We start from the raw sequence: 144179 nt of genomic DNA, 5'->3' as shown, positions 1-144179 counted from the left end.
ATTTTATCTAGATATTCAAATTTTCTTATTGAACTGCTTCATGAAATGTATTAAAGTATATAATGGTAATATAAGGGAATATTAAGACCACACAATGGGCTGTTTCTGTACTCTAGCAAATAATAAAAAAGATCATCATGATTTGAACACTTCCTTAACATTTGTTTGCAAATACCTACAGCCTTTTCGGCTAAGCCATTACTTCTGGGATATCTTGGACTGAAAAACGAGTATTCAATATTATAGTAGTTACAAATTTTTTTAAATTTAATACTGTTATATGGTACACTGTCAGACACAAATTTTCTTGGCAAGCCATGTGTAGCAAATACGTTTTTAGCTGTGAAATAACTTCACTGATACTCTTACTTTTTATTCTAATGAGCTCAATCCAATTACTGTAATAATCAACTATGACTAAGTATGACTTTCCACCAAAGTACAAGATATCTGAAGTAACTATCTCAAAAAGAAGCTTGGGTACTTCATGACACATAAGTGGTTCCCTTTCACAGTTTCTACTATAGGTTTCTCATGTTCGACACTTACTAATAAATTCCTGTATATCTGAGGACATACCAGGCCAGAAAAAAAAATTTTCTTGCTTTTGCTTTAGTTTTTTGTATCCCTAAATGAGTTTTATGCAGCTGATTCAACATATGCAATCTAAGAGTTTTAGGAATGCAAACACGATCATTATAAAAAATTATGCCATTCTTGACAAGCAAATCATCTTTTTCGCAAATTGTTTAATTTCTGTTGATTCCGAAAACTTTTTATCTGGCTAGCCCTCTGAACAATACTCTTTTACAATTTTAAAATCTAGGTCAGCCTTTGTTTTGTTTTTGATATCATGCAACCGATTTAGTGTTATTGGAAGATCTCGTTCAACACAATGTACTACCTCTGAAAAATCTATATCCTCCTTTACTTTATCTTTTATGAATGATCTGCTCAACAAGTCAGCAATGTACATTTTATTTCCGGGCAAGTATTTAATCTTAAAATTATATTTTAAAACTTTTAGTCGCATTCTTTGAAGTCGAGAGGTAATTTTATTTATATCTTTTAACTGAATTCTTACTAAAGGTTTATGATCAGACTGCACTAAAATGTCCTGGCCATATACAAACTGATGAAATTTTAAAAGACAAAAACACACTGCTAGATACTCTTTCTCAATTTGTGCAAACCTACCCTCACTCTCAGTCAGATCTTCTGGAACTGAACGATAGGGCTTCTAGTCGTCCACAGGCGTATTTCTTGCGCCAGGGTACAGAAAACGACTGTGTGTTTTCTCAGATGATGTGTGATTCCTTCGAAAGTGGTTGCATTTCTATGGGTACTGGTTAAAATTTATTGTTTAATGAGTCAGACACTTCTAGTGTTTTAATATGAATGTATTATTATTATCAAAACATTATTCGAATGGTACATGTCAATGTTAAACAATGTTTGAACCATTTATTTGCTCTGTGGTGATGGAAACGTACAACTTACAGTTTGACGTCGTGTGTGCTCTGAAAGGCCGACCGCCTCGGTCGACGATTGAAGGTATAAGAGGTCGAATTTTTAGCGTGCAGGCCTATCGTAAGTTCAAAGGTTGGCCAAAACAAGTCAAGTGTTGGCGTTACGAGGGGACAGGGGCATGAGCGTTGTTGCCAGATAAAATGGTTGAGTAAATTCAAACATACTCCCCGGCCGTTGAATGTCCCATTCAATAATGAGGTAAAGAAAACGAAAAGAACGATTTCTAACAATTAAACTAGAATGCGAGAAAATACAAACAAAACCAAGTTGTGTAAAGAACATATAGTGTAGGAAACAAAGGTTGAACCTTGCAAAATGGACACAAGTCCGGTTTTATTTTTTTTCTGGTATATCAAGGGGTGCTTATTATAAGACTAACTTTTTCTGAAAAAATTTCGCCCCGGAACCTCCCTTTTCACCCCTTTAAAGGGGGTCATTTGTGGTTTTTGCGGAACGTAGCCCTTCCTGTAACTTTTACAAAAAATTTCTTTTATAGAAATATGAAGAAGACGATATTTTCTACGATTTATTTCCAACACCATCTCTCTATCATCCACCGTTTAGCGGGGGTGGCGCCCTAAAATTGACAAGTTTTTAAAAAAGATGTTTTTAAAAAAATATATATTTTTCCCTAACTGTAACGGAAATTAAGAAGAAATCCTACGGAAATTATTCACAAATAGATGATTGATTTTTTGGTACAGGTTTTACTTAAGAGTAATTGCCCTTTTTTTTAATTACAGGGTGTTACATTTTAAAAAACCTCTTTTTATACCATCTGAACCGTTTATGCTAGAGTAAAAAGACTTTCAGCGATTACCCACGTACTGGTGCTATTTACAAATTTGTATAATGCACCCCCATTTTTTACCCGGAACCACCCCAAAAAGAAGAAGAATTAATAAATAAATTGATTTTCTTGGAATCCTTCACACACAATGCCCTTTATTAATATGCTTTATACATCATTTTGTGGACGTTATTATTACCCATGCATGGACACCAAAAGCAATTTCCTAGTGCAACCCCTGAAGCAAAAAAAAATAAATAAAATGGGGGGTTGAAAATTTTTTTTTGTTTTTTGCTTTTTGATCCATATGGGCATGTGCTTCATCAATAGTGCTTTTCAAAAATATATATGGTTATTGCAACATCTCTGCGAAAACCACCCCTATCCTTGAAAATATACTGCAGAAACTACCCCTATCCCTTGGCGAGCATGTTTTTACGATTTTCTCATTACCTATGTATTCTTTTTAAACAAAACTTATACAAGGTTAAAGACCACTATTTACTCTAAAAATTATGTCCTATTCATTTTTTCGTATAAGCAACCGTTACGGCACAGTGGCGCCGTAAACCTCATATATGCTTTGGCGGGCTCCAGTTTTTGTTTTTTTTTTTCGTCATCTGTTCGTTTTATTGATAAAGTACTTATGCAAAATAAAACAACACAGTGTAACCTACAAATTATGACTTATGCACATTTTACATTCTTTGCTCCCCAAAGCCACAGTGGTGGCCCAAAATAAATTTTTGCATATTTTCGCCACCTACATGCATTTTATTGCATTAATGCTACCTTAACAGCACAATATTTACCCTTAGGTGGTCGCTACGCAGTGGCGGATCCAGGGAGGGGTGATTGGGGTGATCACCTCCCCCCCTCTCAAACCAAGTGATATTATATTCAAAGATTATAAAAATATTCATTTATTTTTATAGAAATTTAACCAATTGGCACCCCCCTCTTAACGATGCTGGATCCGCCACTGTCGCTAAAGCATAAAAAGTCATTCTTATAAAAATAATATTATTATAATATAAGTATTTCTATAAAAATAAATGAATATTTTTATAATCTTCAAATATAATATCACTTGGTTTGAGAGGGGTGGGGGTGATCGCCCCCATCACCCCTCCCTGGATCCGCCACTGCTTAGCGACCACTTAGGGGTGAATATTGTGCTATTAAGGTAGCATTAACGCAATAAAATGCGTGTAGGTGGCGAAAATATGAAAAAATTTATTTTGGGCCACCACTGTAGCTTTGGGGAGCAAAGAATGTAAAATGTGCATAGGTCATGATTTGTAGGTTACACTGTGTTGTTTTATTTTACATAAGTACTTTATCAATAAAACAAACAGATGAAGAAAAAATAAACAAAAACTGGAGCCCGTCAAAGCATATATGAGGTTTACGGCGCCACTGTGCCGTAACGGTTGCTTAAACGAAAAAAATGAATAGGACCTAATTTTTAGAGTAAATAGTGGTCTTTAACCTTGTATAAGTTTTGTTTAAAAAAAATGAATAGGTAATGAGAAAATCGTAAAAACATGCTGGATAAGGTATAGGGGTAGTTTCTGCAGTATATTTTCAAGGATAGGGGTGGTTTGCGCAGGAATGTTGCAATAACCATATATATTTTTGAAAAGCACTATTGATGAAGCATATGCCGATATGGATCAAAAAGCAAAAAACAAAAAAAAATTTTTAACCCCCCATTTTATTTATTGTTTTTGGCTACAGGGGTTGCACTAGGAAATCGCTTTTAGTGTCCATGCATGGGTAATAATAACTTGCACAAAATGATATATGAAGCATATTAATGAAGGGCATTGTGTGTGAAGGATTCCAAGAAAATCACTTTATTTATTAATTCTTCTTTTTTTTTTGGGTGGTTTCGGGGAAAAAATGGGGGTGCATTATACAAATTTGTAAATAACACCAGTACATGGGTAATCGCTGAAAGTCTTTTTACTCTAGCATAAACGGTTCAGATGGTATAAAAAGGGGTTTTTTAAAATGTAACACCCTGTAATTAAAAAAAGGGCAATTACCCTTAAGTGAAACCTATACCAAAAAATCAATCATCTATTTGTGAATAATCTCCGCAGCTTTTCTTTTTAATTTCCGTTACAGTTAGGGAAAAATATATTTTTTTTAAAAACATCTTTTTTAAAAACTTGTCAACTTTGGGGCGCCACCCTTGCTAAACTGTGGATGATAGAGAGATGCTGTTGGAAATAAATCGTAGAAAATATAGTCCTCTTCATATTTTTATAAAAGAAATTTTTTGTAAAAGGTACAGGAAGGGCTGCGTTCTGCAAAAACCATAAATTACCCCCTTTAAAGGGGTGAGAAGGGGGTTCCGGGGCGAAATTTTTTCAGAAAAAGTTAGTCTTGTAATAAGCACCCCTTGATATGCCAGAAAAAAAATAAAACCGGACTTGTGTCCATTTTGCAAGGTTCAACCTCTGTTTCCTACACTAATAAGCAAGCGCGGCTCCTCCTTAGGGTCAATTGGTCAATGACCCCCCTAAAATAATCTCATAAAAATACCAATTTTATTAAAAATATCTTTTATCTAAAACTTCACTCTGAAATATAAAATTCTCTCTCAGCAGTCTGCATTGGCAAAACAAATATAATAGATATAATAACGTCGCGCCTCGCGCTATACACAAGCCCGTGGCTGGGCCGTATTTTAAATTGTCTATATACAGTTCTTATGGCTTATGGACAAATGCATGTAAAATAGAAAAGAGACGGCAGATAGCAATTTCGTGGGCGAGAGTGGGAGTGACCTTTCCGTCGTATACCTCTAGTAGAGTCGACGGCCTCACGTTTAGTTAGTTACCGTCTGCTGACCGCACTTCACGGCAGGTCTATATCGATCGCGGCGTATTTGCGTAATTTATTTTGTTTTGTTGGATTTTTTTGTGATTGTAACAAAAACAAGATGAGTGTTGTTGACGAAATAATTGCCTTAAAATCTGCTGGAACACTAAATTATGAACGGCGGCTTGAGAAAAAAGAAAGTGGTCGACCAAAACCAAACATGAATTTAAAACAAACAACAAAGGATAGGGGTAAGGACATTCAAAGATATTTTAAAGAATCAATGTACAATTTGTGTGATTGGATTTGTGGCTGCAGTGTGAGAAATGCATTTTTTTGCTATCCGTGTTTACTGTTTTCGAATGACGCTGTATGGGCGAAAAATGGAGTAACTGACATTAAGCATTTAAAAGTGAAAATTACAAAACATGCCTCTTCAACTACTCATATAAATTCATCAATGAGTTACGCAAGTTTAGGACGTGTTAACATAAGACAGCAACTTGATAGTGTATATCGTAAATCTGTGCATGACTTTAATGAATTGGTATCTAAAAATAGGTATATTTTAAACAAACTAATCGACTGTGTAAAATTTTGTGGAGTTTTCGAAATTGCATTGCGCGGTCATGACGAAAGTGACAGCTCCAATAATCGTGGAATTTTTCTGGGCCTTATCGATTTTGTTTCTGAACTGGATTTAATGTTTAAAGAACACATTGAAAAAAGTACAGTATTTAAAGGAACATCGAAAACAATTCAGAACGATATTTTAGAATCAATGTTAGCCATTGTGCATACTCATATCATGAAGGAGATTGGCCAGACAAATTTTGTGGCCATTCAAGTAGATGAGACCACAGACAGCTCCAATAAAACGCAGATGATTATCATATTGCGATATGTATTAACTGGTATTGTACATGAAAGATTTTGGAAATTTGTTAACCCCCTAGGTACTACAGCACAACATTTAACTAATGTAATATTGGAAGAACTTCAATTATTAAAAATTAATGAAGCACCTGAAAAATTGATTGCCCAAAGTTACGATGGTGCATCAGTCATGAGCGGTAAACTGGGAGGAGTACAAACAAAAATTAAAGAAATATACCCAAATGCACACTTCATTCACTGCTATGCCCATCAATTTAATCTTATCCTCCAAAAAGCGGCGAGTCAACACAAACCGATAAAAATATTTTTTGCAAATTTACACGGATTTTCGTCCTTTTTCGGCCGATCTCCAAAACGTACGATGGTTCTGGATAGAGTGGTTAAAGTAAGGCTACCTAAAGCTGCGCCTACTCGATGGGCTTTCAATACAAAATGTGTTGAAATTGTATACACTTATAAAGATGATTTAAAATCTTGCTTAGAGGAAATTATTGATGAGGAGCAAGATGGTAACAATATAAATCAAGCAACTGGTTTAAAAAGACATTTGGAAGATGAGCATTTTTTATTTTGGTTAAATTTTTTCCATAAAATAATGCCCCATGTTGATATATTGTTTAAACAATTGCAAATGCGAGACATTGATGTTATATCTGTCAAAAATTGTATCCTGTCTTTTAACAACAATATCCAAATAATTAGAAATACTATTTTGGAATCAGAAGTACCAAGCACATCAACAGCAAAAAAAAGAAAAACTACTGCAGAGGATCCAAAGCGACGAACTGCACTTGAAATTTGTGATATTATTATATCTGAAATAAATCACAGGTTTAGTTTCAATGATCATCTCATGATTTCACAGTTATTCTACATAGAGAAATTTGAAGCATACACTACCAACTTTCCGCAAAATATTTTAAAAATGGTGACGGCTAATTATCCCACAGTGAATATTTCCAAACTAAAATCGGAACTTGAAGTCTTATATTGTCGTGAGGATTTTCGCAATAGTGCTGGTGCAGTAGCCATACTTCAGCTTTTTATTAACATGAATTTGTCTGAAACATTTTCTGAAGCAGTGAAGTTATTAAATATTTTGTGCACACTCCCTATGACAACCGTGGAAAGTGAGAGATGTTTTTCTACTTTAAAAAGAGTAAAAACATTCCTGCGTAATACGATGGGACAACCTAGACTTAGTGCCTTGTCTATGCTGAGCATCGAGAAAACGCTTGTCAAGAGCATTCCAAATTTCAATGAGAAGGTAATAGACTATTTTGCAGAACTAAAGGATAGAAGAATTGACTTAAAATATAAAAATATTTAAAGTAAGTTTCGTTTTAATAAATTTACAATTTATTATACTATAAATATTCCTATCTATATATCAGTCAATAACCTGTTCATACCATTTTTCCTATATTTTTTAAAAGATTTACTCTAAAAAAAGACAAATTTAATTTTCGGAAAACTAGGGTAAATAGTATTGAGTTTTATCTAAGTCTGTATTTTTTATCTAAAATATAAATGCTAAAAGATCTTTTAAATACTTTAAAAAATCAACAGTTTGAAGTTTTCAAACCAAAATGACCCCCCTGAAGATTGACCCACGAGCCGCCGCTGCTAATAAGCGAAAACAAAATAAGGCAAAAGTAATCCAAGCATTAAGGATTTTGAGGCAAGAGACAGAGCTTTGTGATGGGCCTGATGAAGACTCCTTCAATGGTGCGAATCCGTACAGCCCTGACCTTTCCGTCCGAACCAGGAATATTTCTAATATTCTGGCCAAAGGCCACTTGAAAGGGGGTCTCATCCTCTTTTAAGAGAACAAGATCGTTTGTTTTCAAATTTTCCTTAATTTGAGACCACTTGGGCCGTCCCTGTAGTCTGTTTAGATATTCCAAATAGAATCTCTTCCAAAAATGCTGCTGAAGCTGAGTACAGCGCTGAAAGAAGTTGAGTCTATTCTCGGGTATGTGAGTGATTTCTTGTTCAGGGTAAGAAGTAAGTGTCGTGCCTATAAGGAAGTGTCCAGGAGTCAGGCATTTTAAGTCGGTAGGGTCACTAGAGAGAGGGCAAATTGGCCTGGAATTTAATATAGCCTCTATCTGAATTAGTATAGTGGCGAGTTCTTCAAAAGTCAAATGAGCGTTGCCTAATATTCGACGAATGTGAAATTTGGTCGATTTTATGGCGGATTCCCAGATTCCTCCCCAATGAGGACTGTGAGGGGGTATCCATTTCCATTTTATTAGGTTTTCTGATGCAACGTTTTGAATTAAAATGGAATTGTTAGAGCCTTTGAGGAAGTCGTGCAACTCACGAAGACAGTTGTTTGCGCCAGTAAAATTGGTACCATTGTCGCTGAATATAACAGAGGGATTCCCTCTACGAGCAATAAACCGTTTAAGCGCTAGTAAAAAGGAGTCAGTAGAGAGAGAAGATACGAGCTCAAGGTGTACAGCTCTTGTGGTCATGCACACAAAGAGTGCCACCCAACATTTTGTGAGAGGGGCCTTGCGAAGGCGGGATGATCTTATCATCAGTGGTCCACCATAGTCGGTTCCAACATTTTGAAAGGGGCGTGAAGTCGAAACTCTTTCCTTTGGCAAATCGGACATAATTTGCTGCGCAGGTTGAGCGCGAAATCTAAAACAAATGGACAGTACCGGCGCTAGGGTATCAGACGCCCGCCTGAAAAACTAGCATAGGCGCCCTTCAGTTTCTTTTAAATTAATATTTTGTATCACACCAGCACAAAAAAGCTCATTTTGGCGCCCCCAAACAGGGGCGCCCGCCTGCAGTGCATCCCTTGCAGGCCCGTTATCGCCGGCCCTGCAAATGGAGCAGTTTCGGATAATTTTCTTAATTTCCCTTAGGCCATTCAAAGGCCAGAATTTTTGTCTGACGTTGGAAAGTAAGGCTTGTGGTCCAACATGACCAAGTCTAATATGTTTGTGTGAAAGTAGTAAGGTGGTTACATGTGATTTAGCGGGAAGTAAAATAGGGTGTTTGTGGTATTCTAGAATGTCTGCATTTTTTAAACGTCCACCGACGCACAAAAAACCAGAGTGATTTATGAATGGGCTAAGTGACACCATATTTTTATTAGATAGTGGTTTACTATTTAGGAGTTCCGAGATTTCTGAATTAAAGTATTGTGTTGAATAGTTTTGCAAATAAAATTAGTGGACGTTGGGATTTCATCTACAGATAGAGGACCGGTAAAGGTTTTAGTGGGAAATTTAGAGTTATGAATAAATCTGTGAACATATGCTATGGCGTGCACTTGTCTTGAAAATTTTGAAAATCTTAGGAAGATTTTATGCCAAAAATTTTCTTCGGTATGTGGAGAATTTTTAGTCATAAGAAGTGAGATTTTCTTCTCTTCTGGTAAGTTACATTCGTCAAATTTTTCATTAAAGTAAGTGAGGTTTAAGTTGGGGTCTTGCAGGAATGAAGGGCCTGACCACCATAGATCTAAATTTAAAATATTTTGGGCCAATAATCCTCGAGATGGGGAGTCTGCTGCATTTTCTGCAGATTTTACGTGGCGCCAGTGAAAGGTATTTGTCAATTCAGTGATTTGAGCAACTCGATTGGAAACAAAGGTATTCCAGCGGGACGCATGAGATTGTATCCACGATAGTGCTATTTTTGAATCGCTCCATAGATTGATGCTAGAGAATGACAGTTTGTTTTCATATATTGATATGATTCGTGTGGTGAGTTTTGCGAGGAGTAGCATAGCACAGAGTTCGAGTCTAGGTAGGGTAGTTGTCCGGATAGGGCTTACCCTAGATTTTCCGGTAACCAGTATGCAGGAAACTGTGTTGTCAGAGTATAATGTACGAAAATAAATGCATGCTGCATAAGCTTTTTCGCTGCTGTCAGCAAATCCATTAATTTGTATGGTTGTGATTTTCTTATTGAGAAATAAACAGCGTGGGATTTTTAATGATGTTAAGTGAGGTATATTATTTACAAAAATTTTCCATTCCTTTTCTAAGGAGGGAAGCAAGATATCATCCCAATCCATTCTTTCGAGGAAAAGTTTCTTAATGAATAACTTTCCATGTAGAATCACCGGAGTTATTAACCCCAAGGGGTCATACATTTTGGCTAAAGTGGATAGAGCAGTTCTTTTTGTAACGTGAGTATCAGTTGGGAGTTCAGGTACTGAAATTGAGAGTGTATCTGGAGAAGGGTTCCATGAAAGTCCTAAAACTTTATTAGAGGCATTTTCGATTTGTATATCATATGAAGAGGGTTGATCATTATTGCAATATTTTTCAGTAAACCTTTTAGAATTGGAAACCCATTTGTGAGTTGAAATGCAGGCACTGCCTAGAACGGTATTTAATTCGTGATAGGTGGTTTCTAAGTGAGTTTCAGTTTCGGCACCTCAGAGGATGTCGTCTACGTAAGTTTGTGTAAGTAGGGCTTCACAAGCAAGGGGGTACTTTTGTATATTAGTGGATGCAAGCTCTTTTATTGCCCGAGTAGCTAAGAAACTTGAGGCCGTATGTCACGCTAGTAAGTTCAATGCACTCAAGGGGTTTAGAGGGATCATCTCTCCACAATATATTTTGCAGAAAGGTTTGATTTGGGGTGATATTTATTTGACGGTACATTTTTTGAATATCAGCGGTACAAACAAGTTGGGGTATTCTAAAACGGCAAAAAATGTCAAATAGATCAGGTTGTACTTGTGGACCTGGAAGCATGATGTCATTTAAAGAGGTTCCAGAGGAAGATTTGCAAGATCCATCAAAAACGACGCGTAATCGAGTGCTAGTGCTGCTCTCTTTTATAACGCAATGATGGGGCAAAAAGTATTTGTGTTCAGATAAATTATTATATAGTGTGAGTGGAATATGTCGTGCGTGATTAAGTGTAATGTATTCATCGATAAACCTTTTGTATTCAATAAATAAAGAGTTATTTAATTGGAATTTCCTTTCCGAGCCTTCGAATCGTTTTTTAGCGATAAGGAAAGAGTCACCCAGTTTGGTATGCTCTGAGGGGCATTTAAGGGGGAGATCGACTTGGAATCGTCCGTTTTCTAAAATTTTAAGGTTTTTCTTGAAGTCAAGTTCTGCAATTTCTTCAGTAGGGGTGAGAAGTTTTTTAGTGGGTAATTCTTTCATTTCCCAGAATTTGGGAAGAAGTGAGTTAAGCGAAGAAGTGTTTTCGGAGATAATGTTGGAAGTTTGAGTAAATAGGGATACTCTTTTATTTTGTGGATGATTATAAGGTACACTACCTGCGACAATCCAACCGAAAAGGGTGTTTTGAAGTACAGGGAGATTTTTTCCTAATCTTACGATGCCATCTGTAATAAGTTCGTAATATTTGTCAGCTCCTATCAACATGTAAATATTTGAAGTTGAGAAGAAGTCATTGTCGGCTAAAGAAATGTTGTGTGGTATTTCGAGTAATTCTAAGGGTATGTGCGTCTGCGGCAGTGGGGTAGTTGTTCTATCGGGTACGTAACAAGACATATTAAGCTTATTGCTTGTATTATTAGTCGAGAAGATTGTAAGATCTGCCATTACGTTGGACATAATTGAGCTCTGGGCAATTCCAGAAATTTGAAGTGGTTGTTGGTAAGTTTTACAGCTAATTTTTTCGAACAGTTTCCTTGATATGAAGCTACTTTGACTGGCATTATCGAGAAGCGCCTTAGCCGTTATCATATGACCTGATTTTGATCAAGGGTTACTTTAATTGTTGCTAATAGAACATTACAAGGGTTAGCTGAGAATGTAGGTTCGCCTGTGGAATTTAGAGATACCGCTGTAACGTACTCGGGGTGTGAGTTTTTGCCAGAAGACGATGGCATGTTGTCGTATTCTGTGTGTGGTTTATTAGAAGAGTTTAAATTAGGGTTTGACTGTTCTGGAGTTTGACGGTTATGGTTTGAGTTTTGATGACGATAATTATTATGTTTGCTGGAATTGGCATTAGAATGTATTTGAGTTGAATTGTATCTCCAATTATGTTGATTGCCCTGAGGCCCAGGCAACCAAGTGACGTCAACAACGTCGAAGAAACGTCAGTATTTGGTGGAATATATACACGTGGTTGAACATTACGTTATATCGACATCTTTTTTAGGTGATTTTAAAAACGTAAGATTAATGACGTTAAAATACGTTTAAAAGACGTTTTTATTTCAGCCAGCCTAAGTCTGACGTCACGAAATTAGGAGGAGCTTGGAGCTTAAAAGTTACAAAACTAAGGTTATGTTTGTATCGTTGTCGTTTGTTTGGCCTAGTATTTTGCCTATTTTGGATTCATTTTCATTTGGATTTTGTTGGCTGTTGCTGTTGTGTGTATTTTTTAAAACTTTTGTTTGTCATTTGTAAATTTTATAAATTTACCACAATGCAAAGTGATTATTTAAGGAAATTATTATTGGAAACTACGCAGATGTTTTAGAAAGGTAGGCGAAACAATTTTTATTTACTATTCATTTTTCCCTGATATGTATCAATAATGATGAATTTTGCAAGCAATAACATTATTTCTTTTATTGTTTTAGATATTCATTGAAGCTGAAAATAATTGGAGATTTAGATCCATATATAAAACAGTCATCAGAATTGGATTTTACAGTGCATTCCATCAATTACTGTTATAATGCTATTATAGATAGACTGGTAGAGTCTCACAGTTACTACTTTAAGCAGCAGATGAAAGCATACAAAAGCCTTCAGGCACATAAAAGCCTTGACTGAAACTGGATTTGTTTTGAAACAATTGATGTTTTGATGATTTCTATATTATTGTTGGAAAGGTAAGTCTTTATTTTATTTATTCACCATTAAAAATATATAGATAACAGTATTAGTGTCTTTCGGAGAAATGGGATTTAAATATTAGATTTATTTACGTTTATATATCTGTATGAAACCAGACATATTGTCATCCTAATTTGTAAACTGTGTAACTACATATTTCTCTGAAAATGAGTTATTACTGCCATTTATTTGAAAAAATCCCTACTCGTTTAAAAAAGGATGCACATGCATATTTTTACCAGAAGAGTAAATAGTGACATCTTCGTATACACCGATCTCCCTTGCAGCAAATTTAGTACCAAAAATATGTAACTCCCCAGTTTGTTATACCACACGATTGACCTCACTGTTTAGAAAGTGATATTTTCAAGAAAGAGTTGGTGGTAAATAATATTAATACACTCATTAAACAATATAGGTACAAATGTTAGTACCTATCTATAAAATATTCCATTTGAGCATTCTATCTTTTAAAATGGGAGATACGTAGTATTCGCATTAGTCATATTTAGGGAAATAATTTTTTGTGCCTCTGTAAAATTTGGATAAATGGAGGTTACACAGTTTACAGATTAGGTCGACGACATGTAATTGCTATGATATAAAAGAGAATAATAAACAGTCATGATTGTTTGTTCTAAAATTATATTATATGAATGTCTGATTATAAAATATTATCTCAATCATTGTAAAGAACGCAAATACTCTAATGAAAATAAATTTTTGTAGTTGAAGCATTCCCACAAAGGTAAAATATTTTTTTTTAGGTGAAGAATTCCCAAAAAGCTAATGCTAAACCACAAGATGCTTGGGTGATAGCCAGTTCCAATGGCATAGCAAATGCACATTGTATGTGTATTGCCGGTAATAGTGAAGTTTGCAGCCATATTGCAGCAATCTTATTTGCAGCTGAGTATGCCCACAGCAAGACAGAAGAAGAAGAATCCAATGCATGTACAGATGTTACAGCTATGTACATTCTCTGGTGAAAAACTAATGAGTTTTCAAGCTTTTCGGTCAGAGTGCTTGTTGCGCTCTCTAAACGAACTGAAATATAAGACGGCTTTGGCTTCATGTTGCAGCGATATGAAAATGGTTAGTCATTTTTAATTATAATGTACTTCTTCATCATGAGTATTTATGTATAGGGCTTTTCATTCACAGTCATTTGTTTCGAGCTTCTGTCATGTGTCACATAATATTAATATTATATCTACGTCATACGTTACTGGTATATACCAATGATACACACCAAAGACATATGGTGTAGATATATTAATATTATGTGACACATGACAGATGCTCGAAACAAATGACAGTCGATAAAAAGCCCTATTAGTCTTTTAAGTGTGTATTATCAGATATCACATGTAAATTATTTTTATCATTTTAATTTGGTCACTACAGTCCCTTAATCAAAAAATATATTTTTCAGGTGTCTGTGGATCTTTTTGTATGCAGATATTTGTAATAATTATTTGAAATCATTTTGAGGATTATAAGAGTATGGAACTATATGTGAGAACACAGACTATTATAGTTTTGTCCTATTTTTTATCATTCAATCGTCTTCTTTAAAATTAATAAATATAAAGCAGATAGTTTTCATTGAAATTCAACATATTGGGTCTTATTTGTATGTATTCATTTTTGACTAAAGGTACGATTCCGATAACGACTGCAGACAGCAACTGCAAACATCAGTTTGCACTACTACTTTGCACTATTTATCTTTATGAGACTGATTCCGACATCTGACTGCAACTGCTGTCCGGCAGAACGTCAGTTGCTAATAATTATGCAAATTATTAGTGCAAAATAATGACGTCTGTCATGGTGACAACTGTAACTGCCATCTGCAGTCGTTGTCGGAATCGTACCTTTAAAATGTGTGGTATAATTATAATAATTATATATATTATATAACTTAAATGGTTTAAACTTAAGTTTGTTATTACATTGTGACTTAAATGTTTAATTTGTTAATAAATGATTTATTAGTTTATATGTTGTTTCACTTTTGACACAGTAAATATTTATAATATAAAAAGTGAAAATTCTATGCATGTTATATATGTTGCATTGAGGATATTGTAATTCTATGCATTTTAACAAGCCTTCCATTTGGTTTTACTTAAATGGAAAAATTGCAATACTAACAATGCCCATACGAATAATTGAATGGGCCTGCCGAATAACGTTGTAAACGCCGCATGGTTTGTTTTTGAGAAGTCAAAGAAAAAGTTTTAATATTGTGATGATGGTGAGTTTATACATTTTAAGGGTTAGTAATACAGTTTTTAAATACAAAATACAAACTGTATTTCTCACCTTTAAAATGTATAAACTCACCATTATCACAATATAAAACTTTTTCTTTGACTTCTCAAAAACAAACCATGTGGTGGACCCATTCAATTATTGTGTATTTCTAAAACCATAAAATGAAAATTAAATCTAAAAAACGACGCAAAATCGACGTAAAAACTACGTTTTTCATATCACGTATTTAAAACGTGATAAAAATGACGTGACTTATGGTGGGGCATATTCACGTGATCTTCGACGTCGAAAAAGCGTGATAAAATGACGTCGTTTGGTGATAATTATGACGTTTTTTCAACGTTTTATAAACGTTATTTGGTTGCCTGCGGGATTGGTAGTTCCTTGGCCTTGAGATGGGCTTGAATTTTGAGATTGTTGCGAGAAGTTGGTGTTGTGGGTTTTTTGTATGTGCAAAATGGTGTGATGTTTTTTAGAGCAGATGGAGCAAGTTTTAGAGACGCATTCGTTGTAAGCGTGTCCTGTGCCTAAACAGTTCGTGCACATGCGCTGAGAGTGTGTGAAATTTAATTTATCAGAGTGTGAGAGAGATGAGAAAGCTGGACAACGATATTTTTATGAGAGGAGTTATTGCAATATATGCATTTAGAAGTGGAGGGATTATTGTAGGTGGCATTTGTGTGAAGAGAGGTAGCGCGAGAGAATTTCGGAATAAGTTTTTCCGTTTTATAGTCACGTGAGTCATTTAAATCGCCCAATAAAATGCATCTATCTTCTAGAATGTCTAGAAACTCGTCCAAAGTAGGTAGTTCAGATTTGGTTCGTTTTTCTCCGTATTGTTTTTTCGAGTTGTAGTCAATTTTTCGTGATAAGATGTAAACTAGTATGATATCCCAAGTATCTACGGGAATGTCTAAGTTTTTCAAAGATTGTAGGTGTTTTCTTACTGTGGTTATGAAATCTCTGAGATTTTGAGCATTGGCATTAGTAATAGCGGGGTAGTCCAAAATGGATTTTAAGTGAGCGTTAATTATGCTTAAGTTGTTGGAGTAGCGTTTTTCAAGGAGGTCAAGAGCAATGTTAAAGTTATCGTGGGTTAGTTCTAGGGAGTCAATTAAAGCGAGAGCTTCATTTTTTAGTGAAGATTTCAGGTATATGAACCGTTGGATATTTGTGAGAGAGGGGTTGTCAATTATCAGACTGGTGAAAAGTTGGAGGAAAGATGTCCATTCATCGTAGTTTCCTGAGAAGGTTTGGAGAGATAGTTGAGGCAATTTTACATTAGTAGGCGTGGTTAATGTGACAGTGGGAGTTTGAGTGACAATAATGGGTAGATTTGACTCTAAGATAGATCTGCACTTTTCGCGTAATAAAGATAAATATTTAAAATAATTGCCTTCCATAGCATCACGATCTTCAGAAACATCGGCAACGGCACTAGTCTGCTCTATGTCGTCTTGTATTTCGTTGTAGCGTTCGAAGTTTTTAATTATAGCTTGTTCTCTCAGCTCCATTTCTGTTACGGTTAATTGTGATGCCAAAAACTTATCACACCAATTATACGCCCGCGTTAAACCTGACTTTGCCGTTGCTCGCTGCTTCTTCAGTGCCTCCATTATCAATCAAGTACAGTAATTAATATAAGCAAGTATGATATGAAAGTTAAATCAAAAACACTTTAAATTCACTGCGTAACAAAAACTAAAAATAAACGCCCTGAAAGAGAACACAAAAACAAAATAAGCGCCCTGAAAGAGAAAACAAAAACAAAATAAGCGCCCTGAAAGAGAAAACAAAACCCACAAGTTCAATAGAATAAAGTAAATGTAAATTTTTCAACGTGTTAATGCATGTAGTATTTATAAAAAAAATGGTTAAAAGTACATGGAGGCACTGTGAAGTAAGTGTAGTATTACGATTGTGTAAAAAATGTTTGAAATATTTATTCAGTGAAATTTCATAATTTGATTCAAAGTGAAAAGTTAGAAAATTTGGTTATAATTCAAAATATTAAAGAGTTCAAAGAGCAAATAAATGTTTGTGTAATCCTTAAAACTACTTGTTACAATGAATTGTCAAGTTTAAAAATTAATTATTATAAAAGTTTTATATTTACGCAAAATAAATGTCTTTTTATTTTCCCTGTATGTCGAAATCGTTCGCCAGGTATCTTGTTTAAAATATCCAGTTCCAAAACCGACTGGTTTTGATCGCCGTCGTCGGGCCGTGACTAGGCGAAACGTGATAATGTAAGAATGATATATTAAAATGTTTGCGGTGAAGGGCTATATTTAATTATTATAAACCCTGATTTTTGCATCGGTGAGAAGGACCATATGGACGATAGGGCTTCTAGTCGTCCACAGTGTGGCGTATTTCTTGCGCCAGGGTACAGAAAACGACTGTATGTTTTCTCAGATGATGTGTGATTCCATTTCTATGGGTACTGGTTAAAATTTATTGTTTAATGAGTCCAGACACTTCTAGTGTTTTAATATGAATGTATTATTATTATCAAAACATTATTCGAATGGTACATGTCAATGTTAAACAATGTTTGAACCATTTATTTGCTCTGTGGTGATGGAAACGTACAACTTACAGTTTGAGGTCGTGTGTGCTCTGAAAGGCCGACCGCCTCGGTCGACGATTGAAGGTATAAGAGGTCGAATTTTTAGCGTGCAGGCCTATCGTAAGTTCAAAGGTTGGCCAAAACAAGTCAAGTGTTGGCGTTACGAGGGGACAGGGGCATGAGCGTTGTTGCTAGATAAAATGGTTGAGTAAATTCAAACAGGAACAAAAGGCTATGGGCTTCCCTTCTTGCATAAGACAACCCCCAATACCATTCTGACTTGCATCAGCTTGTATAACTAATGGCAACTTACTATCAAAAATTTTTAAGGTAGGCAAGTTGCTTGTTACAGCTTTTAAACTTTGAAACGCACTGTCATGTTCACTAGTCCAAAGATATTCTATATCTTTTTTGATTAAATTTCTTAATGGTTCAACAATACCCGATAAATTTGGAATATATTTTGTTAAATAATTTGCCATTCCTAACAAACTAAACAACTCTTTTTTATTTTTAGGCACCTCCAAGCTCAAAATGGTTTAACATAACTGTTGTCTGGTTGAAGTCCTTCCTTTGAATATATTTGACATATGTATTTAACCTCACCCACCTTATACTGCAACTTACTTTCATTAAACCTAACATTATACTTTCTCGCTCTTTCTAACACTTCCATCATTATTTTATCATGCTCCTCTACACAACTTCCTGCTACTATAATGTCATCAAAGTAGATTTGCAGTTTTTAAATCACCAAAAATCGCCAAGCCAAAAGGCAAGCGTTTAAATCCGTATTTACCAAAAGGTGTTATAAAAGTGCAGATCTTACTGCTTTCAATATCGAGTGGAATATGGTAAAAACCCTCTTTCATGTCAAGCACTGAAAATACACACTTACCCTGCAGCTTTCTACCTATTTCTTCTGAAGTAGGAATAGGGTGCCTATCCAAACAAATGTTTTGATTAAGATGAAGAGGATCTAGAAAAATCCTTAGAGCACTATTAGGCCTTTCTACACAAACAATGTTGTTCATCCACTCTGAGGGTTCATCAGCTTTCTCTATTATTTTGTTTCTTACCATTTTTTCCAACGTTGCCTTTAATTTTGTTTTGACTTTATCTGGCAACCTTCTACAACTGCTTACCACTGGAACATAGGGTGAATGTACCAATTTCCGACCAAACTAGGATTTTTTAAATTAAAAAATTAATATTAAATTGAAAAATTAGTTTTTAAACGTAAAACTTCTAGCATTTATTAGTATTTATTATATACTTTAAAAATACATTTCATATTATAACGTATCTTTGAGGTAACCTATGTTTTTTAATTATTAAAAATTATTTGACAAATTCACCAATAACCGACCACTTTTTCCAGTTTTCGACCACTTATGCACCATGATTCGACCACGCGAAAAGTGCATTTAAAAAAGACCTTTTTATTCTTTAAACATTTATTTAGAGTAAAAAATTTATAAAATAATCCGTTACAGAACAGCTGTCAATTTTACACTGTACCTATACTATTCTACCGAACATTATAGTTCTTTAGATTTACTTCAAATGTAACAGCTGACTGTTGACGCTTCGTACCACTTACCAGAGTTGGTTTTAATATATATACAACTTGACCTTTTTCAATTACAGCTTTATCAGGGACATTGGGGAAGAAGAATTTGTTTTCACATTTGTGACTCTTTCTTAAACAGGAAATTTCAATTTCTTCGTTCTCCTTTATTTTTTCAACTTGACCTATATAATATGCTTCTTTGCCTCCACCTTCTGTAGGAAATTTTACCAAAGCAAAGTTTCCTTCTTCAGGATCTTTAAGAAGTTCTTCTAGGTGTGGAGTCGAAGGTCTCGATTGTAGAAGTTCGAAAAATTCTGCATCGTCCAATGAATCGTCCTGTATATCCATAAATTCATCTTCCTCTTCAGATGATGACGATGAAGACTCTTCTAATAGCTTCTTTCTCTTCTTCATATTTTTTTCTCTATCCGTTACTTGTATTGCTGCCCGTTTTTTTGGAACTCTTCTTTTTCGGTTTTCTTTTCAATCCTTTCTTTTTTCTTTTGTTCTTTTTGTATTTTTTCTTCATCTTTTTTCTTCCAGTATTCAACCCAAGCTCCAGCACCTACTGCATGTGGAAGCTTGACAGTTCTTCTACTTCTTCCTTCCTTTTTAACTGGTGATTGCGTTGGCCAAGTAACGCAGTCGGCAAAAGCAGGACTTACCCCTGTTTGAATAGACCTACCAGATTTTGGTGTAGTGAACGACTCTGACTTAGAAGTTGACTGTGGATTATTTTCGTTACTTTGCTGTTTATCTTCTTGAAGTAATCCCAAGTAGCAATTTTTCGACGCATTGGTTGTCAGTACAAACAAATGCACTGTATATAACGTTGCCCGAGAGCATTTTCAGTTGTTTCGGCCAACGACCCCTAACCCGACTGACATTACGATGTTACAACGTTAAGTAATATCTTTAGTTATATGGGCAACTAAGTTATTACTATTGTGACAACTACATATCACAGTCAAGTTTTTTCAACAATCGCAACTACTTAAAAACGTTATAATGCTAAACTAATTTACGCCCATGGGTTTTCTGGCCGACTAGGTAGTTGTCTCTCACGACCACAGGGCCTTTACGTATAGTTCTATAGATATGTGACACGTTTACGGCAACTTCAGGAGCAAAAAAAGAATTTACTTTATAACCTTACTTTTTTCTTATTATTTTATATTTTATTTTGCTGGAAATTTTCGATTTATTTAACAACCTGTTTATTTGTTTTTTATTAGCTGGTTTCTCCATTGTCCATTGTTTTATCAGTAGATTTGATAAGCTCTAATCTTTGTATCAGCTTTGCTAGACAGGGTTGCCAGGCCAGTTCTTACTCTTTCAGTACTATATCCGTTGCAAGATAATTTGGCTGAAACTCCGACAAAATATGTACTTTTTGTACATATTTTGTCTGAATTCCATCCGAATTATCTTGCAGCGGATAGTAGTTTTGCTTTCAAAAAATCAATAGAAATCAGTAGATTCTTTTTAGGCCCTGTAAATACAGTAAAATCTGTGTTAACGGTTACCTGTCAAAATCGCCCGATTTCATAATCAACTTAAAGTAAACATTAAGTAAAGTTCACTTTAAAGTTGACATTTACCCATATATGAATTGTGATAAAGGTAGAGGTACCAACTTACTTAAAATTTAAAAAACTGATTATGAAACCGAGCGTTACAATCATTTTGAAAATTCTCCAAACCAATTATATGAAGATTTCCTTATTTAGATCTGGTATTTACCAGTTTCATTTCTAGACAAGGCGAAAACGGCGGGTTCGAAGGGAAAAATATTCCCATGAAATTTTTTTGCATAATCACATTCGTGAGACATCCCAGAATAAGGTTCACGAAGTCGCCCAAGTGAAAAGTGGGCCAATTTTTTTTTAACAATTTTTTTTAATCAAATTGCAAGAATCAATATTTTTGGCCCGAGCAATTTTTTCTTTAATTTTTTGGACCATTCTGGACAAAAAAGGTCTCTAATAATTTTTCTCTAAAGTTGATCGTTTTCTAAAGTTGATCGATAAGCAATTTAAAATTGAAAAAAACGAAAAATGGCGATTTTCAAGGCTTAATAACTCGGTTAAAAGTTATTATTATGAAAGTCAATATATGACTAAATCAAAGTTTGAAGCCCCCCTACAAGATCCTGAAGAAATTTTCGTCATTATTTTATTACTAAGCTGTTATTTTTAAGTAATAATAATAAGCGCCATTCACGTGTGCGGGGCTGTAAATGCTGAGTGCGAGAGAGAAGCTATTCCAGCAGTCCTCGCACTCACATTTACAGCAGCGTCAATACGATACAACCACTCATTTTTATTAATTAAAAATAACAACTTAGTAGTAAATTAATGAAACAGATTTCTTCGGGATCATGTAACGATGACTTTAAACTTTGATTTAGTCACTTTCTGACTTTCAAAATAATAATTTTTGACCGACTTATTAGGCCTTAAAAATGGCCATTTTCGCGTTTTTCAAATTTTAACTTGCTTCCAACTCGAAAAAGATCAACTTTAGAGAAAAATTATAAGAGACCTTTTTTGTCCAGAATGGTCCAAAAAATCTAAAAAAAATTAGTCCGTGCCAAAATATTTATTTTTGCAATTTGATTAAAAAAAATTGTTAAAAAAAATTGGCGCACTTTTCTCGTGGGCGACTTCTTGAACCTTATTCTGGGATGTCTCACGAATGTGATTATGCAAAAATATCTCATGGGAATATTTTCCCAACGAACCCGCCGTTTCCACCTTGTCTATTCTTTGTCCATCTATTATCATCATCTACGTCCTGAATCTTATTTTCGGTAATGACATTGGGAAATTGTAACAAAATGTCTGAAAATTAATTTAGAAATGGGGTGAATACTATTAAAAAGCAAATTTTATTTTAGTGATAACAAAATATTGAAATATACCAAACATCTAATAAAAAACATTGCCTACTAGAATTTTTTAAATAATATCAAAAATATACCAAAACAGTAGATATCTACTAAATGTGGCAACGCTGTTAAGGAGAATGATGCACTTCATTGCACTGGTCACATGACCTCTGTCACCCAATAAGAGAGTGCGTTCTAAAGTGGTTGGGATAGTCGGTCCAGGCCGTGTTTGGTCGGCGATTGGACTTCTCGGTTGTGTCATCCGTCTATGGTTGGTAATAAGGTATATTTTAAGTAATATTGGTAATGTTGTTTAATGCACCATTTTGGTTTTTTTGGGATGTAAAGAAAATAAAAACACAAAATATAAAAAATGCAGGCATTTTCTAATACCTTTAAAAGCACCATCAATACATTAAATTTATACAAAACATCTTTAACATAAATTCTGGCTTTTATATTAAAATTAGATTTTTTAAATTTACATATTTTTTGTTAAAAAGGTGATAAAAAATGAGCGCGTGTGTTTTTTAAAGGTGGAATATCCATATTTGACGGTAATCTGAGATGCGTTTATAAATTTCACATCAGGTAATTTTGTTTAAGTCCTTATTTATGTAATTATATAAATTTAAATACCTGATATGATGTCAAAATAGTTTACTTTTTATATAGGTAAAAAAACATAACCAGTCCGACTCTTTGAGCAACCATTGCACGCAGGCACTTTTTATAGTCGCTTCAGTTGTCTTATGCAACGCTTAAGGTTGCCTAGGCAACGTCAAGACAACTCAAAAATCGTCCACCAAATTAGTGCAGAATTGGGTCGTCTTCTAGGCAATAACAACGTTGTAACAAAACGTTGCCACGCGGTAGACAACGTTGTCGCGTCGACAAATTGCTACTTGGGATGTCTGGATACTAGTATTCCGTTCATTTTCATTAAAAGATGATTCGGAATTCATCTGGGCGATACTTAATTCATTATGTTCATTATGAGTTGGGGTGATTTCTGAATTTAAGTTTTTGTAAGATTGTCTGACTCCTTATCATCAGATTCTGAATTCACCTGGGCGATAATTAATTAATTATGTTCATTTTGAGTTGGGGTCATTTCTGAATTTAAGTCTTTTGTAAGAGCATCTGACTCCTTATCATCACTAGAAGAGGGCTCTTTAGTAAACTTAGCTTGATTCAAAATATGTTGTTTTATTTTGTACCAAGCATCAAATAGCTCTTCGGCCGACTCATCACCATCCCATTTTTCGCCACTGCTTCGGAACTGACGAACACGTGAAGAAGGGAGCATTGACTCGAGAAACAGTAAATGTTCAGTATTAAATTGGCATGGTTTGTCAACTGTTCTACTTTCATGACTCAAACATTTACTGTCATCAATATTTTCTTTATCAAAAGGGAAGATTCCACATTTCTTGAAACCATTCTTCACGACATCTTCGTTTGCAGCTTGTAAAGCACTTTCAATTAATGGTGCGAAATTAGCTCGTGTGACAGCCCTAGCTCCAGTCTTATTCAGCCAATCTGAAACAAGTTTCTTCCAAGAAACTTTAATAGGACGAAATACTGAAACGTCTGCTGGTTGTAAAATATGAGTGGCATTGGGTAGCAATGAATACAAGATGATACCATTTTCCTTACAAAAAGCAGCAACTTCAAAGCTTATGTGCGATTTATGTCCATCGACTATGTATAAAACTGGAAATGTGGTATTTCTTTCTTTTAGGTAAGGCAACAAACTATTTGTAACATATTCAAAAAACACTTGTGAAGTCATCAATCCTTTTTTAGATCTGCCTAATGACCAGCTAGGATTTACGTTTCTGCTAATTTCTGCCGGTTTCCTTTCATAGGGAAAAATGATGCAAGGAGGTGCCATATTGGCACTAGCTGTAAATGTTACCATTACCGTAATACATTCCTTATCACTACCTCGAACCTGATACAGATCTTTAAATCCTTTGGGGCCTATAACTAAAGAGGTTCCTGGGTTAGTTCGAAAACCCGATTCATCCCCATTGAGAATTCTGGAAGGATCTTTTAGCAGATTGCTATTTCCAGTTTCTTCTATTATATAAGTTTCCAAGTTCTGATGCCATTCACGAATTGCACGTTCAGTTACCAACCCTCTTGCTAAACCAAGAGCTTCAGGTTTACGCAGTGAAATAGTTGGATGTCGGTTAAAAAAAAGATCTAGCCACTTTCTTCCAGGTCTTCCTTGAGTAAATGGACTTGGTCGTCGATATTTTTTTATTACCTCTTGTACAGCATCAATTAGTTGTCTTGGTTCAACCGGTATTCCTTTTTTGGCCATTTCCTTCAACCAACAAACTAGGAGGTTTTCTTCCTACAAAACGAGAAAAGGTTAGGCAAAAATCAATATAATATTTTACAGTCGAACCGGCTTAATAGAATACCGATTATGGGAATATCCCGGTTTAAAGAATATAATTTTGAGGTCCCGAAATGTTTCTACTAGCCACCAATAATCGGTTATTAGAATATCCCGGTTATAGGAATACTTTTGTATGGCACGAAGACTATTCCAATAAGCGGGTTCGACTCTATATAGAAATGCATGCTTACTAATTAACTATTTTGATTGGGAAATAAGCCACAATTGAATTGAAAAAATAATTTTATTAACGTATCGACGCCCAAATCGGATGTCGTTTTCAAAATACAAAATATTACTGATTTGTGTTTAAAATATTATGTTTACTAACAAGATAGACCTACTTACATCTGAAGTTAGAATAGTTGGAGGACCCTTTCTAGAATCCAAAGATGTTTTTTCTTTTAATTTGTCCATAAATGTGGCATGGGGAATGTTATACTTCCTCTCAGTTTCCCGTATTTTTGCTCCATCACGAACTTCATTAATAGCATTGACCAAATCGTTTTTAGAATAATTTTTAGGCATCTCAAACAAATAGTTTGATTACTGTACCAATTTATGACCACCATTTTGATCCAGTAGCCGACCACTGGTCGTTTATTGGACAGAAATTAGATCTACGTATAAAAATTAAAGTCCCCTATTCGTACTACTAGCAACAGCTTATTTAACAAATCATCCGTGGATACAAAGCCAAACCAGAAAGCGACCAGCTGGTCGTCTAATGGAAAAAATTTACAATGGTGAACCATAAAGCGACCACCATAAATTAATCACTTAGTTACAGATATTTAGAAAAATAACAAGTTAACTGTATTTATTACACTTTTATTAACGAGTAACATCATATTTCAACATTAAAAAAGGTAAAAAAACATTCGATTTAATTAGATAAAAATTGCTTACCTTCATGTGCATCTAGTTACACGCTCACTGATTGAACCTATTGGCAGTGTTGCCAAGACACCCAAATTCCCACTTCCTTTAAACTTGCTTTGGATGGATAAGTCAACGAAATTTCCCTACATACCTAAGGCTACGGCTCCACGGGCGGGAAATTGACGCTAGCAGTAGCAGTAAAATGAACTTAAGGTTCCGCGGAACGGAATGGGAATGGCCGAACTGTACCGACTACAGGACTTGTGCGTAGTCGGTTCAGTTCGGCAATTCCCATTCCGTTCCGCGGAACCTTAATTTCATTTTACTGCTACTGCTAGCGTCAATTTCCCGCCCGTGGAGCCGTAGCCTAAGGCCACGTAGTATACGTGGGCGGTGCAATAATTTTTGAACGTTCTAAGATTTTCTTAGTTTTAGTATTTGTTTAATGAGTGGTCGGTAACTGGTGCATGGTCGGTTACTGGTGCATTCACCCTAGTTATTTTTTAAGACTATTTTATAGACATAAGGAACTTTACCAGTCCCTTTAAATATATCATTAATAAATTTGTTTTTTAAGTTCCCCGTGCAACTGCCTTGCAACTATGTACCTCTTCAACTCTCTTTATTAAATTTAATCGTTTACAAGCATTTAACCCAAACAAAGGCTTACCTACATTAATCACAACAATCAACTTTATTTTATATTCTTTACCTTTGACGACACACCTAAGAATTACATGACCAATAGCATTTAGGCTAATATTCATTAACTATTTCCTTGCAAGCATTACATTTTTTGACAAATTCTAGAGGTAAAACATTACACTGGGCACCACAATCTAGCTTTATATCCAAAAACTCATTATTAACTAATACAGTTTCAACCCACTCTTTTTCTTTCTTATTGTATTAATTGTAACGTGCTAACATTACCTACCTCTATCATGTCTACAATGTCTTCATCGCTACTTTGTTCTACCTCGTGTACATTTCGTTGAATAAATTGCTTAGACCTATTAAATTGTGATTTTTTCACTCTACACCCTACAGCAAAATGGTTAACTTTACCACATTTATTACATACCTTTCCATAAGCATAACAATGTCCCTTGCCATGGTTGAGACCACATCTAAAACAGTCATAGGATTCCTTACCACTTTTATTAAACTCTTGTCTCCCAACAGCTTCACTACTTTGTTTTCTTCCTTCACTACTGAGTTTTTTCTTTATAACAGCATGAACTGTTTCTTGTCCTTGTAAACTTCTCGCCTGAATTTTTGTAGCTTCTGACGACCTACACATTTCTTCAGCAGTCTTCAGATCTAAATTATCTTTACTGAGTAACTTTTCTTGCATATTCGGGTCGCGAATGCCCAACACTATTCTATCTTTAATGAGTGACTCTTCTTGAGTGTCAAAATTACAGGGTTTTGCCATTACTTTTAAGTCTTTTAAAAAGTTGCCAAAACTTTCACTTTCAGCTTGTGAACGGGAAAAAAATTTAAACCTGTGATATGTCACATTACTACGTGGTTTACAATACGGGTCAAAAGCTTCCGTTACCTTTTTATAATCCTTCTTGTCGGCCTCCGAAAGGTTAAAGGTGTTGTACACATCTAGGGCTTCCTCCCCAGCAGCAGTTAGAAACAGGGCTACTTTTCTTTCATCAGACTTTTCTTCCAGGCCTGCAGCCAACAAATACAAATCAAATTGTTGTTTGAACTTTTCATAACTTTTTGCCACGTTTTGGTCAAAACAAATGGGTGACGGCAACTTCAAATAAATTTTTAGTTTGGTTTATCTTTCTTTTTATTGAAACTATTTCCTTACTTAAAGGCTCCATGTGTTACATACCTGACACCATGTTTCATATGTTAATAGTTGCGAATCTTATACTATGTACGTAATGATACAAGTATCATATTATGTAACATTGAAACCCTGTATTTCGGTTATTATCAATTTTCGTACTAAGGTAAGTTAGCTTAAATCAACCTATTAAACACCCTGTAGAAAACAACTATGTATTAGATAATTTAAAAAACATACAGTAAAAGCAAAAAATTATAAAATATTGAATTGAGTATTGACATTAAAGTGTATATTGAGACATGTTATCATTGGGAACGACCAGTCTGATGATAATTGACTGGCCTCATTCTCATCAGACTGGTCGTTCCCAACTTCCCAATGACAAAATTACTCAATATACACTTTAATGTCTACTCAATTACTCAATTCAATACTTTATAGTTATAGTTGTTTGCTTTTACTGTATGTCTTTTAAATGAAGATGGCATATAAAACAACATAGTGTTACTCTACATCCCATCAGACTGAAAACAATGGGAACCTTCTCTGGTTACACCTCCGAGGCTTCTACAATTTGCAAGCCATACGGATGCTGAGACTAAGGAAGATGAGGGAATTTTACAATTTATAATGCACGTCCCATCTGCTCAGCGCAGTAAAGTTCCAACGAGCATGGTTCCCTTCGTACTCCAATCAGAGTAAACATGTAAATCAAAAATGAATAACCATTTTCAATTTCGTTGCAAAACGAAAATACAGCCGCACCATATTCTAGTCCAATCAGAGAGTGCAGCAAGTACCTCTACCGGTTTCAAAACTTATTAGTCTCTCCTCAGGAGGCCATTAGAGTGAAAACTTTGTCTTTTGCTAGCAGTTGCCGCTAGGGCATCTATGCCATTTCGTTCGTTGCGATCCGGGACTGCACGCCAGGGTTTGTTTTGGTTGGATCAGAGAGAGCAGCATATGTGCCTCCTGATGAGAGACTAATAAGTTTCGAAACCGGTAGATGTGCTTGCTGCACTCTCTGATTGGACTAGAATATGATGCGGCTGTATTTTCGTTTTGCAACGAAATTGAAAATGGTTATTCATTTTTGATTTACATGTTTACTCTGATTGGAGTACGAAGGGAACCATTCTCGTTGGAACTTTACCGCGCTGAGCAGATGGAACTTGAACTATAAATTGTAAAATTCCCTCATCTTCCTTAGTCTCAGCATCCGTATGGCTTGCAAATTGTAGAAGCCTCGGAGGTGTAACCAGAGAAGGTTCCCATTGTTTTCAGTCTGGTGGGATGTAGAGTAACATTATGTTGTTTTACATGCCATTAGAGTGAAAACTTATAGTCTTTTGCTAGCAGTTGCCGCTAGGGCATCTATGCCATTTCGTTCGTTGCGATCCGGGACTGTACGCCGGGGTTTGTTTTGGTTGGATCCGAGAGAGCAGCATATGTGCCTCCTGATGAGAGACTAATAAGTTTCGAAACCGGTAGAGGTACTTGCTGCACTCTCTGATTGAATTAGAATATAATGCGGCTGTAGTTTCGTTTTGCAACGAAATTGAAAATGGTTATTCATTTTTGATTTACATGTTTACTCTGATTGGAGTACGAAGGGAACCATTCTCGTTGGAACTTTACCGCGCTGAGCAGATGGGACTTGAACTATAAATTGTAAAATTCCCTCATCTTCCTTAGTCTCAGCATCCGTATGGCTTGCAAATTGTAGAAGCCTCGGAGGTGTAACCAGAGAAGGTTCCCATTGTTTTCAGTCTGGTGGGATGTAGAGTAACATTATGTTGTTTTACATGCCATTAGAGTGAAAACTTATAGTCTTTTGCTAGCAGTTGCCGCTAGGGCATCTATGCCATTTCGTTCGTTGCGATCCGGGACTGCACGCCGGGGTTTGTTTTGGTTGGATCCGAGAGAGCAGCATATGTGCCTCCTGATGAGAGACTAATAAGTTTCGAAACCGGTAGAGGTACTTGCTGCACTCTCTGATTGAATTAGAATATAATGCGGCTGTAGTTTCGTTTTGTAACGAAAAGGGTTATTAATTTTTGAAGATATAATTGTTTTCTATACATTTGACTTTTTTGTAATTTTAGTTTGCAGTTTGTTATTTATGGAAGACTACGTCCTCGCCCTGATGATGAGGCAAATAATGTAAGCCTCGAAACCGGTTGCCCCACATTTTTTTAACACCAATTAAATGCAAACTCAAAGATTGCGAGTATTGACCTGATTTATATCCAATAGTATATTGATGGTATTATATGAACTCGCATTGGCGACCTTTTCTCATCATTTTTTATAAAATATAAAATATTCAGAATATGAGATTACGCCCGTGAGCGACAGTATAGACACAACACGAATTAACTAAATTGACAGATAAAAGTGGGGTTATGTTGTGGTTAGATGTTTTGTGGATGTTTTGTCTGAAGTTCAAAATATCAAAAAAGGTGCGCCAAGGAAATAAGTATAAAAGTGTTTTTTGGATTGTCTCGATAGATAAAACCTGATAATGATATTAAAGGTCAGAAGCCATCGAATCTGCTAGTTCGTAACACGCGCATACTAACAGAAAACTGAAAGATTTGTATAGTACCAAATAATTGTTTTTGAAAGAAATTTTGTATTATTATTTAGAAAAAAATGTCACAACCAGATGGACTTCGTAGAAGAACTAAAAGTGTAACTAGAGCCGAGGAAATTCAAGCCGAAAATAAAAAAGCCAGGAAAAACCAACCCGACAAACCGTAAGTTTAACAAAATTTAATTTTGTTTTATTAATTGGGTTTAAATATATGTATTACTAGCAATTCAACTTATTTACAGTAGGAAAAATGAAAGAATACCCATGAACGAACATATAAAACACGCTGTATTTTCCGGTCACCATGTCACACAAAAAATTGGCCAGCGCAAGTACATGTAATAATTATTGTTTCATGTACTTGCACTGGACAATTTTTTTTTGTGACACGGTGACAGGAAAATACAGCGTGTTTTATATGTTCATTCATGGGTATTCTTTCATTTTTCCGACTGTATTTAGCATCAAACAGTAATTAAATACATTTTGTATTATATAGGTGTCTATATTTGAGATGACATTGAAACTATTTATCTGTAATTGTTCAAAAACCAGTTTATATAGGAGCCCTAACAACTATATGTTGGAACAAGCAGTTATTTGGTGAATAAAATGCCAATTTACCGAAATTCTTTTGTTTAAATTTTTTTTAAATGTAATTATGAAATTAACAACATTTTTTATGATGTATGGAATTATTTCTATGGTTTAATTATATATTTTATGTTGATTGCTGTTCAATTAATTGTTTAATAATCGAAAACTGCTGACAACTAAATATTGGAACATTTTTTAATATTCCTCGCGTTTTAGCGTGCCTGGCGAGAAACGCGTGAAGTTTTATCAGCTTGACCGAAAGAAGGGTTTGAAATCGAACATACGAGTAGCTAGTTTGTTGCCAACAATAATTAAAACGCGTCATTTGAGTATGAATAAAATAACAACTGTAAGTTTTATTATCAATAAAGTACAATAATGGTCCGTGGAAAACCTACTGATCCAAAGGTGCGAGAAATTATTATTCATCAGTACCACCAAGGGAAAACAATGCGTGAAAATCTCAGTGAATTGACTGTAACAACAACTACTGTGTTTAATATAATTAAGAAATATGGTGAAACTGCCAGTATTGATGTTCGCGGCAAAAGCTCAGGCCGTCCAAAAGCTGTTTCTCAAAGGAGTTTAAGACATTTAATCAGAATATGTAAGTCGGGAAGAAAAAATACACTACGAGAAGTAACTGGTAGATGGAAAGAGAAACTGGGATGAATGTTTCCAGAGAATGCTGTCGCAAATATATCCACAAAAGCGGTCTTAGTTTTTATAAGGTATGTTTGATAGGTTCTTATTTGCGATATAGATTTTCTATTTTTTTATTTATTCGAATAGGCCCAAGAAAAACCATTGTTGATGGAAACTCAGAAAAGGAATCGTTATATTTGGGCTAAATCAAAACTTTCGTGGACCAAACTTGACTGGAACAAAGTTATCTATAGCGACGAAAGCAAATTTGATGTCTGTGGGGAGATTACCAAAAGCGTGTGATTAGGGAAAAGACAGATGCATTCCATAAAGATTGTCTCAAAATTACTGTAAAGTTTCCACAGGGCATCATGGTGTGGGGTTGTATGTCAGCCAAAGGGGTGGGAACTTTACATTTTACTGAAGACATAGTAAACGCAGCCAAATATCAAGATATCCTTGAACATTCATTTTTACCAAGTGCGCCAACCTTATATCCATCCGGAGATTTTATCTTTCAACAGGACGGAGCCTCATGCCATATGGCTAAATCTACCAAAAAATGGATGAGAGAACATGACATTAAAGTTTTGTCACATCCTTCTAGTAGCCCCCGAATCTTAATCCAATAGAGACACTTTGGCATAAAATGAAACAACGCCTGCCTAAGAAATAACCCTCAGCGTACTTTGCCACAACTACGTACTAAATTTCAAGAAATATAGGGTAGTTTCTCCCCTTAATTCTGTGAAGGCCTAGTTGATATAATGCCTAATAGAATTCAGGCTGTTATTCAAGCTAAGGTCGACGTTACGCCTTATTAATTTTTATTTTAATTTGTTAAAAGTCGCTTGTTCCAATATTTAGTTGTCAGCATTTTTCGATTATCCAATAATTAATTAAGTAGTAATTAACATAAAATATATAATTAAATTGTAAAAATAATTCTACACACCAAAAGAAATGTTGTTAATTGCATATCTACAATTAAAAAAAAATTAAATAAAAGAATTTCGGTAAATTGGTATTTTATTTACAAAATAACTGCTTGTTCCAACATATAGTTGTTAGGGCTCGTAGAAGATGCAGGCTAGTCATTTTCAGGGCCATCTTTCACCTAGTAGATGCCTTGGGCACATTAGGAAAATTGGGCCCCTGGTATATAATAAAGCACTATTTGGTTAGAATAGAAAAAAAAAAAACATATATGCAAAGTTTTAACTTGATTTTTATTCCTTTACAGTAACATTAGATAACTATTATGAATTATGAAGGAGCGTTCCCCACTGCAATTTGTTACAATAATGCTTAAAAAGATTATCAGTGCCAAGATGTTTTCAATTTTGTTCTCTTTTAAAAGATGATATGGATAGCGCTAATCTAAAAGGAACCAAGTGACATTTGACAAAAAATGAGTTAACAGCACCAAACGACAGCCAGATATTCACTTTAATGTGTAAAAAAATCTGTATGTCTATGGAGCTTCTAGCGACAGCTGTAGGAAAAAGGTCCAAGCGACAATCGAAAAAACAGGCAGTTTTCTGTAATATAAAATGACCCAAGCAGTGGTTTCTTTTATATTTTTGCAATAAATGCAACCAAACGACCTGTAAGGCAGTTGATTCCTTTTATAATATTGTAAACATTGTAACAAAATGACATGCCAGGCAGTTGGTTTTTTATATTATTGAAAATATTTCAACCAAACGACATGCAAGGCGGTTGGTTCTTTTTATATTATTGCAGTATTTGTTACCAAACGACATGCAAGGCGGCTGGTTCCTTTTATATTATTGTGGACATTAAGTCTTTATTCCAGTTTCTTCAATTTTACAAAATTAAAAACTTAAAGGATTTTGAGGATGATATTGAAGGATTTGGTTCCTTGCCTAACTTTGATTTGAACTCAGAAGAAATTTAATAAAAGACATATTTTAGCAAAACTTACGTTCCTATACTTGAATATTAGTTTTAAAATAATCAACTATTTTCAATGGTATATACAGTATGTCCCTGTAAGTTGTATCCATATGGAAAACTTTTTTATTATAAATTTTACGAAAAAAAGTTATTCTTCATAAAAAGCTCTGCATGGTCCAAAACCTAAGATTCAACCATCAGATATAAAATTTTATGAATATTATACGAGATATGTCAAAAAGTTTGAATTTCACTCAAGAGTAAAGTAGCTTTATTTTTCACAATATTGAAAATTGCTATTATGAAAAGTTGTTTGGAAATAAAAACTATATTCTAATATGCAATTGCATCCTTCTAATTGAAAAAAAAATTTGAAACATTATGGATAACTAACATTATTTTCAGTTTTTTCAATTCTGTTAACTCTTTTATTATTAATTTTACGAAAAGAAGTGATTCTTAATAAAAAGTTCTGCATGGTCTGAAACCTAAAATACAACCATCTTATGTCAAATTTTATCAATTTTATACAAGGTATGTCAAAAATATGAATTTGGCTCAAGAGTAAAATACCTTTATTTTTCACAATATCGAAAATTGTTATTATGAAAAGTTATTAAGAATTAAAAACCATGTTTCAGTATGTACTTACATCCTTCTAATTGAAATATTTTGAACTATAAAGGTACTTTACTTTTGATCTAAATTTATCTTTTGACATACCTCGTATAGAATTGACATAAGATGGTTGTATTTTAGGCTTTAGAGTATGTTAAACCATGCAGAACGTTTTATTAAGAATCACTTTTTTCGTAAAATTAATAATAAAAGAGTTATTAGGATTAAAATTACTGAAAATAATGTTAGTTATCCATAATTTTTCAAAAAAATTTTTTTCAATTAGAAGGATGTAATTGCATATTAGAATATAGTTTTTAATTCCAAACAACTTTTCATAATAGCAATTTTCAATATTGTGAAAAATAAAGCTACTTTACTCTTGAGTGAAATTCAAACTTTTTGACATACCTCGTATAATATTTATAAAATTTGATATCTGATGGTTGAATCTTAGGTTTTGGACCATGCAGAGCTTTTTATGAAGAATAACTTTTTTCCGTAAAATTAATAATAAAAAAGTTTTCCAAATGGATACAACTTACGGCCGGTTTCACAAAGTAAAGTTAACTTGTGGTTAAGAGATAACCAGAAGTTACGTCAAAATATGCGTTTTAGTTTCAGGTCAACGGAAAAGTATGGTTTTTTTTTTTTTTTTTTTTTTGAGTGAATTTGATGGCCTTGGCCGAGCCAATTAGCCAGACATTTTGTTATTTTAAAAACAAACAAGTTTGATTTTTCAATCAGAGGAATTTTTTCTGTATTTCTAACTCTAAATACATAACAAACTAACATTATTATCTACAATTATTATCTAAATAATACTCTGTTTTGGTTGTTCATTTTTATTTGTAAATTTTTATTTTTTTTGTATTTTTTTTGCATTTTTTTTTATATTGTTAATTTGTTTTTTTTATTAATTTTTTTATTGTTATTTTTTATAAATTGTTTTTTTTTACTACGCTAAGACGTAAACCCGATTCATCCTCGCGGAGGTTTACATCTTCTTAGTTTTTTTTTTGCATTTTTTATTTTTTTTGTTTTTTTTTGCATATTTTTTTTTTGTTTTTTTTTCTTTTCTTTTTCTCTTTTTTTTTGTTCTTTTCTTTTTTCAATTATAATATACAATAATTACTTAAATCTACAGGATTTAAAACAAAATAACAACAAAACAAACATGTTTGTTTTGTTTTAACAAACATGCCTTTTGTTTTAACAAAATTTCTTAAATACAGGGTAAATTTTATTGCTACAATCTATATTTACAATTTTTGATATGTTCGTAAATTGTTTTTAATATATTAATCTCTTCAGAAAAAATCAAATTGTTCAGGTAGACGGGAAGTGGAATTTTTAGTATATTAAGATTATCATAAAATTTGTTTATATTTATTGATTGATGTGAACATTCGAGGAGAATATGTAGTAGATTACCTTCTTTTCCACACTCACAGTTAGGTGACTCTGTGAGACCCAGATTGTACATATGAAGGGGGGTAAGAGCATGATTACATCTCAATCTATTTATAACTCTTATGAAATGGCGATTTGATACAGAATGAAACCATCTTTTAATGGGAATTTCAGGTCGCATTTGTTTGTAATTACTACCAGTTCTCGTGTTTCGATAATACCTTTGCCAATTTTCTTTTTGGTGTCGTCTACTAATAATATCAATATCCGAAATGGGTAGTAAGTTCATGGGAAGTTCTTCGCCTATTTCTAGGGCGGATTTGGCTAGCCTGTCTACTATTTCGTTACCCCTAATGCCTGCGTGTCCCTTTATCCATGATATAATGATGTTTTTTCCTAAATTTGCAATTTTATTATAAAGAGTCATAATTTCCAGTTCTATATGATTGAGTTGTTGGTACTTATGTACGTTAGTTAGTCTATCAACGACACTCTTACTGTCTGTAAATATTATGCAGCTATAGGGTTCGTTACTAAATATGTGTCTTAAAGCAAAAAGTATCGCTATCATTTCCGCGGTGTATATCGATGATTCACAAGGCAATTTGAATAATTTTTTAAATCCACTTTGAATATTGATTATTGCACATCCTACTTTGTTTTGTACAACTTTTTTTTTGTACAACAGCAGCAGTTTTACAACTTTCGCACCACCATTGGTTTGAGATTTGTCTCTTATGTATGACGTTAGATGAAAACTTCGGTATTGCTAAATTGGCTGCTTTATTGATGTTTGCTATTAACTGTTGATAATTACCGGGAGAATTTTCAGCTTCTAGTACAGAGGTGTATAAGTCCCAATCGGCCTTGTTAAGATTCCAGATCTTATGAAAGTTTTCAGTTGGAGATGAAGTTGTATTATCTGTTTCCATGTTTATGATAATCGGAAGATGATTGGATCCATGAGGATCTTGTAAGACACTCCACGTTAAAAAATTTGAAAGATCTTGAGTACAAAATGTTAAGTCAATAGCAGATGGACTGTTACTAGTTGCTAATGTGGGCGACCCATCATTCAGACATATCAAATTACAATGATCAATACTTTCTAAAAGTTTTTTACCATAATTGTCTTCAATTTCACAGCCCCATGCGATACTGTGGGCATTAAAATCGCCACCAATAATAAAAGGCTTAGGAATATCTGTAAAGAATTCCAACCATTGTCTTTCAGATATCTGGGTTTTTGGTTCAATGTATACTGAGACAATAGTAATAGGATTTTTGTTTCGAAAAATTTGAACTGAAATACATTTATGAGTGAAAGGATGTCTATTTTTAAGATTTATTTCTTCACATCTTATGTTTGATTTTAATAAAATGGCAGTTCCACCATACCCGTCTGCACGATCTGATCTAAAGCAATTATAACCTTTAAAATTATAATAGTATTTTGATTTAAACCAGGTTTCTGAGAGTAATGCTATGGAAATTTGATTTTGATATAGCAGATATTCTAAATTTACTTTATTAGCTACTGCTGAACGACAATTCCATTGCAGCATATTCATATTTGTGATGTCTGCGAATTTGAAGACAAGGGTTGGTTTACATGATTACTAATTAATTGAACTATTTCTGACTCTGATACATTAAAATTGTTTGTTTGTTTTATATTATTTATAATATTGAGAACTACTTCTAAAACTAAACTTATTGTTGAATTTAATTCCTCTGATTGTGATTTTACTCCAACTGAGTTTTTTAAATAATGTTGACTATTAAAAATTCCTCCCGAGACAAAAGATGAGTTTGGTTGAGAAAGAATTTCTTGTCTTGAAATTTCAATGGGATTAGGGCTAATTGGCCTGTGCCTTTTGTTTGGGCTTGAAGATGTAGGAGAAGAAAACATGTAATTAGTAAAATTATTTTTATACGATTTGGGTTGTAAATTCTGGGTCTGTGAGAATTGTGGTTGAGAAGAATGAGACTGTATTATGCTAGATGGGGTAAGTCCAGATTGAATCCGTTGGGGATAATTTGTCGAGGAAATTACACTATTTTCCATGGCAGAGGTATTAAGAGCGACTATGTTGGCGTATGTATTTTTTGGGACCTGTTTATTTGCATCAAAGAAATTAACATTGGAAGAGCTCATGGTTTCCTTCACAATTTTTTGCCTTTTAAATTCTGGACAAGAAGATAAATTAGTTGTAAGGTGATTTCCTTGACAGCTAAAGCAACGTGGTAGGTAGTCAGTACTAGTACAATCTTTTGTGGTGTGGGATTCCTGACATTTACTACATCTCGGTCTACTTCTACACTGACTACCTAGGTGGCCGAAACGGAGGCAGTTATAACATAATAGTACCTTTTGTTTGTAGGGTTCTACTTCCTTAATAACCTTATTAATAGAAATATATTTTGGCAAAATTTGGGATTTAAAAGTAACAATGCAAGACTTAGTAGCAACATATTCTATTGACTTACCTTCATCTGTAATTTTTTCTACTTTACGGTTTATTCTTTTGACGTTAGAAACTTCAAAATTGCAATGTTGATCAAATGGTTTTATTTTACCTTTTATATACTCATCCGAAAAGTCTTGTTCAATATCTCTAATGACGCCCTGTCTATGGAGAATAAATTTTGGAATGTACAATACAAAGTTATTTTTAACAAAAATGTTATCGTTTTTATGAGTTATTAGAAAATTCGCTGATTTATAATCTTTTAACTTGATTCTAATCCTATTCCGACCTATAGAATCAATACTAATAATTTTGTTATCTATTTGCGGGAAGTTAGAGAGAATTATATCTCCAATTTTGAGAGCATTTAATTTGCCTTTGAATTCAGCTGTATTATTTTCAACATAAATATGGTATGGCCCTAAATCAGTACTTACATACACAAATTCCTCTCTTTCTTTTGACATAATATTGTCGATTTTATCATTTGTTGACGAATTTTGATTAATTAATAAATTATTATCAGTACTTACCGGATTATTTTCATTACAAATGTTATTTTTATTAAAGGTTGTCACCTGTCCGACTGGATAAATATCCATACTTACATCTTTAATTAAACTTATCTTTTTTTGAGGTATATCTGGGGGTACAGGGTCAGGGGGTTTCCCCCCGACTTGCAGGTCCATTTAATTGGTTTTGAACACTCTATCCAAACTTCCTTATATACCACCAAATTTGAACAACTATTTTAAGACACAATTTTAACCGGATATTGTTTAATTTGGTTTTACTCTTGCCGATAAACACGTCTGAATCGTAGGTTAACTACAGTAGAACTTTAATGAAAAAAAAAAACGCTAAAAACCAATATTTTCTTCGGAGAATTTAAAATATTGGTTTTCACTTTTGACGTTTTTTTGACATGGAGTATGGTTAACTCACAGAATTTTTAACCAGAGCTTGGAGTGGGTTACCCTTATGGGTATACCCAGAAGGGTAACAATTATTATGAAACTGAAACGCATATTTTGGGGTAATTTTGAGGTTATCTCTTAACCACAAGTTAACTTTACTTTGTGAAACCGGCCGTTACAGGGACAACTTACTGTATATGTCCCAGGAATGCAACTCATAAATATGGGCGATATCATTTTAAAGCCTTCTACTTTAAAATGTATAATATACGTCTGAATTGCCAATATAAATGAGTCAAATTAAATAAATTATTAGAAGAAATTTTTTACTTAGCAACAACATTTTTGTTTATTTTAGTAGTATTTTGTATTTTGACAACGAAACCCGATTTGGGCTTCGAAACGTTAATAAAATCATTTTTTTTTGGTAAAATTGTGGCTTATTTCCCATTGAAAATAGTTGATTATAAAAATGCCACAAGGAAATAGCTTCAGAACAATATTAGTTTTAAAATATTTATTGCTTGTTTAGAATTTTTGATTTTAGGAGTTTTTTAAGATTTTTTATTACTCATCTTAACACGTTAACAGACAGTGCATCAAATGTATAAGCAAGTGTTGTGACGCTATATGTATTTTGCAAAGTAGAACAGGGAAAATGCAATGTCTATAGACGTGGTGTCACATTACATCAATCGAAATTAGACGTCTATAGACGTTCTGTCTGTCAACGTGTTAAGAATAAGAAAATTAACGCAGATATTTTTTGTTAAAGAGAGATTAAGAAAAGTTACGTTCCTATACTTGAGTATGATTAGTTTTAGAGAGTTTTTGTTTGTTAAAAATTTTGATTTTATGAGTTTTAAGATTTTCTATTATTACTTAAATTAATTAAGAATAAGAAAATAACCAAGGATATATTTTTTTAAAGATAGGTAAGTAAAACCATACCTATACTATGAGTTTTAGTTTTATAAGTTTAATGTTTGGCTGAAATTTTTGAGTTTTTTATTGCCTTAAAAGTAAATAAATATAAATTTTTATCACAAGTATCGTTATAGAAGAAACAATCAATCTGAACGTTTCACTAAAAACTAGATATGAACTTGATGAAGAAACGGAATGTTTTGTTAAACAAGTTCAACAAGTCGCTTGGAATAACTCACCTGAACTGATTCATAGAGTTAAAGGTAATAATTACCCTAAAGAAATTAGAAAGCTAATCGAAGAGAAAAGAAAACTCAGAAGGATCTGGCAAAGCTCTAGAGCTCCATCTGATAAAACAAAACTAAATAATGCTACACAACAGCTTAAAAGAGAAATTAGAAAAAATAAAAACGAATCAATTATTAACTATCTAAGAGAATTGACAAATGATAGCACAACTGATTATTCCCTCTGGAGAGCCACTAAGAAATTAAAACGACTGATAATGCAAAATTCCCCACTAAGAAATACAGATGGAACCTGGACAAACAGCAATTTAGAAAAGGCTAATAAATTTGCTGAATATCTCGAGGAAACATTCCAGCCAAATGAAGGTGATAAGCTAAAGCTCGGATTTATAGGCAACAAAAATTGAAGAAAAAGGCGCCTATATAGGCAAAGATTTTTATTAAAAAAGGCAGGAATATTAACATTTAGGCAAAATATAGGCAATAAAGGAATATAACTGATTATTTATAACCACTTAAAATTTTATCATTAATAAAAACAACTAAATGTTTTTCAATATTTTCGGTCTTAAAACTATGTCTTCGATCACTTAAAATTAATTTGTACATTGAAAACGAACGTTCGACATCGACAGATGTAATTGGAGCATATTTCGGAGCGGATAATAAATCTGGCATAATTTGTAATTCCTCGGAAAATGTCCCATTCAAAACTTTAGCAACATTAGATAAAAACGAAAAACCTTCATTCTTGTCGAAAACATATTTCATTTTTTTTTTTAAATTAATTGACCGTTACTTCCAGGTGCCGATTTAATTTTTGTCTTTAAATTATCTATTAATTTTACTGACACACATAAATTTATCTCTTGTTTTTCTGATAAGGTAATTGTGGTAACTATTAATTTATAATTGTCATTGATATAAGCGAGTTTCTGTTTCAATTTGGGATTTTTTAATATTTTTTTGCTTCTCGAATGGCTTCGGAAATATCATCATCAAATTCTGACATAACTAATTCTATTTCATTGCAGTGTTCAAAGTAAAAAAAATTGCTTCGAGCCAGGTTCCCCACCTTGTAATTACTGGTTTAGGTGGCAAAGGGACACCGGGAAGTCTTTCTTTATATATTTGCACCCTCAACGGAGCCTTTACAAAAACTTTTTTCATAAAATATATAAAATTATTTACCAACGGAAACAGATTTCTTATTTCTTCAGCAATTCTATTTACCCCGTGGGCTACACAAGTGCAATTAATTAAATTAGGATAAAAAATCTTTAAATTAACAGCAGCTTTTAATATATACGCCGCAGCATCTGAAAGCATTAAAACTATTTTATTCACTGGTATAGGGTTGGGTAAAAAGAGGTTTGTTAAACTATCTTGTATAAATCGACTTATTGTTAAATTGTTTGTTTTTTCCAATTCTTTAACGGCAACTAAATAAGGTTTTCTCGCAAAGTTTTCGTTCAAAATTCCAATCATTAAATTAGCTATATACCTGCCGCATACATCTGTCGTTTCATCCACGATAATATACAAAAAATTGAAATACATTCCACATAACATTTTTCCACAGTATGTTTTCTCAATGTACTCTCGTCCGGTAAGGATTTATTAAGATATTTTTCGAAAAAGCATTTTAAACTAGGGTTATTAACTTTATATAGAGGAATGTTGGATGCAATCATCATCTGGCATAAATCAAATTTAAATGCGTCTTCCTCCTTTTTTTTTTTGAACTGCTTAAACTATCCCGCAGAGATATTTGGGCTAACTTAGAGGAATTTAATTTTTCCAAATTACGTTTATGAAGTGGGGTTCCACAATGCTGGTCAATAAAGTAATTTTTTCTACTTGAAATCTGAGAATTAAAAAAAAATAATTAGAATTCTAAAACCGCTTTAGAATTTAGTTATGTTGTGGGTCGAGAAAAAAAGAGAAAAAATAAAACTTACCGATTTGCCGCATGGTTTACAAAATGCTCCATCTCCTTCTAGAGAAAGTTCCGAATAAGGTGCGATCCATAGCCTTAATTTAGATGTCATCTTTTCACACAAATGTCTAAAACGTTTTAAAACGTGTTCTTTGCTTTTCGGTATACGCAACAAAACTAAACTAGGATATAGCAATTTGTGACTAAACTCTGATACAGTAACCGACTGTACAACTGATAATAAACTAATAAAGCTTAGGGATTTCCAAATAGTTAACCCTCAAGTCTCGATCAGGTACATTTTCCTAGAAATCTGTTATATAAACAAACCATTGATATTTTATTATTGACCCAAAATTTTATTATAGAATGGTTTAGTAATAGAATAATATCATGGGGAATAAAAAAGGCAAAAAGTGCAAAAAACAATTATAATAGGCAAAAAAGGCATTTTGCCTATAATCCGAGCTTTAGTGATAACACACTGCAATGGGAAAATGTCACACAGGAAGAAGGTGAAATTAAACTAGTCACCCCAAAAGAAGTGGCCGACGAAATTAACCCTTTCAGTCACAACTTTTTTTGAGCTATGGGAAAATTCTCATATTTGGTATATAAAATAAACTATTTTTGTTGATAATTTTAACATCATTTTTTTTTGATATGTCATATGTCACTTGGCATATGACATGTCCATGTTGATGGACATTATGACTTGAAGCAAAATAAAATAAACCTGAAGATTTTAGAAATTTATTTGAATATCATTAGAATGACGAAATAAACAATATTCTTTGTAAATAACGAATTAATCATTTTACATGAAATTTAAAAAAGTTACGACCGCTTACAAAAAATAAGTGAACATTACATTTCACGCAAAATGTATGTGATTTTCCCTTACAGTTCTCCATTTTGCAACGTGTACTATCTTTTTTTTCATCTATTTTCGGAAAATGTCCATAGCTGTCGAACCGTAATTCAATATATGGCCTTGCTTCAGTTTTGTTTTTTTTATTATTTGTTGTACCAGTATTTTCTTGACCAGATGGTCTGCCTCTCTTTGGTGGAACCTTATGTAAAATGAGGTGTTGGCCAATACTCATTCTAAAGTCCCACAAATCCAGGATTTTATTGTGTTGTACGCCTAGCAGTTCAGCTTGTTTTCTATATTCCAACCACGAATTTACTATCGCCATATCTATAGCATGTGTTATCATACGTACAGTCCATTTTCTGGATCGTCTGTAGGATCTGTAAACGCTCAATAAAAAATCTAACTTATCAACACCACCCATGTTGGAATTGTAAAGCGATATGGCTTCCGGTCTAGATACATTTATATACTCTTTCGACATCTTATCCCATCTCTGGCACAAATCCATTTTTCCCGCTGCAACAAAATTTGAAGCCACTAAAACTGGTTTATTGTCGAACCATTTTGTAATCACAATTCCATCTTCACTAACCGCTACATCAAAACTACCTCTACCATTTTTTTTAGATCTTTATCAGATGTTAGTTCTGGTCCAAAAAATCGGTTTATTCTAATTGTTCCGACAGCCATAATAGATTTATTGTTCAACCATTGAAAGAGGTGATAAGAACTAAAGAAATTATCAAAGTACAAACCGTGATGAGTTTCTTCAATTCTCTCAACTAGCTGCATCACAGTTCCAGCTCCTTGTCCAAACTGTGCATAATTTTCTTTTATTTCCGTTTCAGCACCTTGATATATGATGAAATCGTAAATGGTACCAGATTGTCCAGCCAATATCCATAATTTGATACCCCATTTTTTCGGTTTATTTGGGAGGTACTGCTTGACATTGATCTGTCCCTTGAATGGAACAATTTGCTCGTCAATGCACAAATTTGTTTCGGTTTGAAGTTCCCTACAACGATTTCTAATGGAATTATATATTTCTCGGACTTTCCACATGCGATCTGTTTCGTCACCTCTTGCTGTTACATCTACTAAGTGATATAAGTATTGCGCAACTTAGAGAAGCGATTGAATGTCATATTATCTTTTACAATTGAAATACCTGTAAGCTGGGACCAATACAGTCTTGCTCTTGGGAATTTTAGATTTCCCATAATAATGTGAATGCCTACAAATCGCTTTATTTCTTCTTTATCTGATGGAGAAAACCGAGCAATATTTTTTTGTACGGCATATAAGTTAGTCATTTCTGAAATCTTCTCAAACAGAGCATCAGGTATGTATTTCATAAAATATTCAATAGGAGCAGGTAATTCATCAACTTGTACTTCTTCTGGAACAAGCCACTGTACTGGCCTGGTAAGATAGGTAATATTTTTTTCCAACAAACATCTTTCTTATTTGTGAGTTTGAACTCTTTACAAAACTCTAGCAGTCTCTCCTTTGCAGTTGTTTGTTTTTCAGTGGTTTGGTTGGAATTTTCTTTGGTTTTCATGTCCTCAGACATTGGTTGTTCTGTAGTCACTTCATTGAGATATTCTAGATTTTCTAACTCACCTCTTTCTGTTGACTTCTGTTCTTGGATCAATCCGTCAAAAATAGTTTCCTCAATATCTTGGATATCATCGCCAAATTCTGAGGAAACGTCATTTAGATCCGCAATACTGTTGGCGTCATCAGCATCTGACAAACGTAATATTTCTGAGTCATCGTCTTTCATGAGTAAATCCAGAAGTTCATCCTCAGTCAAGGGTCGTGACCATCTCTTTTCTTTACTAGTTGACGGTAAACTTTCCATTTTATGGATATCTAAAACAACACGACCTTGCTAATTTTTATATGCATAAGTATACCTAAGTCATTTTGTCCATCTACATGGACATATAAATATACACCACTTTATAAGATATTTTCAGTCAACAGTTTGATACATAATATAAACACACTATATTAATGCTCTTTACTTACCCAAATCAGCAGGTATTTGTACGAAAAAACAAGTTTATTCAATAGAAATCGTTCCAATAACAAACAGGTGTCTTCACCACCACGACAGCGTGCTAAATGCAACCTGTTTTGCGTTTTATATAGCTTCACAAATCGACTAACAGATGGCTATCAATGTATTTAATGCTTTTCTTATGCATGTACCCACACATGGACAAAATGATTTGGGCGATAATAACCATCGATGTTTTAAGAGAATGCTTTGAAAATCGATGTCCATTGGTGTGGACACGATGACTGAAAGGGTTAAATCAAACATCAATCCCAGGAAAGCACCTGGGTTTGACTTAATTACTGGGGAAATCTTAAAACAACTTCCTAGAAAAGCCATAGTAAAACTGACATATCTCGACTGAAATGCCTCGTTCAGATTAAGATATATTCCCAAGATATGGAAAGTGGCTGAGGTCATAATGATCCTTAAACCTGGAAAACAACCAAATACAGTATCATCGTACAGACTGATTTCATTGCTACCCGTAATTTCAAAGCTGTACGAGAAGCTTTTGCTGAAAAGGTTGAAACCTCTCATAGATGCTAAGGCTCTAATTTCATCACACCAGTTTGGGTTTCGAGAAAGTCATTCAACTATCGACCAAGTCCATAGAATAACGGATATAATAGAGAGGTCGCTGGAAGGAAAGAAAGTTTGCTCCGCTGTCTTCCTCGACGTGGCGCAAGCTTTTGATAAGGTGTGGCACGAAGGACTTAAGTACAAATTAAGCAGGATTTTGCCAAGACAATACACAGAATTATTGGAATCTTATATATCAGAGAGAGTTTTTAGGGTTAAGCAAGAAGAAGCCTACTCGGAACTAAAGGAAATCAATGCAGGGGTACCACAAGGTAGTGTGATAGGACCGGTCCTATACCTATTATACACTAGTGATATCCCTGAAGTAGATCATAACAATAGCTACCTTTACCGTAGGTGAAGACCATGAAGAAGCAGCGTGAAGACCGTGAAGACCATAAACGCTGGCGAATTAAATTAAACGAAATGAAGTCAGTGCATATAAATTTTACAAACAAGAAAAATCAATACATTCCTGTTAACGTAAATAATACTCAGATGCCATATGCCGATACCGCAAAGTATTTGGGTATTACACTAGACGCTAGGCTACGCTGGAGGGCCCATGTTAAAAAGAAACGAGAACAGCTTAACATGAAGTATAAAAAAATGTATTGGCTATTGGGAAGACAATCCACTCTCTCGATCTACAATCAAATAAAAAGACTAAATTTTCACTCTAATGGCACATAACATATCCCACCAGAATGAAAACAATGGGAACCTTCTCTGGTTACACCTCCGAGGCTTCTACAATTTGCAAGCCATACGGATGCTGAGACTAAGGAAGATGAGGGAATTCTACAATTTACAATTCACGTCACATCTGCTCAGCGCGGTAAAGTTCCAACGAGACTGGTTCCCTTCATACTCCACACAGAGTAAATGTAAATAAAAATGAATAACCATTTTCAATTTCGTTGCAAAACGAAAATACAGCCGAACCATATTCCAGTCCAATCAGAGAGTGTTGCAAGCACCTCTACCGGTTTCGAAACTTATTAGTCTCTCATCAGGAGGCACATATGCTGCTCTCCCTGATCCAACCAAAACAAACTCCAGCGTGCAGTCCCGAATTGCAACGAACGAAATGGCATAGATGCCCTAGCGGCAACTGCTAGCAAAAGACTAAGTTTTCACTCTAATGGCACATAACATATCCCACCAGAATGAAAACAATGGGAACCTTCTCTGGTTACACCTCCGAGGCTTCTACAATTTGCAAGCCATACGGATGCTGAGACTAAGGAAGATGAGGGAATTCTACAATTTACAATTCACGTCACATCTGCTCAGCGCGGTAAAGTTCCAACGAGACTGGTTCCCTTCATACTCCACACAGAGTAAATGTAAATAAACATGAATAACCATTTTCAATTTCGTTGCAAAACGAAAATACAGCCGAACCATATTCCAGTCCAATCAGAGAGTGCTGCAAGCACCTCTACCGGTTTCGAAACTTATTAGTCTCTCATCAGGAGGCACATATGCTGCTCTCCCTGATCCAACCAAAACAAACTCCAGCGTGCAGTCCCGAATTGCAACGAACGAAATGGCATAGATGCCCTAGCGGCAACTGCTAGCAAAAGACTAAGTTTTCACTCTAATGGCACATAACATATCCCACCAGAATGAAAACAATGGGAACCTTCTCTGGTTACACCTCCGAGGCTTCTACAATTTGCAAGCCATACGGATGCTGAGACTAAGGAAGATGAGGGAATTCTACAATTTACAATTCACGTCACATCTGCTCAGCGCGGTAAAGTTCCAACGAGACTGGTTCCCTTCATACTCCACACAGAGTAAATGTAAATAAAAATGAATAACCATTTCATACTCCACACAGAGTAAATGTAAATAAAAATGAATAACCGTATGGCTTGCAAATTGTAGAAGCCTCGGAGGTGTAACCAGAGAAGGTTCCCATTGTTTTCATTCTGGTGGGATATGTTATGTGCCATTAGAGTGAAAACTTAGTCTTTTGCTAGCAGTTGCCGCTAGGGCATCTATGCCATTTCGTTCGTTGCAATTCGGGACTGCACGCTGGAGTTTGTTTTGGTTGGATCAGGGAGAGCAGCATATGTGCCTCCTGATGAGAGACTAATAAGTTTCGAAACCGGTAGAGGTGCTTGCAACACTCTCTGATTGGACTGGAATATGGTTCGGCTGTATTTTCGTTTTGCAACGAAATTGAAAATGGTTATTCATTTTTATTTACATTTACTCTGTGTGGAGTATGAAGGGAACCAGTCTCGTTGGAACTTTACCGCGCTGAGCAGATGTGACGTGAATTGTAAATTGTAGAATTCCCTCATCTTCCTTAGTCTCAGCATCCGTATGGCTTGCAAATTGTAGAAGCCTCGGAGGTGTAACCAGAGAAGGTTCCCATTGTTTTCATTCTGGTGGGATATGTTATGTGCCATTAGAGTGAAAACTTAGTCTTTTGCTAGCAGTTGCCGCTAGGGCATCTATGCCATTTCGTTCGTTGCAATTCGGGACTGCACGCTGGAGTTTGTTTTGGTTGGATCAGGGAGAGCAGCATATGTGCCTCCTGATGAGAGACTAATAAGTTTCGAAACCGGTAGAGGTGCTTGCAGCACTCTCTGATTGGACTGGAATATGGTTCGGCTGTATTTTCGTTTTGCAACGAAATTGAAAATGGTTATTCATTTTTATTTACATTTACTCTGTGTGGAGTATGAAGGGAACCAGTCTCGTTGGAACTTTACCGCGCTGAGCAGATGTGACGTGAATTGTAAATTGTAGAATTCCCTCATCTTCCTTAGTCTCAGCATCCGTATGGCTTGCAAATTGTAGAAGCCTCGGAGGTGTAACCAGAGAAGGTTCCCATTGTTTTCATTCTGGTGGGATATGTTATGTGCCATTAGAGTGAAAACTTAGTCTTTTGCTAGCAGTTGCCGCTAGGGCATCTATGCCATTTCGTTCGTTGCAATTCGGGACTGCACGCTTGAGTTTGTTTTGGTTGGATCAGGGAGAGCAGCATATGTGCCTCCTGATGAGAGACTAATAAGTTTCGAAACCGGTATAGGTGCTTGCAGCACTCTCTGATTGGACTGGAATATGGTTCGGCTGTATTTTCGTTTTGCAACGAAATTGAAAATGGTTATTCATTTTTACAATAAAATACTTTTGTATAAACAGATTATAAAACCTACAGTCCCTGGCCAAATTATTAGACGCACTATAAGATTTTATAAAAAATGTTAATTATAGGCGATACTAAATATTTTTTTTGTATGTACCAGACACAATGTATGTTGTTTGGTTGTCCATTTAATTGTCTATATTTTATCACAAATAAAACAACATAACATTATTATTGAACAAAAATATGTATTTATTGACTCTTGAAGGAAAACAAAAGTAACGACAATTAAATGTTATTTTATTGACCCGCCTTTAGCCACTATAAGAGCTTTAATTCTACAGGTATCGTAGTACAGGATTGCAGTGATAGTATGCCCCGCATAATTAAAGCTCTAATAGTGGCTAAAGGTGGCTCAACAAAATATTTAACATTTAATTGTCGTTATTTTTGTTTTCTTCAAGAGTCAATAAATACATATTTGTTAATTAATAATGATGATTAGTTTGTGATAAAAACTAGACAATTAAATAAAAACAAAATAATAGTATACATTGTGTCTGGTACATACAAAAAACCGATTTAGTATCGCTTCATAATTATTTTTTTTATAAAGTCTTATAGTGCGTCTAATAATATGGCCAGGGACTGTATATGGACATATGGCATCCAGCTATGGGGCTGCGCTAGTAATACAAATTTAATTATCATTCAACGATTCCAAAACAAAGTGCTAAGGAGCATTGTCAACGCTCCATGGTGCTATAGGAACAGTGACCTCCATAGGAGGGATCTAGACATGGATACGGTTAACAAGACCATAGAAAAATTTGCCAAGAGTCACGAACAACGACTTCTTCAACACGTCAATGTTGAGGCCATCCAGCTCCTCGACAACACGGATCTAGCTAGAAGACTCAAGAGGAAGAAACCCTTCGAGTTAGTTAAGTGAAAAATAGTGCACGGTGCAAGTGATGGTACAAGTTAACATTTGTGCAATATATTAAAATAACCTAAGGGGTACTATCGAGTTTGTCCTTAGTCTTAAGTTTTTTAGTAGTAATTTAGGTTAGAAATAAGTTGCTCATTGATCACATTATTTTATCAGATTGTAATGTTCTTAAGCATCTTATTGGTGTGTTTAATAAATAAAAAAAAAAAATCACAAGTATCGTATTTCTTATTTCTATTCTTCTCTAGTTTAAAGGTTTCTTGATTAAAAAATATTTACATTTTTTTAATAACAAGTATTTTCTTTTTTCTAATATTAAGTATTATTGTAAAGTAAAATTTCTAGAAAGAATCATGCTTAATCTCTAAAAATCTAAAATAGATTTTCTGAATCTCTAAACAGAACCATATGAGTCTCGTGGTTCCATTTATACCAGTAAATAGTTTTTCTGAAATAATTGAAAAAGAACTAACCACCAAAACACCGTCAAAAAGCAAAAAAATTTAACTTATGAAAGAAAAAATTCAATAGTAGCTAATATTAGCTTTCGAACGTGATATCATACCTCAAAAAGTCTCTAATATCTTGAAAATTACAAGGAAAAACATTTTTTATTTTTGTAACCTTAATTACTCAAAATCAACTTTTGGTGGTTGGTTCCATTAGCGCTATCCATATATTTCCAGAATACTATTAGTATTTTTTACTTCGATTAATTTTCAAGTATTCTGTTAAATGCAGACATTCCATTTCTAACCCTTTCTCGTTTACTTCTTTATAATAGATTTCGGCAAATTCTTTGCAACTTTGTCTCAACTCTTCGGAATTCAGAGTTTGCAAGCAAAAAAATAATCCAAAGTGTTGTCTAATGTTCTTATAATTCGCTGTTTTGGATGAATGCCCAGGGTATCAATAATGAGGATAAAAGTTTCGACTCTGAATCTTTCTTTTCCATTCAGTTGGACTGATGGTGCAGGGTCATCAAAAAAGTCTGGCGTGAGCTTCTACGTCTGATTCTTTGAGATAGGTCTTTATAGTCAGATTCTGGGTATTTTTCTTTGGTGCCCGATTCAAAGTAGGTAATCAAATGTATCTCTGAGGTTAATTATATCGAGTGCAGTAAACAAATTAAGGCTATGGGTACATATTTCGCAAATATTTTACGTGTATCCCTACTTTTTCTGTCTTTACACGGCAAATTACGTGTAGTAAAATTCACACTGGTATGGATATGTAAACATTACTAGAATGTCATTCTACTTGAAAATGTCATCATTAATTTAAAGAGATGGGTTTTGAATGTTCTTGGATAACTGTTATTTTTATAACTGCAAATTACTAATTCAGTTAATAAATGTGATAATTTTTTCACTAACTATGTATTCAGTGATTGTAATAATTTATTTGTACAACAAAGACTAATACTCAATCGAAAAAAGAGAAAAAGTGTTAAAGTGATTTTTTAATAATATATTGTTATGGAACGCTTACAATTTTGAACATCTTTAACAACAAAATACTTGGATCACAGAATATATTATCCTGATGTATTCTCTGCTTGGATCTTCCACAAATAATATATATAAATATATTATAAATAAATAACTTTTTATTAAGTTCACGTCTTAAATCAATAATTATTTATCAAATACATTATATATCAATAATATTTAATCAATAACTCAACATATTCCCGATGCAATGTCAAATATTTAACATTGTCACTGATTGTCAGTCTCTGACTGACAATATATGCTGACAATATTATATTCGGCTGAGTGCGTTGTAAGACAAAGATAAATTTGGAAAATATTACCACGGCATTGTGTTTATTTTTTTCGAATCCTGAAAAAACCAATAAATATTTTTGAAAAATTTAAACGCAGAATGAAAGACTAAATTATTACCGAGGGCCGAAAGTCCCTTAGAATAAATAAAAAGTTTATTTTTAATGATATATTTGAAATTAAAAATCCCATTAAATTTTCTCTTAGTTTTTCACCCCTGTAACTTATTAAAATAAACATTATAGAAGTTCTCAGGGACTTTCGGCCCTCGCTAATAACGTGATCTTTCATTCTGCGTTTACATTTTTCAAAAATACTTATTAGTTTTCTCAGGATTCGAAAAAAATGAATCCCCATTTGAATAGCATTGCAGCCGAAAATACGTACCGATCCTCTTAATTGCAACTTCCAGTCTCATTGTTTCTTTCTGAAGATAATTGCTTGTTTTATTCCAATATAGAGCTCAAATTTCTGTTAGTGTAATAAATTCTAGTTTTTCAATTTTTTTTTGGCAGACCAAGGTTTTCTGCTCTACAGTGGATCCAAACCCTTTTTTCGGTGCGTCATTAATTTTGACGTCATATAGGATTTTAAAGTGAGACATTTGAGATGTTATGTTCTCTCTATATTATTGTACGGAGCGGAGGCATGGCCGCTTACAGACACCACTAGTAAAAAATTTGAAGCATTTGAGATGTGGCTTTATAGAAGAATACTGAGAATATCCTGGACATCAAGGATCACGAACAAGGAAGTTCTAGGAAGAATGAAGAGGGAACCGGAGATTGTGTTTGCCATCAAACGCATAAAACTGCAGTATCTGGGACACATGAGAAATCAGCACCTTTACTCCCTGCTGCAGTCCATATTGCAAGGTAAAGTCAAAGGTAAGCGAGGATCCTGTAGAAGGAAAATATCATGGCTGCGAAATTTGAGAACATGGTTTAAGAAAACCTCAATGGAACTGTTTCGAGCCGCAGCGATCAAGGTTATAATTGCCAATATGTTTTCCAACATCCGAAACGGATAGGAACCAGAAGAAGAAGAAGGATTTTAAGAATGTCGCAAATCATTACATGACATTTTCTTTAAATCTGACAGTTGTCAGAATAATTATATTTATATAAACATCAATATTTATACAAATATTTGCCAGAATATTAATATTTAAAATATTTTAATGTAAAAATAAATAAATTAATATAAAATAAAATTTCACTATACAATGTCCGAATATGGATACCATTGAACTAAAATATTTATATTTACGTCGCTGAAAAATACTAGAAATTACAATTGTCATTTTACCATATTATTATGATATTGTGCAAATACTGTCACTATCGATTACTAATACCAAATACTGTTGATTGTAATACATACAACTCTTGACATTTCCCATTACATTTGAGGAAGCAAAAAAATAGCGCCGTCTAGCGGTCTTGGGGTGATAACCAGAGCAATCTAACCTTACATTTATAAAATTGCTTTATTATTGTTTTTGTATAAGTGTTTGAACTATTGTCCTTTTCATGATCATTTTTCAGTGCGTAACAAATGATAGGAAAAAGGGTAAGTCCGTGATAATACACATTTATGACATTTATTCTAACATGACATTTTAGTTAAATCTGACAGTTGTCACATTTTATTTTCAATTTGGAATAAAAACAAATCAAATGTGTTTCTTGCATTTATAAAATGGTATTTTCTTTGATTTGTATAGTCTTATAAATTATACAGATTATATTTGTAATATTATTATCTAATTAAAATTTTTTTTATTATGGCGCAATCTCTCGACAACTAGAATAACTAGAATAAATGTTATAAAAATGTCACCGACGAAATATAATCACCGACGTGCCTTTTTTTCTGTCACATACAATTTAATGCGTTAGAAAGAAATCAAAAAACTGTGACGCACTGAAAGATGATCATGAGAAATACTGTATTTTTATTTAAATTTAATTTAGCAAAATTAGCTCGTTATTCAAAAATTAATAAAATTAATTTGAATGTTTACGTCAAATTTTACGTTGTCAAAACGTAGTTTCACCGCAAGCCGACAGTGGCGCTAGTGGCAACGTGCTTCCAGATTTCTGTGGGAGTTGGATGTATTACAGTCAATAGTATTTGCTAATATCAAAATAGAAAGTATGGTGTATTCCACGAATATACGACTGTTTTGGATTATCGCGACAACGAATATTTTAGTGTGCAACATAAGAAGTACGAAAGTATTAAAATAGGTCGATTTAAGCTAATTTACCTTAGTACGAAAGTTGATAATAACCGAAATACAGGGTGTCAAAGTTAAACTTTTATTTTGTTTATTCTTGAATATTTCCTAACAGGCATGGGATAATAACACGAAATTTGGTAAACGGGGGTTTTTGGGGACGAGAAATCTAAATTACCTACCAAACATTATATATTACCCAGAGGGCGCCACATACGTCTTTCAGCGCTCATTTAACGTTCAAATTTTTTTATCCCCCATTCTACATAATTTTGAGATCAACACTTTTATTTCACTATTGTTTTTACTTAAAAAAGGTATACTACATTCATCTCGCTAAACTCAACCGTTTTTGAGATAAACGCATTTTAAATCTACGATGCAAAATTCAATTTTTTGCATTTCATTGTAGTTACTAAAACCATTTAACATATCCTTGTTATACTTTTCAGCAAGTGTAGGTACTGTACATCCTACTGAATTATGTTAAACAAACGTTTCTGGCTACTACCAGTGCGTACGACGAGGGAAAGTGACTGGCTGACCCTTCCCAAATTCTACGCCTCTGAAGGAACTGCTATTTTAGCTTAATTTTTAGATTCTCCAATACTTTGTATGTAAGTAATGTACTCTTCATTCGTAACGATAAAGTCATTAATTTTCGAGATATCTGAAGTTAAAAATGAAACGGCACAGTTATTTTGATTAATGTATTATGCCACTTCGTTTTTAATTTCAAATATCTCGAAAACTAATGACTTTATCGTTACGAATGAAGAGTAAATTATTTACATAGAAAGTATTGGAGAATCGAAAAATTGTACTAAAATAGCAATTTCGCCAGTGGCGTAGAATTTGGGAATTGCCAGCCAGTCACTTTCCCTCGTCGTACGCCACTGGTAGTAGCCAGAAACGTTTGTTTAGCTTAATTTAGTAGGATGTACAGTACCTACACTTGCTGACAAGTATAAGAAGGATATTAATATGTTAAATGGTTTTTTAGGGCAGTCAATGAGGGTATTTGGCTCCGAATCCCATCCTACTACATCGATTTACTTGATATTTTCACAGTAAGTAGGGAATAGCTCGAGAAACAAAGTCTACCCTATGCCGATGTGCGCTTTTATCTTGGGGCTGGTTCCCACCCCTTCTCGGAGGTGAAAATGTTTTGGTTAAAATAGCCTCGAAAGAGGCTAGAGAACCTAATTTTAAGCAAAAACTGTTCTATAATTATTTTTTGAAAACTCAATACTTTTTGAGTTATTCGTGGTTGAAAATTGGCCATTTTCATTGAAAAATGACACCTTTTCGGACGGATTTTTGCGAATACCTTAAAAACTATGCATCTAACAAAAAAAACTATATAAACTATATATAGGGTGTCCCAAAAGTAGTGGAACGGTCGAATATTTCGCGAACTAAACATCGGATCGAAAAACTGAAAAATACGTGTTCAATCATTTTCAAAAATCTATCCAATGACACCAAACACCAATCCCCACTACACCCTCTGGAGGTGGGGTGGGGGGTGTTAGGTTTTAAATCTGGTATGGACTGTAATTATTTGCGCTGGTATGGATATATTGCATTAAGAAAACTATATTTAAATTTGAAGTTTATTCTGACAACTTGGTAAAAAAAAAATTCAATTATTTCTATATTGTTTATCAAGGTACATGCATCACCATGCAAACATAAATCTTCTTTTTATTTTCTTTTCATCTTCTACGAAACTGTCACATAACAAAAAAAAGTCAAAAAGTTCCTAACATACTCCCCGCGTTGAAGTACACTTCAAACAAGTCCACGACACATAATACACTTGGGAAGTTGTTATAATAGTTAGAGGATCACTGAGATTCTTCTAAAGGCAATTGGGCTAGATTTCTGGAGGATCTGGTGATGATGCCTTTCGAGGTTTTAACTTGAACAACCCTGATTTTTCCATCTTTTCCAGGAAATACCTTCTCTATTCGTCCTAAAGACCATTTACATGGAGGTAAACTTGAATCATGGATAATCACTAAAGCACCTGGATTGAGAGGTTTCGATGAATTCTGGTTCCATTTATAAGACTGGTGCAATTGGCTGACATATTCTTTTGAAAAGCGAGCCCAGAATCGTTGATGAAGTTGCTGAACTTGTTGGAAACGATTAAGTCTGTTTGTAGGAATTGATAGAACATTGGGTTCAGGAAGTGAAGTTAAAGGACGTAATGTCAAAAAATGGGAAGGAGTTAAGGGTTCAAGGTCAGATGGATCTTCTGAACTAGCAAAAAGTGGTCTTGAATTTAAAATACACTCTATTTCGGTTAAGTAAAAAATTCTTCATATGTTAAATTAATATTGGTAAGTGTGCGTTTCATATGAAATTTCATTTGTTTTATAGACGATTCCCATAAACCGCCAAAATTTGGGCTATATGGTGGAGAAAAATGCCATGCAATATTTTTAGTTAAAGCAAAATTGTGAATAGTATGGCTATTTGTTTCCAAAAAATGATAAATAGACTTTAATTCTCTATTGGCTGATTTAAAAGTGGAACCATTGTCGGTGTAAATATTAGTGGGAATACCCCTGCGAGATATAAATCGTTTAAAACATGATAAAAAACAGTCAGTTGTCATATCAGTTAATAATTCTAAATGTATAGCTTTTGTAACAAAGCAGACATATATGCAAACATAACCTTTTAGAATTTTGCTTCCTCGTCCCTTTTTCTCCTTTAAAAGGAACGGTCCTGCAAAATCTAATCCCACATTTTCAAAAGGGTGTGATATAGTAATTCGTTCATTAGGAAGTGGACCCATGGTCACTGAAGTATTAGGTGGTTTTACTCGAAAACACTTAATACATTGTCTCACTATTTGCTTGGTTAATACTTTTCCTGATATTGGCCAATACTTTTGTCTGATTAGTGACAATAATAGTTGTGGTCCTGGGTGCAAATAGTTTACATGGTAATGTGTACATATTAATTTTGTTAAAGCATGAAATTTTGGTAATAGGATTGGAGTTTTTATATTATTTGGTAACATTGTATGTAAAAGTCGTCCTCCTACCTTTAATACATAATTATCTAAAATAGGCGATAAATGAATTAATTTGGATTTTTTATTTAATGGTTTTTTATTTGCCAAGCTAACAATTTCATCTTGAAAAGATTCTGCTTGAACAAGTTTTATTAATATTAAAAAGGAGTCATTTAGTTCTTTTACACTTAAAAGCATGCTATCTGCTCTAGTTTTAGTTTTAATAGATATTGTAAATCTTATAAGATATGCAAATACTCTTTTTAGTTTATGTAAATTTGAAAATCTACTAATAAAATTCGAAATCCAACTTATATGTATATTGGAAGATAAGGTTGTTTGGACTGACTGCTTATGTTCTGGTATTTCTTCTAGTTCTCGAAGTGAATTAATCGGCAAATTATTGGGATGTTGTCTCAAAAAATGTGGCCCATGAAACCAAAGGTTGGATTCAATGAAAGATTCAGGAAGAATTCCGCGACTACCAATATCTGCCGGATTTTCCTTAGTGTTGACATAGTGCAAACTGTTCACAGTGGTGAGAGATTGGATTTTAGCTACTCTATTAGATACAAATACCTGTAGCTGGTGCGGCTCTAGTTTCAACCAACATAATACTATATTTGAGTCAGACCACATACAAATTGGAACATTCACAACTGGTAAGGCTTTTACAACCTTATTAATAAGTTGAGAACCTAAGAGAGCTGCACATAATTCAAGTTTCGGGATTGTTAGTTGTTTGAGAGGTGCAACCTTTGTCTTTGAACATAAAATATGAGAATTGTACTCATTATTTTTACCAACACTGGATATATAAATGCTACTTGCATAAGCTTTAAGAGAATCACAAAAGCAATGGATGCCAATGATTTGACTGTATGGTCCAACAACGGATCTTGGAATACGTAATGAATTTAACTGAGGCAAATGGTTATATAACTGCCTCCAGGATTTATTTAACTCTGGAGGTACAGGTTCATCCCATGGTTTTTGAAGTTGGAACAATTTTTGAATAATTATTTTGGCAAGTATAATAACTGGACTGAGAAGACCCATTGGATCCCAAATTTTAGAAATAATGGATAAAATTTGACGTTTAGTAAATAAAACAGGCATTTCACAAAGTGATATTTTATAACAAAGGAGGTCTTGGTGACTCATCCATTGAATTCCAAGAGTTCTGGTACTCTCAGAGCTTCCAATATCAATGATATTATTGGAAATATCATTGTTTTCAACGTGAACAAGGGTATCAGGAGTATTAGAAATACTGCTGGCTGCAGTATCCATGAAGTCTCCTAACAAATCAGCTGAAAACTTCAGTGGAAGTTTTACTATAAATTGGCTACTTGCGGATCTGGCAGTGCTTTTTTGACATATTTCTTCATATTTATCATCATCTTTCGACCATGGTGAAGAATCTTGCAGTTCTTCCATTTGCCAGAAATGTTTTAACTGGTCATCTTCGGCGATGGCTCTGGTGAAGTTACATGACACATGAGTTGTCTGATAGGGAACAACTCCATTTACAATCCAGCCTAAACGTGTATTTTGAAAATTTGGTAAACCTTTTCCCAGGTTGATTTTGCCATCAGTAAGGAGATCCCAGAATAAATTGGCACCAATAATGGCATCAACATTAGTGGATTCATTAAATAAAGGATCAGATAGCTGAATATTAGATGGGATAACAAAATTTGAAGTATCAAAACTAGCTGACGGAATTTGGTTTGAAATGACTGGTACAACATAAAATATGGATGTAATATTAAAACTATTGAACTTAGACAACAAAGAAATTTGGCATTTCTTTGTGATAACTGACACTACCTGGTTTATACCACTAACAGCAAGGTTAGTTGGAATCAATGAAAGATTTAATTTTTTACAAAAGCTCTCACTTATCATATTTATCTGAGCGCCACTGTCTAGAAGCGCACGACATGGTATTAATTTATTATCACTTGACCTGACATCAGAAACAACTGTTGACAAAAGAACTTGTTTATTTTGCAAATCTACTGCTTGTGCAGATAGCTGGTGAGTTGCCATTGGTGGCATATTAACATTCTGTATACTATTTACTGATGTTTCACATGGCTGGACATTGTTGTCAGAGTCCACTGAAACATGTTGAATGTCATCAAAGTGTATTAAGGAATTATGGTTTAAATGGCACTTCAAACATGGTTTTAGTGTACAATCTTGAGCCCTGTGCCCAATTCTTAGGCAATTGAAACAGAGTTTTAAATCATTAACCTTACCTAATCTGCCTTTGGTATCTAATTTGAGGAATTGAATACAAGAATATATATAATGATTGCCTTTACACAAAACACAACACTTTTTCTGTGCTAAATTTACTTGGACCGCTCTCTTATGACCTTTACGGTTTGTATATTTGTAATTAGAATTGGAATTATTATTATAATTATTGTGATGGGAATTATGAGAATTTTGGTCTTGGATTTCTTCCAAAGTATCTACTTTCGTTTTTAAGAAATTAAAGAATTCCATTAAGGTAGGGAGTTCCTCTTTGCTGCGAAACTCTTTCCATTCTCTATAACTCTGTTTATCAATTTTATCAGAAATAATGTTTATTAACAATAAATCACTTAGGGACTCTTTTGTTATCTGCAAACTTTCAATTGAAGTGACACTATCTGACACATTATCTAACAATTGTCTTAGATGTTTTGGAGACTCTTTATTAATTGACTCTAAACTAAAAATGGTTTTAATGTGTTTGTTTACTAACAACCTTTTATTGTCAAATCTCTGACAGAGAGCATCAAAGGCAGTTTGGTAATAGTCACCAGAAAATTCAATTTTATCTATTATACGTTTTGCATATCCATCCACATATTGTCGCAAAAGCTGAAACTTATGACTGTTTGACAAAGGGCTGTTGTGAATGACACTAGTAAACATGGATTTAAACTCTAACCAAGTTTCTAACTCCCCAGTGAAGACTTTGATTTTCATTTTTGGTAACAAAAGGTGACTTAAGGAGTCTACTTGAGGAGTAGAACTCAAACTAGTATCATGTGAGGACTGAAATGTGTTACTTTCAATATAACCTTTCAAAAAACTCATAGCTTTAAAATACCTATTTTCAAATAATTCATTTTCCTCATACTGTTCTTTTAATTTGTCTTCCGGTGTTAAAATTTCAATTTGCAGTTGTATATCTTGAAATTCTTTTAATAAACTCGCATTCATTTCATATCTGAGTTGAATTTCTGACAGAGATGGTTCACTACTTGGCGTAGCAGCTTTTATTATATTAATATAAGACTCTAAATTTGTCAATTTTCCCTTGTAAGAACCCCTTGTTCTTATATGATTGGCTAAAGTCATTTTTTGGCGATTTATGGCAATCCCACAAACTTGTTAGCAAATTAATATTAATGGAAATTAAATTTATTCTATATTAAATCAAAACAAAACTTCAAAATGCACTGTTTTGCTTAATTCAGAAATAAAAATAGGTTTATGATATAATAGCAAAAAGGACAGACTTATCTTCAAGTTTTGGACGTCGCTTGGTGCACGGTACCTTGAAAATAAAGGAATCTATTGGAATTACTTATATCTTCTAGTCTTGGAAGTCGCTTGGTGAACGATAACTGGAAAATATACCAATATATTGTAACTTCAAACCCACTTGGAAACGTGGCTGTTGGCACTTTTCTTCATGAATATATCCTTAATGCGACGATGTAGGACCAAAATCCGGCTCTAATGACCAAAATGTTAGGTTTTAAATCTGGTATGGACTGTAATTATTTGCGCTGGTATGGATATATTGCATTAAGAAAACTATATTTAAATTTGAAGTTTATTCTGACAACTTGGTAAAAAAAAAATTCAATTATTTCTATATTGTTTATCAAGGTACATGCATCACCATGCAAACATAAATCTTCTTTTTATTTTCTTTTCATCTTCTACGAAACTGTCACATAACAAAAAAAAGTCAAAAAGTTCCTAACATAAATTATTTAAGTTGTTAAATGATCGTCAAGTCGAATAGTGGTGATCACTGAGAGTCTCCTGAAGTAGTAAGGCAGATAAATGAATAGCTGTGAGTTTGTTGAAATAAGTGTCCTGACGGAGGCTCATCACGTAAAGCATTGTAAGTTATATTGTTCTACTTATATTCCAAGAGTCACCGTTGCATGCCGGAACGAGAAATAGATTCAGTTTATTGAGAGGAGAAAAGACTAGCATTGTTTTTTGAAAGATACGTGCATCTGTAGGGGGTCATTGATGACAATAGGCTTGCAATAGTTTGTTGCGAGATTGCTGACTACATAGGGGGCTGCTAAGAGTAAATTGTAGGCGACCAGAGACAAGAATTTGGACAACTCATCATCCGAGAGACAGTTTTATTTTTTTTTGTAGAATTATTCATAACGCAAATTTCAATAAGTACTTTAGATAGTGGTAGGAGTATTTCAATAATCAGAATAGGAGATATTATTTTTAGAGGATATTTTGAGGGTGAATTTATTTCAATAGATGTTTTTGTACCATATATGTGTTTTATTCCGTTAGTCTTTGACCTTATTTATCATATGTAAAGCAAAGGAGATATTGAAGCACGAGAATATAAAACCCTGAGATTAGAGCATTAAATAGTGTGATTAAATCATAAGTGCATCATTAAAATTAAATTTAATTAATTAATTAATTATCTAATCAATTGCTTTGAGCACACCGATCTTTGAATATCACATTAACTGGATCCCAGAACGTGGTGGCTTAAAAAATATCGCAGCTTTGCATTTGATGGTAGGGAAAGAGATAAGGAATAAATACAGGTGATCCAGAGATAATTTGACAATTTTTCCAGGTGTAAAAATATTTTTGATTTATGGATTGATCGTAGGTAGTTGATATTTACTGCTATTGAATTATTTAATATTTTTACCAATCGTACATTTGATATTTATTTTGAAATTTACTGATTGCATATTTGATATTTGTGGCGAAAATTTATTAAATTTGGGGAGAAATATTTGTCGTGTTCTGCAACTTATAGAGTGTTGTAAAATTTCACATTTGGCGGGGACAAAGAAAACAGTAACAAAAAGAAACAACATGTCGACCACAAGGAGGCAAAGCAAAATGCAAGAAAGCAGAGAGAATAACAGAGAAGAGGAAAAAATTGTTGAAGAAGGATTGGGTAATGAAGGAGATACAACGATTATGGAGAGAAAAGAACAGGAATTAACAGGAATAGAGAAACTATTGCAACTGATGCAATTCCAATCACAACAAATGGATAGAAATCAACAGGAAACAAAAAGGACAATGCAAGAAAATCAACAGGAATCAAAACGAGCCATGGAAGAAACACAACAAAAAATAGAGAAAAATCAACAGGAAGCAAAACGAGCCATGGAAATAACACAACAAAAAATGGAAGAAACACAAAGAGAAATATCACAGAGAATAGAACAGAAATTGGAAGAGAATGATGGCAAATTGGAAAAGCGTTTGGAAAAATATGAAAATGAAGTGAAAGCCTGTTTAGAAAAAGTTAGAGAAGAAACAGAAAGGAAACTGAAGATGCAACGAGAAGAAATAGAAACTAAAATGAAGGATATTAAGACTGTGCAGAAGATGGAATTAGAACAGTTAGAAAGCAAATTTGAAAATGCAATACAAGAAGACAGGCGAGAAATAGAAGAAAAATTTAAGCAAAACGAAAAACAAATTGCGGAACTCAAGAATCAACAGAATTGTGGAGAAAGAAGGGAAATGATTATCCTTGGTACAAGCGACGCGAAAATACAATTTGGAGGGGATATTAGAAAAACACACCCAGTACCATTTGTTAAAAATTTGAAAACCAAATTGCAACATATTAGATATTTTGACGACTGCAAAGAAACAATTAGAAACCATCTGAAAGAAGGAGCAGCGTTATGGTATGAAAGTAAAGAAGATGAGTTTGAAAATTGGACAGATTTCGAAAATAAATTTCTCAACTATTTCTGGGGGAAAGTTAAACAGAGGGAAATCAACCAAGAGCTACAGAATGGAAGATATCACGAGAAAATGGGAATATCGGAAGAAAGATATGCTTTGCAGATATATAACAATTCCAAATATCTAGACTACAAATACTCTACCGAACAACTGGTAGAAATGATAAGCAGACATTTCGAAGAAACGCTGGAGGACCACGTGATTTTGAGAAACTATCAAGATATTGATAGTTTGTGCCAATTCCTTCAATACCAAATGGAAATTGAAGATAAAAAAAAACAGAAGAAGAAATAAAGGATGAGGACAGAGAAGAAATGGCAATAATGGACGAGAATCCAGAATTTTATGAAGAAATATTATGGACAGTGAATACATGCGAACAAAATGAGGATGAAAGAAAATTAAAATGTGGAGAAAACATGGAAAAGGAAGTAGAGAAGATTCTAGAAAATTATGGAGATTTGATTAATGAAGAAAGCCGAGTGGCTAAAAATTATGAACATTCTTTTAAAGTTAAAAACTTAGAAAATTTTAAATCCAAGACATATCCAATCCCGTATAAATACAGGCAAAGCGTCGGACAGGAAATTGAAAAAATGATCGAAGACAAGGTGATAGAAAGATGTGACTCTCCATATATCAACCCGATAGTATGCGTTAAAAAATCGAGTGGTGATTTGCGATTATGTTTAGATGCAAGAAACATTAATTCACACACAATCGCGCAATACGAAGCGCCTTTGAACATCGAAGCCATATTTGGACGAATCACAGGGTCACACATTTTTTCCAAAAATCGATTTGAAACATAGTTTTTGGTTAATACCTTTGGCAGAGAAATGTCGAAATTATACCGCTTTTTCGATCGACGGAGTGGTATACCGATTTAGGGTGGTACCATTTGGCCTACAGAGTGCATGCGCTGCTTTGGTTCTCGCATTGAACACAATCTTAAATAGGCATGGAGAATTTGTTGTACATTACATAGATGATTTATTAATTTTCTCACCAGATATAACAAGCCATCTACGACATATTCACACTGTGCTAGAAGAACTGGATCAAGCGGGATTGAAATCAAATATTAAAAAGTGTCAGTTTTTCCAAAAGGAAATACTGTATTTAGGATTCAAATTAGACACAAAAGGGATTAGTCTTGCAGAAGATAGAATCGAAATTATAAATAACTACGCTAGGCCAACCAATTTAAAAAAATTGCGAGGATTTTTGGGAATGGTAAACTATTTCAAAAAACTAATACCAGACATCAGCACAAAAGAAATACCGTTGATAGCATTACTTAAGAAAAATGTTAGGTGGAAATGGGGAACGGAACAAGAAATGGCTTTCAAAAATTTAAAAGGAGCTTTCTCCACAGCTGTAAGAGTACACCACCCAAGATATGATCAACCTTTCATTCTCCGGACCGATGCTTCCATAACAAAATTCGCAGGGGTGTTATCACATATCCAAGACGATGTAGAGGTGCCAATCTGTTTTGTCTCCCGTGTAACCAAAACATATGAGAGAAAGTACAGCGTTACTGAATTAGAGTTCGCCAGTGTGTTATTTTGTGTAAATAAATTACGGTTTTACCTACTAGGGGCAAAATTCACCATTGAAACAGACCATGCAGCTTTGATACATATAATGAAAAATAGGCTGGTAAATAATAGAATTCATAGGGGCATTCTTTTACTTCAAGAGTATGATTTTGAATTTAAATATATTTTAAATTCAAATATATTAAATATATAAACCTAACATTTCCTTTTAAATTTTTGAAAGCCATTTCTTGTTCCGTTCCCCATTTCCACCTAACATTTTTCTTAAGTAATGCTATCAACGGTATTTCTTTTGTGCTGATGTCTGGTATTAGTTTTTTGAAATAGTTTACCATTCCCAAAAATCCCCGCAATGTTTTTAAATTGGTTGGCCTAGCGTAGTTATTTATAATTTCGATTCTATCTTCTGCAAGACTAATCCCTTTTGTGTCTAATTTGAATCCTAAATACAGTATTTCCTTTTGGAAAAACTGACACTTTTTAATATTTAATTTCAATCCCGCTTGATCCAGTTCTTCTAGCACAGTGTGAATATGTCGTAGATGGCTTGTTATATCTGGTGAGAAAATTAATAAATCATCTATGTAATGTACAACAAATTCTCCATGCCTATTTAAGATTGTGTTCAATGCGCGAACCAAAGCAGCGCATGCACTCTGTAGGCCAAATGGTACCACCCTAAATCGGTATACCACTCCGTCGATCGAAAAAGCGGTATAATTTCGACATTTCTCTGCCAAAGGTATTAACCAAAAACTATGTTTCAAATCGATTTTGGAAAAAATGTGTGACCCTGTGATTCGTCCAAATATGGCTTCGATGTTCAAAGGCGCTTCGTATTGCGCGATTGTGTGTGAATTAATGTTTCTTCCATCTAAACATAATCGCAAATCACCACTCGATTTTTTAACGCATACTATCGGGTTGATATATGGAGAGTCACATCTTTCTATCACCTTGTCTTCGATCATTTTTTCAATTTCCTGTCCGACGCTTTGCCTGTATTTATACGGGATTGGATATGTCTTGGATTTAAAATTTTCTAAGTTTTTAACTTTAAAAGAATGTTCATAATTTTTAGCCACTCGGCTTTCTTCATTAATCAAATCTCCATAATTTTCTAGAATCTTCTCTACTTCCTTTTCCATGTTTTCTCCACATTTTAATTTTCTTTCATCCTCATTTTGTTCGCATGTATTCACTGTCCATAATATTTCTTCATAAAATTCTGGATTCTCGTCCATTATTGCCATTTCTTCTCTGTCCTCATCCTTTATTTCTTCTTCTGTTTTTTTTTATCTTCAATTTCCATTTGGTATCCCGAGCACCATGTTTCTACTGCTTTCATTTCTCTTATGAGAACTTCCTTTTCTTCCTGCTTCCTTTCTGTTTTATCGTCGATTGCCGACAATTCTTCCGTACCTTCGATTTCCTGTCTTTCTCTTGTATCCACCTTGTTTTCCTTCTTTCTTTTTGAACTCTTCTTCTTTTTCTTCCTTCTTTTTTTTTTCTGGTTGATTTTTTTCTTGTACTTTCGGTTTTTCCTCTACAGTCATATTGATTTCTTTATGTTTTTCCTGTTCATTTATCTTTTCAACAATTATTTTCCTATCTATTTCCATTTTTTCTTCTATGTTGTCTGGTTCTGCTCTGATTTCCAGTTTATTCTCCGAAAAATTTATGGTGATATGTTTTTCACTCAATTCATCAATTCCCGCTATCATATCATGGTTTAAATCTTCGATCACCACACATTGCATAATATAGTATTTGTCTCCCACTCTGATCCGCACTCCCAAACCTTCATTTACTGTCGTCAATTTTTTGTTGTTTGCACCCACTAAAGCAAACCTAGAAATTTTATACACAAATCTGTCCAAATTTAATTCTTTTACTAGTTTCTTATTGATTAACGATATCTCCGATCCAGAATCAATCAAAATTTTAATCGCTTTATGTTTTATAAATGCATCTAAGAATATTAAATTTGAATTAGAACTTTGTCTTTCATTTCCCGCCAACTGTATAAACTCTCTCGGATGACAAAATATACCGGAGAGTTGTTTATGTTTGTTCAGTGGATGCTTTATTGAAAATCCTGTCTGGATTCATTGCATACATCTTCTTCCTCGTTTTCTATTGTTACATGATTCATCTCCCTTCTATTTTGTCGTTGGAAATTCTGATTGTTTCTACCGTCCCTTTGTTCGTTCGTATTCCTAGTCGGAGGATTTTGTGCATCTCTGTTTCTGTTGTGATTTTCATATGTTCTATTTTTTGCGTGATTCCTGTTATCATAATTTTGTTGTCTATTGTAATTTTGGTATTCTCTCGGCCTATCTTCGTTTGTTGATTGGGCATCTCGGTTTCTCTGGTCATAATTTGATTGATACCTTCTTGCCGGTCCATTATATTGTTCATGTTGTCTTCTGTTTCGCATTTCTCTTCTTTTTGCTTCCCTTACTTGAAGGAATTGGCACAAACTATCAATATCTTGATAGTTTCTCAAAATCACGTGGTCCTCCAGCGTTTCTTCGAAATGTCTGCTTATCATTTCTACCAGTTGTTCGGTAGAGTATTTGTAGTCTAGATATTTGGAATTGTTATATATCTGCAAAGCATATCTTTCTTCCGATATTCCCATTTTCTCGTGATATCTTCCATTCTGTAGCTCTTGGTTGATTTCCCTCTGTTTAACTTTCCCCCAGAAATAGTTGAGAAATTTATTTTCGAAATCTGTCCAATTTTCAAACTCATCTTCTTTACTTTCATACCATAACGCTGCTCCTTCTTTCAGATGGTTTCTAATTGTTTCTTTGCAGTCGTCAAAATATCTAATATGTTGCAATTTGGTTTTCAAATTTTTAACAAATGGTACTGGGTGTGTTTTTCTAATATCCCCTCCAAATTGTATTTTCGCGTCGCTTGTACCAAGGATAATCATTTCCCTTCTTTCTCCACAATTCTGTTGATTCTTGAGTTCCGCAATTTGTTTTTCGTTTTGCTTAAATTTTTCTTCTATTTCTCGCCTGTCTTCTTGTATTGCATTTTCAAATTTGCTTTCTAACTGTTCTAATTCCATCTTCTGCACAGTCTTAATATCCTTCATTTTAATTTCTATTTCTTCTCGTTGCATCTTCAGTTTCCTTTCTGTTTCTTCTCTAACTTTTTCTAAACAGGCTTTCACTTCATTTTCATATTTTTCCAAACGCTTTTCCAATTTGCCATCATTCTCTTCCAATTTCTGTTCTATTCTCTGTGATATTTCTCTTTGTGTTTCTTCCATTTTTTGTTGTGTTATTTCCATGGCTCGTTTTGCTTCCTGTTGATTTTTCTCTATTTTTTGTTGTGTTTCTTCCATGGCTCGTTTTGATTCCTGTTGATTTTCTTGCATTGTCCTTTTTGTTTCCTGTTGATTTCTATCCATTTGTTGTGATTGGAGTTGCATCAGTTGCAATAGTTTCTCTATTCCTGTTAATTCCTGTTCTTTTCTCTCCATAATCGTTGTATCTCCTTCATTACCCAATCCTTCTTCAACAATTTTTTCCTCTTCTCTGTTATTCTCTCTGCTTTCTTGCATTTTGCTTTGCCTCCTTGTGGTCGACATGTTGTTTCTTTTTGTTACTGTTTTCTTTGTCCCCGCCAAATGTGAAATTTTACAACACTCTATAAGTTGCAGAACACGACAAATATTTCTCCCCAAATTTAATAAATTTTCGCCACAACTATCAAATATGCAATCAGTAAATTTCAAAATAAATATCAAATGTACGATTGGTAAAAATATTAAATAATTCAATAGCAGTAAATATCAACTACCTACGATCAATCCATAAATCAAAAATATTTTTACACCTGGAAAAATTGTCAAATTATCTCTGGATCACCTGTAGTTATTCCTTATCTCTTTCCCTACCATCAAATGCAAAGCTGCGATATTTTTTAAGCCACCACGTTCTGGGCTCCAGTTAATGTGATATTCAAAGATCGGTGTGCTCAAAGCAATTGATTAGATAATTAATTAATTAATTAAATTTAATTTTAATGATGCACTTATGATTTAATCACACTATTTAATGCTCTAATCTCAGGGTTTTATATTCTCGTGCTTCAATATCTCCTTTGCTTTACATATGATAAATAAGGTCAAAGACTAACGGAATAAAACACATATATGGTACAAAAACATCTATTGAAATAAATTCACCCTCAAAATATCCTCTAAAAATAATATCTCCTATTCTGATTATTGAAATACTCCTACCACTATCTAAAGTACTTATTGAAATTTGCGTTATGAATAATTCTACAAAAAAAAATAAAACTGTCTCTCGGATGATGAGTTGTCCAAATTCTTGTCTCTGGTCGCCTACAATTTACTCTTAGCAGCCCCCTATGTAGTCAGCAATCTCGCAACAAACTATTGCAAGCCTATTGTCATCAATGACCCCCTACAGATGCACGTATCTTTCAAAAAACAATGCTAGCCTTTTCTCCTCTCAATAAACTGAATCTATTTCTCGTTCCGGCATGCAACGGTGACTCTTGGAATATAAGTAGAACAATATAACTTACAATGCTTTACGTGATGAGCCTCCGTCAGGACACTTATTTCAACAAACTCAAAGCTATTCATTTATCTGCCTTACTACTTCAGGAGACTCTCAGAGATCACCACTAGTCGACTTGACGATCATTTAACAACTATCGTCTAGAATCACATTCGTTTAAAGGCCAGCACTAAACAGTAACGTTGAAAAAATTATTCTACCGTAAAATTAAATTATGTAAAAAATTATGAAAGTCCACTGACAACGATTCCCTCAAATTAAATTCAAAATTGTCAATGTCAGATTCAACACCAACTTTTCCTACCATTAGAAATTTCCTAAAACTAATTACATGCCAATCGGTTTTTAAGGAGATTACATTCATTTAAATTTCTAAATACAATTGTTCCCTAACCCGGTCTCATTGTCCAAACACATAACCACTTCCTTATCATACTAACTGTACAAAGAAAATACTTAATCCCTATTTAAATTTTGTTTACCTACGGCCATCCAAAGATAATTGACTTTCATTTCTTCGAAATGAATTTTGGTATATTTTTATTATATGTTTTAACTTTTCTAAAATATTAAGATCGAAACCATATTAATTCAAATTTTACATATCTTAACAACATATCTTTTCAGCTTTTGCGACAATATGTGGATGGATATGCAAAACGTATAATAGATAAAATTGAATTTTCTGGTGACTATTACCAAACTGCCTTTGATGCTCTCTGTCAGAGATTTGACAATAAAAGGTTATTAGTAAACAAACACATTAAAACTATTTTTAGTTTAGAGTCAATTAATAAAGAGTCTCCAAAGCATCTAAGACAATTGTTAGATATTGTGTCAGATAGTGTCACTTCAATTGAAAGTTTGCAGATAACAAAAGAGTGCCTAAGTGATTTATTGTTAATAAACATTATTTCTGATAAACTTGATAAACAGAGTTATAGAGAATGGAAAGAGTTTCGCACCAAAGAGGAACTCCCTACCTTAATGGAATTCTTTAATTTCTTAAAAACGAAAGTAGATACTTTGGAAGAAATCCAAGACCAAAGTTCTCATAATGCCCATCACAATAATAATAATAATAATTCCAATTCTAATTACAAATATACAAACCGTGAAGGTCATAAGAGAGCAGTCCAAGTAAATTTAGCACAGAAAAAGAGTTGTGTTTTGTGTAAAGGCAATCATTATATATATTCTTGTATTCAATTCCTCAAACTAGATAACAAAGGCAGATTAGGTAAAGTTAATGATTTAAAATTGTGTCACAATTGCCTAAGAATTGGGCACAGGGCTCGAGAGTGTACACTAAAACCATGTTTGAGGTGCCATTTAAAACATAATTCCTTAATACACTTTGATGACATTCAACATGTTTCAGTGGACTCTGACAACAATGTCCAGCCATGTGAAACATCAGTAAATAGTATACAGAATGTTAATATGCCACCAGTGGCAACTCACCAGCTATCTGCACAAGCAGTAGATTTGCAAAATAAACAAGTTCTTTTGTCAACAGTTGTTTTTAATGTCAGGTCAAGTGATAATAAATTAATACCATGTCGTGCGCTTCTAGACAGTGGCGCTCAGATAAATATGATAAGCGAGAGCTTTTGTAAAAAATTAAATCTTTCATTGATGCCATCTAACCTTGCTGTTAGTGGTATAAACCAGGCAGTGTCAGTTATCACAAAGAAATGCCAAATTTCTTTGTTGTCTAAGTTCAATAGCTTTAATATTACATCCATATTTTATGTTGTACCAGTCATTTCAAACCAAATTCCGTCAGCTAGTTTTGATACTTCAAATTTTGTTATCCCATCTAATATTCAGCTATCTGATCCTTTATTTAATGAATCCACTAATGTTGATGCCATTATTGGTGCCAATTTATTCTGGGATCTCCTTACTGATGGCAAAATCAACCTGGAAAAAGATTTACCAAATTTTCAAAATACACGTTTAGGCTGGATTGTAAATGGAGTTGTTCCCTATCAGACAACTCATGTGTCATGTAACTTCACCAGAGTCATCGCCGAAGATGACCAGTTAAAACATTTCTGGCAAATGGAAGAACTGCAAGATTCTACACCATGGTCGAAAGATGATGATAACTATGAAGAAATATGTCAAAAGAGCACTGCCAGGTCCGCAAGTAGCCAATTTATAGTAAAACTTCCACTGAAGTTTCCAGCTGATTTGTTAGGAGACTCCATGGATACTGCAGCCAGCAGTATTTCTAATACTCCTGATACCCTTGTTCACATTGATAACAATGATATTTCCAATAATATCATTGATATTGGAAACTCTGAGAGTACCAAAACTCTTGGAATTCAATTGATGAGTCGCCAAGACCTCCTTTGTTATAAAATATCACTTTGTGAATTGCCTGTTTTCAAGAATCTTTTCAAGATGAAATTGTTAGCTTGGCAAATAAAAAACCATTAAATAAAAAATCCAAATTAATTCATTTATCACCTATTTTAGATAATGATGTATTAAAGGTAGGAGGACGACTTTTACATACAATGTTACCAAATAATATAAAAACTCCAATCCTATTACCAAAATTTCATGCTTTAACAAAATTAATATGTACACATTACCATGTAAACTATTTGCACCCAGGACCACAACTATTATTGTCACTAATCAGACAAAAGTATTGGCCAATATCAGGAAAAGTATTAACCAAGCAAATAGTGAGACAATGTATTAAGTGTTTTCGAGTAAAACCACCTAATACTTCAGTGACCATGGGTCCACTTCCTAATGAACGAATTACTATATCACACCCTTTTGAAAATGTGGGATTAGATTTTGCAGGACCGTTCCTTTTAAAGGAGAAAAAGGGACGAGGAAGCAAAATTCTAAAAGGTTATGTTTGCATATATGTCTGCTTTGTTACAAAAGCTATACATTTAGAATTATTAACTGATATGACAACTGACTGTTTTTTATCATGTTTTAAACGATTTATATCTCGCAGGGGTATTCCCACTAATATTTACACCGACAATGGTTCCACTTTTAAATCAGCCAATAGAGAATTAAAGTCTATTTATCATTTTTTGGAAACAAATAGCCATACTATTCACAATTTTGCTTTAACTAAAAATATTGCATGGCATTTTTCTCCACCATATAGCCCAAATTTTGGCGGTTTATGGGAATCGTCTATAAAACAAATGAAATTTCATATGAAACGCACACTTACCAATATTAATTTAACATATGAAGAATTTTTTACTTAACCGAAATAGAGTGTATTTTAAATTCAAGACCACTTTTTGCTAGTTCAGAAGATCCATCTGACCTTGAACCCTTAACTCCTTCCCATTTTTTGACATTACGTCCTTTAACTTCACTTCCTGAACCCAATGTTCTATCAATTCCTACAAACAGACTTAATCGTTTCCAACAAGTTCAGCAACTTCATCAACGATTCTGGGCTCGCTTTTCAAAAGAATATGTCAGCCAATTGCACCAGTCTTATAAATGGAACCAGAATTCATCGAAACCTCTCAATCCAGGTGCTTTAGTGATTATCCATGATTCAAGTAGTTTACCTATATGTAAAAATTAAATTAAATATATAAAAATTATATTTAATGTAAAAAATTATATTAAATATAAGTTAATTAATATGAAATTTAAATTATATTATATTAAATGTGAAATTTTACAACACTCTATAAGTTGCAGAACACGACAAATATTTCTCCCCAAATTTAATAAATTTTCGCCACAAATATCAAATATGCAATCAGTAAATTTCAAAATAAATATCAAATGTACGATTGGTAAAAATATTAAATAATTCAATAGCAGTAAATATCAACTACCTACGATCAATCCATAAATCAAAAATATTTTTACACCTGGAAAAATTGTCAAATTATCTCTGGATCACCTGTAGTTATTCCTTATCTCTTTCCCTACCATCAAATGCAAAGCTGCGATATTTTTTAAGCCACCACGTTCTGGGCTCCAGTTAATTCTCCGAAAAATTTATGGTGATATGTTTTTCACTCAATTCATCAATTCCCGCTATCATATCATGGTTTAAATCTTCGATCACCACACATTGCATAATATAGTATTTGTCTCCCACTCTGATCCGCACTCCCAAACCTTCATTTACTGTCGTCAATTTTTTGTTGTTTGCACCCACTAAAGCAACCCTAGGAATTTTATACACAAATCTGTCCAAATTTAATTCTTTTACTAGTTTCTTATTGATTAACGATATCTCCGATCCAGAATCAATCAAAATTTTAATCGCTTTATGTTTTATAAATAGTCCTGTCGCCAGGGGGGGTACAACGGCCTCCTGTATTCAGATGGACTTACCCAAGTTTTTTTTATGTATGTTGACCTGTAGAACACGAATTTTTTGGGTAACAGTTGATCCGGATGTCGATAAGATTGTTATAAACAAAGAAGTTGAGGAATTACATAACAGCGATTTCTCGCAAAACAAAACCATTTTTTTGTATTTTTTGGGTCATTCTAACCAAAAAATGTTCCTACAAGTTTTTTCGTAGGATGCATAGTTTTCGAGATAAACGCGGTTGAACTTTCAAAAAATCGAAAAATTGCCATTTTTGAACCCGAATAATCTTTGAATAAAAAATAAAATAGCAATTTTGCTTACCGCCTTTAAAAGTTTAAGTCAAATTTTATCGGTTTTGAATATTTGCATTGCTAAAAATTTATTTTTTGATTGTTAAAAAAAGCTATAAACACATAGTGTTTCCCTTGACTAATACATGCGTTTTAACGCATGCTACGTAGAAATAGCGCCGCTTGCACTTTTACCTCCTCTACCTTCTCATTCGATTTTAAATGAGAAATCATTGAAAACATCACGCAAGCACTAGGTGTTTATAGCTTTGTTTTAACAATAAAATAATAAATTTTTAGCAATACAAATAATTAAAACCGATATAATTTGACTTGAACTTTCAAATGCGGTAAGCAGAATTGCTATTTTATTTTTTAATCAAAAGTTATTCGGGTTCAAAAATTGCAATTTTTCGATTTTTTGGAAGTTCAACCGCGTTTATCTCGAAAACTATGCATCCCACGAAAAAATTTGTAGGAACATTTTTTGGTTAGAAAGGCCCAAAAAAATACAAAAAAATGTTTTCTTTTGCAAGAAATCGCTGTTATGTGATTCCTCAACTTCTTGGTTTATAACAATCTTATCGACATCCGGATCAACTGTTACCCAAAAAATTCGTGTTCTACAGGTCAAAATACATAAAAAAATCTTGGGTAAGTCCATCTGAATACAGGAGGCCGTTGTACCCCCCCTGGCGACAGGACTAAAATGCATCTAAGAATATTAAATTTGAATTAGAACTTTGTCTTTCATTTCCCGCCAACTGTATAAACTCTCTCGGATGACAAAATATACCGGAGAGTTGTTTATGTTTGTTCAGTGGATGCTTTATTGAAAATCCTGTCTGGATTCATTGCATACATCTTCTTCCTCGTTTTCTATTGTTACATGATTCATCTCCCTTCTATTTTGTCGTTGGAAATTCTGATTGTTTCTACCGTCCCTTTGTTCGTTCGTATTCCTAGTCGGAGGATTTTGTGCATCTCTGTTTCTGTTGTGATTTTCATATGTTCTATTTTTTGCGTGATTCCTGTTATCATAATTTTGTTGTCTATTGTAATTTTGGTATTCTCTCGGCCTATCTTCGTTTGTTGATTGGGCATGTCGGTTTCTCTGGTCATAATTTGATTGATACCTTCTTGCCGGTCCATTATATTGTTCATGTTGTCTTCTGTTTCGCATTTCTCTTCTTTTTGCTTCCCTTACTTGAAGGAATTGGCACAAACTATCAATATCTTGATAGTTTCTCAAAATCACGTGGTCCTCCAGCGTTTCTTCGAAATGTCTGCTTATCATTTCTACCAGTTGTTCGGTAGAGTATTTGTAGTCTAGATATTTGGAATTGTTATATATCTGCAAAGCATATCTTTCTTCCGATATTCCCATTTTCTCGTGATATCTTCCATTCTGTAGCTCTTGGTTGATTTCCCTCTGTTTAACTTTCCCCCAGAAATAGTTGAGAAATTTATTTTCGAAATCTGTCCAATTTTCAAACTCATCTTCTTTACTTTCATACCATAACGCTGCTCCTTCTTTCAGATGGTTTCTAATTGTTTCTTTGCAGTCGTCAAAATATCTAATATGTTGCAATTTGGTTTTCAAATTTTTAACAAATGGTACTGGGTGTGTTTTTCTAATATCCCCTCCAAATTGTATTTTCGCGTCGCTTGTACCAAGGATAATCATTTCCCTTCTTTCTCCACAATTCTGTTGATTCTTGAGTTCCGCAATTTGTTTTTCGTTTTGCTTAAATTTTTCTTCTATTTCTCGCCTGTCTTCTTGTATTGCATTTTCAAATTTGCTTTCTAACTGTTCTAATTCCATCTTCTGCACAATCTTAATATCCTTCATTTTAGTTTCTATTTCTTCTCGTTGCATCTTCAGTTTCCTTTCTGTTTCTTCTCTAACTTTTTCTAAACAGGCTTTCACTTCATTTTCATATTTTTCCAAACGCTTTTCCAATTTGCCATCATTCTCTTCCAATTTCTGTTCTATTCTCTGTGATATTTCTCTTTGTGTTTCTTCCATTTTTTGTTGTGTTATTTCCATGGCTCGTTTTGCTTCCTGTTGATTTTTCTCTATTTTTTGTTGTGTTTCTTCCATGGCTCGTTTTGATTCCTGTTGATTTTCTTGCATTGTCCTTTTTGTTTCCTGTTGATTTCTATCCATTTGTTGTGATTGGAGTTGCATCAGTTGCAATAGTTTCTCTATTCCTGTTAATTCCTGTTCTTTTCTCTCCATAATCGTTGTATCTCCTTCATTACCCAATCCTTCTTCAACAATTTTTTCCTCTTCTCTGTTATTCTCTCTGCTTTCTTGCATTTTGCTTTGCCTCCTTGTGGTCGACATGTTGTTTCTTTTTGTTACTGTTTTCTTTGTCCCCGCCAAAATGTGAAATTTTACAACACTCTATAAGTTGCAGAACACGACAAATATTTCTCCCCAAATTTAATAAATTTTCGCCACAAATATCAAATATGCAATCAGTAAATTTCAAAATAAATATCAAATGTACGATTGGTAAAATTATTAAATAATTCAATAGCAGTAAATATCAACTACCTACGATCAATCCATAAATCAAAAATATTTTTACACCTGGAAAAATTGTCAAATTATCTCTGGATCACCTGTAGTTATTCCTTATCTCTTTCCCTACCATCAAATGCAAAGCTGCGATATTTTTTAAGCCACCACGTTCTGGGCTCCAGTTGAAATCAGCAATATAAGAAATTGTATTGTTCAATACAATAACTGATAACACAACCAACAACTACAACACAGCTAAATTTGCGTAATGGCGGCGTAAAAGTAAGAATTTCAAAAACGAAAACATCACAAAAAACGTCATAGCTCGGAAGAAACTGGATATTGTCGCCATTGATATGTTGAGCGATTTAATAACAACAACACAGAGGAATAAACACATATTAGTTATGGTGGATGTTTTTTCAAAGTATTTAAAACTGTACCCATGTAGAACCACGAAAGGAGCTGAAATACTTCGGAAGATAGACGATTTTATCGAAACAGTGGGAAGACCAGACAATATTTTGTTGGACAATGCAACATACTTTAGGAACGACCGTTTTAAAGGGGAATTAAGAGAGAGAGGCATAAATACAAAATTTGTAAGCATCCGACATCCACAGAGCAACCCATCAGAGCGTTTTATACAAGAAGTCACAAAATTTCTAAGAATTGCTGCGGAAGAACATCATCGACATTGGGACAGAAAAGTGTTTGAAATAGAGACGTATTTGAACTGTGCACCAAATACGGTTACCAAGGAGACGCCTTTATATGTAATGAAAGGAACAATGCCTACGAGACCGTGGGAAGACACCGCCCCCAGACAATACGAAGAAGTGATCGAGGTGGTTCAACGAAGATTGAGACGAAGTGGAGAGAAATATCTCCAAAGGCAAGAGAGGACCCGAAGAAGAAGGCCGGTTACATTCCAGAAAGGGGATAAAGTTTTAGTGAGGGCACTAAGGGTGTCCAATTTACAAAATGGTATTTGTGCTAAATTGATGCCGGTATTTGAAGGTCCATATAGGGTCAATACGGAAAATGGGGTAAATAGTTATGAATTAGCGCATATAGAGACAGGCAAGATACGGGGTATTTTTAACATTCACGACATTTATAAGTATCATGAGTAGAGTTTGGTAACATAATGGAATAATTTGATCCTAAAAAAAACTTGTGTCATTTAAATAAATAACAGAGTTTTTCGGCAAATCAAATGGCGGGGAGTTGTTAAGATATGTAAAATTTGAATTAATATGGTTTCGATCTTAATATTTTAGAAAAGTTAAAACATATAATAAAAATATACCAAAATTCATTTCGAAGAAATGAAAGTCAATTATCTTTGGATGGCCGTAGGTAAACAAAATTTAAATAGGGATTAAGTATTTTCTTTGTACAGTTAGTATGATAAGGAAGTGGTTATGTGTTTGGACAATGAGACCGGGTTAGGGAACAATTGTATTTAGAAATTTAAATGAATGTAATCTCCTTAAAAACCGATTGGCATGTAATTAGTTTTAGGAAATTTCTAATGGTAGGAAAAGTTGGTGTTGAATCTGACATTGACAATTTGGAATTTAATTCTTTAGAATCGTTGTCAGTGGACTTTCATAATTTTTTACATAATTTAATTTTACGGTAGAATAATTTTTTCAACGTTACTGTTTAGTGCTGGCCTTTAAACGAATGTGATTCTAGACGATAGTTGTTAAATGATCGTCAAGTCGACTAGTGGTGATCTCTGAGAGTCTCCTGAAGTAGTAAGGCAGATAAATGAATAGCTGTGAGTTTGTTGAAATAAGTGTCCTGACGGAGGCTCATCACGTAAAGCATTGTAAGTTATATTGTTCTACTTATATTCCAAGAGTCACCGTTGCATGCCGGAACGAGAAATAGATTCAGTTTATTGAGAGGAGAAAAGGCTAGCATTGTTTTTTGAAAGATACGTGCATCTGTAGGGGGTCATTGATGACAATAGGCTTGCAATAGTTTGTTGCGAGATTGCTGACTACATAGGGGGCTGCTAAGAGTAAATTGTAGGCGACCAGAGACAAGAATTTGGACAACTCATCATCCGAGAGACAGTTTTATTTTTTTTTGTAGAATTATTCATAACGCAAATTTCAATAAGTACTTTAGATAGTGGTAGGAGTATTTCAATAATCAGAATAGGAGATATTATTTTTAGAGGATATTTTGAGGGTGAATTTATTTCAATAGATGTTTTTGTACCATATATGTGTTTTATTCCGTTAGTCTTTGACCTTATTTATCATATGTAAAGCAAAGGAGATATTGAAGCACGAGAATATAAAACCCTGAGATTAGAGCATTAAATAGTGTGATTAAATCATAAGTGCATCATTAAAATTAAATTTAATTAATTATCTAATCAATTGCTTTGAGCACACCGATCTTTGAATGTCACATTAACTGGCGCCCAACGTGGGGCTTAAAAAATATCGCAGCTTTGCATTTGATGGTAGGGAAAGAGATAAGGAATAACTACAGGTGATCCAGAGATAATTTGACAATTTTTCCAGGTGTAAAAATATTTTATAAAAACTGAAAAATACGTGTTCAATCATTTTCAAAAATCTATCCAATGACACCAAACACCAATCCCCACTACACCCTCTGGAGGTGGGGTGGGGGGTAACTTTAAAATCTCAAATGGAAACCCCTAGTTTTTCTTGCAGATTTGGATTCGTTACGTAAAAGTAAGCAACTTTTATTCAAGACATTTTTTCGAACTGTGGATAGATGGCGCTATAATTGGGAAAAACAATTTATCCTGATACCATAGGTAAATTATAGAAACGGTCTAATATCTCGAGAAATACACTTCCAAATGAGAAACCAAAAAACAGGTTTTTAATATTTTTCGAAAACCTATCGATAAACACCAAAAATGACCCTCCAACCCACCCCCTGGAGACGGGGTGGGGGGTAAATTTAAAATCTTAAATAGCAACACAAACTTTTTATTGCACATTCAAATTCGTCATGAAAAATTAAGCAACATTTATTCGAAACATTTTTTAAAATTGCTGATAGATGGCGCTAATAAATCGTATTTTTCCAATTAAAGCGCCATCTATCAACAATTCTAAAAAATGTTTCGAATAAATGTTGCTTAATTTTTCATGACGAATCCGAATCTGTAATAAAAAGTGGGGGTTGCTATTTAAGATTTTAAAGTTACCCCCCACCCCACCTCCAGGGGGTGGGTTGGAGGGTCATGCTTAGTGTTATTCGATAGTTTTTCGAAAAGTATTAAAAACCTGTTTTTTGGTTTCTCATTTGAAAGTGTATTTCTCGAGATATTAGACCGTTTCTATAATTTACCTATGGTATCAGGATAAATCGTTTTTCTCAATTATAGCGCCATCTATCCACAGTTCGAAAAAATGTCTTGAATAAAAGTTGCTTACTTTTACGTAACGAATCCAAATCTGCAAGAAAAACTAGGGGTTTCCATTTGAGATTTTAAAGTTACCCTCCATCCCATCTCCAGGGGGTGTAGTGGGGATTGGTGTTTGGCGTCATTGGATAGATTTTTGAAAATGATTGAACACGTATTTTTCAGTTTTTCGATCCGATGTTTAGTTCACGAAATATTCGACCGTTCCACTACTTTTGGGACACCCTGTATAAACAAAACAAAGAGATTCGTTTCTTCATAAATCTTCTAGTTAAAATACAAAGAGGGATATGGTAGTGTCACGGTCCCAGGCTGGCCCTGTCAACGCCAGAACCTTCTGGCGACGAACTGTCTAAGGGCGAGAGGAAACTTGTTTACGTATCGGCGTATCTAGAAGGCCATCGAATACACCTTTTTTTTATTGCTCTGTAAATAATACTTACCTTTCGATTTTTCTAGAAATCAGTAGATTAATTTTATAACTATATAAAGAGACATTTTTGGAATTAGAGTTTAGTCATAAATTTGTAGCCGTCGCGAAATAAAATGTAAATAAATTATAATAAAGCCGTGGTTATTTTGTAACGTATAAAATTAGTGTAGTATTTTCTAATAAATTAATTAATGTTAAGTGTTTATCGTAGTTTGTAAAATAAAAGGTATAACTTCATTGTTTTTCATTTGTTTAGTTGTAAGTTACTAAAAATAAATAAAGTCAACTAAAATTAAACATAGTGTCTAAAAAAACATAAATAATAAAATAGTAAAGTCAACCGCGTAAAAAGTCAGTTTTATAACAGTAGGTAAGAAAAGTTTGTTTTTTTTTTCTAACAATAAAACACTGAAAACGTTTGTTTTCTATACCTCCACAAAATTTATTATAACTAAGTGACTACAGCTGTTTCGGCAGAGTGCCTTTCTCAAGTGATATAGTTTACAATGTGTTTGCCTTTTTAAGTCTTCAACTGAAGAGGTTGAGGAGTGGGGAGCTGTTTGTCTCGAGTTGGTCATTCAGAATTATATCTGTATTTTTCAGTTTATTACTTTCCATAGATTCTAAAAAAGATAGCTTAAGGCCTTTATTTTGAATATGCAGAATTTGAAACTCTTCATTGAAAGAATGATTATGATCTAGAAGGTGAAGTGCGTATGTAGAAGTGTCTGTTTTTCTATTGTTGAATGCCCTTTTGAGAAGGTGGTATACATTTCTTCTAGTTTGCGTGTTGTGCGGGCAACTAGGTCCACGTCATCGGCATATGCCAAAATTTGGGATGATTTATTAAAAATATTTCCTCTGTTGTCTATTCGGGCATCTCTGACCGCCTTTTCCAGAGCTATGTTGAAGAGGAGACACGCCAGCGCATCTCCCTGTCGCAGCCCAATATTCGTTTCAAACGCCTGTGATTGTTCGCCCTGTATTTCGACTTTGCAAAAGACTTTACGCATTGTAGCCTTAACCAATCTTATCAGTTTGTCAGGGATGTGGAATTCATCCATGGCTTCATACAATTTATTTCTTAGGACACTATCATAGCCCGATTTAAAATCTACGAAAAGATGGTATGTGTCGATATTGAATTCATTGGTTTTTTCCAGTATTTGTCTTAGCACAAAGATCTGGTCTGTTGTTGCACAAAAAATATGGGCCTGACAGTAAACGAGGAGAAAACTAAGATGGTGGCATCAACACCCAACAATAGAGCCATAAACATCGGTCACCAATTCTCTGTTGATAACTCTACCTTTGAAGTGGTGGACAAATTCACATACTTAGGTTCCCTGATCACCAAGGAAAACGTCATGACAGAAGAAATCAAGCGAAGGATAATCTTAGCGAACAAATGCTATTTTGGACTGAGTAGACATATGAAAAGCAGAAACTTAAGCCAAAAAACAAAAATAACCATATACAAAACCCTTATACAACCAGTGTTGACATATGGATCGGAGACATGGACCATCTCCAAGGCAGATGAAAACCTTCTGCTTATATTTGAACGAAGGATCCTGAGAGGCATATTCGGTGGCATCTGTGAAAATGGTATTTGGAGGAGGAGGTACAACTACGAGGTATACCACAGATATAAACATATATTTGGTGGAAAAGACGTAGTATCTCTTATAAGAATAGGACGACTAAGATATGCAGGACATCTAGCAAGATCACAGCATAACAACCCTCCTAGAAGAATCCTTATGTCACAACCTGTGGGAAGTAGAAATAGGGGTAGGCCAAAACTTAGATGGAAAGATGGTGTAGATGAGGATGGGAGAAAAATAGGCGCAGCAAACTGGCAACGGTTGGCAATGGATAGGACTGACTGGCGTAATAGACTTGGTAAGGTCAAGGCTCTTTCATAGGGCTGTAGCACCATTGATGATGATGAATGCCCTTTTGTGTTCTGCTATCCGTTTGTCAAAAGTTCTGCCAGTTTGACCGAACTTTTGACAAACGGATAGCAGAACACAAAAGGGCATTCAACAATAGAAAAACAGACACTTCTACATACGCACTTCACCTTCTAGATCATAATCATTCTTTCAATGAAGAGTTTCAAATTCTGCATATTCAAAATAAAAGGCCTTAAGCTATCTTTTTTAGAATCTATGGAAATTAATAAACTGAAAAATACAGATATAATTCTGAATGACCAACTCGAGACAAACAGCTCCTCCCCACTCCTCAACCTCTTCAGTTGAAGACTTAAAAAGACAAACACATTGTAAACTATAACACTTGAGAAAGGCACTCTGCCGAAACAGCTGTAGTCACTTAGTTATAATAAATTTTGTGGAGGTATAGAAAACAAAAGTTTTCAGTGTTTTATTGTTAGATAAAATGAACTTCCATCAAGTAACGGTCGAATCCATCAATTATTTGTTTTTTTTGCTGCATGCTCAAATGGGTGTATTCAACTTGAAATAACAGAGAAACTGTCGATTTTAGGTGTATAATGATACTAATAACTTTTGTAGTGCTTGAAAAGACCTTTAAAAATAGCAATACTAAATGTCGATTACATTCAAAATAAGCGAGATATGCTGCAAAAAAATTGATGAGTAATGCATTTTAAGAAAAAATACGAAGTTTATTTAACCCCTCATCCACCAGAATTTAAATACATCGTTTTCCTTCTACAATACTTTTTATTATAGTATTATTTCTATGTTCAAAAAGTTGGACTGGATTCAAATGAATGGTTTAAAAAAAAATAAGATCAAATTATAGAGCGCATTTTTAAATTTTCTTAAAAATGCATGCATCCTCCATGTAACTCGAAAAAGATAAGAGATACGAAAAAAAAATCCACACAAAAATGTAGGGCTTTTTCAGATAAAAATTTCCTTTTTATTTTTCATTACTGCATCTCTTATCATTTTCAAGTTACATGGAGAAAAAGGAAGATTTGTAAGAAAATTTAAAAATGCGCTCTATAATTTGAACTTTTTTTTTCAAAAACCATTCATTTTAAACCCGTCCAACTTTTTTAACATAGAAATAACACTATAATAAAAGGTATTGTAGAAGGAAAACGATGCATTTACATTTTGGTGGATGGGGGTTAAAATTACTTCTCATTTTTTCTTAAAATACATTAGTTATCAATTTTGTTTGCAGCATATCTCGCTTAGTTTTAATGTAATGGACCTTTAATATAGCTCATTTTAAAGGTCTTTTCAAGCACTACAAAAGGTATTAGTAGCATTATACACCTAAAATCGACCGTTTCTCTGTTATTTCAAGTTGAATACACCAATTTGAGAATGTACCAAAAAACAAAATATTTTCACCTACCATATCTCTTTTTGTATTATAACTAGAAGATTTATGAAGGCAAGTATCTCTTTGTTTTTTTATAACCTACAAAAATGTTTAATATATTTTTTTTTAGGTAGATGCATAGTTTTTAAGGTATTCGCAAAAAACCGTTCGAAAAGGTATTATGTTTCAATCAATATCTCAAAAAGTATAGTTTTAAAAAAAAAATTATAGAACAGTTTTTGCTTAGAATTAGGTTCTCTAGCGAATTCCGTGGTAATTTTAAATAAAAAAAATTTCTACCCCCAAGATAAAAGCACACATCGGCCTAGGGTAGACTTTGAATTAGGAGATATGTAGAGGCTAGGCTCAAAATTTCATTAAAATCCATGCAGTAGGATAGAATTCGGAGGTAATATCCTATTCTTACTCCCATTGACTGGCGTATTTAGTAACTACAATGAAATGCAAATATGTAATTGAATTTTGCATCGTAGATTTAAAATGCGTTTATCTCGAAAACGGTTGAGTTTAGCGATATGAATGTAGTATACCTTTTTTAAGTAAAAATAATAGCGGAATAAAAGTTTTGATCTCAAAATTATGTAGAAAAAGGGATAAAGAAATTTGAACGTGTTAAATGAGCGCTGAAAGACGTTTGTGGTGCCCTCTGGGTAATATATAATTTTTAGTGGGGAATTTAGGTTTATTGTCACAAAAAACCCCCACTTACCAAATCTCGTGTTGTTATCCCATGCCTGTCAGGAAATATTCAAAAATAAATAAAATAAAATTTTAACTTTGACACCCTGTATTTCGGTTATTATCAACTTTCGTACAAAGGGAAGTTAGCTTAAATCGACCTATTTTAAGCTCAGAAATCTAAGGTTAAGCTATGGCCCATTCCTTACCAAACACCCTGAATATTTGTACATAATGATAACCTGCACACTCACACTACTACTTATCACTTATTAGTTGCTGAGTAATCATCAAATCACGTTTGGATGATTATAATCAAGTATTTTACTTACAATTCATAAAATGCATAGTGCAAAAAATGAACTACAATGAATAAGCTTGTTTTAGTTGTAGATTGTATCACTTACATTTTCTTTTCCCAAGATTTGGTCTTTCAATTCTGGTTTCTTCTTCTTCCTTTATACAGAGTGTCCAGAAACTACCGACAAACGAAGACAGGAGATTCCTCAGATAAATTTAAGACATTTTAACCCAATTCTTCTAGTCCGAAAATGTTTCCTAAGGGAGCTAGAGCTCTTTGAAGATGGCGTCTTGTAACTAGTTTTTCTTAAATACCTCCAGTACGCTTCTATTTAGAAAAACAAAAATTGGTACGCATATTTATCTTCCAGAGATAAATCGATTTCATCCATTATGAATTTCTAGTTCCGGTCATAGGCGTCCGTTTTGGGTAGGGCAACGGTTATTTTATCGCATAACTTTTTTCTCTTTAACTTTTAAGCATTTTTGATACTGGATTATTATATTGTGAGATATTCTAGTACTAAAAGGGACTCTTGATTAAGGTCGGTAGGACACACCGTTTTCTAGAAAAATCGATTTGAAAATTTTTCGTCTTTTAAATTTGAAAAAAAAAATTGAAAAATTTTTTCGAAAAAAAAACGGTGTATTTTACCAACTTATAGCAAGAGGAACTTTTAGTACTAATACCTCATAATTTAATAATCTAAAGTCAAAAATTCTTAAAAATTAAAGACAAAAAAGTTATAATTTTAACTATTTTTAATGGGAAATAAGCCACAATATTATTAAAAAATGATTTTTATTAACGTTTCGACGCCCAAATCGGGTGCCGTTGTCAAAATACAAAATACTACTAACATAAACAAAAATGTTGTTGCTTAGTAAAAAAAATTCTTCTAATAATTTATTTAATTTGACTCATTTATATCGGCAATTCAGATACATATGATACATTTTAAAGTAGAAGACTTTAAAATGATATGGCCAATATTTATGAATTGCATTCCTGGGACGACTTTACTGAAAGATAGTTCATTCGATTACATGAAATCAACCCCAACTCAAGAATATCCTGAATATCAGTGGAGAGATTCAAGTATAGTCCTGAAAGAAACAGATAGTAAAAAGAGAAAAATCAAAGAAGCGGCTGTAATTATGCTAAACGAAACCAATTGTGTCGCAAATTCCTCGATGGAATGCAGTAGGATGTGGATACCCATACTGAAAGAGGAATAGAAAGAAAATACCACAATTAGTAAGTCAATAGTCGAGTTAGTACATATTTTATATTTTATTATTACTTATATATCCATGTATTATTGATATTATTTATAATTTAAACAAAATTATAGTAAAGTCAGATTTTGGTATTAATTTTGAGAGTAAATTAAATGTAAGACCAAATATTTACGATGTCGGGATAGTATCACGAGGTTTTTCCTGGTTTTCCCTCGTGATTTACTATGAGATCTCTAACGCGAGAATTTTAATGTCACCGTTGCATGTGGTTGTCTTTTTAAAGACAGATCACATGCTATGATTTTTTTGTGACGGATATTCTTGAGTTGGGGTTGATTTCATGTAATCGAATGAACTATCTTTCAGTAAAGTCGTCCCAGGAACGCAACTCATAAATATTGGCAATATCATTTTAAAGTCTTCTACTTTAAAATGTATCATATGTATCTGAATTGCCGATATAAATGAGTCAAATTAAATAAATTATTAGAAGAATTTTTTTTTACTAAGCAACAACATTTTTGTTTATGTTAGTAGTATTTTGTATTTTGACAACGGCACCCGATTTGGGCGTCGAAACGTTAATAAAAATCATTTTTTTAATAATATTTTGGCTTATTTCCCATTATAAATAGTTAAAATTGTAAAAATGCCACAAGAAAATAGCTTCAGAACAACATACAAAAAAGTTATGCCATAAAATAATCCTTGACCTACCCAAAACGGACGCATATTGCCGGTACTAGAAATTCGCAATTAATGAAATCGATTCATCTCTGGAATAAAAATAAACGTACCAGTTTTCGTTTTTCTAAATGGTTTTTTTTGAAATTTTTTTTGGACATTCAAAAAACCAAAAATTTTCAAATTGATTTTTCTAGAAAACGGTGTATTCTACCGACTTAAATCAAGAGTACCTTTTAGTACTATCATATCTCATAATATAATAATCCAGTGTCAAAGTTGCTTAAGAGTTAAAGACATAAAAGTTATGCGATAAAATAACCGTTGGCCTACCCAAAACGGACGCCTATGACCGGTGCTAGAAATTCACAATAAATGTAATCGATTTATCTCTGAAAGATAAATATGCGTACCAATTTTCATTTTTCTAAATAAAAGCGTTCTGGAGTTATTTAAGAAAAACTAATTACAAGACTCCAAATTCAAAGAGCTCTAGCTCCCTTAGGAAGCATTTTCGGACTAGAAGAATTGGGTTAAAATGTTTTAAATTTATCTGAGGAATCTCCTGTCTTCGTTTGTCGGTAGAGTTTCTGGACACCCTGTATAAGCTCTTTTGCTTGTTCATTGGTGGATTGTTACCTGTATGGAAGATTGCCATTCCAGTGACTTGTCCCATGCTATTTTAACAACGGTTGTGTCTTTCTATTCTTTTTTCATTTATACCCTGTTCATTACATTTTCTAATCTAATCTTGTTTTAATGTCGTCATTCCCAGAGAACGGCAGTTCTCGTCAGTGGCGCACAACCCCCCTACATGCGACACTACAATATATGTATATACGAAATTTTCGATTTTCTAAATCTGACTGAATTGAAAATTGGGCCAAATCCCATCTTAAAGTTTAGGAAAAGACTCGCCCATCCATATGTCAACCGTCCATTTTGGTCCAAAGGTGTGGATTTTACGGCCCTTCCTATTTAGGGTCTGTTTTTCGTTCTCGTCCCCAAAACTCTCAAAAATTTCAAAAATTTAAGTCAGACCTTTGCGGCTTCTGATAGTACTGATAATTACCTTTGCAACGCATGTTAAATTTTTAAAAACGGTTATACCATTAAAAAATTACCGAGCTCAGAAATATGATTCAATTTCTATTTAAAAAGGGAAAATGTTTGTATGTATGTTTGTACGTGTGTGAGGAAAAGTTAGACCGATCTGAATTTTTTTCTATGTTTCTAGAGGGAATTTTCAAGGAGTGAGTTTTACCTCTTCTCGGGGGTGAAAAAATATATGTTCAAAATAAGTCCGGAAATGGATAAACTGACTAATTCTAAACAACTTTTGTTCTATAGCATTTTTTTAAATAAGTTAATACTTTTCGAGTTATTTGCGAGTAAATAAGTTCATTTTAAAAAAAAAAAAATACGTTTTTTGGCGTTTTTTTGCAAATAACTCAAAAAGTAAATATTTTATCGAAAAAACATTATTAGCAAAACTATAGCCCACAAAACAAGTAAAAAAACGGTGTATGTATGAGATTCCTAGACCCAGTAAAAGAAGAGTTATAACTAATGAAAAATAGTTTAATACTCGCCAAATTCCAAATCGAATATTTCAACTTGAAATAACCAAAAAATGATACACTTTTTGGACAAAATTCATTATAACTTATTAAGCAAAAGTGCTTATTTTTGAAGAGGCTGTGGTTAACAGGTCTTGAACTAGTCAATAATCACGAGTCTATGCAAATTGTGAAAAGCCATATCTTAACCAATGTTTGCCTTACAGAAAAACAAAAAATCCAAAATATTTAGAAAATTAAAACCTTGTAAAGATTAGTTAGGTAATTATCTCAGGTTTTAGGGTTGATTATAAGAAAATCACGATAATCGAACAAAAGGTGTATTTTCGTCTATACGTTACAAGATCTGAATGCTAACTAAATAAAATAAAAACAGCAAACTGAAAAAAGGTCTTTGTATCTTTTTTAGGTAAATACATCTGTTTTCAGCAGGGCAGTGGACCACTTCGCGGAAAGCCATATGCCTTCTGGGTCCTTTGACGATCATATCTATAGTCACCCTCCAGGGGCGTATCGTAAGGAGTTAGTTTGTTACAGTCTCCCCCCCTGGTATCGAACTCGCTAGAGGAGGGGCCAGCAGGAGATGCGGTTTTCTTCCTGGGGCGTCCTCGTCTTCGCCTTGGCCCTACAGGCGTTGGAGCTTCCTTCACGATTATCGGCGGTAACCGTTCCGATATTACTGCGGTTTTTCCCGGATCAACTTCCACGACGTTCACTTGTTGATACTCCGATCGCAAGTCATATAAAGGATCCGAACCACTAGTTACGGTATTTAAACAATGATATTCCACGCAAAGTCTTGTACTGCCATCCTTTTTCGGCACTAATACAACCGGCGCGGCCAAAACACTTCCGTATTCTTCGACGACGTCTTCCCCCAAGGGTCTATCCAACTCGGTCCCAAGCACTTCTCTCTTGGCAGGTGACACGCGGTAAAGTGGTAGTGAATTCGGTGCGCTATTTCCCGTAGTAGCATAGCTGGCAGGCTCTCCCCCCATTCTGAAGGTATTCTCCCATCTTCTTTCGTTGGGTCGAGCTCGTTCATGATCTAGAGCTATGTCTACGGAAGAGAAATCTATCGCGGATGCTTCCGTATGCCTACACTCTGGACAGTTAGCCCTAATAAATCCCGGATTACCACAACCGTAACACTTTAACGGGGTGTTTAGGCTATTGCGCGGCGAATTCGAAGTAATTGCTCCGACGGTAGCACTGTCCGTACGCGAAGAACTCGCAATTTCTGCCGATATCGTAGGTCGGTCGGTCGGTTTATTGCTAATCACGTAATTCTCTACACTCATTTGTCGATTCGGGCGTTTTGTTATCGTTAAAACAAAGTCTCTCGAATACATCTTCGACTTTTCGTGCCGCTGTAAGCAGCGCCGTAAAAGTGGAAACGGAATCCCTCGAAATCTTCTCTCGAATCCCCTTGTTTAATAGTCCAGACACCATATCCAACTGGATCTTTTCTGTAAGGCTGCCTGGGTCTAGTTGTGCAATAACGGCCCTACAGCGGCAAACAAAGACATCTACTGTCGTTTTTTCGTCTTGCTCCTTGGCGAATAACTCGCGGTACACGCGATACGCAGGTTTTTTCGGACCGAACGTAACTCTTAGCAAACTAACAAGTTCCTCCCATGTCTTAATAGTATCTTTGACGCCCTGATACCATTTTGCCGCGAAACCATCAAAAAGCATAGCGATTCCCCGAAATGCATTTTCGTCCGACACTAATGCGCAATCTTTATAAATTTCAACAGCGCTAATGAAAGCATTTACGTCGGTGTCCTTGTGTCCATCAAAACGCGAATGGCATTCCGACAGGTTGCCACTTTGGACCGACGGCGGAACGGGAGCGCTTTGTACCGTCAATCTCGATAAAAGCTGTTGAAATTGTTCATTGGTCAACACTACGTTTTGAGTCATGTCTCTAATGTTTATTGCCACAGATCTATTCGAAACAGAGTCCGACTCAGAAGTAATTTTACTCGTACTCAAATGTTCAATGTTTTGCGTCGAACGCAAATTGTAAAAATGATTGGTCATGCAAAATTGGAATGTACTTGCCAGTAAATAGCTCTGCTGTGTCCACGCTTGGATAAGAAATAACTCCAACACCTTTCTGCACACCACCTGTATGATTCTTTGAACAACTAGCACTAATTCACTTCCGAGTTTGACAAAACAGAAGGTTTTTACACGTAATCGAAGCAGTCAATTATCTAATAAATAACAAAATAGACAAAAGCGTCCGAATAACTAAAGCACTTTGAACAATATGTCGACTCCTTTATTATATACCGAAGCAGATGTCCAATACTATAATTACCGACTTTGTTACTTGTTACGACACCATAGGTCCACTAGATTGTTATACCGAAACTAATTATTATGGTCCGTATATGAAAAATAACTAGCGAAGCACTTAATTGTTTTTAACTTTTAAGTTAGCAATCTTCTTTTGAACACCGTTGCGAAAAGGGTCCACACTGAATAATTTAACAATTATTCTTGCTGAAGCGCACTTTTCTAAGGCGAATTTTCATTTAAAATACCGAAATATACGATTTATCGCGAAATTTTCATTATAAGCCTCGAGATGGGCGACAATGTAAAGATTAGTTAGGTAATTATCTCAGGTTTTAGGGTTGATTATAAGAAATACACGATAATCGAACAAAAGGTGTATTTTCGTCTATACGTTACAAGATCTGAATGCTAACTAAATAAAATAAAAACAGCAAACTGAAAAAAGGTCTTTGTATCTTTCTTAGGTAAATACATCTGTTTTCAGCGGGGCAGTGGGCCACTTCGCGGAAAGCCATATGCCTTCTGGGTCCTTTGACGATCATATCTATAGTCACCCTCCAGGGGCGTATCGTAAGGAGTTTGTTTGTTACAACCTACATTTTTTTACTCTTTGTGATTTTTGGTATCACTAACAAATTTTAAGTTATAAAAAAAGAGCATTTTTTTCAAAATTAATAATTTAAAAAGATTACTTTAAAACCATTTTTTTTAAATAAGCTCTTTGAACCGATTAAAACTTACATATCATATAAATAATGAAATGTATAAGTAAAGTAAATTGTGCAGCGGTAACGATTAATTTGATTTAAGATGCTAATTAGGGGGTAATCTTGAGTTTTTTTGGCCAAAAAAATGGGACCAACTTTATTTTGAGTGTAACTTACTTAGTTTTGATGCTAGAAACTTTTTTAAAAAACAAAAAATAATATTTTTTAAACACTTTAAAAAAGTTGAGATGCGTTTTTTCCAAAAAGTGCACTATTAGTAGATAGACAACGTTACTTCTGGCGCATCCCCTAAATCGCAACCCTTAAATATTAATAAATGCCAAACGGCTTAACGTAGGATGACGTGTGACGTATCGTTGGAAAGGGGATGAAAAAGGGGGTTGAACGCAGTATGTGGTGTGCGCATCGGAATATGCCAAAAGGGCATTACGTCATATCTTCATTTCTATTGGTCCGATTTTGACGTAAGAGGGCTCGTCGGAACGGGGAGGGGGTAACGAATAAGTTGAGACAAAAAACAAAGATGGCGGCAGTGCCAAAACGGCATTACAGCATATCTTTGTTGCTATTGGTCCGATTTTGACGTATGGGGTGTCAAATGAAAGCGGTGGCAACACAGAAACCAACTGTCAAGTCTTCTTCTTCTTTTCGTTTGTCAATTCTTCTTTTCCGTATAGTGCCTAACAGAACGGGACATTTGACGTATGACGTGACATTTATATGACATTGTTCAGTTTTCCGTCCGACATTTGACGCAGAACGTGGCATTTGGCGTGAAATATGACGTGAATGACGTGAAATGCGACGCAGAACGTGACATTTGACGTAGATATGTGACATTCGACGTAGGACGTGAATGACGTGAAATTCGACGCAGAACGTGACATTTGAACGTGAATGACGTGACATGTGACGTAGGACGTAAATGACGTGACGTGAATGACGTGAAATTCGAAGCAGAACGTGACATTTGAACGTGAATGACGTGACATTCGACTTGCTATCCTCTGCTCCGCTCTGCTACACTCTGCTGACCCATTATACCGCTCTGTGATCGTCTGTGCCTTCTGTTAGCTTGTCTCTGATGACGTCTGGACGTCTCTGGTACCCTCTGCTAGCCTCTGTTATCCTCTGCTATCCTCTGCTACCCTCTGCTGCGCTCTTCTACCCTCTGCTGCGCTCTGCTACCCTCTGCTGACCTCTGATAACCTCTGTTACACTCTCTAAAGTCAAAAAATAAAAGACAACATATTTTATTAATATTATTTATTAACAATTATCCAAATCATTTACAACTTTATTGCTATAATACCATACATATTCATTCAAAGCTTGACTTAACAAAGTATCTGGAAAAATTCCACAAAACGCAGTTAAAGCGTGAAGTCGACTATATAAACTGTTACTCTTATGACAATTTTGCTGAATAAAGTATACAACATTTCTATAATACGAAAAAAACTGTAAGTTGTCCAATAACGACACTCGTTGAGACACTAAATCAATGTTTGCTCTCAGGATCTGGCTTACATCATCTTCACATAAATAATATTCGATTCCATGTTTCTCGATAGTCAGGAACTTTACATTTTCCATTACCAATTGTCTTAGTTTGCAGAAATCACCACACTCAAATTCGATTGGATCATACTCATCGGAACAGGTGGGCAAAGGTGGTATGAAAAATTCTTCCATAATTTGTATAAACATCTCAATTAGGGTAGTCCACTCGAATGTGTTTAAACTGATTCTTGTACATTTACCATGTTGGTACAGAATAATGGATGGAGAAAACTGTCGAGCTGGAGATAGACCAATTTTTATGTGAAAACATCCTATTGGATAGGTAGTTTCCAATAGATAATATGGCTCATCTTTAGCAGCTTCTTCATATTTTTCCAGTACTCGATTTAATTCAGCGTCGTAGATAATTGTCTCTTCACTTTCGTATCCGCTATCTTGAGAAGCCATATTACTGCTGTTGCAACTGAATACACAAGTCGGTTGGAGAAACTCAAACTGAATGTGACGGATGGTTGCTGAGAGAATGTATACTTTTTCAATCCCCCACTCTTTGCATGTAATTGTCAGCATTTTCTAAAAAATGTATGTCTACGCGGCGTATCGAAATATAGATCCTTAAACTACATCTGAACTAGTAATCCAGCTGTTGTGTTTGCTATCCAATCCTAACCATTTAACATACATCTTATTGCCTTTTCGTCTAAGTACTTTTTCAACCAAGTAAATGTCGGGATTTTTTGTTTTCTGTAATTCTTCTTCGTAAACCCGCCGCTAATCAGTGTACCTTGCATGTCTTCGAGCAAATACGTTATAGGATTCGTTATCTTAACTTGTACAATTCTAAATAATTCTGTAGTCCAATTGGGCGTGTAGGCCTTTTCAAAGAAATGTTTTGCCTTTGATATACGTACAATGTCGTCAACTTTAAATCTTCGTGGACCAGCAATCTTTAAATGACTATAACTTTTGTTTAAAATGGCTTTTTCGTTGGATTTGTTGACATGAGATGGCTTGTATCCTGTTTTACTGTGCTTTGTATTGTTGTATTCCTCAGTGACTGTAGGTAGTGCATCTAGCCATTTGTATGATCCATGTAAACTGAAATACTTGTACAACTTTGCTTTCAACGTTCTAATAACTCTTTCACAAATGGCAGCCTTCTTAACCGTGTAAGTGCTGTAATGATTAATTTCGTGTTTTTTCATTAAGTTTTGAAATTTTCTGTTGTAAAATTCGGTTCCCTGATCAGATTGTAGGTTTTTCGGAACTCGTTGAGTATGGGCGAGAATATCCGAAAATGCCCGAGTAATTTCCTCACCTGTTTTGTTCTTTAGAGGGCGTGTCCAAACAAATTTTAAAAAACAATCAATTACAACTAGTATTAGTTTGTAATTTTTATTTTGGTGCGCATAAGGACGCATTTCAGCCAAATCCATCTGCCACAAGTCATCGATTCCTTTGAGTATTGTTCGTCGACGAGCATAGTTTTTTCGTGCTGGTTTATGCAACTCATACACAACCTGTTCCTTTTCTTTAGACATTTTTATAAACGACTTTCAATTGCTGTTAGGCGGGTATCTATATTCATCGAATGAAGGTTGTCTACTACATCCTGTAATGCCGCGTTCATTTCTTTTATCTTCTTTTCCATCTTCATATCGTATATCGCATGATGTGCAATGGTTTCTGCAGCAGATTGTATATTCTTATCGGTATCGTTTTTTAGTGTATTCAAATCATCTTTGAATATTTTTTGCAACTTTTGCTCGAGAAGTGGAACTGTGGTTTTATGAAGCTCTTTTCTTACTTCATTTAGTTCCATGGTTAACTTCTTTATATCATTAGTTTTTTGCTGCAGCAACTTATTTACATTATTCTCCGTATCCTTTTTTAGTGTATTCAAATCATTTTTCATTATTTTCTGCAACTTCTGCTCGAGAAGTGGAACTGTAGTTTTATGAAGCTCTTCTCTTACTTCATTTAGTCCGATGGCTAAACCTTCTATCTCCCCAGTTTTTTTCATCAACAACTCACCATGTGTTTGAATTAATGGTGACTGTATGTTACGCAACTCATTTATTTGTGCATCGACGTATTTTTTCGTTGCAGCATCACCATTTTCTGATGGATCCTTGACATTGCAAATTTTCACATTTTCAGCATTAATATTTCCGTCAGAAGTATGTGGAAATGTAACTCGCGTCACCTTTTGAGCGCTACCACCACCACCACGAGAATGATGACCGAATTTGTCGACACTCATAATGGAAATGATATTGTCATTCCCAGTTACTCTATTATATTAGCTTCTTTTAGTTCATTGATGATGGCTACAATTTCGTTGTCGAGAGATGTGTTGCCGGCGTCTTTCGAAGCCACCAAGAGTTGAAGACGCTCCACCAATTCATTTGGATCATCCCAGTAAATATATTCCCTAGGTGTTTCACTGTAAATCAAACGAGAGTCATCGATAAGCCCTGATCCTTTGGAGGATGCAGCTGGCGAAGGTAGCTGTGGAGACGCTGATTGAGATGATGTTGAACGAGTTGGTAAACGACTATGTGGTGGTTGCTTTAGTGCTGATGATGTAGTAGCTCGAGTATTTATCTGTGACGGATTCTGTGATACCGTTAATGTAGACTGTGACAGATTCTGAACTATCGTTGATGTAGACTGTGACGGTTTCTTTGCTACCGTTGATGTAGATGCAGGTCTAAACAATGGCTTAATAATATAATGATATTTGTCTCCACTTGAACCTTTAAGGCGGCCTATTGAATTCAGATGAACTTCGGTTTTCTCTAATAACGTTTTTTATAAATTTTTATCTTCTTCATTGTAGTATTCAGGATCAGGATTATCATAGAAAATAAGGTGATATAGTCCAGGCGTCTCCTGCACCGATCCTCCTTGACCATTTTTGGCGTCATCCATAACCTCTATGGCACCGTCTTTGTTAAACTTTATTCGTCGTTTACCCCACGTCCAGCCCAACAAATCATTGTAAATAGGTCAATAGTTTTTATCGATTTTATCAGACTTCATCCAAAATTCTTTTATATACTCATGACTCATCGGAGGATATTGCTCCATATATTCGTTGAAAGCATCTTCAGAAATATTATCAGGATCAAACATTACTTGTTCGGTTTCGTTATCTTGCGATTGGTGTGTTTCTATGCTATCTTCATATTCTTCATCTTCTTCATCGTTGTTTTCAAACACATCTCCATCACTAATAAATGATACTGGTGGTGTTGGTGTACGATTTTCTGCTATATTCGGCTCTTTTTTTAGTCCTACTTCTTCCTTTTTCACATCTTCTTTTTTAACTTGTCTAAACTTGTTATCGATAGCATGATGCAACGTTTTTGATGATTGCGCAATATCCTTGAGAGGTTTCGAGATTGGTTTAAAAAGTTTATTTAGTGACTCATCTTGTTCTGTCTTGCCTAATTTCAATGCCAAATATTTTTTGCGAATTGATCTAGCCAATTCGGCAATTTTCTTCTTGCGCATGGCAATGGCGACCGCATCATAAGACATCTTGTTGACGACTAAACAATACATCAACTTACAATTTTATATATTTATCAAATCCTTTGCGGTATCGGCCATTGTTAAGGGGAAAATCTTTCATAATGACCAAAGTACCAAGCGGTCTGTCGTCCAACATTCTGAACAGAGTTTTTTAAATTCATCAAACGACATGTCTGGCGATACGTGTTCATCAAATATATGCTTCAAATTTATCTCGTCCTGCTTGAATAATACAATCATGTTACAATTGTCTCTTATTAGCTGCTTCGGTATTTTTGAATATGTTTGACATAAATAAGCGGCATCAATATCTTTATGTCTGCACATGGAATAATACTCGCGAATCTTCTGTTGGCCATCACATGCAACATCGTCAAATAAAAAAATTGAGTTTGGTTGTGCTTCATCTGGACTGATAATTCCTTCATTGTCTTTGAATGGAAAGTACCCAACACCTTTGACTTGAGCTATTACATCTTGCAGTAGTTGATATTTCGGTTGAAAGAGGGATTTCGAATAAACATATACATTTTTGAATTTGGCGCCATTCGGATTAAATAAAAGTGATAGCATGACATTCGTTTTTCCGCACCCACTTGGACCGCAAATAATGGCTCTAAATGAGTTTGGTAGCAATTTACCATGTTTACTGACTGTCACTTTCTGGACAATGTCCAGATTATCAATTGGCAACGTCTGCTCTTGTTGAACGATCTTCATCGTGTGGCAAGTGTAGTACATAAGTACGGCAATATATTATAGATGTCATCACTTGCATGGCATCAGTCCAATGTTGGTCGTCGAAGGAGGAGGTCTCGTGAACTCTTTAATTAATAAACTGCCATTTGAGCTACATATTCCTGGCGGTTATCAGTTCTGTGGACGTAAGTAACTTTGCGACAATTTTGTTGTGTTTTATAAGTAAAAAAATACGTTCTTTATAGCTGGAACAAACGTCTTGCACGTGGAGATCCAGGTACTAATCCATTAGACGCAGCTTGTAAACAACACGATATCGCTTACTCGCAGCATTCATCTCTCGAAGAACGTCACAAGGCCGATAAAGAATTGGAAAATAGAGCCTGGGAGCGATTCAAGTCGAAAGACGCTAGCTTTGGTGAAAAAACTGCTGCCTTACTTGTAACCGGTGGAATGAAGACGAAAAGAAAATTGGGAATGGTATGTCAGTTACGTCGTGGAAGAAAGGGGCGTTTTTCTTTCAATCGCGATGTTGTCTCAAAAATTGCAAAGTCCATGAAGAGAGGAGCATCGTTACACAATACTGCTTTGACTGCTGTACGAATTGCAAAATCCATAATCAAAAGACTTGGCGGCCGAAAAGAAATTGATGTTCCTCGCGTATTACCACTAAAATCTGGAGGTTTCCTACCACTCATACCTCTCTTTGCTGGTCTTTCGGCATTGGGGGCTTTAGCGGGTGGTGCTGCGGGGGTGGCAAAAACTGTGGTCGACGCAAAAAATGCCCAAAAGAAATTGGAAGAGGATATACGTCATAATAAGGCAATTGAACTTATCGGTTCAGGCCTGTACCTACGTAAGAAACCCAGAGGCGGATTCGGCTTGTATTTGAAAAAAAACTTCCAATAAAGTTGCCCAATCGTCCGCTGTACGACTTGGACATTGCACATTACGCGAAAATACTTAACATACCACATTTTCGAGGAGTTTTCATGAATGACGCTCTGCCTAGAGACGGTCCTCGACAACGAGAATGTGCAATAGTTAACTTGGATGTGTCCGCGCATAACGGAACACATTGGGTAGCATATAGAAAGATAAACAACGACGTGGAATATTTCGATTCATTTGGTAATTTGAAGCCGACCAAAGAACTTGTGAAATATCTGGGTGCACGTGCCAGAATTTTCTACAATAATCACCAGTATCAAACTTACAATCAAATCATTTGTGGGCATTTATGCTTAAAGTTTTTATATAATGGACAGTAGTAGATTGCTTATGTCCCATATGTTTCGCGAAAAATGTTTTACAGAATATAGTGAAGAAGAACTAAAACACATACCGCTAGAGTATATTATACGGACTGTTAGACCTTCAGAATTGTTAAGTATATGACATAAATTGCCTGGGGAATATCGAGGAGAATTTAACTTGCAGATACTACATAAACTTTTTAAACCAATCTCGAAACCTCTCAAGGATATTGCGCAATCATCAAAAACGTTGCATCATGCTATCGATAACAAGTTTAGACAAGTTAAAAAAGAAGATGTGAAAAAGGAAGAAGTAGGACTAAAAAAGAGCCGAATATAGCAGATAATCGTACACCAACACCACCAGTATCATTTATTAGTGATGGAGATGTGTTTGAAAACAACGATGAAGAAGATGAAGAATATGAAGATAGCATAGAAACACACCAATCGCAAGATAACGAAACCGAACAAGTAATGTTTGATCCTGATAATATTTCTGAAGATGCTTTCAACGAATATATGGAGCAATATCCTCCGATGAGTCATGAGTATATAAAAGAATTTTGGATGAAGTCTGATAAAATCGATAAAAACTATGGACCTATTTACAATGATTTGTTGGGCTGGACGTGGGGTAAACGACGAATAAAGTTTAACAAAGACGGTGCCATAGAGGTTATGGATGACGCCAAAAATGGTCAAGGAGGATCGGTGCAGGAGACGCCTGGACTATATCACCTTATTTTCTACGATAATCCTGATCCTGAATACTACAATGAAGAAGATAAAAATTTATACAAAACGTTATTAGAGAAAACCGAAGTTCATCTGAATTCAATAGGCCGCCTTAAAGGTTCAAGTGGAGACAAATATCATTATATTATTAAGCCATTGTTTAGACCTGCATCTACATCAACGGTAGCAAAGAAACCGTCACAGTCTACATCAACGATAGTTCAGAATCTGTCACAGTCTACATTAACGGTATCACAGAATCCGTCACAGATAAATACTCGAGCTACTACATCATCAGCACTAAAGCAACCACCACATAGTCGTTTACCAACTCGTTCAACATCATCTCAATCAGCGTCTCCACAGCTACCTTCGCCAGCTGCATCCTCCAAAGGATCAGGGCTTATCGATGACTCTCGTTTGATTTACAGTGAAACACCTAGGGAATATATTTACTGGGATGATCCAAATGAATTGGTGGAGCGTCTTCAACTCTTGGTGGCTTCGAAAGACGCCGGCAACACATCTCTCGACAACGAAATTGTAGCCATCATCAATGAACTAAAAGAAGCTAATATAATAGAGTAACTGGGAATGACAATATCATTTCCATTATGAGTGTCGACAAATTCGGTCATCATTCTCGTGGTGGTGGTGGTAGCGCTCAAAAGGTGACGCGAGTTACATTTCCACATACTTCTGACGGAAATATTAATGCTGAAAATGTGAAAATTTGCAATGTCAAGGATCCATCAGAAAATGGTGATGCTGCAACGAAAAAATACGTCGATGCACAAATAAATGAGTTGCGTAACATACAGTCACCATTAATTCAAACACATGGTGAGTTGTTGATGAAAAAAACTGGGGAGATAGAAGGTTTAGCCATCGGACTAAATGAAGTAAGAGAAGAGCTTCATAAAACTACAGTTCCACTTCTCGAGCAGAAGTTGCAGAAAATAATGAAAAATGATTTGAATACACTAAAAAAGGATACGGAGAATAATGTAAATAAGTTGCTGCAGCAAAAAACTAATGATATAAAGAAGTTAACCATGGAACTAAATGAAGTAAGAAAAGAGCTTCATAAAACCACAGTTCCACTTCTCGAGCAAAAGTTGCAAAAAATATTCAAAGATGATTTGAATACACTAAAAAACGATACCGATAAGAATATACAATCTGCTGCAGAAACCATTGCACATCATGCGATATACGATATGAAGATGGAAAAGAAGATAAAAGAAATGAACGCGGCATTACAGGATGTAGTAGACAACCTTCATTCGATGAATATAGATACCCGCCTAACAGCAATTGAAAGTCGTTTATAAAAATGTCTAAAGAAAAGGAACAGGTTGTGTATGAGTTGCATAAACCAGCACGAAAAAACTATGCTCGTCGACGAACAATACTCAAAGGAATCGATGACTTGTGGCAGATGGATTTGGCTGAAATGCGTCCTTATGCGCACCAAAATAAAAATTACAAACTAATACTAGTTGTAATTGATTGTTTTTTAAAATTTGTTTGGACACGCCCTCTAAAGAACAAAACAGGTGAGGAAATTACTCGGGCATTTTCGGATATTCTCGCCCATACTCAACGAGTTCCGAAAAACCTACAATCTGATCAGGGAACCGAATTTTACAACAGAAAATTTCAAAACTTAATGAAAAAACACGAAATTAATCATTACAGCACTTACACGGTTAAGAAGGCTGCCATTTGTGAAAGAGTTATTAGAACGTTGAAAGCAAAGTTGTACAAGTATTTCAGTTTACATGGATCATACAAATGGCTAGATGCACTACCTACAGTCACTGAGGAATACAACAATACAAAGCACAGTAAAACAGGATACAAGCCATCTCATGTCAACAAATCCAACGAAAAAGCCATTTTAAACAAAAGTTATAGTCATTTAAAGATTGCTGGTCCACGAAGATTTAAAGTTGACGACATTGTACGTATATCAAAGGCAAAACATTTCTTTGAAAAGGCCTACACGCCCAATTGGACTACAGAATTATTTAGAATTGTACAAGTTAAGATAACGAATCCTATAACGTATTTGCTCGAAGACATGCAAGGTACACTGATTAGCGGCGGGTTTACGAAGAAGAATTACAGAAAACAAAAAATCCCGACATTTACTTGGTTGAAAAAGTACTTAGACGAAAAGGCAATAAGATGTATGTTAAATGGTTAGGATTGGATAGCAAACACAACAGCTGGATTACTAGTTCAGATGTAGTTTAAGGATCTATATTTCGATACGCCGCGTAGACATACATTTTTTAGAAAATGCTGACAATTACATGCAAAGAGTGGGGGATTGAAAAAGTATACATTCTCTCAGCAACCATCCGTCACATTCAGTTTGAGTTTCTCCAACCGACTTGTGTATTCAGTTGCAACAGCAGTAATATGGCTTCTCAAGATAGCGGATACGAAAGTGAAGAGACAATTATCTACGACGCTGAATTAAATCGAGTACTGGAAAAATATGAAGAAGCTGCTAAAGATGAGCCATATTATCTATTGGAAACTACCTATCCAATAGGATGTTTTCACATAAAAATTGGTCTATCTCCAGCTCGACAGTTTTCTCCATCCATTATTCTGTACCAACATGGTAAATGTACAAGAATCAGTTTAAACACATTCGAGTGGACTACCCTAATTGAGATGTTTATACAAATTATGGAAGAATTTTTCATACCACCTTTGCCCACCTGTTCCGATGAGTATGATCCAATCGAATTTGAGTGTGGTGATTTCTGCAAACTAAGACAATTGGTAATGGAAAATGTAAAGTTCCTGACTATCGAGAAACATGGAATCGAATATTATTTATGTGAAGATGATGTAAGCCAGATCCTGAGAGCAAACATTGATTTAGTGTCTCAACGAGTGTCGTTATTGGACAACTTACAGTTTTTTTCGTATTATAGAAATGTTGTATACTTTATTCAGCAAAATTGTCATAAGAGTAACAGTTTATATAGTCGACTTCACGCTTTAACTGCGTTTTGTGGAATTTTTCCAGATACTTTGTTAAGTCAAGCTTTGAATGAATATGTATGGTATTATAGCAATAAAGTTGTAAATGATTTGGATAATTGTTAATAAATAATATTAATAAAATATGTTGTCTTTTATTTTTTGACTTTAGAGAGTGTAACAGAGGTTATCAGAGGTCAGCAGAGGGTAGCAGAGCGCAGCAGAGGGTAGCAGAGCGCAGCAGAGGGTAGCAGAGCGCAGCAGAGGGTAGCAGAGCGCAGCAGAGGGTAGCAGAGGATAGCAGAGGATAACAGAGGCTAGCAGAGGGTACCAGAGACGTACAGACGTCATCAGAGACAAGCTAACAGAAGGCACAGACGATCACAGAGCGGTATAATGGGTCAGCAGAGTGTAGCAGAGCGGAGCAGAAGGTAATAGAGATTAGCAGACGGTAGCAGAGCGCAGCAGAGGATAGCAAGTCGAATGTCACGTCATTCACGTTCAAATGTCACGTTCTGCTTCGAATTTCACGTCATTCACGTCACGTCATTTACGTCCTACGTCACATGTCACGTCATTCACGTTCAAATGTCACGTTCTGCGTCGAATTTCACGTCATTCACGTCCTACGTCGAATGTCACATATCTACGTCAAATGTCACGTTCTGCGTCGCATTTCACGTCATTCACGTCATATTTCACGCCAAATGCCACGTTCTGCGTCAAATGTCGGACGGAAAACTGAACAATGTCATATAAATGTCACGTCATACGTCAAATGTCCCGTTCTGTTAGGCACTATACGGAAAAGAAGAAGAATTGACAGTTAATATTGAACGTTGACAGAAGAAGAATTGACAGTTGGCTTCTGTGTCGTTACCGCTTTCATTTGACACCCCATACGTCAAAATCGGACCAATGACAACAAAGATGTCGAATGTCACGTTCTGTTAGGCACTATACGGAAAAGAAGAAGAATTGACAAACGAAAAGAAGAAGAAGACTTGACAGTTGGCTTCTGTGTTGCCACCGCTATCATTTGACACCCCATACGTCAAAATCGGACCAATAGCAACAAAGATATGCTGTAATGCCGTTTTGGCACTGCCGCCATCTTTGTTTTTTGTCTCAACTTATTCGTTACCCCCTCCCCGTTCCGACGAGCCCTCTTACGTCAAAATCGGACCAATAGAATTGAAGATATGACGTAATGCCCTTTTGGCATATTCCGATGCGCACGCCACATACTGCGTTCAACCCCCTTTTTCATCCCCTTTCCAACGATACGTCATACGTCATCCTACGTTAAGCCGTTTGGCATTTATTAATATTTAAGGGTTGCGATTTAGGGGATGCGCCAGAAGTAACGTTGTCTATCTACTACTATTTTTTGGTTATTTCACGTTGAAATATTTGCTTTGAAATTTGACGGATATGAACCTATTTTTCATTAGCTACAATTCTACTAGGCCAAGAGAGATCATATATACACAATTTTTTTCACTTTTTTAGATTCCATATTTTTGCTAAGAATGTTTTTTTCGATAAAATACTTTCTTTTTGAGTTATTTGGAAAAAACGGCCCAAAAACGTGTTTTTTTTTGTTGAAAAATGAACATTTACTCGCAAATAACTCGAAAAGTACTAAGTGAAACAATGCTATATAGAACAAAAGTTGCTTAGAATTATTAAGTTTATCCATTTGCGGACTTATTTTGAACATATATTTTTTTCACCCCCGAGAAGGGGTGAAATTCACCCCCAGGGCAAAAGCACACATCAACACAATATCACTTTTCTTCTTTGACATATTACCTATGTGTATGCCAAATTTCATGTCAATCGAAGCGGTTCTTTAAAATTTAGAGCAAAAACCGTGAAACAATGTACTATTTGTACGGTTGTTGTGTCTTGTTTGACATGTAAACACTTGCATATTAGTACAGTTAAAATTATTAGACGATAAATATTAAGCAAGAGTAGCTAATCAAAACATAAACTTTAAAAATTCTGTTACAGGATTCACAGACCAAGAGACTCACTGTTTTCATGGACGTCAGGTTTTGATAACTTCACTGGTTTTATAAACTGGGCATTTTTGTTGCTTTCTATAGGAGGCATAAGACTTTTGCTTGAGAATTTTATAAAGTAAGAACAAATCATAACTAATAATATTTTAATTTTACTGTTATCTTATTGAAATTCTTAGATATGGTATTAGAATAGACCCAGTTCAATGGTTCTACATGCTTACCGGCCAGGATGATTCGGGATCTGAACATCCTTCCTTAGTGTTAATAGCTTGTAAGTGAGTGTAACATTATTTACATGGTTTTTGTTAACTATTATTTTTGCAGATTCTTGTGTGCCTATAATTTTGTGCCTTTTAAACGAGAAGGGTTTGGCTGTGGTGAGTAAGAAATATTTTAGATCTGATTATTTTTATTATTAATCTTATTTTTATTTACATTATTTATTTATTTGTTAGATGCCACTACTCAAAAATATTTACCATTGATTCACAAGTAGTATTCGGGTGTAGGATTCGTTGTCAAAATCTATTTTTCTCCGATATTATGAGGTTTTATTGATTTTGATATGAGTAGCAAAATGTTATGATGCCAGTAAACCTTCATTCTCTCTTTTTGAAATTGACGCAAACCTGTTGTCCACCGTACTTCTTTTCTGAAGTTTTCTTTCACATTTTTAAAGTATAACAAATATTTACTTATTTTATCAGGGTGTCAACCTTCTTAAATGATCCTCTAGACTGGATGGTGTCAAAGCCTCATTACTTAAGACTCTGTGCTAATTAAATAGCACATGAGGGAACATCCATAAACTGGGTCTACCCCAAAATCCCGACAGCCAAAATACCGACAGCCACAATCCCGACGGCCAAAATCCCGACACGCCAGAATCCCGACAGGCCAAAATCCCGACAGGCCAGAATCCCGACAGGTTTGATAAGTTTCTTTTTAACATAAAATTACATTTATTTGTTGTTTTTTGTTTATGGCCATCTGTTTTTTATTTTTTGTTACTAAACAAAAGTATTTTGTATTAAAAGTATTAAACAAAAGTCGGAATTTTTACTTATGCGAGGATTGTTGCATGTCGGGATTTTGGCCTGACGGGATTCTGGCATGTCGGGATTCTGGCGTGTCGGTGTTTTGGCCGTCGGGATTTTGGCTGTCGGGATTTTGGCTGTCGGGATTTTGGGCGGCACCGCCATAAACTATGTCGTTGAAAAGGGGGAGGGGGACTTTGCTTATTACGACGGTATACGAAGAGGGGAGGAGAGGGCAATGAGTGCACATCCGACGTCTTTTGATATATTTAAATTTGTCGTTATTGTCTCTATAAATATAATTTTTTACTAGCTTCTACCCGAAGGCAGCATTATTAAAAGTATCAGATAGGTAATCATATAAAAACGTAAAACTTCAATGCTAGCTTCGAATAACAGTTGCTTATTTTTACGTAAAGAATCCAAATCTGCAATAAAAATTTGGGGGTCCCATTTACGATTTTAAAGTAACCCCTCACCCCACCTTCGTGAGGTGTCGTGTTTGGTACCATTCGATAGATTTTCCAAAAAAATTTTGAAAGTGTATTTTACAGTTTTTCGATCTGATGTTCATTTTGCGAAATATCGCGGGGTTTTTATTTAAAATTTTAAATTTACTCCCCAGCCCTCTCCGTGGGAGTCATGTTTAGTACCATTCGATAGATTTTTCAAAAATATTGAAGACGTATTTTTTAGTTTTTCGATCTGACGTTCATTTCGCTAGATATTCACTTTTTTTTTGTGAAACTTTTTGACTCACCCATTTCCTTACGTCCCGCTCAAATCGTCAGATTTTTGAAATATATACTCTTTTGCACGTATATTAACTTACCTTATCCTAATCTGACAATTTCGAGTATTTTTAAGGATAGATTTTTTTCGTGGCCCCCGTAACGAACTTCCCTGTGTTAAGAGCCAATATATGGTAGAAGTACATCTGCAGGGTACCAGGTTTCTCCCCATATGATAATCTGACGCGCTCCAGTAACTGCAAAAATCCCCGCTTGGCCTTCCCTACCAACAGTACCTTCAGGAAAAAACAATGCGAGAAGATATACGATTTATATTTTATGTGAGTAATATGAATGTACACTGAAGTTTTTTTCCACGAAAAACCATGTAAGAGGAACACATAAAACAGAGAAGCAATAAAAAATCGACAGGGACAAAAATGCACCATAAAAACATTAATAATATGTGATGTAGGGAAGGTTGCTGTAGATTTTTCAGATATTGAAAGTATTTTTATGTAAACAGCCCAGTAAATGAACCGGAAATACGGCGATACCGTGTAATTTTCAGGGTCAACTCCGAATTGCATGAAAATTTTAATTTAGGTTCTACTTACCATCTACTTCAAAGTTGAATTTGTGCCGTTGGTTGCTTTTACTTGGGGGGTGCCAGTCACTCCTTCTCTGGGGGTGAAAAAACGCACGTTTAAAATCAGTCCGGAAATGGATAAATTGACTAATTCCAAGTAACTTTCGTTCTATAGAGTTTTTTAAGTCAGTCAATACTTTCGAGTTATTTGCGGATTGAAAATGGTTATTTTTCGATAAAAAATCCACGTTTTCAAGCGGTTTTTCGCAAATAGCTCAAAAACTAAGTATTTTATATACAGGGTGAGTCATGAGGAACTGTATTACTCCTACCTCGCATAGAGGCCCCTATGGGGAATATCAAATGACCATTAAAAAGTGTCTGCTCCCATTGTTTAATAATATACAGAGCGAGTTTCGCATTTTGACAGAAATTTGTATTCGTCATAATTTTTGAACGGTCAGATCGATGTGTCTCTTATTTTGGTCAATCGTTACACTAATAGGGAACTTGCATAAATTTTTAAATTCGAAAAAAATGTTATAAATCACAACAGAACATAATTTAAAACAAGTATCAAAGATAAAAAAGTTTTGTTTGTCTTTCGTTTGGCCCCTAAAGACGATTAAAAATTCAAATTAAAACAGGTGGTCCAAAATGCATCGTGACGTCACTTGGTTTTACATTTACATTTTTCCAATAAAGTAAACAGAATTTTAAATTAGACGTTATAAACGTCAGTAGAAAATACATTTATGTGACGTTACAAGTGTTTTTGATCGTAGACCTATTCATAGAAAATTTGTACTTTTACAAAATGGTTTTATTTTCAATAGTAAACCTTCGTTCCTTTCCTTCAAAAACAGTATAAAACTACAATTTTAACAAACTGGTATATATTATTACAATGATATACGATAAATGTCATTAGAATATAAATATTTTTGACTTATTCCACGACGATGAGCTTGCCAAATACCCAAGTAGGTGGAGGCCAATAAACTAAAGAAGGAGAAGAAGAACATACCTAAATATAAGGTTGTGTCTAGGTATACGCCAACGTGTACGCAAATAAAAAAGTTAGTGTCAGTGATTTCTTATTTTTTATTTGTTTAGTGTTTGTTTTTAAAGTAACTACGGAGTGTGGACAATTATTTAGTTCTTTTAATGAGTTTAAGAACATTTTAAAATAGTACGAAAAAGATAAGAGACTATAAATTAATATATATTTTTTTTAGTTATAAATGAAATAGTATTACCGTAAAAGATTAAAATAAAAGGAAGACCTAAAGCTTTCACAATAATAATTAACTTGTTCTGAAGCTATTATCCTTGTGGCATTTTTGTAATCAACTATTCTAAATGAGAACTAAGCCACAATTTAACTAAAAAATTGATTTTATTAACGTTTCGACTTCTAAACCGGATGTCGTTGTCAAAATACAAAATATTATTAAATTAAACAAAAATGTTGTTGCTTAGTAAAAGATTTTTTTTAATAATAAATTTAATCTGACTAATTTTTGTATTTTGACAATGACATCCGATTTGGACGTCTAAACGTTAATAAAATATTTTTTTTTAGTTAAATTGTGGCTTATTTTGCATTTAGAATAGTTGATTATAATAATTCACTTACGTATAAAAATTATTTTAACAATATTTTGTACCTACATGTCACGTAAACTAAATACATATAATTATTTTGCTAACCTAAATATATACTTGTATATTATACATTGATTTATTACAATTAAGCTTGAAACATCTGAATAGTTCTGCTTCCCTTCCCTTAACAAATATGTTTCTATCAAACAAACACTAAACATATCAAAATAGCATGTACCAAAATATATAGTCACTGCGCAAGCTAAATAATGACGTCACTGGCTTGATGAAGTTTAATTCGCGTCTACCTAACTTTTTTATTTGCGTACACGTTATCGTGTACCTAGACACAGCGAAATATAACCATAATAAAAACTAATGCAAAACTATGTGACGTCACGGGCCGTTTGAACTACTTTATACCGCAGAAGACTTTAAATATGTATTTCTAAGTTATTACGAGTTTTTGAAGCGTGAAATTTTGAAAATCTCATTTTTAAACGAAACTGAACATTATTATCTAATAAAAAAAAATGTGCAAGTTCCCTATTGCCACCTAATCAACTGATTTATTCAAACTAGAAAAAAATCAGGTCCGGCTTTAAAAAAATTAGTTCGTTTGGGTCTTAGAAAAAATTTCACCCTGTATAAGCTTTTTGAAAACTCTAATATGAATTTTACAAATAAGACAAATAGGCAATTAAAATAACATATTTATTTTTTCCGCACACGATTGCTTAATTTTTTATAAAAAAAATCAAAGATTATGAATTAAAAGTTTGGTAAAGTGAACCATAGATTTAACAAAATTAACTTTTATTACCAAAATTAATTTTTTTTGAACAAATATTTAATTTATGTTACCACCAATTAACTGATTTATTCAAACAAGAAAAAAATCAGGTCCGGATTTAAAAAATAAGTTCGTTTTGGTCTTAGAAAAAATTTCACCTTGTATACGTTTTTTGAAAACTCTAATAATATGAATTTTACAAATAAGACAAATAGGCAATTAAAATGGCATATTTATTTTTTCCCCACACGATTACTTATTTTTTTATTAAAAAATCAAATTTGACTATGCATAAAAAGTTTGGCAAAGTTTTTGCATAGATTTAAAAAAATTAACTTTTTTTACAAAAATTAATTTACAAAAACAACGTTTTTGTTAAAATTAAAAGTTTTACCATTTTTTTTTCTATAACACGTCTAGATCTAAAACTTCCCATAACACTTCTTTTGGACTCTATAGTTTAACATAGACGTGATCAAATTGATAAATTTTAAATTTTTCCACCTAATTTTTGCGATTTACAAGTTTGCTACTTTTACAAGAACAAGACTGAAAGTCTACAACAATTTTCATAGTCTTCACAATGGTAAGAGGTATGTTCTGTAAAAATTTCAGAAAAAAAATATTAAAATGGAACAGAGTTGTAGCGAGTTTAAACCGTGAGTTCATTTTTTTTTCATTTTTAGGTTAAAATTCCGATTTTGACAAATTTGATTTTTTAATAAAAAATTAAGTTATCGTGTGGGGAAAAATAAATATGCCATTTTAATTGCCTATTTGTCTTATTTGTAAAATTCATATTAGAGTTTTCAAAAAGCGTATACAGGGTGAAATTTTTTCTAAGACCAAAACGAACTAATTTTTTAAATCCGGACCTGATTGTTCTCTAGTTTGAATAAATCAGTTGATTGGATGGTAAGATAAATTACTTATGTGTGCAAAAAAAATTAATTTTTGTAATAAAAATTATTTTTTTTAAATCTATGGTTCACTTTAATACGAAACTTTTAATTCATAGTGAAATTTGATTTTTTTATAAAAAATTAAGTATTCGTGTGCGGAAAAAAATAAATATGCCATTTTAATTGCCTGTTTGTCTAATTTGAAAAATTCATATTAGAGTTTTCAAAAAGCGTATACAGGGTGAAATTTTTTCTAAGACCCAAACGAACTAATTTTTTTAAAGCCGGACCTGATTTTTTTCTAGTTTGAATAAATTAGTTGATTAGGTGGTAATAGTGTAACGATTGGCCAAAATAAGAGACACATCGATCTGACCGTTCAAAAATTATGACGAATACAAATTTCTGTCAAAATGCGAAACTCGCCCTGTATATTATTAAACAATGGGAGCAGACACTTTTTAATGGTCATTTGTTATTCCCCATAGGAGCCTCTATACGAGGTAGGAGTATGTACAGTTCCTCATGACTCACCCTGTATAAAAAAATATTCTTAGTTAAAATGTAGCACAGAAAAAACTAAAAAAGTTGTGTATTCGTGAAGTCTATAGATCCAGCAAAAGCACAGTTGTAGCTCATGAAAAATAGGTTTTTATTCGTCAAATTCCAAGTCGAACATTTCAACGTAAAATAACCAAAAAATGAAGCGCTTTTCGGGAAAACCTCATTAAAACTTTTTTTAAGTGTTTAAAAAAAGGTTTATTTATATTTTTTTATAAAAGTTTATAGCATCAAAACTAAGCGAGTTACATTCAAAAATTTTTTCGCTTTTGCCAAATTAAAAAAAATATTATTTATACTAATTTTAATGTTTGTTTGTTGTTTCAGGAAATTATTCCCAATGCGGCTGGTCTAATTGTCCATATAATAAATTTATTGGTGCTAATTTTACTTCCTATGGCTGTAATCCATGTTAAAGATGGTTTTAGTTTAGGTGAGTGAAAAATTAAACTATAAGGGTCGATTTCTCATACCTGCGTTAATCTATAGTTCAACTGACTGATGTTCATCCTTGAACTTCGGTTTTGTTTGGAATGCAATTCTCATTGTCGGTTCAAGTTCTACAGCTTTCGAGAAATGCCAATAGATGGCAAAAGGTAATAAACTATCGCCATTTTGTATGACCTTTTTTATGCTGTTTCTAAATAAAATTAAATTTAAGTATATACAGGGTGTCCCAGACTAACTTACCCACGCTATATCTCTTAAAGGAATAGAGATTTTCGAATGGGACAAAAGGTGATATATTCTACTTGTAATACACTTTAATATAACGTACAAAAAAATCATCCCCTAAATAATCATCCCTTAGTTACAACCCCTAACTTTAATTTTTTTAATAGCACCCTATATATTTTTTTATAGTTTTGAATGTGGTCTTCTATCGTCTATTCAACACATTTTTTGAAAATAAAATCGGTTCGTAAATAACCAAGAAAATATCAGTTTAGTTTTGTTAATTGTGTGTCCCAGACTAATTTATCAAGGCTATATTTCATAAACGAATAGAGATTTTCGAATGGGACAAAAATGATCTATTACATTTGTAATACACTTTAATATGGCCTAGAAAAAAAATATCCCCTAAATATTCATCCCTTAGTTACAACCCTTTACTTTATTTTTTTTAATAGCACCCTGTAAGTTAGGGATGAATATTTAGGGGATGAATTTTTTCTACGCCATATGAAAGTGTATTACAAATGGAATAGATCAGTTTTTGTGCCATTCGAAAATCTCTATTCGTTTAAGAAATATAGCCTGGATAAATTAGTCTGGGACACACAATTTAACAAAAATAAACTGATAGTTTCTAGGTTATATACGAACCGATTTTATTTTCAAAAAATGTGTTGAATAGACGATAAAAGACCACATCCAAAACTATACAAAAATATACAGGGTGCTATTAAAAAAATTAAAGTTAGGGGTTGTAACTAAGGGATGATTATTTAGGGGATGATTTTTTGTACGCCATATTAAAGTGTATTACAAGTAGAATATATCACCTTTTGTTCCATTCGAAAATCTCTATTCGTTTAAGAAATATAGCGTGGGTAACTTAGTCTGGGACACCCTGTACAGTTAAACAGTCATTTTAATAATTATAAATAAATGTAATAAAAACAAAAATAATGTTATCGTTTATCGTTAGCCTTAATAATAGGTTATATTATGATCACAACGTTTCATGTCAAGTTGCAATAATACAACCCATGCGTAATCGTTGAAATCATCTGAACTGGGTTTAAACGTCCGAATTTCAGCGTTCAAGCTGAACGTAGTTTAAACTGCCATCGGTTGAACGTGAATTCAGAAAGACGATTTTGACTTTAAACTGACGTTCACTAGAAGTTCAGGTTAAACTGGAGTTGAACTCGATATGAGAAATCGGCCATTAGTAGAGAATCCGATATAAGGTCGACCTTTACCTATCTGTTTAACGGATAAAAATTATTGGATATGTAATTTAGCATGTTAACAATTACAAAAAACAAGGGGTGCCCGATCTAATTTTGTTTTAACTATAATTTTAATTAATAATTAAAAAATTACTTTTTTTTATAAATTTCAAAAGAAATTTTTCGACCCTGGCAGATATTTCAGATTTTTTGAATCATTCTAAACAAAAAAGATCTTTTGTAATTTTTCTCTAAAGTTGATCGTTTTTGAGTTATAAACAATTTAAAACTGAAAAAAAAACGAAAGATGACGATTTTCAAGGCTCAAAAACACAAGTAAAAAATATCATTTTTGTAATCATCTAGTACATAAATTCAAGTTCAAACCTTTTTCTATCAGGTCTCCAGAAGAATTTTATTATATTACACATGTTTTATTCTAAGCATCACAGTTCGATGCCGATGCCGGCCGATTCATCGCCAGTCAATTAATCGCTATCTGATATATTTCCGAATTTTCGACAGTTACAATTATTAGTTATTTTTAGTATTAATTAGGAATTCTAGGAAATGCGAGATATGACGGCGATGAAATCTACTGGCGATGAACCGGCGGCATCGAAACGGCCGGCGATGAACCGGCGGCATCGAAACGTCCCATTCCGTGGGGAGACTGGCATCAACAACTAAAAAACAATGTTTCAGAATGAAATAAGTCCAAATGCCTTATCAAGAACTGATAGAATAAGGTTTGAACTTGAATTTAGGTATTTCGTAATTCCAAAAAAGATATTTTATAGTAATGTTTTTGAGCCTTGAAAATCGTCATCTTTCGTTCTTTTTTCAATTTTAAATTGTTTATAACTAGAAAACGATCAATTTTAGAGAAAAATTACAAAAGACCTTTTTTGTTTAGAATGACCTAAAAAATCTGAAATAATAACTGCCCGTGTCGGAATTTTTTTTTTATTTAAAAATAAAAGGTCATTTTTTAATTATTAATTAATTATAGTTAGAACAAAATTAGATCGGACAATCGTTGTTTTTTGTAATTGTTAACATGCTAAATTATACATCCAATAATTTTTATCTATTAAACAGATAGGTGAAGGTCGACCTTATATCGTATCTTAGACTACACAGAGAGTCTGTAATTTGGAATAAATTCAATATCTCAAATACTAATTGTTTTTTGAAAAATGCTCAGACCCGTCGATTAGTATTTCAAATTGTCCTTTTTGACATACAATAATAATATATACAGGATGTCCCAATTTAGAGATATGACGTCATCGTTGATTTTCTTAAACGGCAACACTGTCATTTTGATAGCTATTTTGATAGGGTGTGTAAAGTTATACACAACTGCAAAATATCAAATTTTTATTCTCTACCATTTACAAGATAATAGAAAATAACAAAGTTATGTCTGTAATTTGAAATAAATTCAATAATTAAAATACTAAACCAAATTACAAAAAACTCGAAGATGTACCACAAGGTTATTTTTTATTGTTAAAAAACATATATAAGGACGCGTTTCGGCTTAACACAAGCCATCATCAGCTTAAATACAGGACAAAAAACAACTGACTGACCTACAATGTAAAAATATCCAACGTTATATATGAGAATAAAGTAGATGGTGACAACGCCCACCTCAGTTTAGGAACTTACCAGAAAAAACAGGAAGGAGGAGGAATCAGCTAGTTTACATTATGAAATATATAGATGTACACATTTCTTCATTAATTATTAGCTATTAATAGCATTTTGTAATTATAGTGTTGTAAAAACCTCAAGAACTTTCACTTGTAGAGGAACCATCATGTGAGCCGGTCAGGTGTAAAGACCTTCCGGTGGAAAGTCAAATTGCTGTCAGTGATGACATAGAGTACTCAACAAAGAAGTGTCATTAATGGTGGTAAACTTGTAACTAGGAGACTGTTCGAACTAAGGAAAGAAAAGAAGAAGATAAACGTCAGAATTAATTTAAGTGAATTGAGCAGAGTGGAAAGGAAACTGAGACTGTATTAAAGTGTGACAAAGATGGAAACGACCAGTGAAGTCTGTAATAATGTTGAATAGCAATAACTTTTATGTAAGTAACCACTGAGGCGGACGAGACCAAGTAAGGTTGGATAGAAGTAGGCCAGTCATTAAAAAGATTCAATCAGGGTAAAAAAACATATTATGGTAGCACCAAATAAATTACAATAAGATAATACTCCAAATTAGGTATCACAGTCAGGAAGAAAAATAAATAAATAATATATATTACAATATCTGTTTAGGTAAAATGGTTTAAAAAACCGAAATAACACCCTGTACACTCAAAAGTGTTAAACTAAAAGAGTACATAGATTAAATTTATAAGGTTATTTGGTAAGAGTATGGGTGTTAAAACAGTTCTATCACAAGAAGATGCATAAGTGATGGACTACAATAATTAGGTGAAAAAATGTAATATTGTACAAAAAGACCATGAGTGTCTTTGAACATGTTACTTGGGAGTGACACCATGAGAAAAATATGTGAATAAAATTTGTTTATATTGAAATTGATTGATTATTTAACAAAATTGATATGGAAAATAGGTAAGTTAAAAAGATGGGATTCAAATAGCAAAAGAATCTTTAAGACACTAAAGCAGGTCGCAACAAAAACAAAATTTTGTTTTTGTTGCGACCTGCTTTAGTGTCTTAAAGATTCTTTTGCTATTTGAATCCCATCTTTTTAACTTACCTATTTTCCATATCAATTTTGTTAAATAATCAATCAATTTCAATATAAACAAATTTTATTCACATATTTTTCTCATGGTGTCACTCCCAAGTAACATGTTCAAAGACACTCATGGTCTTTTTGTACAATATTACATTTTTTCACCTAATTATTGTAGTCCATCACTTATGCATCTTCTTGTGATAGAACTGTTTTAACACCCATACTCTTACCAAATAACCTTATAAATTTAATCTATGTACTCTTTTAGTTTAACACTTTTGAGTGTACAGGGTGTTATTTCGGTTTTTTAAACCATTTTACCTAAACAGATATTGTAATATATATTATTTATTTATTTTTCTTCCTGACTGTGATACCTAATTTGGAGTATTATCTTATTGTAATTTATTTGGTGCTACCATAATATGTTTTTTTACCCTGATTGAATCTTTTTAATGACTGGCCTACTTCTATCCAACCTTACTTGGTCTCGTCCGCCTCAGTGGTTACTTACATAAAAGTTATTGCTATTCAACATTATTACAGACTTTCTCTGGTCGTTTCCATCTTTGTCACACTTTAATACAGTCTCAGTTTCCTTTCCACTCTGCTCAATTCACTTAAATTAATTCTGACGTTTATCTTCTTCTTTTCTTTCCTTAGTTCGAACAGTCTCCTAGTTACAAGTTTACCACCATTAATGACACTTCTTTGTTGAGTACTCTATGTCATCACTGACAGCAATTTGACTTTCCACCGGAAGGTCTTTACACCTGACCGGCTCACATGATGGTTCCTCTACAAGTGAAAGTTCTTGAGGTTTTTACAACACTATAATTACAAAATGCTATTAATAGCTAATAATTAATGAAGAAATGTGTACATCTATATATTTCATAATGTAAACTAGCTGATTCCTCCTCCTTCCTGTTTTTTCTGGTAAGTTCCTAAACTGAGGTGGGCGTTGTCACCATCTACTTTATTCTCATATATAACGTTGGATATTTTTACATTGTAGGTCAGTCAGTTGTTTTTTGTCCTGTATTTAAGCTGATGATGGCTTGTGTTAAGCCGAAACGCGTCCTTATATATGTTTTTTAACAATAAAAAATAACCTTGTGGTACATCTTCGAGTTTTTTGTAATTTGGTTTACCTCAAGACCACATTTGAGTAAGTATGGATACTTCTCTTCATGTAATTAAAATACTAATTGTTTTTTTGAAAAATGCTCAGACCCGTCGATTAGTATTTCAAACTGTCATTTTTGGTATACAATAATAATGTACACAGGGTGTCCCAATTTAGAGATATGACGTCATCGTTGAGTTTCTTAAATGGCAACACTGTCATTTTGATAGTTATTTTGATAGGGTGTGTAAAGTTATACACAACTGTAAAATTTCAAATTTTTGTTCCCTATCATTTACAATATAATAAAAAATAACAAAGTTATGAAAAACAAGTAATCAAATAATAATTAAATTTAATTATTTCAAATAAGCAAATGCTCATAACGTTGCCCATTGACAATTTGACAATAATTGAGGGCCAACATTATGAGTATTTGCTTAATTGGAATAATTAAATTCAATTATTATTTGATTACTTGTTTTTCATAACTTTGTTCTTTTTTATTTTCTTGTAAATGATAGGGAACAAAATTTGAAATTTTGCAGTTGTGTATAACTTTACACACCATATCAAAATAACTATCAAAATGACAGTATTGCCATTTAAGAAAATCAACGATGACGTCATATCTCTAAATTGGGACACCCTGTATACATTATTATTGTATGTCAAAAATGACAGTTTAAAATACTAATCAACGGGTCTGAGCATTTTTCAAAAAAAAAAACAATTATTATTTTAATTATTGAATTTATTCCAAATTACAGATATAACTTTGTTATTTTCTATTATCTTGTAAATGATTGAAAATAAAAATTTGATATTTTGCAGTTGTGTATAACTTTACACACCCTATCAAAATAGCTATCAAAATGACAGTGTTGCCATTTAAGAAAATCAACGATGACGTCATATCTCTAAATTGGGACGTATACATTATAATTGCATGTCAAAAAGGACAATTTGAAATACTAATCGACGGGTCTGAGCATTTTTCAAAAAAACAATTAGTATTTGAGATATTGAATTTATTACAAATTACAGACTCTCTCTGTATGTGTATTATATAAATAAGCTTAACTTTATAGACTAAAAAAAATAATTGTAAAAATAATCAAAAATCATTAAAAGTATACAAATTTGAACAATTTTAAATAGGCTTAGATAATAAAATTATAAAATTGTAAAAATATCACACAAAATTGAAAAATGTATCCATTAATATAGTATAACACTCTGTAAATTTAGATAATAAGTAGGCTTAGATATTAACTTAAAATTGTTATTGTAATACCATACAAAAAACACAAATAGTCTGGCTAATTGGCTCTGTCAAAGCCATTAATAAAAAAAAACATAACTTGCTTAAAAATAGTCGTACAACCTTATACAATAGACCATTTTAATGGTAATTGACTTCTCTTCCTACTAAATGTACCATTATGGATACCTATACTGCATTCCACGGTTACCTTTCAGTACAGACTCTTATGAAGAACAGTGTTGCCAAGACATATCAATATTTATATTAAATAAATTTTAAAGTATTTTTATACCTCACTTGGTCTATTAAATTTGTCAGTATGTATGAGAAATCTTGTAAGCTGTCAAAGCAAAGGGAGTTTAGCTCAGTGGTAGCGCGTTCGACCGGAGATCGAGAGGTCTCCGGTTCGAATCCGTGTGTTATCTAACTTTTTTTTATTTTTAGTATTGTTTTAATAAGAATTTTTGGAAAGTAGTAAGTAAAAATTAGTTTAATCTTTAAATACAAATAACCTGTTGAAAGTATATTTATTTCGTTGAAATCATATAATAGAAGTATAACTTCTTACGTGCGTACAAAGTACACGTGTTAAAAAGTACATTTTAAGGCACTCGTGTGAATTGCAGAATTCGCTTCGCTCATTCTGCAAACTTTCACATGCGTGCCTTAAAATTGTACTTTTAACACTTATATCTTGATTGGTATGCTTTATTGTCAAAAAATTTTTACAATTTGTGGACAAAGCTTATACAAAATAAAAAATACAATAAAAAACAAAAAGTAATAAAAACTACAAACACAATAAAAACAGAAACATACACCAAATAAATGGCGTGAGTTATACATCATAAGTTATATGTGAGTTATATATCATAAATAACTATTAAATATAATATTAATCACAGGCTAATTATAATTAATATTCAAATGATATATCTTTAATATCGTACAAATATCTTTCATAGTACCTATCTATGAATTATTTAAAAATAATAAAACCCACAGATTTTCAACTCAAGATGTTTTGGACTTCTGCAATATTCTATTTAGACGGACTTTAAGTTCGTCTGCTTAAAACCGGCAACATTGAGCTGCAAGGTTCCATAAGTTTTATATTGGGATATGCTGCCCACACTGCAAAGTGACTGCGGGACGCAGAATAGAAATGCGTAGAAAAAAGTTACAGAACAATGTTTGCGAAATAATGGGGAAAATGGCCTAAAAATGCTATGAGCGGCGAACTTTGAAAAATCATATTTCGGAAACTATAAATTCTAGAGACTTTTACCGAACTTCATTTTAAAGAGGAAGGATGGAAGTTTTTTTCTGCAAAGCAATGCCTATACCTATATATCCGTGGAAAAAGTTTTGGAGCAAAAAACAAAATTGCTTTCGTTCGTGTCTTTTTTTGCTTTTTTTGAATATGTTTTTGTAAACACAATCTTTTTGACTTTAAAGGTGATATTTAGATAGTAAATTTAATCTGGAACAATTTTTCTGTAGACGTGTTTGTACCAAAAGTGCATAGAACTCACCCCAATGCACCCTATGCCTAGGGACTAATTCACCCCTTTCTCAAAAACGCACCCCTTTAAATGGTAGCACTCCGCGGTTTTTCATATTGAGAGGTCCATTGATCATAGAAACAGTAAAATCCCGTTAACGTTTTAGTTCCTTTCTAAAGTACATAATCAATAGCCTATACTACGAACCTGTCAAAATTGGCCTTGGATGAGCGAATTTATTCTATTAGGCCAGCAAATGAAGCATTTTGGGTCGCAATTTTTTCGTCCAGCATGAATTTACTTGAAATTTTCAAAGAAGGTAGGTAATAGTCCAATGGGGGTGGGAATTTTTTATTACATTTTAACCATGTAAATCGATGTAAAAAGTAATTCTAAGGAAAAAATGTTTTTTACATTTTCTTCGTAAAACTAATATTTTTCGAATTATTCGCGGCTGAAAGTAACAGTCCTTCGACAGAAAAATCGACTTTTTTTGAGGGTTTTTTGAGAATGACTCGAAAAATATGCATTTAATCAAAAAAACTGTAGTTATTAAAATTGTATCTTTTAGTAGCACAAATCAAATTCTTTTTCTACAATACCTTTACTTTAATACAAACCGAGATACAGCATGTTAAAGGTTAGCTTTTTTCGTCAAATGCATAATTTGAAATATTCAAAGCCAAATAACGGAAAAACTTTGCATTTTTCGAGGAAAACTTAAATAAACTTTTTTCAAGTACATATACAATTAGATCTTTCGAAAAAAAAAATAATAAAAAGTTTCTGGTATAAAAATTGAGCGACTCATGATCAAAACAGGTACCTGCTTTTCTCTACGAAAAAATCAGTGAAAACAACCCCCTAACTACCCTCCTAATTAAAAATTGGTCTTCACCTTTCTGTTATTCCTGTTATATTAGTATTATCAATACACCCAAGAAGGTTGACCTATTCAAAATGACAAATTTTAGAAAAATTGAAGTTTAAAGAAAAATTGATTTTTTGCAATTTCGTATTTTTCACCTTTTTCTTCAAAATATCTCCGAAAATACTGGAGATACGAAAAAAAATATAGATTACTAAATTGTAGCTTTTTTAATAACTAAAATTTCTTTTTGCACAGATTTTCATTACAGTGAATAGTTAGCGAGATGTGGCTCCTTAAAACCTCTATTTACGAGCAAACAACCCCTTATTCGAGCCCTTTAAGCCCACCCCAATTAAAAACAAAGGGATATTACGGAATTTAATTTATATAGTCTTATAGCTTTTCAAAAATCCTACCAAATCATTTTTGAAAAAACTTTTTATCGCCAAAATAGAAGAAGCTATGTTTATAAAACGAATTTTTTTTTTCGAAATATTCGAATAGTCCGCTTATAGAGCATTCTCTATGTATATAATACCACAGAACCGGTTCGTATACTAGAAGATGACTAAAAAACTATTGTATTTGTACATATGTATTTGTAAATTCGTATTTTTGTGTAAATAAATGTTTTTTAATTCTTAATACTACTTTTTTTGCATAGATCTATTACAATTATCTACTTATAAAAATTGCAATGTTATTAAGGGTGGTTTTTAAGGGTTGACATATTATGATATTATATCCTAAAGCATAAAACAATCATTATTTAACCAATCAAAACCAAATTTTACTCATATTAAAGTTTTCAATGTTTTTATATAATTTTTGAAAATAAGGGGTAGTTGACACCCCTAAAAATAATCAACGCCCTTGAGAATGATATAGAATATGAAGTACTGGGTGAGATGATTCTAATCCCAATTTTTTATGTAAATCGAGGCAAGCCGAAATTATTCTTTTAGGATAAGTACATTTTTTATATATAGCTCTAACAAGGGGTGTTTTAAGGGTTGAAATATTATGATATATCTTAAAGCATAAAACAATCATTATGTAACTAATAAGAACCAAACATTGACAATATTAAAGTTTAAAATGTTATTTTATAAATTGAAAATGGTTATTCATTTTTGTTATTTTATAATTTTTTACATTTATGGGTAGTTTTCACCCTTAAAAAACCAAAAGCGTACAACGGCTCAATATAGAAAATGAATTAGATGGTGAAATAAGCCTAATTCCAAATTTTTGTACAAATCTATGCTGGACGAAAAAATTGCGAGGTTTTGCCATTTTTTCAGTTTTATTTCCTCGATTATATGAATTGTTGACATATAGGGCTTTTCATCGATTGCCATTTGTTTCGAGCTTCTGTCATGTGTCACATAATATTAATATATCTACGTCATACGTTATTGGTATTTACAATGATACAAACCAAAGACGTATGAAGTAGATATATTAGAGGAAAGGATGCAAATATGGGCTACCCATTTTGTTTTTCTTTGTAAAAAAAGAATAAAGATTCTGTTTTATTTCCAAAGGTATGTAAGAATACCTACATTTAGTTATTTATAACCTGCCCAAAGTCCAAATTGATTAAAAAATATACAAGTGTTTTAAATGTACAAATAATGAAAAATTGTACTTTTGCGCCGTTTGAATAATGATCCTAAATATGGGCTACCCCGAAAAATGTGTCTTAAATTTGTGTGAAGTGAGATAAATGCGTGACAAATATATTTTAATATCTAAAATACAAAAAATACATCAAATAACCCATATGCTAAAACTATTTGCAAACGTCACACACATATTCTTCTTTTTCGGCCCCAGCGCACTCGTTATGTGCCCACAAATGGCACAGAAGCACTTGACCCATATTTCACCAAGATTATACTCTGAAAAAAGGGCTTCGCAAAACATACACGTTACGTCAGCTGCGTCTTGTGGAGGCTGTGTAGAAGGAAACTCATTGTAATCACTCTCATCATCTGCAGGCACATATTCCTCCTCATCCTCGCTACTAGAACCCGATTTCTTTTTTTGGTTCTTTGTGACTTTGTTAACCTGCTTACGTTTTACTTTTTTATTTCTTTTTCTTTTCTTTTTCTTTGCCTTTTCCTACTTCGTTTTGCCTACATTGCTACATTGTTCTAAATATGGGCCACTAGCCCATAATGAAAACAGAGGCATAGCCCATATTGTAAACACGCTTGCTTTGCACAACAAAAGAAGTTATGTCTAAAAGCAGACAATTTGAAGAAAACTCATTAGCATATATCAAAGACTAATAATAGAGCTTCAACGTGACACATACGTTTTTTTGAAATTCGTGTTTATTTTTAAATACTGGAATTTATCAACTTACCCGAAAAAGTTTTGACACTCGCACCAACCGACAAACAATTATTATAAACTGGGAAATATCTACCACAGTGGCGACATCGCTACGGTGATAGTTTAACTTCGTCAAATACCGTTTGCAATAGTCAAAATGTAGAGATCTGCAACGAATAGTTGTGAAACCCACCTAGCCCATATTACAAGACCAGCCCATATTTGCAGCCTTTCCTCTAATATTATGTGACACATGACAGAAGTTCGAAACAAATGACTGTGAGAAAAGCCCTATTCTCCAAATTCACCTGATTTGTAACTATTAACTTTCATCTAATCTCAAATCACTAAACAATTTTGGCTGGAGGACGTTTTGGATCAAATGAAGAGATCATAGCAGCGTTAAATTGATATATTGAAAACCTTTCAAATTTCTCCTTTAAGGCTGAAATTTCGTTATTGTCAAAAAGCTTAACAACGTATATTGAACTACATTGGGAACTAAATACAGTTTTAAGAGGCAACAGTAGCGCGTCATCAATATTTTTGTTTTTCGAAAGTTCTGCGAACCTTCAACAGTGCGGCAACAGTGCGTCGGAAGTACGACAGTGACAGGAGAGTGACATTATACTATCAAAAACAATAATTATTATACTCATCGGCGCGCTAAATGTTGACACGCCAAGTCAGTCAAGTTCGATTTCTTGTTTTAGATAATCGATTTTTAGTAGTGCCAATGTGACACAAAATCTAGGCATAGGATAAAAAAGTTTATTTCAAGAAAGTGTATTTTTTTGTTCTTCTTAATGGCGGTACAGGCTCGTTTTTGCAATATTTTATTTAATTATAGAGTAATTTCCACATACCAACATATTTATCAAATTGGGCTCTGTACCGCCATTCTTTACAATATTATGAATATGTGTGCCAAATATCTCAACAAAATATTCAAAATTAAAGCCGCAATCTTGGAACGTGTTTTCCGCGCGCTAATGTTGCCTCTTAAATAAAAACCTATTTTTTAACACTTATTTTTATTATTGTACTATTTACTTACTTTTTCAGTTGGTGCCTCAGTTGTAACTACCCTCTACAGTGTCTTGTTTCTTAAGCTGTGGTCATACGTTCAAGTCAACATGTGGTGCAGGATCGCCAGATATAATGGAAAAGGTACTATGAGGAGACAGTCGATGTCTTACAACAATTTAAGAAACACTAAAGGTATTTTTTAAAACGTTTTTATATACTTGGCTTGGTCTTTGTCACTGTCACTATGTCCGGCAAATTTTGTAATCCATTTTAAACATACTTCTAGGCTACCTAGGCACCTGAAGTTTTCAGAATAGCTCAGAACTAGATAGCAATGCAATATTTACTTGCTATTATATTGATATATCGAGTTTTTTTAACTTTAAACTTTTTGCAGGCCCAAAAAATATGGGCCTGCAAGTAAACGAGGAGAAAAATAAGATAATGGCATCAACACCCAACAATAGAGCCAGAAACATCGGTCACCAATTCACGGTTGATAACTCTACCTTTGAAGTGGTGGACAAATTCACATACTTAGGCTCCCTGATCACCAAGGAGAACGTCATGGTGGAAGAAATCAAGCGAGGGATAATCCTAGCAAACAAATGCTATTTTGGACTGAGTAGACATATGAGAAGCAGAAACTTAAGCCAAAAAACAAAAATAACCATATACTAAACCTTATACAACCAGTGTTTACATTTGGATCAGAGGCATGGACCATTTCCGAGGCAGATGAAAACCTTCTGCTTATATTTGAACGAAGGATCCTGAGAGGAATATTCGGTGGCATCTGTGAAAATGGTGTTTGGAGGAGGAGGTACAACTACTAGATATACCACAGATATAAACAAAGATTTGGTAGTAAAGACGTAGTATCTCTTATAAGAATAGGAATACTAAGATGGGCAGGACATCTAGCAAGATCACAGCATAACAACCCTCCTAGAAGAATCCTTACGTCACAACCTGTGGGAAGTAGAAATAGGGGTAGGCCAAAACTCAGATTGAAGGATGGTATAGTGAAATGAGGATGTGAAATGTGGTGATGAGGATGGGAGAAAAATAGGCGCAGCAAACTGGCAACGGTTGGCAATGGATAGGACTGACTGGCGTAATAGACTTGGGAAGGTCGAGGCTCTTTCATAGGGCTGTAGCACCATTGATGATGATGATTATATTGATATATCGAGTTTTTTTTAAATTTTGAACTATTTTAAAAATATGACGACTGCAATGACATTTAGATCCCATTTTAATTAAAAGTTAATACACTAAAAATTCATATTTTATAAGTTAATCATTCTTTCGAAACATGTTTCATTAATTTTTTGCCATTTTTAATATTTTTTTTGATATTATATGAGTTTAAAATCGATTACAAAATTCTTTCATGACATAGGGATTGAAACAACAATATACAATTATAAAATTACAGTTAATAATAATATAAAATCATAGCTAATAATTTTATATCGTGTCCTATATACAGGGTGGTGAATCGGAAAACGGGCCATAGGAAACTCAATGTAGAATTTTAAACTGTTGAATTCCTGCTTCCCTAATTATGTTACATCAAAAGTCATGAGAAGTTATTTGTAGAGGATTGAAATCTGTATTAAAAACAGAAGTTACAATTGTTGTACGATTTAAACACATTCCAAAATTTTGAAAAATATAATGTAATTACCGCAGTAGGTATGTGTGACCATGTTAGGCCACACGTTACTATTTAACTGACAGTGAGCACACTATTGACTAAAGAAAATATCTTTATTATTAATACTTTCTCCTTAACTGAGGGTATCTGATCAACTTTATTGTGTTTTAAAGAATAAATGATAAAATAAATAAAGAAATTGACAGTTCAAATTGTTAATATAATAAATTCATTGTCACCGAATGCAATCTTATACACATTATTGCAGTGTGTGTGGCGTAACTTTGGCGTATTTCTCTGAAAATTGTATTATATTTTTACAAAATTTTGAATAATTATTGTTTGTAGAACAATATTAACAGTCGTTTTCAATACAGATTTCAATCCTCTACAAATAGTTTCTAATGTCTTTTGATGTAAAATAATTAGGGAAGTAGGAATTCAACAGTTTAGAATTTTACATTGAGTTTCCTATGGCCCGTGTTCCAATTCACCACCCGGTATAACAAAACCGTGACATTATAAAAAGTACTTTTTTATAAAAGCGTAATTTTTGGAATGTTAAGCATTATTTTATATTGTCAATTATTTTAGTCTTATTTGATAAATGTCATTTCAATCCAACCTTTACGTCAAAAATATATATCTCAATGGTCTAGTATTAGTGGATTAGGTACTGCGTTTTTACCCAGGAGACTCGGGTTCAATTCCCTTTATCGGAAATCCTTTTTTTATTTTTATAATTGACATTTTGATTTGAAAAATATTTATTTTTATTAGACTTTCCATATTGTGTAAATAATAAAAACGAGATACCTATTATAAAAAGTTCTTTTTTTATAAAAGTGTAATTATTTAATTTTTGTTTGTATCAATATGATCAAAACTTCATACAGGTATACTTTAATTTAGTTCTAAAGGTATGTATTTATTTTTGACATGTTGGTTTTGTGATGTGGACAGCAAATTGTAGTGTCCGAAACGTCCTTTTGACTCAATAAAATACATTGTTAGTGCAGCAACTGAAGGTTTTCACCTAGGATTTCGTTGAACCTTCATTGATTTTCATGAAAATTGGTGAGTAATTAGAGGATACCTCAAGGAACAAAGGTGACATAATGCAAACTTGCGCTTTACCGGTTTAAAATGCAAATTTTTGAAAAAACGATAATTTAAAAAAATCAGGATTTTTAAAATTATGGTAATTTTTATTTTCTTTTGATAATAACTCCAAAAATACTCAATATAAGTAAAAAATGATAAATAACCAAATTTTAGTTTTTACTGTATCAAATATTTTACCTGTGTACTATTTCGTTGCGGTAAAAAATAACCGAGATAGAAACGTTTAAAGCTTAAATTTTGCTGCGAGAACCATGTAACCGGAGCCATTTAATCTTTTATTTTTAAAAATTAATGGGTTTAAAATATTAAATGTGACGTAGTTTAATAGCCCTTGGAATTAACTTTCAAATGGTTTTTAGGTGAATCTGATATCCTAAAAATTAACAGAGTTATTAAAAAAAACAATAACATTTTTTGGAAAAAAATTTAAAAGATAAATTTGGAGAAATTTTTGGAGCATAAATTTTAATGCTATTAATTTGTTCGAGGGATCATTTGATAGACATTTCTAAGTACTTTGACAAATATTTAATGTTTGTTATAAAATGCATCATGTTATAAAATGCATCGTTATTAAGGCTTGAATACGTAGATTTGGATATTCGCCGAACAAAATATACATTCCATTACCTATAACTTAGTTTCAGTTAACATTAAAAGGTTTTTCTAGTAAGACGTTTATTTCATTTTTTATTAGCTTCAATTTTGGTAATATTAATTTTTTTGTAAAAACTTATAGTTTTTAAGTTATTTATGAAAAATTGGTTAAAAACTTGAATTTTTATCACGAAAAACTAAAATCTTTGATCTTTAACTCAAAAAGTATTGATTAATTTGAATAACTTTACATAACAACTATGGCATTATGGGATTATTTTTAATAAAATAATTTTTACCCTCGAAAAGGGGTGCTATCCACCCCCAGGGTTAAAGAGCAAGTTGGCACCATGTCACCTTTGTTCCATGAGATATCCTCTAACCCAGTGGTTGGCAAACTTTTTAGCCGAAGAGCCAAATATGAATATTACAGCAATTTAAAAAAAAATGAGAGTCAAATCTGTTTGTTCGGCAAACTTTTATTACACTAATTAAAACTAAAGGGTCTAGTCAGTTAAGATAGTGAAAAATGCTCCCAGCGATATTCCAAAAATTAAAAAAACTACATGTTCTACATCAAAAAGTATTCGACCAAATGAATTTTAAATCCCTAGCCCCATCCATAACCCCCCAAAAAATTAAAAAGTGTTTGTTCGTTTTTGGCGATCTTTGTTTCTAATCATCGAGAAACTTCTAGGATTTTATTGCCTACAACTCTGTATTTTTTACAAAATTTATGGCGCAAAATCCAATTTTTTTAAATGTTGATATGTAGAACCGAAAAGGAAAAGAACAACAAATGTGAGCTTTTTCAGCTGATCATAAGGATCAGGAATACTATTCCACGCGTTGAATCTAATAATGTCTTCTCCTGGTCATTCAAAGCAGACACACCACTTGTGTTGTACATTTTTTTCTTCTCCAATATTTACAATTCAACACAAAGACGTTAGAATTTAGACGCCATACCTCCTTGTTTTTTCAATCCAGAAATTGTATTTCAAAATTGTTAATGCCAATTTCAAAAGGAGAAAATTTCAACTCGATTACGTAGCATTAATAGAATGTTTGACTAATGCTAAAGTTTGTAAGTTTGATAAAAGCTAATTTATCAGAATAAGATGTAATGTTTTCCTACCTTTTTTTTTAATGAAAATATTATTGCGCTTTCCGTAAATATTTGTGCCAGAGCCAAAGAGTCACGTCCGGCTCCGGAGCCGCACTTTGCCGACCACTGCTCTAACCACTCACCAATTTTCATGCAAATCGATGGAGGTTCAACGAAATTGGAGGTAATAGCTCATATTCACCTTCAGTGACTGCACTATGTGAGTGAGGGCCGGTTGTTCGAACGCTAATCAACAATGATCACGATCAAATATTTAATTATTGTCACCAGCTGCCAATGTCAACTTTTATTGGCTTGCTGAAAACATAATTGATTATAATTATGAGATTAGTTAATCAATTAACATAACAATTATTAACATAATTGATTAAGTAATTTCATAATAATTGTAATCAATAATTATGATTTCAGCAAACCAATCAAAGTTGACATTGACAGTTGGTGACAGTAATTAAATATTTGATAATGATCATTGTTGATTAGCGTTCGAACAACCGGCCCTAAGTCTGCATTGTATTTCTTCAATGTATTTAATATTGAGTTTTTATACTATAATTTTTTAATGTGAGTACGATTTAGAAAATGTCACAAAGTCGCAAGTCAGAAATATATCGTAATTCTTAAAATATTTTAGTTTTTAAAAATGTTTCACATTTTTTTTATATGTATAGAAAATAATTTTTACTGGAATTCCTGTAAGGAAAATGGCTTGACCTGATGGTTATCTTATAATTATTTTTAGGTAGCGCAAACGGCAAAAACGACACAGCTGACGAACTGGTCCAATATCCCGACAACTTAAACCTTAAAGATTTATACTACTTCCTTTGCGCACCAACGTTATGTTACGAACTGAACTTCCCTAAAACGGAACGGATACGAAAGAGATTCCTTTTGAAGAGGATCCTGGAAGTGATGTTGGGTGTCCAGCTGATATTTTGTGTTATCCAGCAGTACATGATACCATCCGTCAAAAACTCTTTGATTCCATTTAGCAATATGGACTACACCAAGGCGACTGAAAGGCTGTTAAAATTAGCTGTAAGTTTATTTGCCATTCTTCTTTAAGTGCCATCACCGTGACGAATGTTGGTAATCATCACGGCTGCTTTTCACCCTTCTAAATGTCCACATTTCAAACGCGTTAAATCGATTTATTGCATTTTCATTTAATGTCCATGATTCTGCTCCGTACCTCCGTAGTAAAGCACACTGTGTACATAACATTTAATTAGTTTTAGTCTGAGGGCCAATGTCAAATCTTTGCTGCATAAAATCTTTTTCATAAGTTGGCACGTGCTTTTTCACTTCTCACTCTTATTTCTACAGTATAGTCGTTATTTTCTGTGATTACCGTTCCCAAGTAATTATATTTTTTTACTCTCTCAATCTGCTGGCCGCCTACTGTTAATATTTCGTTTGTATTGTTGTTCTTGCTAATTTTCATAAATTTGTTTTTTTTTATGTTGAGAGTCCGTATTCTCCACTATATCTTAATATTTTGTTCATTACTCTTTCTAAGTCTTCCAAGTTGTCGGCTATTATGACTGTATCGTCGGCATTCCTAATTTTAATAAATAAACTTCCATTAACTTTTATGCCTACTGCAATGTTTACCAAGCTTCTTGTATGATTTCTTCAGAATAAGCATTAAACAGTAACGGCGACATTATGCAACCTTGCCTGACCCCTCTCCTTATCTCCATTTTTTCTGACACTTCTCTTCCAATTTTTACATTTGATCGTTGGCTGTAGTATAAATTTAATATCAATGTTACATCCCTCATATCCAGATTCTTGTTTTTGAGTACTGTTTTACCTTATCGACTGCTTTGTTGTAGTCTATAAAGCATATATAAAGATCTCGGTTAACATCCAAGCATCTGTGGGTTAGCACATTAAAAGAAAATAGTGCCTCTCACTCCATTCCGAAATCTAAACTGGGAGTCACTAATATACATCTCCAGCTTAGCGTGTATTCTATTATGGATGATTTTTAGCAGAATTTTTAAGGTATGTCACATTAGACTAATCGTTGGATAATCACTACATTCTTTAGCATTTACCTTCTTTGGTAAACAAATAAATGTCGATGTCAGCATTTCACGTGGAATAGATTGTGCTAAATAGTTGGACTAAAAGATCTATATTTTTTTCATTGACCACTTTTAGCAATTCACTTGGTATTTCATCTGGACCAGCATCTTTATTATTTTTCATGGACTTTACTGCATGCATAACTTCTGACTTTGTTATTTCGGGTCTTGGAGGGGATACGAGAAACGATCGTGCGCGAATAGCGGAGAAATCTTGTAACTTCAATTGAAATTGTCAAATTGACGTATTTTTCGTATCTACTGTTAATGAAGAAGAAAAATTATATGCTGCTCCAGGCTCCACAATATTGATATGATATGCAATTATATAAAAGTAAATTTTATTAATTGTATTTTGCTTGTAGTAGTGCATTTTAATAATTAATTTTATTTACTACATACAATTGTTTACCTTTTAATAACATAACCTCAGTATTAATTTTTCTTCTTATAATTTTTTTTTGGGCTATGGCCTTGACAAGTTTCCAGCAAGCAGGACTAATATAATTGGCTAATATAATTAAAAGTGCGAAAAATGTTGCTGAGCTATGAAACCGGGTGTCGCTTTTCCGAACTTGCACGCTCCCAATATATTCTTTCCATCTTAATTTCTGTTCCGTCTCCATTAAAATGTTTCCTTGTTTGTCCAATAGTATGCTTGAGGTTTTTTGTTTTGCTACCCTAGCTAATTCTTTAACTTTCTTATGGAGATTGAAGTTATCGTATTTGTTGGGGAGACACGGAAGGAGCCTCCACGAGATCAATAGTGCCACATCATCTATACAACAGTAAACACTGTTGACGGTGTCCCCTGGAAACGTCTACTAGTAGACGGCTAATCCTTCCAACACCGGATCAAACCAAATCAGATGGCAAACACCAAGCCACAACGATTCTTCTCAGAGCCAACACTGACGGTAGCGAGCATAAATATCGAGGGCATCACTACAGCAAAACAAGACATTTTATCAGAATTCTGCAAAAACACGAAATGTGAGGTATTGTGCATCCAGGAAACCCACAGAGACCTAACTTCAGCGAGACCGAAAATCTCAGGTATGAAACTGTTTGCAGAGATACCACACAATAAGCATGGGAGCGCGATATTTGTGAGAAGTCAAACCATAGTCTCATCGGTGGGAACAACAAGTGTAAATGGTATAGAGGTAATGGCCATTGAGATCGGAAAATGAACAATAACCTCGGTATACAAGCACCCAAACGAGCCTTTTATATTTTCACCCCCAACTAACTTCCAATCACAACCGAATCAGCTTATACTGGGAGACTTTTAAAAGTCACAGTTTACTCTGGGGCTATGCAAATTCGGATGCAAATGGAGACGCAGTAGAAGCATGGGCTGAAACGAGTGGCCTCACGCTAATCCATGATTCACCATCACGCTAATCCATGATCCACTTCCACCATCTTTTCAGAGCAAAGTTTGGAAAGGGGATATAACCCGGATATCTGTTTTTCAAGTAATAACCTCGACGACCGATGTACCAAAGTAGTATATGGCCCCATACCAAAAACTCAGCATAGACCAATTGGTATAAACATCTTTCCAATTGTAAGACCGCAAACTGTTCCATTCAGAAGGAGATTTAACTTCAAAAAGGCAAACTGGCAAAAGTATGCAGATATACTAGATTCTGAGCTGCTACGTCTTGAGCCAAAAGTAGAGAACTAGGAAAAATTTGTACAAGTAATAAAAAATGTGTCTAGAAAAGCTATCCCCAGAGGATGTAGGCAACAATATGTTCCCGGGATGTCCAGCGAGTCCAAAGAACTAATGAGAACATACGAAACCCTCTATTCCACTGACCCTTTTAGCCAAGAAACGGTTGACTTCGGAGCAGTCCTACTCCAACAGCTGAGTCAAGCCAGAAAGGAAAAGTGGATTGAAACCCTGGAACAAATGGACATGACACATAGTAGCAAAATAGCATGGAACCTTGTAAAAAACTTAGCGGTAACCCAAAAGAACATAAACCACCTTGCAAGGTTACAGCAAACCAAGTTGCTACTTAACTCCTTATGAATGTAAGAACTAAGAACACATATAAAGACCCATATACTAGAAGAGGATTGAATCAGGGGACAAACCACGTAGGAACTCCTTTTACACTAAAAGAACTCCACGACGGTATGAACAGGTTAAAGAACGGGAAAGCTGCAGGTGTTAATGATATATGCAGTGAACAAATAAAGCATCTAGGCCAAGGAGCCAAAAACTGGATTTTGCAACTTTACAACACGTGCTGCAAAGACTGCAAAATTCCAAAATCATGGAGAAAATCTAAAGTGATAGTCTTGTTAAAACCAGGAAAGGACCCAGAAAATCCCAGTAGCTACAGACCTATTTCGCTGTTGTGTCACTTTTTCAAACTATATGAGAGGCTTATCCTCGCCAGAATAGAAAAAAATGTTGACAAGCACCTCATCCCACAACAAGGACGATTCAGACCCGGCAAATCTTGCACCGGTCAAGTCCTCGCACTAACAGAACACATTGAAGAGGGCTTTGAAGAAGGCTTTTGTAGATTTGACAGCAGCATATGACACAGTAAGGCACAAAACATTGCTCCGGAAATTATACGATACCCTCAATGACCACCATCTGGGTAAGGTCGTATATTCCTTACTGCAAAACAGACGTTTTTTAGTTGTGCTGGAGGGCAAAGTAAGTAGGTGGAGAGTCCAAAAGAACGGCCTCCCACAGGGAAGTGTTTTAGCACCAATGCTTTTCAATATACAGGGTGAGTCACCACTAACGGGACGGAAGATTACAGCGAAATGGTATAAGATTTGAAAAAAATTTAAATTGAATAGTTTGTAAGTTGATAAAAGCTACATTTTAAAATTATTTTGAAATATACAGTGTGTCCCAATAAATGGCGGCGTATCAAAGATATATTTTTTCTTATGGAACATCCTGTATTTTATTGCCTTTTTTAATTGTCCGCAAAAAATAAGGCATAGTTTCGTAAGGCTTCCCTATACCTATGTACAGAGTGTTCTGAGTTATGTTGACTTTTCTTAAAATGTAAAGTTTTAAAAGAAGGCTTATTCTCAAGTTATTTAAGAAATTATAAAAACATTACTTTTACATCTAAATAGTTGGATATTGGTTGAATGTACTCCATGATTAATTATTACACATTTGTCTATAGGGTGTTCAAAATTTACAGTTTCATTATTGGAGTATTGAATGTGTCATATGATGCTTATTTTAAATGGAACAAGATATATATTAATAAATAATTATACTAAACAAATTTACCTCTTTCAAATAGTATATGGATGTGTATCCTCCTCCTACCTAAGTGTCACAGTTTTTACGTCATTTACAATTATTTAAATTCTTAATCTGTAAATCGATTTTAAAACAAAAGATGTAGTTAATTAATGTCATTGTATGACATTGTCAGTTTATGACAGTACGGTCTGGTAATTATCAAAACTATAAACATCCGTGTATGATATTCATTTTTTTTTACTTACAAATGCCTTTGGCAGAGCCAATTACATTCAAATTTAATTGTTCCTAAAAATTAATAATCACGCTATCTATGAAAGAGTAGATATGCTACTTTGCATTGGGGAATATTTTTAAAACTGTCTCTTAGCTTCTAAAGTTTACGCTTAAAAGTATCCTGATATGTAGAAGACACCCAAAAAAAGGACGTTTTTGAGGGATTTCTCGATAGATTCCGTGCTACTGGTAATGTTGCATAGGTACGAAAAGTTAAATAAAAATAAACCAATTATTTTTGATAACGTCAACGAACTTAATGTCCTGCTTTCTGTTACGGAAAACCCAAATACTAGTACTAGAAAAATTTCGGGTCAATTGGAAATCAGTCAAACGAGTGTATGTAGAATACATAAGAAAAACCATAATCATCCGTATAACACTCAACTACACCAGCATTAGGCAGAACAGGAACTTTTAACTTTTCGTTTATAGACTTTAGAATTTGGAGATCATGATTTTTTTTTAAGAATGTATTGTGTACAGACGAATCTACCTACTTTTCATAATAATCGTCTAGTTAATAGACATAGCTTTTATTTTATTATGATGCAGTAAACAAACATTTTACTGTTGATCGCCAACACCAATGAAGTGTTAATGTTTGGGGTAGTATTCTGAGCGAGTACGTTATCGACCCATATTTTTTTGACGAAAATTTGAATGGAGCAACTTTTTTAAATTTCTTAAAACAAGTTTTTTGGATCCTTTTTAAAACCTTCCACTTAACGTGCGAACAAACATGTGGCTCTAATTGGACGGAGCTCCTGCTTATTTTTGACGTGCTGTTAAGAACAACATCAACATAAAATTTAGTAATAAATGGATAGATAGATTCGGTCAATATATTTGGCCACCTTGGTCACCAGGATTGACCAAGATGATTTTTTTTAAGTGGGGTTACATTAAAAATATTGTACCTAAATGCTACACTTCCTACCCTACTACTTCAGATGATATTTTTATGAAAATAAGAATTTCGAACGCTTTTGCGTCTATAACACCAGCTATGTTAAATAATGTAAACAAATCATTTAAAATCGCTTGCTGTACAAACATTTTGAACATGTATTACATAACTGATAATTTTTTACTAGTAAGTTATGGTTCATTTTGTATTATTATGTATTTGTTTTATTAAGATTCTTTATGTTTCGTTATGTATTTAGTTATTTTCAAAAACGAAAAAATTTATTTTACAAATCAGCAAATAAAAATATACCTACATATTTATTTACAACTACACTCTATAACAACTATGCCAAGATGATGGGTTTAAAAATCGAGAGTGACTATAAATATTTTTAAAATCGATGTACCGTTTATGAAAATGGTAAATTACACAAAAACTATGACTCCTAGTTATAGAACATCTATACCTATACCATTCGAAAGAGGAACCTGTGTTTAGTATAATCATTCATTAATATACATGGTGTAATGTATTGGCCTAGTAATTATAAACCCCACTCGCGACGCTCATGTATTGCTAATTATCGCATTATATTTTAGTTAGTTTACAGGTAAAAGAATTAACCAGTTGTATTTGATATGTAGTCAAATAAAGATTTGTTTTGGGTTTATCCAAGTGTTTTTGTACCAAACATTTCATGGCGACGGGATAAAACGTTTTTAAAGTGTGTATAAGTAAATACAAAATGTCGAAAGACGGGAAATTAGATTTATCGTTAAATTTGGAATTTAATCCCAGAATGTGTGAATGGAATGTGTTTATAAAAAGACTAGAACAATATTTCATCGCTAGAGAAATTACAGATGTTAATATTAAAAGAGCTATTTTGTTATATAGCCTTTCAGAAGAAGTTTATATCTTGTTATCCGACTTGTCCGTGCCTAAAAAACCTGAAGAATTTGAATTTAATGTCATTGTAAAAAGCCTAGATAGCTACTATAACAAAACTTGTTTAGTGTGGGTAGAAAGGGCAAAGTTTTATGGTGCTTCGAAAACAAAAAGTGAAAGTGTACAAAATTGGAGTGTACGTTTAAAAAAAAAACTAGCCGGTACTTGTGAATTTGGAAACGAAATTAACAGATATGTTCATTTCAAAATATAATGATGGAAAAGTAAAGAATACGCTATTTGCACTGAAGTCAGATATCACATTTAATAAAGCTATGGAAACAGCACAAATTGAAGAAGCAGCAATAACTGGCATTAACGAAGTAGATAGCAGAAGTGTGGTGAAAATGTAGAAGAAAGAGAGGTGTGTCAAATAACGAGTGGAAGTTGCAGTAAGGAAATATTGCAAGTATCACAGCGTGGGGATGGCAGAGCACATCAACAAGAAGGGCGATTTAAGGAGACTAGACCTTCAACTTCGGGGATGCAGAGACATAGTTCGGATTTTAATCGTGATGAGTTCAGTGGTAGTGTTCAAAAGTGAGGACACTTAAAACGGGTATGTAGAAATAGATTTTTAAATTTATTGGAAGAAGGAACTGAATCATCTGTATTATGTATATCATCAAATAATGATCCGCCAATTTATATTGATATTAATATTAAAGGTAACATGTTTAAATTTGAATTAGATTCGGGCGCCGCGGTCTCTGTCCTACCTTTTAGTATATATAACAAATATTTTAATACACAACCATTATCTCAAGTTAATGTATCGTTAGTTAATTTTTCGGGAGGCAAGGTTCATCCTAAGGGCAAAATTAACTTACCAGTAACTTTTTCAAAACAAACAAATAATTTGGATTTTTATGTTTTGCGTCGAGAAACTCTAGCCTTTCTAGGTAGAAATTGTATTAGGTGTTATAATATGGGTTTCAGGGAACTAAATTTTATTGAAGCAGATAAAAATAATGAAATAATGAGGTGGTTAATGAAAGATTTTTCCACTGTAGTTTCTGACAAATTGGGCACATTTAATAAATTTCAGTTAAAATTTAGTATTAAACCAGATGCCAGACCTAAATTTTTTAAACCCAGAGTGGTTCCTGTTTCTTTAAGAAACAAGGTAGAGATGGAATTAGGTAAAATGGTCCAGGAGGGCATTATATCTGCAGTTGAATTTTCGGAATATGGAACACCCATAGTACCGATTTTAAAAAATGATGGAGGTGTTAGGATTTGTGGTGATTTCAAAATAACTATCAATCCTTTTATCAAAGCGGATAAATATCCGTTACCACGGTATGACAGCCCTGGCATTAAGGCTATCTGCTCCCGGTGAGGGTGGTTATCCCTTATCCGAGGGGTGGAATAATTGATACGCTTTTACTTGTTGAGTTGTTTTATTTACACTCGCATGAGCATAAGCTGGTAGCACCGCACCCAAAGAACGTCTCGTGAAGAAAAAGAGACACTATCTTTAATGTGGAAATATTACGTCTGACCACAAAATAGAATGACGAATGTCTCATATAATAATAAGAATTCCCTTGTTATAGTTTTGCTGTTTATATATTTAGAAATGCCTATTCAGCATCGACCATGAAAAGTGTTTATAATTGACTCTGCAATTATTAGTGAATCGTGATCTAGGATAACAATATTTGTATAATCGAATGAAGGTTGTAATATTGTTATGATGACATAAATAACTGAAAGTAATTATCGTAGATAATTACAGGGTGTTTTTAAGATATATCTACTGAGTACAGATGAATTCTTGTACACCTTCCCTTTTTAGGAATTTTCCGACTACGGGGAGGGAAATTTGCAAGTCGTGCTACCAACCCATACTGTGTTGTAATCAATACAAAAAATTTATTTTATATACAAACTTCCTAAGCCTACGCAAATACATAAATAATATAAAATGTTCGTTTAACAACATTGTTTCGTAACACTTGTCACTCACTGTGTTTTCGGATTGTAAGCATATAATCTATTCCTATGTATTTCCTTGATTTTATTGTTTTCTATTCTGATTTTACAATTAACGTTAATTACTTCTGTTATCGTGAAAGGACCTACATAAAGATTATCAAACTTACCATTCTCTTCCCTTTTTACAAGGACTAGGTCTCCTATTTTAAAGTGTTGTGGTGTTGCTTTGAGCTTATTCTTTTCTTGCCGCTCTTTTTTGTGTTTTAATAAGAAGGTTCTGGCTCTCTCGTGTGCGCTTTGTAGTTTGTATCGTAACTCATTGTAGTAGGCATCTATATTGTAACATGGTTGAATCTCATGTGTAAGGTCTTCCGGCAGGTTAACCTTCCTGCCATATAACAGTTCGAACGGTGTGTATCCATGATACACGTTAGGGGTTGTATTGTAGCAGTATGTGAACATTCTGCAACACACATCCCAATTTTCTCTGTCTTCGTCTATGAATGCTCTTACGTACTCGTTCAACGTTCTGTGTAGTTTTTCGCAACTTCCAATGGACTGTGGGTGGTATGCCGTTGAAAAGTTGTGTTCTATTTTTAATAGCTTTGTTAATTCCTGCATTACTTCGTTCTTATACTCTGTGCCTTGGTCTGTTCTTATTTGCTTCATGAGTCCGTATGTTGGTATGAAATGATCAAAGATTCCTCTTGCTATTGTCTCTGCTTCTTTATTGCACACTGGTATGCTGACCGCGTATTTTGTCAGTTCACACAACATTGTGATACAGTATTTATTACCTTCATTACTTCTCGTGAATGGACCTATTGTATCTATGTATACTATGTCCCATGGTTTGGAAGATGTGTCCGATATCACGAACTCTTCGACATGTGTTCTTTTCGGTTTGTTAATTTGACATTTGTGGCATTGTTTTACGTATTTTCTTACGTCTTTTTCCAAATTTTTCCATCGGAATCTTGCCTTTAGCTTCTTAATTAGTCTGTTATTCCCTACGTGTCCTCCGAACATCGGGTGATTATGGTATTCTCCATTAATCTGTGTTTTTCTTTGTCATCTTTTATTGTTTCTGGTACTTCACATATGTATATTTCTATATTCTTCAATTTTTTATTTCCTTCTTTAATAAATTCATCAATTGTGCACATTTTAAAAATAATATCATTTACGTATATTTTTACTTTACGTACTGCATTCTCTACCGCCAGCTTATCAAGATGTGCCAACATTTGGTTTAAATCGAAATGATTGAATCCTGTGGCTATGCTCTTGCTGCACTTTATTTTGTTTTTGACCCTAATGCTCAGCCTTGGTGAGATTAGTTCTGCTCCAAAAGACAAAATTGGTAGTCTATGCGCCTCTAAATTATTTAGTACCTTTCTTACTGTCTGTTTGTGGGCTTCTGGCTGTAGTGCGAGTTCGCTTTCTGCCTTCGTTTGCCTTGCTTCCTTCTTATTTTCTCTTGCTTGAGCTCGTGTTATAGCTAATATATGGGTATTGTCTATGTATAGGTTCTTTAGTTGATGTATTGTTATTCTTGAAAGACTATCTGCATAGTTATTTTTCCCTGTTATGTATTCTATTTCGAAATCGTATTCCTCTAAATCTAATCTGATTCTTGTAAGTTTCGAAGTTGGTTCTTTCATTGCAAATAAATGTGTTAGTGGTTTATGATCCGTTTTTACTAAAAATGTTGGTGCTCCACATAAATAACATTTGAAATGATTAATTCCCCAATGAATCGCTAGTAATTCCTTAACGATTATTGGTTTATTACATTCTCCTTTATTAAAACTTCTTGATGCGTATGCTATAGGTAGGTCTATTCCGTTATAATCTTGACTTAAAATTGCTGAACAACTCTCGTTGGATGCGTCTGTTGTTAGGATGAATTGTTTATTGAAATCTGGATATTTTAGGATCGGTGGCTTCATCAGAGATGATTTAAGCTTATTGAATGCTTTTTCACATTCTTCTGACCAAAAAAATTCTACTCCTTTTCTTGATAATCTGTTGAGTGGTCTGCATATTTCCGCAAAATTTTTAATAAAACGTCTGTAATAGTTGCAAAATGCTACAAATCTCTTTGTTTCTTCCGCTGTCTTAGGTGTCGGATATTGTTCAATTGCTGCATACTTCGCTTTGTCTGGTGATACTCCCTCTTGAGAAAGATCATGTCCTAAATATGTTACTTCCCTTCTAAAGAATTGACATTTTCCTGGGTTAAGTTTCAAATTGAATTTTCGACATGTCTCGAATGTCTTTTTTAGGTTGTCTAAGTGATGTTTTTCGGATATTCCAATTACTACGATATCGTCCATGTAAAGAAATGCTTTGTCTGGTGTTAATCCCGAAAATGCTATTGACATCATCCTTGAAAAGCTATTTGGGCTTACATTTAATCCAAAAGGTAATCTGGTAAATTGAAATGCTCCATTTTCTGTGCTAAACGATGTGTATTTTCTCGATGATTTTTCTAATGGTATCTGGTGAAACCCTGACATTAAGTCTATAACTGAAAACCATTTTGCTCTTCCTAGTTGATCTAATATCGAATCTATTCTTGGTAATGGAAATTTGTCTGTAACTATCTTCTTGTTCAGTTGTCTAAAATCTATGCATAATCTCCATGCTTTTCCTCCATCTATAGCTTTTTTCGGTACCAGTACTACTGGGCTGTTGTACTCGGATGTAGATGGTTCTATGATTCCTTGGTCTCTTAGGTTTTGTACTTGTCGATTTAATTCCTCTGTTTGCGCATGAGGTGTCCTATAATTCTTGATACATACCGGAGTTTGGTCTTTAACTCTTAGTTTTTGTTCGTAGAAATTGTTACAGGTTAACATATCATGCCTTAGGGCGAATATGTCTGAATATTCCTCGCATAACGATACTAAGTTGTCTCGTATGTATTCTGGTATGTCTAATTTCAGTGATTCTCGTAATTCTTTTTTTCTGTCCTTGCTGTCGTTGACTAGCCTATATATATTGAATAGTTTAATATCCAACGTCCTGATTGTGCTTGCGTCTACATTTACTGTTTCGTACGTTGTGTTCAAAATTTTGATGTATGGATTATTACTTGAAATAATTGCTCTTGCTATGAATATTCCTGGTTGTATTTCTTGCTGTTCCACTATCCTGTCTTTCTTTAACGTTTGAAAAATTTTTACGATTCTGTAAATTTCACATCTAGGCGGTATTATTATGGTGTCATTGTCTATATTATCCAGAATTTTCGTACTAATGTAACAATCGTTGTCCTCTTTAATGTGCATTTTAAGGTTTGCGTAATCTAGTATACATTGAAAGTTAGAAATAAAGTCTCTCCCAATGATTCCGTCTGTTGGAATTGGAAAGTTAGGTTCTACCAATTGAAAGATGTGTTCGAATCGAGTTCCTTTTACTTCGAGTGTTGTCTCAACTTCTCCCATTGTTTGCAACTCTCCTTTAGTGACTCCTTTTATTTTCGCCTTTGTGTTTGGTTTCACCTGTTCCTTCATAAAATCTTGTGAACATTTTAGTATTGAAATGTCAGCTCCTGTGTCTATGATAAAAGTGCTTGTGTTTTCAAGAATTCCTGTTTTCATTCGTACAAAGTTCGTTAGGTTTAGGTCGAAGTTGTAAATGTTATATTTTATTTCTGCCTGTGTGCTTCCAACTTCTTGTTCATTCAAAACCCCAACTGCTGGTTTTCTTGCTCTTCTTGACTGTCCTCTATTTCTAGTAACCTTACCTTTCCTGTTACGTCCGCCTCTCTGGTTTCCTCTGTATGTTTGATTGTTAAATTGTCTGTATCCTCTGTTCGAATAATTTCGTTGATTGTCCGTTGCTTCTCCTTCGTTCCGTTGTCCGAAGTTATTTCTACTTCCTCTGTCATATTTGTTATGGTATCCTCTTCTGTATTGCTGCTGTCCTCTCCTATTCTCGTAGTTTGTCCTATAATTTAAGACTCTTCCTTGTGCATTTTCTTCAGTCGTATCGATCGACAAAAATTTAGATACTCTGCATTAGCGTTTCGTTTCATTGTTGTTACTACTGCTTCCGTCGTATATTTCTTTGCTAAGTCAAGTGGCATTCCTTCCGCTATGTATGCTACTTTTAATTGTTCTGCTAACTCTTCCACTTCAGATGCGTACACTGCTGCATCTCTATGCCCTTGCCTTTTTTTGGCTAATTTGGCTATTAAATTCTTCGGATTATCACCTTTTAATTCTTTCTTTAGTGCTTCAGCTATCCGTGGAATCGTATCTTCTGTGGTTATTAGGTTCCTAGCCTTATTGGTGAGTCGCGTTTTTATTAGCGTTACAGCTGTGTCTTCATGACCTTCTGCCAATTTTCCAAGTAGTTCTAATGCGTCTAAAAATGGTTGTAATTTCCCTGCGCTTCCATCGAACTCGTTGGGCAATATCTTGCTTGCGATATTCAAAAATTCATTGATTGTCAAAGCCATGTTTAATATTGTTATATCTTGTTTTATGTCACCTTTTTCCTCTTTTATTCCGTCGTTAATTATTTCTTCTTCTCCTTCCTCGTCGCTTTTTCCTTCTTCTATTTCCTCATCGCTTTGTTCCTCTTCAACTTCCTTGTCGATTGGTTGATGTATTGAACTTGGAACCACTGTTCTTACATTTACTGCTTGAAATGATCGTATAACTTTGTCTCTGATTTTTCCAAAATATTTGTTGCACGATTCCCTTTGTTTGTCCGAAAGTGCTTCCCAGTTTTTCCTAGTCAATTGCGTGAACTTGTTATAAGCTTTAATTAGCTGTGTCGTCACTTCTTCCTTTATGTCCTTAGATTTCGGAACTTTTTTCTTTAAGACTCTTCTGCTTTGCCTGTCTATTTCTTGTGCAATTTCCTCAACTATTTTGACAAAATCTTCCCAAGTAACTTTGTTGCTACTCATTTATACATAATTTTTCTTTTTTTTTTCCAGCTTCTGCACTTCTTAGCGAAAATATAAATTCGATAGTCTTACGGTGTATATAGATATGTAGTATATAGATATATAGTAAAAAAATATGGAGATAAAATAATACGTCAATATATGGTAAAAATATGTAAAAATTGCAGTGGTAATAAAAAATTCAAAAATAAATAACGTTATATTAACCCTTGTAAATAAGTAGTTAGAATAATAATTTAAATGTATTATGCATATAGCGTATATTTGTTATATATCGTATATTTATTTTGATAGGTATATTTACGATAGCAAATATTAAAATCATAAAAAATTGCAAAAATGTACTAACCATCAGTAGTCAAATAATAAATGAATAAAAGTCAGCAAGGATAAAGTATACGTTGATAAATATGTAAAAAAAAATCATATAAAATTGTATCATTGCGTCCTATAATAACTTAATATGAGGGTAAAAAAAAAATCTTTGTATATTGATAAATATTGGTAATAGAATAGAATAATTAAGTAAAAATAGGTAAACTTGAAACATATATTAATGTAATTAAGGTAGCACATAATGTTTATACTTTATACTTTATATTAATCAGGAAATACCATAAAAATAGCTAATATGGACTTACCACTTTTACACGTTTGTGTTCGTATCACCCAAAAGTCCTCGCTGCACGTGCCATATCATTGTCCATTTCCATTGTCCCACGATGTTCCATCTCCATACTATTCCATTTTCAGCTCCGCGTCGGCCTGATGTCTCCATCCATTTTACATACCACACTGTTGTCTAAGGTGGTCTAGGTGCCTGAACATTGACGTGTTTCTCCATACCTGTCCTGTTTACCAGTCCTGAGTTCTTCCCTGGTCTTGGATCGCCATATGACAGCCCTGGCATTAAGGCTATCTGCTCCCGGTGAGGGTGGTTATCCCTTATCCGAGGGGTGGAATAATTGATACGCTTTTACTTGTTGAGTTGTTTTATTTACACTCGCATGAGCATAAGCTGGTAGCACCGCACCCAAAGAACGTCTCGTGAAGAAAAAGAGACACTATCTTTAATGTGGAAATATTACGTCTGATCACAAAATAGAATGACGAATGTCTCATATAATAATAAGAATTCCCTTGTTATAGTTTTGCTGTTTATATATTTAGAAATGCCTATTCAGCATCGACCATGAAAAGTGTTTATAATTGACTCTGCAATTATTAGTGAATCGTGATCTAGGATAACAATATTTGTATAATCGAATGAAGGTTGTAATATTGTTATGATGAAATAAATAACTGAAAGTAATTATCGTAGATAATTACAGGGTGTTTTTAAGATATATCTACTGAGTACAGATGAATTCTTGTACAACAGATCGATGATTTATTTTGCTAAGTTACAGGGTGGTCAAGAGTTTTCTAAAATTGACCTGAGTCAAGCTTATCAGCAAGTTGTGATTCATCCAGATTTTCCAGAAATATACGGTTATTAGTACTCATAAGGGATTATTTGCATTTAATCGTCTACCGTACGGAGTTGTGTCAGGTCCATCCCAGTTCCAACGTATTATGGAACAAATATTTCTCAATATGCCAAGTATATCTATTTTTTTAGATGATATTCTAATTACAGGAAGGAATAGGGAAGAACACACTAAGAATTTGTGTAAAGTTTTAGCGATTTTACAAGAATGTGGTCTTACAGTAAAAAAGAAAAAAATGTACGTTTTTCGCGGAATCAGTATCTTATCTTGGATTTATAATTGATAAAAGAGGCTTGCATAAAAGTCAAGATAAAATTCGGGCTATTGAGGAAATCCCAGAACCTACAAATGTGACACAACTAAAATCGTTTTTGGGAAGTATAAATTATTATAATCGATTCATTCCAAATCTCCCAAACATTGTTCATTGTTTATATAAGCTTTTAAAATAAAATGTAGTTTGGCACTGGGATGAAGAATGTCAATTAGCTTTTGACACTATTAAACAAATGTTAGCTTCAGATCTAGTATTAGTTCATTACGACCCTGCCTAATGGCGCGTCCGCATTGGTAAATTTTTCGTGCGTTTTGAACTAATGGTTCGTCGCAAGAATTTTCGTCGCAAGAGTTTGCTTCGCAAATTTTTACCAGTGAGGACGCGGTGCTCTACCAGCGAAAATTTATTTATCGTTCGTTGTACTGCTCAGGTTGTGTGGAGTAAATCACAGAATTGGTTTTCTGTTTAAATAAGTAGACGGGTAGGAAATATTAATATGAATTTATTCAGGGAAGATGTTTTACTATTTGTTTAAATTTCATTTAAACATTCGAAATAATTTAAAATATTTCGTCAAGTTCCATTTTCTTTAATGTCAATATTTGTATGTAGATTTTAAGATTAGCAATAAGTGACAATGTGTAAGTAAAATGAAAACAAAAGACTAAGTTTTCACTCTAATGGCATATAACATATCCCACCAGAATGAAAACAATGGGAACCTTCTCTGGTTACACCTCCGAGGCTTCTACAATTTGCAAGCCATACGGATGCTGAGACTAAGGAAGATGAGGGAATTCTACAATTTACAATTCACGTCACATCTGCTCAGCGCGGTAAAGTTCCAACGAGACTGGTTCCCTTCATACTCCACACAGAGTAAATGTAAATCAAAAATGAATAACCATTTTCAATTTCGTTGCAAAACGAAAATACAGCCGAACCATATTCCAGTCCAATCAGAGAGTGCTGCAAGCACCCCTACCGGTTTCGAAACTTATTAGTCTCTCATCAGGAGGCACATATGCTGCTCTCCCCGATCCAACCAAAACAAACCCCAGCGTGCAGTCCCGAATTGCAACGAACGAAATGGCATAGATGCCCTAGCGGCAACTGCTAGCAAAAGACTAAGTTTTCACTCTAATGGCATATAACATATCCCACCAGAATGAAAACAATGGGAACCTTCTCTGGTTACACCTCCGAGGCTTCTACAATTTGCAAGCCATACGGATGCTGAGACTAAGGAAGATGAGGGAATTCTACAATTTACAATTCACGTCACATCTGCTCAGCGCGGTAAAGTTCCAACGAGACTGGTTCCCTTCATACTCCACACAGAGTAAATGTAAATCAAAAATGAATAACCATTTTCAATTTCGTTGCAAAACGAAAATACAGCCGAACCATATTCCAGTCCAATCAGAGAGTGCTGCAAGCACCCCTACCGGTTTTGAAACTTATTAGTCTCTCATCAGGAGGCACATAT

The 144179-nt window shown here is 33.8% G+C and overlaps 1 protein-coding gene across 1 annotated transcript; it reads left to right on the top strand.

The window, feature by feature from the left end:
• Nucleotides 1–29700: 29700 nt before the first annotated feature.
• Nucleotides 29701–141078, top strand: LOC126881363 (diacylglycerol O-acyltransferase 1). The gene is made up of 8 exons (XM_050645605.1): nucleotides 29701–30043; nucleotides 103040–103168; nucleotides 103230–103324; nucleotides 103378–103430; nucleotides 109602–109707; nucleotides 122083–122238; nucleotides 127303–127601; nucleotides 140954–141078. The coding sequence occupies exons 1-8, from the start codon at nucleotides 29940–29942 to the stop codon at nucleotides 140978–140980; spliced, it is 969 nt and encodes a 322-aa protein (XP_050501562.1). The 5' UTR covers nucleotides 29701–29939; the 3' UTR covers nucleotides 140981–141078.
• Nucleotides 141079–144179: the final 3101 nt, after the last annotated feature.

Source organism: Diabrotica virgifera, chromosome 3, assembly GCF_917563875.1.
Source record: "Diabrotica virgifera virgifera chromosome 3, PGI_DIABVI_V3a".
Taxonomy (NCBI): Eukaryota; Metazoa; Arthropoda; class Insecta; order Coleoptera; family Chrysomelidae; genus Diabrotica; species Diabrotica virgifera.
Note: the sequence above shows the minus strand (reverse complement) of the source record. Positions and strands in the feature narration are given on the sequence as shown.

Coding starts and splice junctions, on each gene's coding strand:
- LOC126881363 (XM_050645605.1), top strand. CDS start 29,940: ATGTCACAACCAGATGGACTTCGTAGAAGAACTAAAAGTGTAACTAGA. Junction 122,239..127,302: donor CAATTTAAGAAACACTAAAG/GTATTTTTTAAA, acceptor AATTATTTTTAG/GTAGCGCAAACGGCAAAAAC. Junction 127,602..140,953: donor AAAGGCTGTTAAAATTAGCT/GTAAGTTTATTT, acceptor TTTTTTTTCCAG/CTTCTGCACTTCTTAGCGAA.